Source organism: Meles meles, chromosome 5, assembly GCF_922984935.1.
Source record: "Meles meles chromosome 5, mMelMel3.1 paternal haplotype, whole genome shotgun sequence".
Lineage (NCBI taxonomy): Eukaryota > Metazoa > Chordata > Mammalia > Carnivora > Mustelidae > Meles > Meles meles.
In genome coordinates this window covers 62,316,684-62,460,862 of record NC_060070.1, presented here as the reverse complement: position 1 = coordinate 62,460,862, position 144,179 = coordinate 62,316,684, and positions in this window count along the sequence as shown.

Below are 144,179 nucleotides of genomic sequence, written 5' to 3'. Positions count from 1 at the left end.
AACAGCATGTATTCCCCTCAGGTAATTCTGATTCTTTCTTTTTCTTATTTTTAGTACCTCTTTTATCAAGCCTCTTAAATTCATGCCTAGCATGTCAAAGCACTTTAAAAACAGCTGTCTACTTCTGGCTTTGGAGAACAGCAGAGGATTAGGCAAGGCTAGAAAGAGTTAATTCCTGCAGTTTTCACACTGGAATAAAGTTAATAGGCTGCCAATAACACGGGTTATAGTTGCAAAAGCTAAAGTTATAAGTAATCCTAAAGGGAAAGAGGAAAATTGTTCCTGACAAGCTGAAATTACTTTATAAAACCTCTTATATGTTGAGAAGCCCTAGGTTGGTCAGGGCATGAAGCTTATTTCAATGTTTAACTCAGCCTGTTTATAAAGAAAATATCTTGCCCAATATCCATTTTCCCAAAGTGTGCCCTTTAACCTGCTATTTTTTGTTTCTTTTCGTTGTTGGCATGGAGACTAAGAAGCACTCCACTAGACTGATCAATGCATGGTTACATCAACATAACATTTTCAGTCAAGTTCCCAGGAGCCTTCCTCCTGAATCTGTCATTTTGATTCAGATAACTAAATCAGGCTAAGCACAGCAATGATAAGGGATGACTTGCCTCATTAGCTGGCTCCCGCTGCTTTCTGCTGCCAGGAAGCTCTACAGTGACTGCCTAGGATCTTGGGAGAGATAACTGTTTTTTGAAATTATTTTGGTGCATTTTTCTTGTAATTCTCATCTTACATTTTGACAGTGATTTTATAGGATGACATATGTACCAAATCCATATTCCTGGATCTTCTTTCTTTAAATAGGTGTCATGTGATTGGTTTTATGAGGACTAAGCCAACAGCAGGCTTAATCTAAGGGACTATTTAAAAATGTCCTTCAGTTTGTCTCCTTCAAATGTTACAAATCTGATAGCATTTTAATTAATAGTATTAGCAATACTGGAATGATCTGTTTTCCTACATGAAAGCAGATTCTGCCATAAATGCTGTCCCAGTTCCAAAATGATATTTCAGTTGGGCCTTAGAATTCACTGAGCTTGAATATATATGAATAATAGCTTTAAAGAAAAGAACAACTATTTGTAGAAAACTTGGTGTGGAGGGGAGACTAAACAAGCAAGAAACAAAGGATTTCATTTAGTCATCATAATCTGAATTTAAGAGAATCATCTTTAAGACTCAGGAAATTAGATACAATTATTCATGTAGCTGAAAGCTGCCTATAGAAAAAAATGAATGGGAATACACAATTGGAAGCAAAAGGAGCTGCAATTATACCATGAACAACGTTCCAAGGAGAGAGAATATGGACAAAAAAGGAGGGTTGCTGCAAATTAAACATTATTTTAGCAATATTACTACTTTTCAATACAGATCTGAATATAACCAAAAAGCTAATCTTTATTTTTTTTTAAAGATTTTATTTATTTATTTGACACAGAGGGAGAAACAGCAAGAGACGGAACACAAGCAAGGGAGTGGGAGAGGGAAAAACAGGCTTCCCCCTGACCCGGGAGCCTGATGTGGGGCTCTACCCCAGGACCTGAGCCAAAGGCAGACGCTTAACGACTGAGACACCCAGGCAACCCAAAAAGGTAATCTTTAAATCTAGATCTAGAATAGCAACATTTAAGTTTCCAGATATCCCATGTCATCTTTCTCTTGACCTCAGCTAACAGACATTCTCTGCAACAAATGCCCCAAACAATTACTAAAGTTAAATTTTATCCACCCCACACTCACCTACGCCTTATTTGCCAAACACTAGTTTAAAATGAACATGTTTAATGAGCCTACAATCTCATTTTAATGAAGAAAAATTTACAATAGGGTTATGTGGATATTCCTGTTCAAGTATTTTGGTCAAAGTTATATTTTGGCACCCTTCTAGATAGAAGTAAAAAAAGCTATTTGAGTCATAATTTTGTCCTTGATATCCTAAAGAAGTCAGTTTGGTAATCCTATAATGGAGTAGTAAGATTATCTGAACATATTTTGCTGTTAAACATTTAATATTAAACAACTCCAATCCAGTAACTCTCCCAAAATCTCACAATCCATGCGTACATTGTGCTGCCTTCCTTATACAGATAAGAGTCTATGGTCCATCACCATAATCTCTCCCTTACAAATATCCATGAATGCCCAACTTGACAAAAGACATATTCTGTTTGGAAACATTTTTTTTTTCTTTCTGCTCATACTTTAGCAGTTGAACTTTACAGGACAAATTTACATAAGATAGGTGACCAGTTTTATTCTAAATGCAAGGCATCAAACCTCGAAAGGATATTAAACATTGACTCTGAAAACTTCTGAGGGAGTTTATTTTCAATCTCTGAAAAAAAGCAGTTTTATTCATTTCTTCTTAACTGTGATCAAACATCTCATCTACAGTTTGGTCCCCACTATGATTACAATCCCTTTTATTTGATAATGTGTCATATTTTGTGGAGAAAATAGAAGTCATTAATAAAGGACTTTTAGAACTTTTTAAAAGACTGAATTTACTTATTTATTGAGGGCATGTACCCATGAGTTGGGAGGAACTGGGGGTTAAGGAAATGGCAGAGAGAGGGCATGAGAGAGACTCAAGAAGACTCCATGCTGAGAACTGAGCCCAATGCGGGGATTGATCTCAGGACCTTGAGATCATGACCTCAGTGGAAATCAAGAGTCGGAAGCTCGAGTCCCAAGATTTTTAGAACTTCTTCCCACAAACTTTATTATTCTACTTGAAAGTATGCTTATGCTCCCATTGTTACAGGGAACTAAATGTCTCTTTAAAGGTCAGTACTCCCACTTAGTCTGTATATAGGACATGTTCTCTTTTATTATCCATATTTATCTAGACATTTTCGATTTGGCTCTTTCTACATATCATTACCCCCCAAATTATGTATATATTCAAATACTTCTCATTGTCTCCTTCCCTTCTTGGCACTCTCTCATTCCCTTCACATCGTGAGTGCTGGGAAGTGTGTAAACCTGGCGATTCACAGACCTGTACCCCTGGGGATAAAAATACATTATATGTTTATTAAAAAAAAAAAATCTTGGAAGGGGAGGAGAACCATAAGAGACTATGAACTCTGGAAAACAACCTGAGGGTTTTGAAGGGTCAGGGGTGGGAGGTTAGGGGAACAGGTGGTGGGTAATGGGGAGGGCACGTTTTGCATGGAGCACTGGGTGTTGTGCAAAAACAATGAATACTGTTACACTGAAAAAATAAATAAAATGGGGGAAAAAATGGCTTGGAAATGTAAATTACACTGCTATCTCAATTTGCTTCCCTCTCATTGTCTTTCCAAACTTTTAGCACCTGGCTCAAATCTTCACACAGCCACTGAATATGCTCTGTCCCAATTATCAAAGGACCTGAGGATTTGCTAAATCCAATGGTTACTCTCAGTTTTCATCATATTCAAACTCTCAGGAGTATGTTTCATAGTTGACATTCATCTCCTTTCTTCTCAACATAAACTTTCTGAATTTAACTGATACCAAAATTATCCTGGATTTATTCCTATCTTAGTCTCCGCTTTCTTTCTACTTCCCTGATTCTGTATCCTCTTTGCTGAGTCTAATGTTTGTAGTTTCTCAGAACTTTGCCCTGGGCTTTTTCTCCTTATTTTCTCTTCTTGGGTAATCTTATTCATTCTTGTAGCTTAATTTATCTATGTACCAGCATTGCCCAAGTTTATACATAGTCTGAGACTTTCCTCCAGATTTGTCAGAGATATATATTAGACTGAATCCATGCCATTGCCCCTGGAAAGTAACTCAGACATAAAGGAGAAGAAAACTTTCAAACGATTTTCACTTAAGTATTACACTAAATTTATTTAGTGTCCATTAACTCCATAACACATGTTAACAGGCGCCCAGACACTTCTTCCCCACTAGTCAATTCAAAACTCATCAAGTGTCATTGATATTTGTTCTCAAAAACATTTGAGATTTCAAGTACACATTATAAAAACAGACGAAGTATTAATAAAAGAGGGCTGTCATTTAGGGAAAACTGACTTTTAAGCTTTGGAAAGATTTGGGAAATGTGAATTACTAAAAACAACTTACCCAATCATGTATGAATTAAGAAGCTGAAAAGTCTTGGTAGAAACAAAGCGACAAACATCTAGAAGGATTCAGTTCTAAAACATAGGTGCTAAGGCTCTTAGATTTTTGTCAGATTTCGAAGGAACCAGATACAGAACATAAAAAAGAAAACTAGTTATGGGGGCACCAGGGTGGCTCAGTCCATTAAGCATCCAACTCTTGATTTTGGTTCAGGTCATGATCCCAGGGTCCTGAGATCCAGCCCTGTGTCAGGCTCAGTGCTCAGTGGGGAGTCTGCTTGGGATTCTCTCTCTCCCTTTCTGCCCCTCCCCTCATTCATGCTCACTCTCTCAAATAAATAAATATATCTTAAAAATAAAAAAAAATTGTTATGGGTGTGGTTGATGCAAAAAGGAAAACAGAAATTTTATCATCAGGTTGTACCTGAAAAAATAGACATACGTGTTTATGTTTCTATGCTGTAAGTCAGGCTGCATGTTTGAGGTGTATATTGTAATGAAATATATAATGGAATGAGTTTAATAAATTCTTTAATTTTATCTAATTAAACATGCTTTGGAAATCTCTCATCTCAATATCTTGCCAATATCAAGTAGATCTCATGGAATTTGAGTCCTAATGAGTCTGGTATGGACTGATTTTGAAACACCAATCTTACTTTCAATGTAAATATTCTCCCTTTCCCCAGCAAAAGACTAATCCATAACTGGAAACCTCATTGGGAAAGTGGGCATGGTTTATCCTTTTAATCTGCTTTATTATTATTTTTTTTCTCCTGTGACTGTCACCTCCAGGATCAGGACTGAGGGAGAAGAGAGAGGCATAAAAAGTCTACACGGATGATATTCTCAAAATCTGATTCAATACCTTTTGTGTGGCAGGCCCTCACATTTCATTTCTCATGCATCCTGACAGGAGGATTTTGCAAGGCCTCTGGAAGGACTCTTTCTTGCAAGGTTCTCTGATGCTGGTGATGCAATATCTGACTAAACTAATTTATTTCATGGTACTCCCCTAATAGCTCCTTGCTGAAATCCTTCATTCCATCAAGCAGATATATCCTAATAGATGATAGATAGATAGAAAGAAAGAAAAATAGATTCAGCACAAATATAGAAATGTATGCAAAAATACGAAGCTCAATGATTTACTACAAGCATTTTATTACCATCACCCAGGCCAAAAGATAGGATACTGCCCACTAAAAAGCCCACTATATTCCACTTACCAATTGCCATATGCTTGTTTCCCTGTTTGTTTCCATAAGGTAATTATTAAATCGACCATAAGAAAAATCACTTTCTCGCTTTCCTTTATATTTTACCATTCAAGCAGGTATATCTAAATACTTACTACAGTTTGGGTTTGACGGCTTTCAAAAGAAAACAAACAAACAAACAACTTTTCACAAAAGGAATAGGAATTATTTTAGTACATTTTTATTATACAGTAATTTTAGATTTACAGAAAAGTTGCAGATAGTTCCTGTATTCTTGTACCCAGTTTCTCATGTTCTTTATATTTTATACAGTATGATATACTCATCACAACTAGTGGGCCAATATTAAGACCTAATTATTAAAGTGCATACTTGTATTTCTTTGGTTTTTATCTAATGTTCCCCACTCCCTCGCTATTTTTTTTCTTGTAACACGATCCCATGCACAATATTACATTACATTTAGCAATTTGGTCTTCTTCGGCTCCTCTAGACTACACTTGTCTCTCAGACGTTCTTTGTTTTTGATGACTTTCACAGATTTGAGGAGCACCTGTCAGGTATTTTGTAGAATGTTCCTCAGTTTGGGTTTGTCTGATGTTTTTCTCATTATAAGACAGGGATTATAGATCTTGAAAAGGAAGACCACAAAGATGAAGTGACATTCACATCACATCATATCGAGGGCACACACCTCAGTTCCTAACCAGATCCACATGACGCCAATGTTAAATGGCACATTTCCAAGGTGAACACACTCCCTAATCCAGCTTTTTAATCTTTGGTTAAGATAACCAATTCCTCCTCTTCCCTACTCTAAGACATGGGACTAACTGCTAATGGAAAGCAGTAAATAGGCACTGGGGTTATAGCATTTTCAACTCCACTCCAAGATTCAAGACTTAGGTTCTCTCAATTTTTTTCCTAACAGACGTTCCTGAGTGTAGTCTTTACAATACTATAGCATTTGCAGCGCAGTGTCTACAACTCATCTTTGTCTGACTAATCACTGATATTTGATCACCTGGCTGAAGTAGTGTTTTCAGGTTTCTCCACTGTCAAGTTCCTTTTTATTTTTTAAACCCTATTTCCATAATGGTCTCTTTGGCAGGGAGTCATTATGTGCAGCCTACATTTAAAGAGCAGGAAGTTAATTTGTGTCCCCTTGATATAAGAATACCTACATGAATTATTTGGAATTCTTCTGCATGGGTACTTTGGCTCTTATTCCTTATTTATTTTTCAAGCATTTATTTATATCAGAATAGATTCACGGATATTTATTTTACACTTTGGGTTATAATCCAATACTCTGTTATTTAGTCATTTAAATACATCCAGCTTTGGTCATTGGGAACTCATTCTGTTGGTTTCTGGGTCCTTTTGATATCCCTCTCCATCATTGCCTTGGTTTTTGAGCACTTTAGTACTTTCTAACACCGCAACACACTCAGGCTCTTTTTTTTTTTTTTTTCCCCTCTTCTATGTCTAGGATATGTTATTTCTCCAGGGAGCCATGGTTTTATTTTATTAGCATTATTATTATTTTATGATTTTTTAAAAATGTCTGTCTTCTGTTCAATTTTATATTTGTGCAGGGACTCATCAATGTTGTTGTGTTTAGCTATAGTTTTGTTGTTTGTTTGTTTGCTCTTTTCTATAGTAGGATCAGCAAACTACTGACTTCAAGCCAATTTGGCATTCCTGTTTTTGAAAATAAAATTTCAGTGATACACAGATACAGCATTTATTTATGTACTGTCAATAACCGCTTTTATGCTACAAGAACAGGGCTGAGTAGTTAAGTCAGAAACATTATATCGCCCAAAGCCTAAAGTATCTACTGTCTGACTCCGTATAGAAAATACTTGGTGACCTTTGCTGCACAATATGCTATTGTATAAATGTATTATAAATGATAGATATATTCACACTCACTTGACAATTGCATTTTTCCTAGTGAGGAGTTCTCAAGAATTACGTTACTGAGATATTCTTGTACGTATTTTTTACACATACAAATCTGTATTTTGCTTAGGTTTTCTACCTATGGATGGCAATTGCTTGGACACAGTCTGGCTTCAGTCGACATATTCAACACATTTTTATCAAAGTTATGAGTTTATGATTTTGATTCTATTTTTTCATATCTTTGCTATGCTGGAATTTTCAGAAATTTTTAAATGTTAACAATATACATCTAATTTCCTTTTTGTGATTTTAATTTTACTTCCGTAAGAATGAGGGAAGTTTAGCAACAGTTCATATGTATATTAGATATTCTCTTTTATGAAATGATTATTCAAAAACTTTCTTATTCTCCTGTTGGGTTGCCTTTATTGATTTGAAGGTATTAGAAAGACACTATCGAGAAAAATCCTTTGTCTTTATATAATTGTCTTTTTTATAAAACATATTTTTAAATATATTTTGGAAATATATTTTCTCTCCATTTTCCTATTTTTTCTTTACTAGTGAAGAGAAATTCAATTTCATTTCAGTTAATATTATCCTTTAATGTTTAATCCTTTTTGTTTCCTATTTAAGAAAACTTTTTCTATTCTGAATCACAAATATATCCTCTTTATTATTTTGTAAGACTTTATCTCTTGCCCTGAAGTTCTATAGTCTAACTGGAATACAGTTTTGTGTTTGGTTTGAAGTTTAGGTATGGACATCTAAACACGTCAGCACCATTTATTGAAAAGTCCTTCACTTCTCCTTCTATATTGTCACTTTTTATTAAATCACAAGCCTATATGTGTGTGAATCATTTTCTAGGCTTTCTATTTTATTTTGTCACCTTTCTGTACTTGACAACTCCACATTATCTTAGTATATTTAAAATAAAACAAAACTTGGTACCTGGTAGGTTACGTCCATAAACTTCAGTGATTTACTTTAATATGTAGCTTTAGCTATTCTTGATCTAGTATATCCTACAATTATCATGAGTAAACAATAGAAACAACAGTAAAACACAGATTGGGATTTTGTTGTGGAGAGCACTGAAACTGTACCATATTGAGGAAATTGTTTTACCTTTGTTTCTCTCAGTACATAAACATGGTGTATTTCTAAATTATTTATGACTTACTTAATTTCTGTCAGCAATATTTTATAATTTTCTTTGAAGAAGCTTTACACAACATTCATTAGACTTGTTCATAGATATTGATACTTTGTATGTGATTATAAAATGTCTCATAAAAATTAATTTTCCACTATTCTGTTGATGGTTTTAAAATGTAATTTTAAAATTACTGAGCTCAAATATAGAAACATTGCTATAATACTTTATTAATTCTAATTATATAACTTCAGATTCTTTTGGTTTTCCTACTTAGTCAGTTATATTCTTTTCAGAGAATGAGGCTTTTTTTTTTCATTTCACTTGGAATTATTACTTCTTCCATTTCTTTTTCTTGTTTTATTACACTTGCACAATAGTAATAACAGTGGTGATGGTAGTCTGTCTTTTTTGCTGATTTAAAAGAGAATGATCTCAACATTTCACAATTCTGTATAATATTTTGCAAAGAATTTTCTTGATAATCTTTCTCACAATAAGAAGTATAAATGATCTCATTTATTCTTAACTGGTTAAAAAATTTTCCTAACGGATTTTCAAATTTATCAAATGATTTTTCTGCTACTGAAGATGTTGTTTTCTTTCTTTTTTATAGTGTCATTGTTGCAAACCATACTTTTTTTAAAATACTAAATCAATCTTGATTCACATAATCAACTCAACTTGCCTGCTGTCATATATATACTAAATTTTTAAATAAATTAGGAATGCAATTGTAACAAATTTGGATTAAGTGTTTTTAGGGTCTTACTCTTTTCTGTAAGTGAGTTTAGCTTGTACTTTTCCTTTATATTAATGCTCTGATTAGGTTGTAGTATTAACAATAGGCTGGTGTTTCAAAATATATTGTTCAGTTAGTCTATATAGTCCATATAGTCCATATAGTACATCATTAGTTTTTGGTCTCCATGATTTATTGTTTGCATATAACACCTAGCGCTCCATGACTAACATAACACAATAAAAAATAAAAATTAAAAAAAAAATCCACATATGTAAATAAAACAACACTGCATATATAAAAAAAATTCATTGTTCAGTGTTTCCTCTTTTTTAATTTCTTTGGGAGAGTTCATGTAAACTTTGCATTTTAAAATGCATATTGTTAGATTTGTTAATGAATTTTTTATTATTTATTTTTAAGGGCAGGTTTTTCAGTTGTAATTCCTTAAATTTTATTTTATTGTGGTTAGAATACTGTACTTCTAATTTAAAGTGTACAATAAATTATGTTGACTATAGTCTTTTTGTCAAATTTTTTATTATATAATTTATTGTGATGAATGCTTAGTTCATTGATTTTCAATTATTTTATTTACTAACATATATTTAAAAACTATAACCTCTCTCTAGACAGTTTTAGTTATATCAGAATTATAAATTCATAATCATTATATCTCAATGATGAATTCAAAATTTCTAAATTGCATATCTCTACTTGCCTACACATCTTTGGCATCTAATGCCAAAATACCTACAACAGTTTGCTTTCACTATTATTTTCATGCTATACTTTATACTGTATATTTTCATCTTTTGATTTTTTTTGTCTTACCATATCCTTATGTTTTAGAGTTTTTCCCTCTTTTCCATACCACATAACTATATTTTTTTCTTTCAGTTTTCATTGTTGTTTAGACTGAACTGATTATCCCCCACATTTAGAATTCTCTCCAGGTAAGGAGACAACACCATTCACTACGATTCCTCAAATTACAGGTGACACATGCCAAACCATTCAAAGATCTCTCCAACTACATTCTGCTCTGCTCTACGAGGGTGGTATTTGTGATTTTACAGTTCACTAAGCAACTGTTTGATGAAAGAAATGCTAATCTACCGTATGTCTACATACCATCATGCTCAATCAATGATACTTATTTAGTGCCTTCTTTCTCTTAACTGGTAGGCCCATAATGGGGGAGAAGAAACACCACAATTTACAGCAATAAGTTGACAATTTATACCACAAATTAATTCTCTCTTGTAACTACTGTTTATTCTGATGAAGTGAAGGGCTAAATCAAAGGAGTGTTATGGTTAGCCATTGCTAACCTCTAAACAGTGTTAACTCTTCTGTAATGTCAATAAAATGTAAAGGTGCTTAGTATTGATTACCTTTAGTTTTAGAACTAAATATATGATATATGATATATCATATGATATATGAATAATCTATGTATTATCCCGCTATGTAATAATATTTTATGATTCATTAATTTACTAATTTACCATAAAATTCTTTGTTTGTATTGCTTATAAGGGCATTTGCTGGATTTATGATAGTTTATTCTTTCCTTTTCCATGTATTTCTCCTCCCACTCACCCCAACAAAGTCTTTTTAATCTCAATATATACACCAAAATTCCACCATTTAGGTAGACCAAAAATCTATTATTTTTCTTTTAGGCTTCCTTTGTCTCTTACATCTCATGATCAATATATGGACAGGTTCCATTGGTTCAAAATGCATCTTCTCCAAAATATATCTTCTTTCTACTTCTTTCCATGTCCTTTTTTACATTATATATTTAAGTTCATATCATTTACTATATGTTCACATACTATCATGCTCTACAGACAACATTAATTTAGTGCCTTCTTTCCCTTAACTGGTAGTCTAGCATAGGGTGAGAAGACTCAACACAATTTACTTCATTCACTTTAGTATTAGATAAAATCTATCCTTTATATTACTATCATCCATGTGTCCTAAATGATGTTTGTCATGTTCATCTTCTAAAAGACATATTATGGTGTATCACATATGTGTAATATAGTAAGAGTAAAAATATCATTTAAAAGTATATGTGTCAGATTCATCTAATTTTTTAAAAAACAATTTTTATCTACCTGTGCAAATTCATCTCTTAAAAACATAATCTTGGTACTACTATCTGTATTTAGTTTTTTTGTTTGTTTTGTTTTGTTTTATCTGTTTGACTTTTAAAACTAAATATATCTATTAGCTAACATTTGTTGAGTAATACATTGAGAATTAGCTAACACTTACTGATTTGTCAAACACTGTTCTAAAATTTTTATAAAATTTTTATGCCCATGAAGTAAAAATTATTGTGATCCATTTTATAGATGAAGAAAGTGAGTGGTATAATTAGAATGTAACTTCACGGGCTCTGGCTTCAGATTCCATAGTTTTAACAGCTACACTACGGCTGTTATTCAATGTGTGTATTTCTAAAGGTATATGCATTAATACATGTTTGCATATGTATGTATGTGCTTCTCTCTGCACATATGCTTGTGTATTTATGGTGCATTTTCTCAAATATTATAATCTGTGTGTTGTATTTCTAAAATGCCTGCTTGGCTTATAATAAAATATGAATTGATCTATATTTTTCATTTAAATAAATTACAATCAATTTTCTGTATCTTTATTCCTTAGGGTCTTAAAAATGCCTAAATAATTCATTCTTAAGTATATCTGAAAGACTACTTTATCTTCTAAGTTCTGCTCTGAGACTAAAACTAAAGAGCTATTTTGTAATAAAAAGATCTTTTGTATAATAACGTTTCTCATCTGGGAAAAGGAAAAGTATATTTAGATCAACAAATTTGTCATTTCTATACTTAAATATCAGGATCATTTTCCCTAATTTAAAAGTATGTTTTTGTGGATTCATGAGTACATCCTGCATTTCTTAAAAATCTATTAATAGTAAAAATCACATATGTATTTGTTTTGCAGAAAAGGAGCATGTTATATAGAGATGAATCAATGTTTTCAAGCCAATAATGACAAAAATAAAAAGTACTCTTTCTTTTCATCTGAAAAAATAAATGAACAAATGATTCAACACAGATTACATGAGCAGAACAATTCACTAAATTTTTTACCATGGATCTCAGGAGTTCAGCAAAGGAAGAGATGACGAGTAAAACAAAACTATAAATGGTATCACCAGGATGGGCTAAGGGGGTACAAAGGTAAAAAGCAAAACACTACTCCATCATACTGTTTTTAACAAGGCAAACACACTTTCTAATTCTGTTTAATTTATGATCCACCATTAAATGCTGAATTACATGAAAGAAAACCCACAGTTGTTTCCTTTCTTCATTTCCCTTTCCTATTTCACCTTTAAAATGGATATAAATGATTTCTATCTTACAGAATCACTGCACATTGATGACCTATAATATGCTGAGAAATAATCACAATTCCTAGTACATGGTAATAAAAAAATAAATATCAGGGTTTTTTAAAATATTTTATTATTTGACAGAGAGAAATCACAACTAGGCAGAGAGGCAGGCACAGAGAGAGGAGGAAGCAGGCTCCCCGCGGAGCAGAGAGCCCGATGTGGGGCTCAATCCCAGGACCCTGGGACCATGACCTGAGCCGAAGGCAGAGGCTTTAACCCACTGAGCCACCCAGGCGCCCCAATATCAGGTTTTTTAAATTTGTTTTTTCATTATTCTCTTATACAGATGAAAGATCGAAGGCCAGAATAATAAAATCTGGGACTTGGAAATACATTTCTCTAGATTAATAGTTTAGGCCTCATTGCTTTTGTGCAAGTAACAGGTTTCTATAGTTTAACACAGAGGCAGACCACTTTCAAATATATACAAAAATGAAGAGAAGTTGTGATTAATATGCTTAGTGGACTTTCTAACTGCCAATATTGCAATATCACTTCATTCAGTCAAGTAGGGGATGAGTAGCAAGTGAAAATGAGACAGCCATATTGACCAAACAACAATCTCTTTGGAATGAGGTACAGAGTGTGAAAATGACTTCTTGACTTCCAGCTAATATGAAGAAACAGAACAATGCAAAGTAAAATAGACCATGGGAAGTATTTCCATATTCATATTTTTAGATATTCCCATGTTTACAGAATTTTATATAAGATCTGCAACAAGTCTTAAGTATATTTACTAGAAAAATTTAAATGCCACTAATGGCTAATAAACACATGAAAAAATACTCAACATCACTCAGCATCAGGGAAACACAAATCAAAAACCACAATGAAATACTACCTCACACAGGTTAAAACAGCTAAGATTAACAACTCAGGAAAAAAACAGATGCTGGCAAGGATGTGGAGACAGGGGAACCCTCTTACACTGTTGGTGAGAATGCAAATTGGTTCAGCCACTATGGGAAACAGTACGGAGGTTCCTCAAAAAGCTAAAAATAGAACTACCCTATGACCCAGCAATTGCACTACTAGGTATTTGCCCAAAGGAGACAGACATAGTGAGTAGAAGGGGCACATGCACCACCCCAATGTTTACAGCAGCAATGTTCACAATAGCCAAAGTATGGAAAAAGCCCAGATGTCCATCAACAGATGAATGGATAAAAAGAAGTACAAATGGGGCACCTGGGTGGTTCACTGGGTTAAGTCTCTGTCTTTGGCTCAGGTCATGATCTCAGGGTCTAGGGATCGAATCACTCATCAGGCTCTCTGCTTAGCAAGGAGTCTGCTTCCCCCCTCTTTGCCTGCCTCTCTGCCTACTTGTGATCTCTGTCAAATAAATAAAACCTTAAAAAAAAAAGTAGTAGAAATAAACAATGGAATATTACTCAACAATCAAAAAGAATGAAATCTTGCCATTTGCAACAATGTGAATGGAACTAGAAGGTAAAATGTGAGGCGGGATAAGTCAGTCAGAGAAAGACAAATACCATATTATTTCATTCATATGTGGGATTTAAGAAACAAAACAGATGAATATAGGGGAAGGGAAGGAAAAACAAGATAAGATAAAAACAGAGAGAAAGGCAAACCATAAAATACTTTTTTTTTTCTTTTTTATTAACATATAATATATTATTAGTTTCAGGGGTACAGGTCTTTGAATCATCAGTCTTACACTATTCACAGCACTCACCACAGCCCATACCCTCCCCAATGTCCATCACCCAACCAGCCCATCCCCCCCACCCCTTTCCCCTCCAGCATAAACCATAAAAGACTCTTAACTAGAAAATAAACAGAGTTGTTGGAGGGGAGGTAGGTGGGGTGGTGGGGTAACAGGGGAATGGGCATTAAGGAGGGCACTTGATTTAATGAGCACTGGGTGTTATAAACAACTGACGAATCACTAAGTCCTACCCCTGAAACTAATTATCATAATATAAAAAACTCTACCATCATAAGCATATAAAAATAAAGACATATCTAATACCATATCAACTTACAAAAGGAGAGAGGAACCAATAAATTTTTAGGAATTTTTTTAGGAATTTTTTATAGAAGCTATAATTGACATTAAATATACTAAACAAAAGGGTGAGTCATATTTAATTTTTCAACAATTTTTATCATTAAATAATGACTTCTTGTTTATGGTAGGGGTTTAGAATACTTCTATTGTTTCACTTAGTTTCAATAATATGAGCTTGTCATTTCCATATTATGAGAGGAAAATAATTCTTTGGCCTAAGGTAATAATGAAGCTTCACATTCAAATAGATTTACTTCCTATTTGTATCAGAAGCTCAATCTATTTAACAGTATTTAATATCTAATTACAATTTGACTTTTAATTTTAAAAGAAACTATGTAGGAGCTAATAAAAGAAAGAAAAAAGTATTATGCATCTTAAATGGCTAAATCAACATACAGAATCTTTTATTGTAGCCCATACACATGATTTGATTAAAAAAGAATTCTTGAATAAAAACATGGTGATTTTCAAAATTATTTTCTTTACCTATTTCTTATTCTTCATTGGCATTTTATTCATTCCATGTCAAAGTAGCTGCATAAGATAGTATATAGATTGAATAATTCTAGTTTATATAGAATATATTGGAGAGCATGTAAAGATATTTATTGCTAAAATTATCTAATCACCAGTATATTATTGTTTAAGTCAAATTTATATTAATAATCCCATCTCCTTTTATATTGCTACTCAAGCATAAAAATAATATACATTGTTTAATTGAAGTAGAGGTTTAGATAATTTAAACTAAAATTATATATAAGTAAATATTTATAATGCATAAATAAATGTGGTATGTATGTATGCAGTGTATGGGGGTGGATTACTGGACAGAAATGTAGATAGAAAGAATTCAAAGGAAGTAGGGTAAGAGTGGTAAAGGAATGTATCTTAGATCTAAATTAATGTTAGAGCTAAACAATTCAAACAATTCAAACCTATTATTTTTCAAGTAAGAACAGTAAGGTCCAAACATAATCTCCCCAGGATTTTGTGAATAAGGTTAATTTTATAACAATAAAATACATAGCCCAGGGGCACCTGGGTGGCTCAGTGGATTAAGCCGCTGCCTTCGGCTCAGGTCATGATCTCAGGGTCCTGGGATCGAGCCCCGCATCGGGCTCTCTGCTCCGCAGGGAGCCTGCTTCCTCCTCTCTCTCTGCCTGCCTCTCTGCCTACTTGTGATCTCTCTCTCTCTGTCAAATAAATGAATAAAATCTTTAAAAAAAAAATACATAGCCCACTAACCAAATTCTCTAAAATAGTACAGGTATATCCTCTGAACTATGCACTACTAAAAATGATGCAAAATTTAAGGGGATGAGTTCTGTTCAAAATGATAAACTTTAGTTTTGGGCATTGCCTTTTTCTCTTGGCCAGTAGTATGACCTAAAAATTTTTTGCAATAAGTGTTTCAGAATAACTTTAACTTATCAAAAAAATGTGCTTTGTCTGTTCAATTTTCTCTAAGCAATTCAAGTGATATGTACTTGTAAATAGTCCTAAAAATTTATGTTTTTGTCTAGTCATTATATTCTAGTATAAATTCTCAAATAATGTAAAATAATTTTTAAAACATCATAACCAATACACACCTATAATCAGAGTTATCTGCAACATGCACCAAACACCTACCTATTCAGATTTGCAAAGACAACTTTAAAATCATAGCTTGTTCTTCCCTAAAACATACTCTAACATAGAAGCTCTACTATAGTAATTAAAATTAAGGGAAATTCGCAATATACTTGAATAATTCAATCATTTCATCAATATAGTAGAATGACAGAAATGTTTATCTATTTATCATTGTATTAGATATGAAATAGAAAATAAGAAAATATCCACTATAGGGGCACCTGGGTGACTCAGTTGGTTAAGCCGCTGCCTTTGGCTCAGGTCATGATCCCAGGGTCCTGGGATGGAGCCCCACATCAGGCTCTCTGCTCAGCAGGGAGCCTGCTTCTCCCCCTGCCCTGCCTGCCTCTCTGCCTACTTGTGATCCCGTCTGTCAAATAAATACATAAAATCTTAAAAAAAAAGAATCCACTATATATTTGACAGCTTAATCAAATGTCTCACAACTAGTAAGTTAAAAATATACTTATCTTGACCTTACTATGTTAAAAGTTTACATATACATTGTGTGCACACACGCACACACATAATAGTCCATACTGTTGATAAATAATAGCTGAAAATGTCCAAAATGCTGAATATGCAACCTCAAACATGCATGCTGTTTCAAGCAAAGTTTAATGCCACATTGAAACATATTTTGGTACATATTTTTAAAGACAGTTGAAGCATTTAGGAAGAAACACACAAACCAAAAAACAAAACAAAACAAAACAAAAACCCCAAAACTAGCTCACTAGACAAAAAAAATTAAAAAGGAGAACAATTGAGCTGGCTAACTTCTGAGCTTGCCCTCATTAAAACCCAGAAAGATAGAACCATACCTGCAAAACATAAGACAACTGATGAAACCTCAAGATTCTATAGCCAGAAAATGTGTGTATGAAGTGTAAATGCATAAAAGAGACTGAAAAAAATTACTTAAACAAAGATTTAGTCTGCTGCCTAGAAAAATGAAAAAAATATATAGGTTGGGAAGAATGGAAAAGAATGGAAAATAATGCATATAGCTATAACAAAATAGCAACAAAACACAGAAATTATGAAAAAGAATAGATCTAATATTTAACATATCATTAGAAATACCAGAAAATGCAAGGAAAACATTTTAAAAAGCAGCGATGGAATTGTGAAGAAACATGAAATGGAGATAATTTTAGCAACTCACCAATTATTAGAAATACTGTGTGTGTATGTGTGAGTGTGTGTGTGTTACAGAAAGAGAAAAGGGGGGGGACAATATTTGGAACATGTTCCCGTGAATGAGATGTAATTATATCTCCTGCTCTTCTATCAGTTAAATCCTATTATATGGTATCCTTAGAATCATATTTATTTATAACATGGTAAAACCATATGCTATTTTTATAACAAAAAGTACATGAGACAATAAAAAGTTTGATTATAGTCCCCAATGTTAACCTTGTAAATATCTGCAATGTGAAAACAACGGAATTGTCAAAAACCATTAGAATGTCTAGGAGTCAAAGAAATGGTAGGAGCAAAATGGGTATCATTACATAATTTACACAGCAAGCAGTCAAGACATATAATATAAAATCAAGCTCTGAAGATTCATTTTATTGTTAAATGTGTAAAGGTAGTGAATAAAGTATTCTGCTTCTAGCAACAGCGCATTAGGTAAGATGCATCAATTCTTTTGCTCAAAACAAACAAATGGAAAACGAGAGAATCTAGGCAAAATATTGTCTTACATCTACCTGAAGACAAGAAACTAATAAGGCAGTAAAAATTTATAAAGACAAAATTTTCCAAGAAGGAATCACGATAGTATGACTAGCATTTTGGAATACTTTTTCCCTAAAGCTGCCCCTAGGAAAGTGACTAGCCTCACATTGGGTATTTAAATTTTAATTAACTGAAATTAAATAAAAACAATGGTTCTTTAGTTGCACTAATTCCATTTCAAGTGCTCAAACATACATGAGGTTAATGGCTACTATACTGTAAAATGCAGATAGAAAACATTTCCATTGTGACAAAAATTTCCATTGGACAGTGCTACAGAGAGGAGAGGTGTTTCTGTCAGTTACAGAAGAGACAAATCAGCGCTGAGCATCCATGCAGAGATTTAGACAAACTCATGGAGTTAGGGGAACTAAATTTTAGGTCAGTGTCAGCCAAAGACAGTGATCCCTCCTAAAAAAAACCCTGTTTTTGTTTGGGATCTCCAGAAGCATACACCTATGAATAAGGGTAAACCAGATATGATTTATTCCTTGTATGGACTGTCCACATGTTCAAATCATCTCAACACCTTTAACTGTATTAGAGTAAACTTGCTTTGTCAAAGCTTCTAGTTCTCTGACACAGAAAAAAGGAAAGAGAAAAGGGCAAAACAAAACAAACAAACAAAAAAAAAAACAAACCAAAACTGATAAGTTCTTTCTGAACAAAGACAGAATCTGTTCAATCATGAAGTTATTCCTTCAATTTTTCTTTAATATCTAACATATAATTGAAAAATCAGATACAGAAGGGGATATAAAAATACTTATAAAGACCAAGAGAATAAAACCTTAAAAGGGGGGGGAGCTGCATCTGGGTGCCTCAGTTCCTTAAGCTACTGTCTTTGGCTCATGTCATGATCCCAAAACCCTTGGATCCAGCCCAGTTTGGGCTTCTCCCTCTGTCCCCTAACCTGGATCCTACTAGCAGGCTCTCTCTCTCTCAAATAAATAAATAAAATCTTGAACAAAAAAAAAAAAAAAAAAAAAGGAAAACTGACATAATACTTACTCATTCTTAATACTCTCAAAGATTAGGAGATTTTTAGTAGAAAAGCTAAAAACCATTTTTAAAACAAAATCAGCATTAAGAATGATAGTTTCTACCATTAAAAAATATGAAATTAAGAAATCAATGTATGGATTTAATATATTTGAGAGAGATGAACTGAGAAATAGTGAATGAAAGATAAGTCCAAAATGTTGTCCAGAGTCAGAAAGAAAAACATAAAGTAATTGAAACTACAGAAGAAAATATGAGATTTAAGGGATACTATAAAAGATTTGATTAAGGTCTAAACAGAGTTCTGAAGAGAAGAAATAGAATGGGTTCTAAGCAATATTTGAGGAGATAATGAATGGGATTTTTTTTCCAAAAATATGAAATAAATCAGGCCACATATTCGAGGAACTCTACAAACCTCAAACGAGATAAATTAGTATTTACTTTATCTGCCCTAACACAATATAAGATACTGAAGATACCGCTGAAGATGAAACACAATAAATTCCTAACAGCACTCCAATACCTCTACCTCTGAAAAACACAATTTACTTTCAAAAGTGACTTCTCAAAATAAACAATGAACACCAGAAGGCAATGAAAGAGAAAAATAACTGTTAATTTATAAGTATTTATATAGTAAATATAGTTTCCAAAATATAAGTGAAATAATTTTAGACAAAAATATAGCTTATCACCAAGAAACTTGTAATAAAATAAATAATAAAGAGTACTTGATGAGCAGAAGGGAAATGATCCAAAATGGAAATTCAAAGATGGAGGGAAAAAATAAAGAAAATGGAAAGAATAAATATGAGGATAATTCTATAACCTAATCCCTATAATGTCCTGATGGGTTTAAAATAAATACATAATTAGAGTATATGATCAGAATTGTGTATAAATTGGAGTGGAGTGCATAGAGTATAATGTTGTAAGTTCCTGAATTGTCTATGAAAAAGTAAAAGGAGCAATTAACATTAGCTAATGACCTGTCAATTTAAAGTTAATAATTCAAGAAAGAAATGTATAAAGCTATTTTCTAGCATCATTAAGATAATCAGTGTAGGAAATGTAAACAGAGGAATAAATCTACATATGCCATAAGGAATTAGACTTAGCAGCATTATAAGTTTTTCAGTACTGGTGTGGTTTTAACTTCCATGTAGGCATTCCTTTTTTCACAATATAACATACAGAATTTTAAAAAAATTAAAAAAGAATAACCGATATTAATGTGAACTGTGGGAAAAAGATTATTGCCCAGATTCTAAAGCCTTAATACATGTTGAAATGCATTTGGAAAGATAGCTGTCATATACAACAAAGTAGGCTAAATAACATAAACAATTGGGATAAACTTTAAAGAAAAAAATGTGTTAGGAGGATAAAAATTAGATTATCTAGATTTTTGCAATAGAAATCTAAGAAAATGCCACTGCTATGTTATGAGCCAATTGATGCTGAGTATTGAAGAATTATGAGCAATAACAGTGGCGTTCTCAGGGGGAAAGTAGGGCAGATTTAACCTAAGGCAAGCGTAAAAAACTGTAACATACTTTGAACTATAGGGTAACATATTTATTTGTACCAGTTTGAGGACTCCATAAGGCAGAGTGGGAAAAGTTGGTGGTGGAGGAAGAGGCAATTCTTAGCAGAGTAAGAAAGTGCTCTGATGACACTGAGTATGTCACCATATACATTCCAGTGGGCTTTTGACTTCTGGAAAATCAGAGATAAAAGTCTCTACCCTCTAGGTTCTGGTGAAGACATATTAAATCCCATGTGCTTAACAGAGCTACGGGAAAAAAATCTGTGATGGGTCTGCTTCCACAGCGTCTCCAGTTCTCTTGGATGGAGATGAAATTGGGGCAACCTGAGGGTTTTGAAGGGTCAGGGGTGGGAGGTTGGGGGAACAGGTGGTGGGTAATGGGGAGGGCACGTTTTGCATGGAGCACTGGGTGTGGTGCAAAAACAATGAATACTGTTACGCTGAAAAAATAAATAAAATGGGGAAAAAAAAAAGAAATTGCTATTTCAAAACATGCTCATCAATTTATAGATTTAACTGTGGACCACAGTGGATTAGAAGATGCAAGTAATGCTTAACATAGGAAACCATATTAACACAACTTATTATAGACATTTTTGTTTGATTAAACCAAAGCCATTGACAGCCTATCCCAATTCTCTCAAGTTTTTCTGCCTAGCCAAAGAGGTTTCCTTGTTTCAATCAAGGTCTCAACTTCTGGGGAAATAATTGCAGCACCTGGACTAAAGGGTGTCCAGTTCTGGCCAACAAAAATGTTAGGGAACGCCTTTTGGATTCTTCAGAACTTCTTGGATTCCTTAAAACTTCAGAACTTTCCCCTAATAACAATACAGTACAGACCCAGAAATTCTCTTTCACACACTGCGATATGTTTCTTGTTGTAAGAATGTAATAACTAGGGCTGCCACACTCAAGTTACAGCCATGAATGGAAGACTAAAAGGAACATAATGATGTTGACCATGACATTGCTCCATGCCAAATGAATACTTGAAACTGCTTATAAATTAGTTAATTAATTAATCCTGCCATTAAACCATAGGCAGTACTCCTAGTCTCAAGTCCCTGGCTTAATGTATTTTTTTAAAGATTTTTATTTATTTGACACACAGAGAGCATGGGAGCATATAAGCAGACTGAGCCAGAGAGGGACAAGCAGGCTCCCCGCTGAGCAGGGAGTCTGATGTGGGCCTAGATTCCAGGACCCTGGGATCATGACCTGAGCCAAAATGCAGATGCTTACCCAACTGAGCCACCCAAGCACCCTGAAATCCACGTTTTTAGAAGGGCTTCTTTCTGTCCCTTCTCAGGACACACCCCACCTTCTTCTCCTCTCCACTATAGCACACATGGGTTTTGTTTTTATTTTTGTTTTTCAGTGGTGATTGACTAGAGTGATTATTGTCTGAAAGCTTACTGTTTCTTTAGGATGCTTCCTTTTAGTTTCCTTGGCAACAGAGAGTAGGCTTCTGTTGGGACATTTTTGTTCTGTGCCAATTGACAGTGTGCCTGCTTCTTTAGCTACAAGTCTGGGATAGAAAACCCAGGGAATTTATTGGATCATGCCATTTCTTGGGTCCTGATATTTCTAGTGGATCTTTATAGTTTGCTATCTTTCAGTCTTCTTTATTTATTTTTAATTTTTTTTGAGAGAGGGTACATACACACACATGGCACACATATGCGTGATCCATGTTTGGGGGAGTGGTTGGAGGGATGGGGGCAGAAGGGCAGAGGGAAACAGAGAAAGAGAACCTTAAGTGGACTCCACACCCAGTGTAGAGCCCTATGTGGGACTTGACCTCACAACTCTGAGCTGAGCTCATGACCTGACCTCATGATCTGAGCTGAAACCAAGAGTCAGAGGCTTAACTGACTGAAGCCCCTCCAGGGCCTTTCTTTATTAGATACAATATGCAGCATATTTATTTGTACTTATCTCTCACAGGAGAGACAGAAATCTCTTCTGAACAGCCTGAGGTCCAAAGAGCTGTCAAGGGACATCTTTTTGTGCAGTATGTGGATTGTGCCTTTGCATGTGACCTGGGGTTCCCAATGAGTGTACAACAGGACCCTTGGTTTGTCATGGAACCTGAAATGGGGAACTAACAGGAGCAGGATAAGGACTAGTGGTCAGCTAGGCAAACACTACTGAAATGAAATTCAAAACAGTATCTGAAATGAAATTCTGAACAGTATGAGAAGCCTAAATTAAACCGTCATCTTTAATCTCTACTAGGGCCTTTGCTAAGAAATGGGATTTAAACATATTTTAACAGCTTATTAAATTGACTTTTAATTACCAAATACGTATGATAGGTGGGCATACATGTATCTGTGTGTGTGTATGTGAGAGAGAGAGAGATTGAGACAGAGACGGAAGGAGAGGGCAAGAGAGACAGGCTTATGGAGGAGTATCCTATTTCAAAATTAATTTCAAAACTAGAAAAATGTTGCATGCTTAAATTGTTGCATAAGAACATTAAATATCCTACTCTGGGTATTGTATCATTACAGAAAAACTTATATTTTAAAGGGAATTTGAAAGAAGAGATCAATATTATCCCAAAGGGGGAAATACTGACCTTCGTGCCTAGTCGGAGATGTCAACACATTTTTCTACACTTAAGGTTTGGGCTGTTCCAGAAAATAGTATTTAAAAGCTTAAAGTTACTGTTCCACAATTATATTTACTTTTAACATTAACACATCCAAAAGTTTATATTATCCCTGTGAAAGAATTGTTTCTCTCACAAATATTTCTTCACATAAACCAGATCATAATGCATTTAACATGCAAATTTAAGTTAGCAAGGAATAGTTCAAACTAATTGCTTTCTAAGCCCAATCAGGAAATTTAAGTTACTTGAGAGCTGACAGTTTTGGAATGCAAAAGATTTGTCTTTACATATTTTAACTAATTAAACTTGCAATTATTCAGTACTTTCCTTCTTAAGCACTTAAAAACACTTTTTAAGTCAATTTCCTGTGGAGTAGAGCACTAAGTGATCATCAGCCACATTCCTCAAATAGAAAACATGGGGTAATAAAAATTATTGATGGTTTCTCTTCTATATTATGTTTATATTAACATAGCTGAGGCTTTCCAATAGAAACTGAAAATGCTCCAATGAGTATGCATTCAATTATTTCCCTTAAACTTAGAAACTCTTTCAAAATGCATATGCATTTTTTTGAATAAAGCTATTAGAAAACCATAAAATGTTAATGAATATACGTGGAGATTCTTGCCAGCATGAGTAATGTTAACATTACTCTTCCACAGAGATGTTAAGGGTAGCTGCCAGGGCCCATCACATGTCTGACCTGGGTATAAGTCTGTGTTCCCTTAACCGGAGAAGAGTGAAAATGTGTTCAGGAGATGACTGGCATGTTAGAATAACATTGATCTACAGGTGTCATGTTGTTTAGAGATCTCACACATTTAGAAAAAAAAAGAACACACACACAAATTGGGAAGAAAAGTGGAAGCTTCTCAAATAACCATTAACATAAGTGATTCTCTTATTATTTCTAAATATTACAACAATTATTTATATAGGGGGAGATATTGATCATGTTCTAAATTGCTTCTCAACTATAGACTTTTGATCTAATTCAATGTGAATCTTTTCTATTCCACTCATAAAAGATTTTTATTTTACTCATAAAGAGTAAAATAATTCCACTCATAAAGATTTTTTATTGCATAAAATACCTCCCTTTTAAACATGACTGAACAAAAACAATTACCAAAGTATAGTGGCCTATAATCTAGAGGCAAAGTAAGCAAATCTCAAACAAAGATAGTCTTCGTAATTGGATTTGATTAGACCTATTGTTACAGAACCACAGAAGACAGAACTATTTTCTCACCTACCAAGGAGGTTCCAGCATCAACAATATCAGTGGAACAGTTGTAAATAAACTTTGAGGGGGCCTGGGTGGCTCCATGGGTAAGCGTCTGCCTTTGGCTCAGGTCATGATCCCAGATTCCAGGGTCCTGGGATTGAGACCCACGTTAAGCTCCCTGCTCCGTGGAAAGCCTGCTTCTCGCTTTCCCTCTGCCTGTTGCTCTGCCTACTTGTGCTCTCTGACTCTGTCAAATAAATAAATTAATAAAATGTTTAAAAAATAAAATAAAATAATTTTGAATGGTTCTTTTGCCCTAAAGAGACGAACTTGTTGTTGTTTTCCCATTACAGGTGCTCAGCACCTGGTTTACTGGATGAGCTTCTAAAGAAACAGAATAAAGGCAAAAATTTACAAAAAGGAAAAGGGGTTATAGTGGGAATTAGTTTGTATGGAGATGTAGTTTGCCCAATTCCAATTTTCCAAGTTAGGAAAATTTAGTCATTAAATGATATTGGCTACAAAATTACAAAAAAATATGCTATCATAAACTTACATATTTTAACTTACGGAAGGTCATATAAAAATCTCTCTGGAAAAAAAATCTCTCTGGATTTCTCTTTACACAATTATAAGTGATATCTTTATCCTCCCTATTTTAAGGTAATAATTGTTTAAATCATTTCAGTTGTTAAAGAAATTATTTTCTTACTAAGGGTTATATTTATAATTCTTAGGATAGTGTGTTTTCTATATTTAATGGGAGGTAGTGAAAACAGATCTATCCTATTGGAAAGTGAGTATAAACATATGAGTCAACTGTTATTCTTTCCTAAGAAGAATAATCACTCCATATAAGTAATATACTTTGGAATAATATTGAACTTATTCATTTATTAATTAGTGAGGTCAAATCTTTATTCTACAACAATTTAGTGACAATATTCTCAAATTACATAAATTAAAATACATCCTGGGGCGCCTGGGTGGCTCAGTGGGTTAAAGCCTCTGCCTTCTGCTCAGGTCATGATTTCAGGGTCCTGGGATCGAGCCCGGCATCAGGCTCTCTGCTCAGCGGGGAGCCTGCTTCCTCCTCTCTCTCTGCCTGCCTCTCTGCCTACTTGTGATCTCTGTCAAGTAAATAAATTAAAAAAAAAAAATACATCCTGACATTGTATACTTAATTTATTCTCCTTGGGCTAAACTACACATCCTCATTTAATGCAGCCTTTGAACATCTCCAAAATAACATGTTTATTATGTTCATGTATAATTAATGCATTTTAACTCTATCAGTCAGTCTTGTAGAAAATTAATTCTAAACTGTCTTTTTGGAATAGTTTTAAGGGTATTCTTCATAGAAAAAAATTATCTTGCAATAAATATTCCATCTTTTAAAATAATTCTTCTATTACTTCATTAAGGTTGCTTTCTTATTTTTCGTATTTTACTTTTCTCCTCCTTCTTCCTTTCCTCCTCCCCCTTTTACTTTCTTCTTTTTCCTCCTCCTCCTTCTCTTCCTCCTCTTCCCCCTGTTTTTCTCCTTCTCCTTCCCCTTTCCCCTCTTTCACCTCCTCCTCAGACCCCAATATACTTTAAAGGATTAAAATTATACAAAATGTTATGCAACAGAATACAATCAAATTAAAAATTAGCAACAAAAATAAATTTGGGAATCTACATATATTTGGAAACCAAACATTTTTCAAAATAGCCCGTCATTCAGAAAAAAAATGACAAATAGTGATTAGAAACTATTTTGGGAAAAAAAAAAGGAAAAAAGAAAATATCTTGGGATGTCTGGGTAGCCCAGTTGGCTAAGTGTCTGCCTTAGGCTCAGGTCAGGATCCCAGAGTCCTGGGATCAAGTTCTGCATCTGTCTCCTTGCTCAGCAGGGAGCCTGCCTCTCTCTCTGCCTGCTGCTCCTTCTGCCTCTCTCTTTATGCCAAATAAACAAATAAAATCTTTAAAAAATGCTTTGAGATGACAGATGAGAAAAACCCAACATATCAAAATTTATGGGATGTAACTAAATCATCCTTAGAGGAAAATGTACAGCTTCAAATGCCTCAATTAAAAAAAAAAAAAAAACATGAAGAGCAATCTCAATACATAATTTAAGTTTCTACTCAAGAAAGTAGAAGAAAAAAAAAGAAAGAAAGAAAGAGAAGCAGAAAATTAATGCAAAACAAAGATGATAAGAGTACAGATTAGAGAAGAAACTAAAGAAATATAAAACAGAAAAACAATAGAGCAAGTCAATGAAACCAAACATTTGGTTTTTTTTTTTTTTTGAAAAGTACAATAAAATAAGAAACTTTTAAACTAGACTGAGGGAAAAAAAAGAAATTAAAGACTCTAATCACAGAAACAGGCATGACAGAGAAGTCTTCACTACTGATGTTACAAAAATTGAAAGGATTGTAACAAAATGCTATGAATAACTTTTTGATGCCAACAAAGTAGACAACTTAGATTAAATAGACAAATTTCTAGGGAGAAAAAATACCAAACTGACTGAAGAAAACAGGAAATTTGAATAGATCTTTGAGCAGAAAAAAATTTTTAAGGTAATTTAATAAAAATTTTCCACATAGAAAACCCAACATACATAAAGCTTTATTGGAGATTTCTGTCTAATATTTAAAGAAATAATTCAAATCATTCACAATTACATAATAATGTGTAAGGCATTTTACAGAGTCTCAAACATAAAAAAGATTATTGTTGTTAAGGTGACTGATTTTGGAAACAAGAGGTCACTGATGCCTTTCTTTGGAACTGGTATAAATTTTAAAGGCATGATTCATTAGAGGGAGATATTCTAGATCATTCCAAAATAACAGTTCTTTGAAGGAAAAAGAAAATAAAGTCTTTACCTTGAAGCCTTTCTCTCTAGAAACCAAAATTAAATAAATGGTAACTGTTTATTAAACATTAAATATTTACCCTTTGTGTGTTTATTTTGTTTTGTTTTTTGAGTGGGGGGATGGAAAGGAGAGGAGAGAGAATCTTAAGCAGGCTCTATACCTAACTCAGAGCCTGACACGGGGCTCAATCTCACAACCCTGAGATTATGACCTGAGCTAAAATCAAGAATCAGATCCTTAACTGACTGAGCCACCCAGGCACCCCAATATTCACTTTTTCTTAAAAAGAGTTCTGACCCACTCAAACAAAAATGATAAATAAGCATTTTCTATGGTCTAACATAGAAACTACTGAAGCACATTTCATAATACAGTTTTAGATATCATTTAAAGAGTATAAATTGGTTTTTAAGCTTTTTAAAAACTCACAACCATTGTACAAAATCCACTGATTATCTGTCACCACTATTAGATCTCACAAGAAGCTCTATTTTGTCATTCCATTCTTGAAGAAATTTATAAGAGAGGTTAATTTGTATTCTTACCAATGGTTGTCTCCCCAGTGCATTCCCTGCTGATTTATGTAAGTATGTGTTCTGTGGTAGCCAAAGAGAGATTATGATTATCATCTTCAAAATTTCATATCTAGCACACTTGAGTGTAAATCATACTTTCTAAATAAAGCTGTCATCATCTTTATTACATTTACACTCAGTAAATGATGCCAGGATGGCTCTATATTTTTAACCAGATTAAAAATAAAACTGTATTCCTAGAATAACCAAAAAGAATGAAGGGCACTTTCAGTATTTGAAAAGTGTTTTGCTACTTAACAAAATAAAATAAAACATTCAAATGCTGCTACTTACCTAAACTTCTACAAACTCTCTTGGTAATGTTGATTTAATATTTTTTCCTCTGAAAATTGACTTGGATTATGTATTATAGTTGTAATGATTTAGATATACAACTTACTGAATATCACTTTATGTTAATAAATTCTCAAGAGAAGAGATACTATTTCATCAAATAAATTCTGTAATTTTAGAAACAGCCACATTTTGCCAACCTATTGAGTATATCTCTATATTTGATTACTCTGCACCTGTGTGAAATGATCATTAAAGCAGTGTGTATCCTGAGTAAATTATAGAGTTTGCTGGTCTTATATTGATATTATCCTCATTTATTTATGTTAAATCTACTTAAAACATCAGACTCATAATAAAGACCATGGGACACAAATTTCTATTACATCTACAAGTGGTATATAAGCCAAGTGTTAAGAAGTAGGTGTGGGTATTTTATGTATCTTATGTTAAAAACTTTCTATTCTCTCTTTAAGAACTAATAAAAATGCTGTAACTTTATGATTATGTCATTTATCATTAGTTGCATAACAAAATTGTGTGCATACTTGTATGATCTTGAAAAGTTCCACAAATTATTTTCCAACTCTGTAAATATAATTTCATGAGTAGAGTCACCAGTATTACAAACTCTGGAAAAGTTGCTTGTGTGGGTACTATTTTCTTTACATGGAACTACATTTCTGCATTTTGAAACAAACAAAAGGGAAATGCCAAGGGTGACTTTTCACTTCTCAGCATAAAAAAAATTATGATATTTTATTTATCCTTAGAAATAAACAGGGATTTCATGACAAGAAAAATATTAGGGAAAAAAAAAACCCAAATGATCACATTTGGTTTTAGAAATTCTTACTTAGTTTCTCTTTGGTATTAAAAATTAGAATTTAAACCATATGATATTTTTATCCCCAGGGGTACAGGTCTGTGAATCACCAGGTTTACACACTTCACAGCACTCACCATAGCACATACCCTCCCCAATGTCCATAACCCCTCCCCCTCTCCCAACCCCCCTCCCCCCAGCAACCCTCAGTTTGTTTTGTGAGATTAAGAGTCACATATGGTTTGTCTCCCTCCCAATCCCATCTTGTTTCATATATTCTTCTCCTATCCCCCTAATCCCCCATGTTGCATCTCCACGTCCTCATATCAGGGAGATCATATGATAGTTGTCTTTCTCCGATTGATTTATTTCACTAAGCATGATACCCTCTAGTTCCATCCACGTCGTCACAAATGGCAAGATTTCATTTCTTTGGATGGCTGCATAGTATTCCATTGTGTATATATACCACCTCTTCTTTATCCATTCATCTGTTGATGGACATCTAGGTTCTTTCCATAGTTTGGCTATTGTAGACATTGCTGCTATAAACATTCGGGTACATGTGCCCCTTCGGATCACTATGTTTGTATCTTTAGGGTAAATACCCAGTAGTGCAATTGCTGGGTCATAGGGTAGTTCTATCATATGGTTTCACTTATTAGTGGAGCATAACAAATGACATGGAGGACATTGGGAGATGGAGAGGAGAAGGAAGTTGAGGGAAATTGGAAGGGGGAGGCGAACCATAAGAGACTATGGACTCTGAAAAACAACCTGAGGATTTTGAAGGGGCGGGGGTGGGAAGTTGGGGGAACCAGGTGGTGGGTAATAGGGAGGGCACATATTGCATGGAGCACTGGGTGTTGTGTAAAAACAATGAATACTGTTATGCTGAAAAAAATTAATTAATTAATTAAATTTCAAAAAAAAATTAGAATTTAACCCTCTGGATCTGGAGTTGACCTGAAAATACTGATGTGTATTTTCATGGTCCATGTGAATCTTAGATGTCACCCAGGTTCCTCTGTCCTCAGAATCAAATGGAATTTTAGTTCAACCTCCATCATTTCACATGGATAGACTGACCCAATGTCTCTCTCAACTTCTCAGAGAATTTTTGAAGAAATTTGTTGTATCAACGGTCACAATGTGGAGTAGCTCTGGTACACTGATTTTTTTTTTTTTTTTTGGATCCTCTTACTATCCACTGGCTTCCTTTCTCCCTCTCCAGTTGCTCTGCATCAAGAGCTTTTTTTTTTTTTTTTTTTTTTAAATAAAAAGTCTATGTGGCCAAATTTTTCAGCAGTTTTAAAAAGCCTTTAAGTATGCTATACAGAAATTCCTTTCATTTTGCTATTTTATTTTTACTGTTTTCTGGGTATTTGGCCCCATTTTCTCACTCTCATTAATTTCTCATGTGAAGTTTTTAACTCCAGAGGTTTGCAATAGTCTCCATTTGTCCTTTTAATCCGTTCTTAATCTTTGGTCACCTTGTTCTGTATCCCGGGAGTCTAATGCATACAGACTATATTCCCTAATATCAATCCACCTTCAACCAGTGGGATATACTAGGGAATCAAAAGTGGAAAGGGAGGAGAGTATCTGTTCCACTCTTACCTTACCCAATTTCCATGTGTTTGCTATATCACTTTACATTAGAAAACTGCCCCTGTGGGTGGCCATAGCCATTCTCCCTCCAGCATTGCCTTCTGAGCCTTGACTTCCATGCAGTCTATTAAGATTTTTTTTTTCTCAGTCAAAGAATTCTTGCTAAGAAAAGATATGGTGCCTGCAGTTAACCTAACATTTTTTTTTTCTCACCCTGATGTACACATCTCAGGATGAGTCTTGGGTTTGTTTATGATGATGATGTTTTTGAAGTAAGCCACAGAAAAGCAAGTGATGATTATGTGGAGTTTTGTGGATTTTGACTCTTTCATGAACTGACAGAAGGATCAAAAATTAATGTATCTAATTATACCAAGAAAGACATACCGCAATATTTGCTAATTATATGAAGTAGAAACTCTTAGAAAATCATTTTCTGAAAGAAATCTTCCCCTAATGGTATACTTTTGTCAGGAGAGCACCTGGCACCTTAAAGAAAGAAGATTGGTGGTGGGCAGGGGTCGGGGAGGATAAAGAAAAAAGAAGGTGAGATAAAAAGAGGAAACTTGAAATTAAGCGATGTAATTATGGTTTATTATAAGGTTTAGTATGGATTTTTAGCTAGTATGTTAGTAAAGAGGCTGACAGACAAGATAGACTGGAATTTCTGTAATTTATTAGATTTCTATTGCTCCTTAATGCTACCACAAATGCAGCAGCTTGAAACAACATTGAACTAGTTATTTTTTGAAAACAGTTATATTTCTGTGACTCTAAGACCTTGGCATTTCATACATCATTTTAACTTTTTCTGAATTATTTCATTAACATTGGATATGAACACCCTAATCATATCACATGTATTTACTGATTTAATGAACACTTTAATTAAACCAGTATGATATAATTCCATGTGTCTTGATTTTTAGTTAAGAAAAAATATGCTTATGAGCAACAATATTCAACATGAAGCAAGACTGAATGACTAAAAAGATTAAAGCTACTTTCTTTCTACCACTATTGCATGTATTCATTGGACACAATTTAGGTGGTCTAGGCACATGTTAATAAGGAACACTGGAAGAATACATCAAACACTCGGTGTTTTATGACATCAAAGGCAAAGTTATATAGGAGTTCATTTCACTGCCTTGACTTCTCAGCATCTTGCACTTAAATCCATTGGATCTCACCTGCAGGCTCAAGATGGCCTGATTTCTAAGCTATCAATAGTAACAATCAATGGTTAAATGTTTAAAGAGATAATATTTGTTAGCTTATTACCACTTATCATGCACTGTGTATAATTACTATCTAATTTAAACCTCAAACAACCCTTCAATACAGTTGCTAGTTATTATTCCAGGTTTATTGACAGAAGAATAAGGCATAGAAAGATTGCATAATAACCAAATCAATCAGTAAGTGACTTAATCTGGGTTTTACTGAATTGCAAAATGACATTTTTACTGGGTTTCCACTATGCCCTTGAAGAGTCTTCATTGAACTTTGAGAACTTAAAAACACAAAGCGAAAAATCCTCCTTTCAATTTGTCTGCTCTGTTGGCTGTTTTCTAAGACGAAGTGTTAATATGTTGAGTTTGGAGTCAGAGTTTCAAATCTTAGCTTCATCATTTCCTAGCTTCGAGATCATGAGCAAGTTATTCAATTCCTCTTAGCTTTGGATTACTTTTCTGCACAACGAGGACAACAGTATTTAACTCATCTTTTAAGACAGGATTAAATAGGGTCCTGTATGTTAGGAGAGTAGAATACATTTGGTACATGAAATACCATGTGGCTCTTACCAACCTATCTAATTAATAACTGTATTTCCCCTTCTAATGTTACAATGTTTTTCCTTTAACTCCCTGGATCCTACCTGACTCAAAATGAAGTCGGTGGTCTTTCTTCTCTCTCTTTGTTGCACCACACCACCCTCCCCCTTAGGTATATATATATATATCTCACAGTAACTTGCTTAATGATGGGATCTCTTAAGAACACATTCCTCAGCAAAAGTGTATGTGCCTTGGGATCTTGCTCCCCAAAATTCATCTCCTAGCCACATTCTTCACTGACATACAGGTGGGCTATAAAATTCTGCTGACCATTACTTGAATTAGTATTTAAACCAGTGAAGTCCTCAAGAAGCTCAAGGTGGATTTTGTTCTTTTCTCCCAACTGTGGAATCATAGCTGTAGCTAGAAATCTGACATGGAAGACATTTATCATAAAAATAGGCAAACACTACAAATCAGGTTTTTGTTTTATTTTCATTTGCCCTTTTTTTTTTTTTTTTTTTTTCAGAGCTGTTTTACCCACTCGCCATTGATTCGGACTAATAAGTATTAACAGACCAGGGCTACTCAAATTGTGGCTCATAACTAATATCAATCACTGAATTGTTTGTTATTATTTCACCTCCGATTAAGTGTAGCAATTGGTAATAAACATTTGGAAACAGCATTTTGATATTGCTACTACATTCAAATGCATGATTTTTTTTTTTTTTTGGTAATTAATTTGTTCAGTTTTACAAATGCCTCAGTCTGTGATGGATTGGGAAAAAAATAAGCCTATTGATGCATTGCTATAGACATTATGCTTAAGTAGTCCCTCATTCCTTGGCATCACTATAACCAGATCACTTTCAACTTTTGCCCTGCCATGGAAACTGGAGCTCATCCAATCCTTTGCTTGCTTCCCCTTCTCACAGTTTAAAGACCAAGAATGACTGATGTCTGAGCCAACTCAAATTACTGTAGTGAACTTTAGTAAGCTCACTCATTGCTATATTCTATGCCTGCCATTTTTCTGGGAATTCATTTTTATGAAGCAAGTAAGAATATTTCTCTAATGTGGAAAGCTATCTGAGAATCAAAAGGAAGAGATTGGCTTGGACAGAAAGAAGAGAAAATGGTGTTGGCAAATGTGGCCAAAAGTAATTCTGCAGTGAAAAGCTTTGTGGATCTTAGAGACCTGCTTGGATGTTCTGGTGCAAAATATCTTTATTTTTAAACCCAAGCTTATTTTGAAAGCCATAATTTACTTCAAAAACATTGGCCCATATTTCAAGCACTTCAAATAACCTATTGAATATTTTATAGTTTCTATTTTCTCTAGTCTATATTTATACTAAAATAAAAGCTTCAGTGTTATTTTAAAAATCAGAAAACAGAGATGGAAGGAAAACCTTAGGCCAAAGACTTGGTACACTTATCTCCTGCACATCCCATCTGGTTCTATTACTACCAGTTTCAACTCTGGGCTAAATTAAGTGAACCAATCTATATTCAGTATCTCCCATCTAAACATCAGATCCACACCCTACACCCCCACAAGTTGTTGTCCCAGACTCTTGACTGCCTTACCCTGGTAAAAGAAGAGGAAATTAATATGTATATAAACACATTTACATTTAGCATTGCACTTAATATTCACAGTTATCAAATAGGAATATTACTAGCTTCAATGCACAGTCAATATATGTGAAACATACAGAGGTCTCACAATTAATATATGACAAAACCAGGGTTAAATGTAAGTCTTCTACACTCTGCAACATGGACTCATTTCATAACCATAGAATGCTTGTCAATCATTGAAGCCACCCTAAGTAAAAAGGTCAGTTTCTAAAATTTGCTTCATTCCAGGGATGACCCTATGTTTATGACAAATTTCTGTCCTTTGTATTTCCTTTCTGCCGTCTTTAACTCTTTTGTAGAGTCGTCATTTAACTAATTTACAAAAAATTCTGTATCATCTTAATTTTGATTAGTTTCTCTGAAAGCAAATCCATTGTAAAAGCAGATAGAGGAATAAATAAAGTTCACTCTGGAGACTACAGATACTGTGGTATTTAAATGGTGAAAATAATACTTAAACAAAGGAAAAAAACAAACAAACAAAACCACAAAATAAAAGCACAGAGAAAAACTATCATGGTTAACTAGATTTCATGCATTGACTATCATAGTTCAAACTAGATTTCAAGAACAATAACATCGGTTTATATCAACTAAAACCATTATTTCAAAACTGAAAGTGACCTCTAAGAGGAACAAGGTGGAAAATCGTGGGAAACAAGGAAAATCCACTTATCGTTTTAATTGAAAAAAATGCTCTGCATGAATGTGCTTATTTTGTTTTCTGAGTAATCAAAAGAAATAATAGTTAGGGACTCTAAACATATTCTGTAGAGAAAAAAATGTAAAAATGTGTAATCAGTATGCAAATTTTTATTGAGGTATAATTTATACATGATAAAGTTTACAGATTGTAGTATACTGTCTGTTAAGATTCACAAGTGTATATACCTAAGAAAGCACCACTGAAGTTTATATAGTTAGAACTTTTCTTAGGCTGCACAAAGTTAACTATTGTCCTTTTCCTGTCAATTTCCACCAGTATCATGAAAGACTTCAATTTTGATATATAGTATTATAGGTTAATTTTACTTGTTAATCATCATAATATATGGGCAATCAAATTCTATTGTGCCTCCTTCTATATTTTGTCATAACATTTTTGAGATACTTCCATATCAATACAAGCATCAATATGATGTCACATTTTATAGCAAAAAAGTATTTATTTTATATTACAGTGTAGTTATTCATTTTGATATTGATGGGCATTTGACTTTGTTCTATTTTTGGCTATTACTAATAAGGTATCTATAAACATTCCTGTATATGTGTTTTTTTTTTTTTTCTAGAAATAGCCTTTTATTCTCCCAAATATGTAGTGGTGGAAGTGCCAGGCAATATGATAGGCATGTCTTTAACTTTATTCAAACAAATAAACAAACAAACAAAAAAACCACAACAGTTCTCCACACTCACAAATCTTATCGTAATCTGTGAAAATTTCAACTGCTGTATAGTCTCTTCAACAGATTATCAGTCTTTTTAGTTTGGCTATTCTAGAAGATATGAAATGGTGTCTGACAGAAGTTTCCCTAAAGATTAATGATATTGAGTACCTTTTCATGTGCTCATTGACTGTTCCTTTTTGTCTGCTTTTTTCCTCTATGTTATTGGGGTGTTTTATTTTAATTAGTGAGTCATAGAGGTGTCCATATCTTGTGTATAAATAACTGTTGGATATACACAATATGAATTTTCACACAATCTGTAATGCACTTTTTATGTTCCTTATGGTGTCCTTTAAGAGTTGAAATTTTTACTATTTATGAACCCTAATTTAACACCTTTTCTTTTATATCTAATACTTCAATTTGTATCATATAAGACACCCTTGCTTACTCCAATTATTAAGAATCTGTTATATGCAACTAATGAATTTTTGAGCACTACATCAAAAAACTAATGATTTTAACTGAACTGAACATAATAACTGAACATAATAAAAAATGAATATTTGTATAAATTTTCTCCTAAAATGTTTTTGTGCTTTGTTCTTATGTTCAAATTAAAATTATTTTCTGCATATGGAGTGAGGTAGGGCTGGAAGTTCATATTTATTTCTTACAGATATACAGATGATTCCATGCGATTTTTTGGAAATACAACATGTCCTTTTTCCCTTTTAAATCCTCTTTGGTACCTTCATTCAAATATTTATTCATCCTGTTAGTGTAGGTTTTTGCTCAACTCTATTATAGCACATTAATCTTATTTGCCCACACTTACAAATTTGATCATCGTAACTTCTTAAAACTCAAATGTGTAAATCTTGCAAATTTACTTTTTAAGAATTTTTTGGCTCTTCTATGCCTTTTGCATTTCCATATACATTTTAGAATAAGCTTCTCAAGTTCTACATATTAAGCACACTTGCATTTAATTTTCAATTTTTGAAACAGGGTGTAATTTATCTATATTGGATTACACAGGTATTAAAGTCACACAAAATTGATGAGTTATGACAAATGCATATACATATGTAACAACCCACAACCCTCTTAAAATACAAAACATTCCATTACCTCAGAAATTTCGCTAGTCCTTTTCCCAGGCAATCCCTCTCTTAAACCAGAGAGTGTATCGATATTCTGATTTATGTCACCATAGATGGTTTTCTTTTTGTCTAGATTTTCATATAAATATATCCATATGGGAAATATCTATTTTTGTCAGTTTCTTTCACTGAGCACCATAAGTCAGTTTTGGAGATTTATCCAATGTGTTTTGTGGAATTGTAGTCCATTCCTCTATTATTATTATTATTAAAACTTAAACCTTAGTGGGGTTTTTTGTTTATTTAATTTTTTAAAAAAATTTAATTAGCCAACATATAGTGCATCATTAGTTTTTTGATGTAGTGTTAAATGATTCATTAGTTGTGTGTAACACCAGTTCTCATCACAGGATGTGTAGTCCATTATTTTTCCTGGTGAGTAAAATGCCATTTTGTGAATGTGACACAATTTGTCCATTCTTCTGTTAATGGTTCTTTGGATTATTTCTAACTTTTGGCTATTATAAATAAGTCTTTTATATTTTAATTTTTTTGTATGGATACACGTTTGTAAATTCATTAACTTTTTAAATGACTTTAAGTCTTTTCTATTCATTTATTTCTATTCTTATCTTACATTCTGGGCCATTACCAAAAAAAAAAAAAAAATCATTGCAGTGTGATACACTGTGGGTTTAACAAATTATAAAATTTTCAAAAGAATGATTCTATGAATGATCTGAGAGATGGAGGGTAGGGATAGAGGGTGATCACTTGTCTCTTCTTTAGGTTTTCTAACATTATTCATATCGCCCTAGTGGAAATAGCCATGCTCGCCAGAAGCCTTAATAGGCTTCTGACTACAGAGGACAACTATGGTGGTGGTATGTTTTACCTAATAGATTAATCGTCATGATGCTCAGGACCATATCAGTCACTGTATTAGGTATTGGGGTTACAATTCTGAAAAAAGCAATTATAGCCTTCAGGAAAATAATATTCCAAAGACAAGAGAGACTTTACATAGCTAATTACTATGCCAAGTGGCAAGTATAGTAATAAATTGTTTGCCAGGTAATATAGCAGCACAAAATGGAAATAAGGAATTGTGGTTGATTCCTGAACTAAATCTTAAAGTGTGAGTGGGAATTATTTAGGCTGAATGTAGTGTCAGTTGCAGGATTCCAAGTCTAATGAAATTAAAGGCAAAAACGTAGGCTAGAATTAGCATGGTGTGTGCAAACACAATGTATATATTTTTATTTCACTTAACATAATTTCATTAACATTTTCCATATTTTTACATAATCTGCATAATCAACATGTTTAAGAGTTGCATAATAGTATACCAAGTTATCATTTAAAACATGTTAAGGATAGTTAAGTTTCTGCTTTCAAAAGATATTGACAGTTTTAAAAATAAAAGCTTATTAAAGCTTACTCATACAATGGATATAAAAGATGTACACTTTTTAGAATGATGCATTTTATTATGTTATTTTTACTCTATATAAAAAGTTATGCATATTCATCTTTGTAAATAAATGATACACTGCATTTTTCTTAATCAGCATACCCTTGCTATTTTGAGCTATAGAAGTTACAATGAAGTATTTTGACCACATGTGCCTCACCTTTATTATCTATTCATTGTTGAAGTTATAACCAGTTTGAATTAAAGTTTAATTGTTATAGCAAGTTCAAAAACCAAATCCTGACTGTTAAAAAAGATGTATTAATGTTTACTATATTTTTCTCTTTTTTGGTGCAGATATAACATGTAGTTCCATATCTTTACACAATTGGTTTATCCACCAATCTGCACATATATTCACCCACTTTTCAGCTGTTTACCATACATGCATATTTGTACTAAGGTTATTAATTAACTAGGTTCTCAATTAGAATAACAAAAGAAATAATTTTATGTTCTCTGTGCCAGTGTACTTTATAAACTAAGAATATAAAGATGAAAGAGACAGGAATATCAAAGAACAAAAAAGCCTTATTAACTATCCCAGAATACTCATAAATTTGTATTTACCATCAATAAATTCGTCATTATTTGAATAAATAATTTCATGAAATTAGGGAGCTTAAATTGAAATCCATTTATTTCTTATGAAATGAATTCTTTATAGAATGAGGAACTCTGTATTTCACTTTGATCATCTATAACTAATATACTATGTGAAAAATCATTCTTAGGTATCTATTTCATCCGTTGCCTTGATGTGATTTCTGTTTTCTCTCAGTTATTTAAAGCCTAAGTAAAATCAAATTATGTTTCTTATTTTGGAGGGGAGGAGAAGGGAATAGTCAACATTATCTTTCACTAACATGATAAATAAATTATGTGAATGTTTTTGACTTATTATTTCTATAAACTGCCTTATGAATTCTAGTACTTACAATAAAGATGACACAGAAGAGAAGAAGTTAGAACATTAAATTTAGAGCTAATAAGAAAATGTTATTAAGGCCACCTAATCCTATAAAAGAAAATATTCACATAAATGTTGATGTTTTATGCTCCACAGAAGATTTCAGATAAGAGGAGAATTGATATACCATCTTACTTCAATCACAAAAGAATCAAATTTTTCCTTGTGGGGGGGTTATTAATACAGGATACCAGCTCTTATTAAGGTTATATTTATTTGGTTTTCTGGAACCAAATTTAAGTTTTATTTTCTCATTCAATTATGCATTTCATTTTTGTTTCATGATATTTATTTCACTTATGATTACAAAATACTAAGGTAGCTTGGGAACTTGACATGCCTACATGATGGAAAGATATTTGTGAAAAATTAAAATTTAGTACAGCCTGTTATTCTTAATTTCTCAAAGAAACTTGGACCTACTCACTCTGTACCGCTACAATATGAAGCTTTAATGTTTTGTTACCAGCAAAATAGATGAGGAATATGGAACAACTAAATTGTCATTACCAAGTGACTTCTGTTTCCCCAAACTCACTACGTGTCACACTACACAGTACTAATAGAATGAACAAGTAGCCCAAGACTTGAACCCCTGGAGATAAAAATACATTATTTTATTTTTTTTAAAGATTTTATTTATTTATCCGAGAGAGAGATCACAAGCAGGCAGAGAGGCAGGCAGAGAGAGAGGAGGAAGCAGGCTCCCCGCGGAGCAGAGAGCCCGATGCGGGGCTGGATCCCAGGACTCTGAGATCATGACCTGAGCCGAAGGCAGCGGCTTAATCCACTGAGCCACCCAGGCGCCCCTTTAATAGATTTTAATAATCCAAGGTGTCCCAGTTTATTTTGTGTCATTATTTGCTTGATTCAAGTATTGCACTGATATATGTACTCCAACACCAATGACACAGGATCTTTCATTCAAGTGTCATAACCTTCCTTTTGCAGTTACCTACAGCTTAGTTTTTTTTTTTTTTTCTTTTAGCAATGGAGTCTATCGTAATTTGGGCCAACATTTAATCTAATTAACCATGGACAGGAAGGGACATAGTTGGAGCAGATTAAAATAAATGAGGATGTTGGGTGGGTAGGGAATTGAAAGTTTGTGCATTAGAGTTAACACTATTTACATTATAGTTTATCATTATATTTTTTTAAAGATTTTATTTATTTATTTGACAGACAGAGACCACAAGTAGGCAGAGAGGCAAGCAGAGAGAGAGGAGGGGAAGCAGGCTCCCTGCTGAGCTGAGAGCCCCATGTGGGGCTCAATCCCAGAATCCTGGGATCTTGACCTGAGCAGAAGGCAGAGGCTTAACCCACTGAGCCACCCAGGCACCCCTATCATTATATTTTTAATTCATTATATTTTCAGCAAGAAATACGTAAGAAAAAATAATGTTTTCATAAGCACATCTTTTCTTTTAGTTCCATTCTGTAAGGACTCTTTTCCCCGCTAACAAGTAAAAAGACAGCAGACAACAAACAGTTGCCTCACTTGGGAAAGCATAGCTTGGCTTAGCATATCATGGTCCCATCATATAGAGGAAAACAGAGCACTGGATGTGATAATTCAATCAGAAAAATGTTTTAAAATATCCATGTTTTATTTCATCTTATAAGAAAAATGCACACATAAGTATCCTGATCACATACCGATCATATAATATTTCTCATGTAATTTTTTTTTCCTAATAACTCAGAGGTTTTTGTTTCAAGTGCTACCTTTGCCTGTATTAACTGCTAGATCTTTCCTAAAACACCAAGGCACATTTATCCATAAAACAGAAATGAATAATCATTTTGTCTGCCCATAATTCATATTACTATGAGGTTCCTGTTTGGTAATAGATATAAATATACACTAGTTAAAAGTGTAACATGTTAACATATTTCACTCTAACTGTAATGGAATTATAATCATTATGAGCACTCTCAAAGGTACATCTATATGAATGCTTTTGGCTTGCTGAAGGTTATTTCGTTGAAAAAGAATGACACTGAAAGTAGAAGATAAGGAAAAAGGGAAATGTACACAATTTCAAAGCTACACTGGACAATTCATCTCCCAAGGCATAAATATAGTTAGTCATACAATGATCTATTTCACACAGCTTTGTAGCTCTGCTATTAATTTGGAGGACTGGTGATTCATGCATCTTCTCTTTTCTTGCTATTTACTTTTATACTTTGATTTAAACATAATGCATGGCAGACAGTTGACATGACCTAACAAAAAGCATCAGGTAACAGGGAGACAACAAATAGTTCTTTACTGCATGCCAATGAGAAAGGCATATACTCTTTTGAGCTGTCACACTGTAATTTGTCACTTTCATATAATGTCATATTTTTACATTAGAAAAGATAGTTTGCATGAAATTCTAAGGTTGGGAACATTAAATAGGCTGTTACCACACATCCACCCACAAACAGCAAAGTCAAAAGCCCAGATACAATGCTAAAATATGTATTAAAAATTATAAAAGTTAAAATCCAAAATATCTGTTTAGGAACATTAAGTAGAAGTCAATTAAAATCATTCATATCTCTGACTTTTTTTTTTCATTTCTCTGACATTAAAATGGTTGCCAATATAGAGACAATGTGGTAGGATTTTTATGAATTTAATTATCATCTCATATCAATAATTTGCCGTTATACAACTACTCATTGATACAGTTCCACTTCACCTTGTAGAAAAACAACATTTTCTTTAAGAACAACTAGAAACCTGGTAGTGTTTTTAAAGGTTTTTACTGGTATTGGAGAGCTGAGGCAGCCAGGACTTGAGGGGACAGGAACCCATAAAAAGGGAAGCTCATTAAAAGTGGCTTAAGTTTCTGTGTCACACTTTTGCCCTTGAGCCACTTAGAGATACTGGAGTTGTGCCGCACAAGAAACTGAGTTTAGTGGGAAGCAGCTAAGATGCAGAAAAGTCAGCTGAGGGAGTTTGAAGAAGAAAGGTCAACACAACTTTAGGGGTTAAGATCTCAGAGATAAGAAAAGCCAAGTGAAGTGACCCCAAAAATCTACCCTAGTTTACAGCATGAGGCGTTTGTCTTCCTCAGCTATGCAGTATTAGAAAGCAGCTGAAAAGCTGACTGCAATATTTGAGAGTTGCCAGGGAGACAAAACTAGCTAACAATGGGTAAAGTACCACGAGCTCTCAGTTCAGATCTTGGAAGGATACACTGTAAGGATCAGTGTAAACCAGAGACAGAAAAAAGCCCAGTCAAAAGACACCAGAAAGAGAATGAAAATCAAATCACAAAAGAGAAGATATTTACTATATGTGTATCCAATAAAGAATTTTATATTAAGCATGTGTACACATTCCCATAATTCAATTAAGATATATACACAATCCCATAAATCAGTAAGATAAGTAACTCAACAGATAAAACAGGTGAGGAACTTTAACTCAACATTTCAAAACAAAGAAAATCCAAGCAATAGTTAATCATTGAGAAAGTTGCTAAAAGTTTATGAGTATCAGGGAAATAGAAGTTAAAACAATAATAATTCACCAAATACCTATCACAGGAAAAAAATTTAAATAGCAATTGCTCATGAGCATTTGGAGCAGCTAAGACTCTTTTGTGAGGGTGTAAAATAGTATAAACACTCTAAAAAACTACTGGAAACAAATCCATCTTTTATGACCCCGCATTTTTAATCCTAGATATATACTCAACAAAAATCTGTATGAGTAAAAATATGGGCAAAAGGAGTTATAAGAAAAAAAAGCTACAGGGATTATGTAGCACTGATATTTAGTTTAAGAATGAAAAAGAAAAGAAAAACCCAGTAACTAGCTAGAAGTCCATTAACTGATGATTGAATAAATACTTTGGTATCTCTATTTCAGGGGTTCTCAAACAGAAACATTTAGTGATGCTGGGAGATATTTTTAATTGTCATAACCTGTGGCAGAGGGAGATAGTATTACAGGCATCCAGAAGGTAGGGGCCAGGGATGTTGTTAAACATCGTACAATACACAGAACAGCCTCACATCCAAACGATATCTGGTCAAAAATATCAATAGTGCCAAGGTTGAGAGGATATGATCTATAAAATATTATATTGTCCTGAGAATGAACAAATTATGCTACATATAAACCGCCAATTTATTTCACAAACATAAGATTGAGAAAAATAAGCCAGACACAGTGTACGTATTTGGAGTCAGACGCGCTACCATTGCGCCACGAGGTCACTAGTGTACGTATTTGATAATCTCACTTATATAAATTCAAAAACCAGCAAATCCAATAAATGACAGAAGACAAGAATGCTGGTTCCCTTTGTAAGGAAGTAGTGGCAGAAAGGATACAGGTATTATTTCATTTCTTGATCCAAGTCCATGGGTATATTTGCTTCTTAAAAATCATAAGGTTATGATATGTACTTATATGCCATACTGACACAAAGTTTACTGAAATTTTTCATTGAATTACCAGCTTGAGATGTTTATGGAATGTTTAAAATCATTAAGATTTCGTGTATGTCTGTAGTTTGGAATTAACAAGACAATTTCAATTTCTAAAAAAAGACACAGACTGCTATTTAAAGTGAAATAAAATCATCCAAACAGATGTCATATTTTCAAGGTGTGTATGTTTGTCTGTATATGTGTGTGAGAGAGACACACATTATCAAGGGGGTCTTTCAATACAATGTTATAATATTTAAGAAATCATTTCAACTGCTTATGCCTACTTTTTATTTTCTTCCAAAGACAAGATTCTTCAAAGTGTTTTTCATTTCTTAAAAAGTAACTTTGCTTCCAAAGAATAATAAAATAGTGAACCAGGATAGCCTACAGTAAAATACCATGGCAACGGATACTTTGGCTGAGTCTTTTTGACCGTGGGCAAATCTGCCCAAGTCTGTCAAATCCAATATCTTCAAATTGTCATCAGAAATATTAATATTACAAGAAGAATAGTACTCCATCTTAGTCATACATTTAGCCAAGAAATATAACCTTCTATAGGTGAATAAAAAATAAATCACCTGATTGAGGATTATATGTATATAAAAATAAACATTAAATATAAACCATTTTATAATTTCACTGAATTACTGTATGGTAAAAAAATATATGGATCAAGTGAATCAACATAGAAATTTTTATGCTTACATGTGATTACACATTTCTGACAGAACAAATATTAGAGAATTAAAAGTCTGAGTGGTATCAGGGAGATCATATGATAGTTGTCTTTCTCCGATTGACTTATTTCACTAAGCATGATACGCTCTAGCTCCATCCACGTCGTCGCAAATGGCAAGATTTCATTTCTTTTGATGGCTGCATAGTATTCCATTGTGTATATATACCACATCTTCTTTATCCATTCATCTGTTGATGGACATCTAGGTTCTTTCCATAGTCTGGCTATTGTAGACATTGCTGCTATAAACATTCGGGTACACGTGCCCCTTCGGATCACTATGTTTGTATCTTTAGGGTAAATACCCAGAGGACATGGAGAAGCAACATGGGGGGGGTAGGGGGATAGGAGAAGAATAAATGAAACAAGATGGGATTGGGAAGGAGACAAACCATAAATGACTCTTAATCTCACAAAACAAACTGGGGGTTGCTGGGGGGAGGTGGGATTGGGAGAGGGGGAGCGGGCTATGGACATTGGGGAGGCGAGGCGAACCATAAGAGACTATGGACTCTGAAAAACAACCTGAGGGTTTTGAAGGGTCAGGGGTGGGAGGTTGGGGCAACCTGAGGGTTTTGAAGGGTCAGGGGTGGGAGGTTGGGGGAACAGGTGGTGGGTAATGGGGAGGGCACATTTTGCATAGAGCACTGGGTGTTGTGCAAAAAGAATGAATACTGTTACGCTGAAAAAATAAATAAAATGGAAAAAAAAAATTAAAAAAAAAATAAACACCAAAAAAAAAAAAAGTATGAGTGGTAATTGGTAATTGACTCCATATAATATATCTGCACATATAAATCAGAAATAGTAATACATCTACTAGTATAAAATGTATTTATGTGCATTGTGTTTAAGGTGAACATTTATTTTTTTAAATTCAATATGCTCAGATATATATTCTCGTTGGTCTGTTCCACTTATGCCTCTCTACTCAAGGATTGTGTGGCTCTGTAGAAAAGTGTGGTCAAGAGAAATTAGGAGAGGGAGAAAAGCTGAGGAGGGACAGGGGGGAACAAAGGAATGGAATTAAGTAGTAAGAAGGAGAAGTGGATGTAGAAGAAGGAGTCATTGAGGAAGAGTGGGGAGGATGCCCAGAGTTAGCACTGAATTCTCGGCCTCCACCACAAACAGGGAAGCCATGTGACTAAATTTTGGTGTTACTGGAAATGTTTTATGAAACTCTTGATATTTTCTTTTAAATGTCATTTCAGGCCCTCTTTCCATTTTCCTCAATCCTGGGGTGACTTTGTGAATGGAAACCACATACAGCAGAGAAGACAGAAGACGTCAAGAGATACACCACTAAACAACCATCATAAAACCCCTTTACATACCCTCAGATTTTTTATGTAAGAAAGAAAGAAATGCCACCACTTTTAGTCTACCTTCCTTGCAGTTAGCCTATCCTAATTAATATGATGCTCATTTAACCTTCTATGTGCTGGCTATGGAGCTGGAAATTTGGGATAAAAAGTACAAGACACAACCCATTGTGCTCAGGGAGCTTACAGTCTGGGATCTGAGGAATAAATATTAAAATTAGTGCAGTAAATAGTTACAAATACTTCAATGTTACCCATAAAGTGCAGTACTGCAAACTAAGGTCCAATAAAGCTTCATTCTTCAGTTGACACATGTCAATTATTCCCAAGTGGACAAGAGATCATTCAAGACAAAGAGCCCTCATATTAGGAGCTATAAACTTAATGAATACATGATTCATATAAATGTCAGCAATTCCTATTTCAAAATCATGGAGCTTGAATATGAGAGAAAGATGAGAAAAGCAGTTAACACTATATATTTAACCAACTGAGCCACCAGGCGTCCCTATCACTATATACTTAAGTGAAGGCCAGATATGGAGACATTCAAGGATTGACTGTAGAATTTAAACTTTTCCCATAAGCAACAGTGGAATATTTGAAGCATTTTAAATATTGGAAATGAGTCGATCATACACTTGTTTTAAAATATCCTCTGGGAAGATGGACTGAAATAATGAGATGGGAGACAGAAAATCTAATTAGCCTGCATTTAGATAGGACAGATACAGAATGTTGAAATGATATTAAAAATGATAGTTTGTAGAATCAAGAAGTGCCTTTTCCTTTATCACACTTATTGGAATATGCTTATTGAAACTTATTATTACCAGAGGATGACTTGTCTGTGTTTGAAGCCACTATCTCCTTAAAAAATAGTAGCTGTGTTTCTGTATTAAACTTCATTCTCCCTGTTATTTCCAAAGAGTCAATTATTGAATTTCTTCCTTTATATTATTCTCTTACATTAATGAGATTTTACATTCATCTCAAGGTGACTTCAGACACCTCAAACCTGCAACCACCATCTCTATATTACAGTATTAGAAGGCTATGTGCACATAGATATCTATAAAAGATATAATATGTTATTTAATGCATACATATTTAATATTTGAACAAAGATAATAATGCAAGCGCACTGCTTCCAGACAGAGATAACTTGTTAAGCCATTACACTGAAAGTTCATATATCATAAGTATGTAACTCAGCATGTCTGGTTAAGTTCAACCAAATCAAGAAACAGAATGTTGGCAAATTCCCAGACGACTTGTTTACATCATTCCCATTCAGAGCTCACTTCTCCCTGAGACAAAGCTTCTGAAGACATAAATTCGTCTTTCTAGTTTGAATATTTTATGTAAATAGAATCATATGAAATACAACTCTTTGATCTGACACCTTTGCTTAATATTTTACTTGTGAGTTTCACTCATGTTGTTTATGTACTTGTAAAATATTCTTTCTTATTTCTGTATACTATTCATTAAATAAAAATGTATTTATCTAGCCTATTGTTAATAGGCATTTTGGACTATTATGGATAATGCTATGACAAACATTTTAATACATGTGTTCTAAGTGGTAAGTGGCCACATTTATTTGGATGTATATCCAGGAATGTGTCATAGATATGCATATGTTGAGCTTTAGCAAAGACTGCTTAAAGGTTTATGAATTGTACAAATAGTTCTAACTACTTTTTCACCTGCATCCTCTAACAATTTTAGTTTCTTACCAAATTTAGCATTGTCTGTTTCATTTTAAACATTCTGGTGAGCATGTGTAAGTGTGGTATGGCACTTTTAGTTTTCATTTCTTTGATGACTAACAATGAGTTGTGTTATTTTTCCCATTTATTTGAGATCTCTGTATGTTTTAATTAAGAATTCTTTATCAGATGGACGTGTTGTGATCATCTTTTACTGCCTGAGGGTGCTATTTATCTCTCTCCATGGTGTCTTTTGAAGAACAGAAAGTTGCAAGTATAATATAGCCAATGTTATCAATAATTTTCTTCTTGTCCGTATTTAAGAAACATTTTAAAAAGGGAAAAGGAAAAGGAAAGAAAAAAAATTCGCCTATCCAAAGTTCACCAAATAACCTTAAAGGTAAAGCTTTTTACTTAGGGATTCAGTTAGTGCTATTTTTATCTTATGTAACTTATATATTTCAAATTTTCATTCTAAAAAGGATGTCAAATTTAGGAATACATAATATCCATATTGATTTTCTCCTCTTTAATTCCTGATATTGGTCTATTGTTTGTGCGTGCGTGTGTGTGTGTGTGTGTGTGTGTGTGTGTGTGTTCTCTCTGTCTCTGACTCACTGTCTCTCTCTCTCTGTCTTTTGGCCAATATTGCTAGATAATTAATAACTTTAGAAATCTTTTCAGAGAACTGACTTTTGGCTTTTCCATAGTTATGCCTTTTCCAGAATGTCATAAAATTGGAATCATACAGGATACACCCTTCTTAGATGGACTCCTTTAGTAAATAATAGTAACATGCACTGAAGCTTCCTCCATGTCTTTCCATAGCTTGATAGCTCATTTATTTACAGTGCTGAATAATATTCAAATTTCTAGATGTAAAATAGTTTATTCATTTGCCTACTGAAGCACACCTTGTTTGATTCCAGGTTTTGGCAAATATGAATAAAGCTGCTATAAACATTTGTGTGCAGGTTTTTTGTGGACATAGATTTTCAATACCTTCAAGTAAGTACAAGGAGTATGATTTCTGGATCATATGGTAAAAGTATATTTACTTTTGTAAGAAATTACCAAACTATCTTGAAAAGTGTCTTTGCCATTTTGCATTCCCACCAGCAATGTATGAGAGTTCCTGTTGCTCTACCTCCTGGTCAGCATATGGTCTTGTCAGTGTTCTAGATTTTGGTCATTTTAATAGGTAGTGCAGTGGTATCTCATTGTTTGTTTGTTTTCTTTAAATTTCCCTGAAACTTCTTTTCATATGCTTATTTGCCATCTTTTTATATCTTCTTTGGCCAGGTGTCAAAGTTTTTGGTCCATTTTAAAATCTTTTTTGTTGAGTTTTAAGAGTTCTTTGTATATTGTATCTAATGATATTTTTGATAACTGGTCCTATCATTTATTGAATGAGGTATGTTAAACTTTCCAAACATTACTATGGATTTGTCTATCTCTACTTTTATTTCAGTCAGCTTTTTTTACTACATAAGTCAAGCAATTTATAAAGATATGTGAGTTTAAAATTGCATAAGTTCCTGTTGAATTGGTCTATTTATATTTATGAACTGTCTTTGTTATACATATTTTCAGTCATTTTATTTTCAATTTATCAGTTGAAAAGATTTCTTTATGTTGTCTGATTTTTCAAGTTTTCATATGATTGATGTTTGTATTTCCTCTATTGTGAATTACTTATTCATTTACTTTAACTATTTTTAGTTTTTTTGTTCTCATTACAAAATATTAGGATCTATTTAGTACTTTTCAAAACATATATTTGATTATCAAGTGATATGTGACATATAGATACTATGAGGTATAGTTACTTTATTTTTATAATCCAGTACATATCTTATAAAGCATTTTACCAATATTATTGAAGCTATTCATATTTTTTTCCCATTCCTTTCCTTTCACGCTGCTCAGTTAGTAGCAGTTTTGAATTTTGTGTGCGTCATCCTTCACTTTTTTTTAAATAATGAATCTTGGTGTGGAACTCTTTGATTATATACCAATATGGAGCTCATTGCATTTTTTAGTCATTTGAATTCAGGTATTTCACCAAATGGAAGTTTTCAGTCATTACTTCTTCAGAAATTCTTTCTGTTCTGTTATCTCTCTCTCTTCTCCTTCTAAAACCCCCTTAATGTCTGTGTTGGTATGCTCAATAGAACCCATTAGGTCTCTTAAACTCTGTTAAATTTGTTTTCAAACTTTTTTTTTCTGTTCTCAAATTGGATACTTTCAATTACCCTATCTTCAAGATTTCTTATTGTTTCTTCTGCCTGCCCAAATGTGCTGTTGAACCATTGTGATTTTTTTTTTTTTTTAATTTCAGGATTTGTAGTTTTTACCTCCAAAATTGATATTTGGTGCCCTTTCTTATAATCTCTACTTCTTTACTAATATTTCTGGTTTGTTGATATGATTCTTCTGATTTTCTTTAGTTCTTTGTCTATGGTTTCCCTTAGTGTGAGCACACTTGAGACACTTGCTTCAAGTCTTTTTCTAGTAATCCCAATGTCTGAGTTGCCTCAGGGCCATACCTTCCTGTTTCTCTGCATATCTCATATTTTTTGGTGACGAAAACAGGACATTTTGAACATTATAATGTGGTGACTCTGAAAATCACAAGCCTTCCTTCATAAGGTGAGCATTGCTGCTTGAGTTACAGTTGTCTGCTGTTTTGTGATTTTTTTAAACTACTTTTTGCAAAGGTTGTATTTTTTGACATTTGGCCACTGACTGTTCTGCTCCATTATATCAGGTCATCCAGTGAGCTAACAGAAATTTTCTTAAATATCTGAAGTCAAAAAGAAAAACAAAACAAAACAAAAAAAGCAAAACAACAACAACAAAAATTCTTTCTTGGTCTTTGTAGATTGGCTCTGAGCTGTGGAAAGCTGACTAAAACTCTGCATTAGCCCTAACCTCTTTCTTATTTACACAGACCTCAAAGACCAGCCATATGTACGAGCCTCCAGTCCTCTCTGGGCTTCTCTGGGGATGATTCTAGCCCTGATCATACACATGGCTCCCAGGATTCCCTGGTATACATGGAACCCTTTGAAATCCTTAATCCTCCGTACATCTTCCTCCCCTGACCAATCTTTTAAGGCTATTTGCTGCCATATTTGCTATTTTAGCTTCTGATAGCTGCAGGTAGTATATACTTTTAAATGGTTTCAACCAGTGCTGTCCCGGAGGGTGTTTCAACCCTAAAAGTTTTCTGAGGAAGAAAGAACAAATGAAAGCCTCTTAGCAGATCATTAGGGAACCAATGTCAAAACACAAAATCATAATTCTTTGAGAACAAGATCTCTATCGCCCACTGTGGCACCAATGATACACACCAAAAACATGAATTGTGACCCTATGACTACCATTCAGCTGCAGATAAGGGATGACACATGGACAAACTGCCATCATGCTTTATTACCAATATTTAGTTGCCTTTTTCTTCATTAAGCACTTCCCTGGTTGCTGTAAGTTTTTATCAGATTTTTGAATTTTGAAAAGGTTAGTTCTGATGGTTTTTGCCAGCTTTCTCGTTGCTTCTGTAGAAGAGCAGACCCTTGGAGCCATAGACTCCACCATTCCAGTAGCATCCTCTACATTCCTCTGCTTAACATTGTTCCAATTTCTATGTGTCACTACAAGATGTGTAATATTTCAAATGTTCTTTTTACTCAACATTGTAGTTTTCATGATTCTTCTGTGTTGTATGCATTTTTGTTTAAAATTGTAGTTATGTGTGTTATGATATATTATATGTGTGTGTATATCTATGCATATATATATGGGAATATCCCACAATTTATTAATCCATCCTTCTTTCAACTGACATTTGTGCTATTGTTTTCAGTGTTTTACCATAACAACTACACCCGTGAATATTCCTACTTTTGGTGCACTGTTAGTTCTCTGGGGCATGTAACTGGCTGTTGAATTGCTGGGTTGTGAGGTATACACATTTTCAGCTATACACGATCATTTCATAATATACTCGAAAGCTTTGGGGCGCCTGGGTGGCTCAGTGGGTTAAAGCCTCTGCCTTCAGCTCAGGTCATGATCCCAGGGTCCTGGGATCGAGCCCCACATCGGGCTCTTTGCTCAGCAAGGAGCCTGCTTCCCTTCCTATCTCTCTCTGCCTGCCTCTCTGACTACCTGTCTGTCTGTCAAATAAATAAATAAAATCTTTAAAAAAAATAAAAACAATGAGACTGTTAAAAAAAAAAAAAAAAAAGCTTTGTGCTAAATATTCTGACCAGCAGTATATTCTTTGGCAGTGGTAGTTCTAGGAGGCTCCCAAATTCTTAATGATGAGAGTCTTCTTAGGGAATAATTTAATAGAATGTATTAAATGTATTAATGTATTAATGTATATCTTCTCCCATTCTGCAGGTTGCCTTTTAGTTTTGTTGACTATTTCTTTCAATGTGCAGAGGTATTTTATTGTACCCAGAGGTGAACCCACAACTATACGGTCAATTAATCTTTGAGAAAGCAGGAAGGACTGTCCAATGGAAAAAAATCTCTTCCGCAAATGGTATTGGAAAAACTGGACCACTTTCTTACACCATACACCAAAACAAAATGAAAATGGACTAAAGACCTAAATGTGAGACATGAAGTCATAAAAATTCTAGAGGATAACAGGCAGTAACCTCTTTGACAACAGCGTACCAGCTTATTTTAGATATGTCTCCTGAGGCAAGGGGAAAAAAAGCAAAAACAACAAATAGGACTTCATGATTACAGTTTTACTCTATCCAAAGTTCAAGTTTTACTCTATCCAAAATTCAAGACAATTTCATAGCAGTAGAAGTGTAGAAAAATGATGCCTGGTTATAATTTTCCTCCAGTATTTACAAAGATGTTGTTTATCTTCACAGAAATTCACAACCTTACATTTATTTGTTTAATCAATCATATTTACCTACCATATCCAAATAATAGAAAAGCTGCAGTTTTTATATAAATAATGACACTCCATCTTCCTAATTCATGTCTCAGTGTTTTAACTATTTAATCTACTATAATTGTGTATAAAAAAGCTAAAACTAGTATAAATAGGCATGACGATGAACACGACTTTCATTTCATATATAAACAAATCAACTGAAGTAGAAATGACGAGCTATTAGCAATTATCGTGTTGGGTGGAAATTTGCCACTATGTGTTATGTAAGATATATGTATTAAACTTATCTGTCAAATGAAGGGAAAGAGTTTTAAAAAAACCTTACTATATGTGATTGTTATATGAATGTGATTTTTACCATAAATGTAGTATAAAACCACACTATTTTAGTCCACTTCTATTAATATTACTTATTATTTTCATCAGTGTGGAAATTATAGTTAAAACAAAAGTCTAAAAAAATTGGAAATAAAATGTATCCAGTTTGAGGGGTGCCTGGGTGGCTCAGTGGGTTAAGCCTTTGCCTTCAGCTCAGGGCATGATATCAGGGTCCTGGGATCAAGCCCCACATCGGGTTCTCTGCTCCATAGGGAGCCTACTTCCCTCTGCCTGCTGCTCTGCCTGCTTGTGATCTCTCTCTCTGTCAAATAAATAAATAAAATCTTTAAAAAATTGTATCCAGATTGAAATAAAGATATTTGTTTACATATGACTTGATTATCGTACAGAAATACCAAAGTAAAAAAAAAAAAAAAAAAGAAGAAGAAGAAGACAATGACGATGATGAAGAAAAAGGAAGGAAGGAAGGACAGGAGAGAGGGAGGGAGGGAAGGGGGAGGAAGAAAAAAGGAAGGAAAGAAAGAAGAGAGGAAGAAGAAAAAGATAAAGATAAAAAGAAAATACCAAAGTATAAAGTCCTGGAACTGATAAGTAAGTATGACAGGGTGGCTGTATTCAAGATCAGTAAACTGATCAGTCAATTGCATTCCTAAATATTCACAATGAAAAATTTATATATTTAAAATTCTAAAAAGTAACAAGATCATTTGCAATAAAACTAAATATTGTGGAATATCTCATACTTATAGATTAGAAGTTTATAAGTATTTTTAAGATATAAATTCTTCCAAAATTACTTGATAAATTCAACTTAATCTCAACCAAAATCTCAGAAACCTATTTGCCAATGGTGGAAAACAGTTTCTAAAAAATATATTGAATGACAAAGAACTTAGAATAGTGAACGAGTATGAAAGAAGAACAATAAAGCTGGAGGACTCACACAACCTGATTCATAATTTACTAGAAAATCACAGTAATCAAAACAGTATAGTATTGGTGAAGGGATGGACATCTAGGTCAATAAAACAAACTAGAGATGTCAGAAATAGAACCACATGATATAATCAACTGATTTTTTGACAAGGATGCAAAGAATATTCAATGGAGAAATGATATTCTCTTCAACAAATGTGCAGGGACACCTGAACATTCACATGCAAAAAAAAAAATGAACCTAGATATAGACCTTATACCGTTCACAAAATAAACTCAAAATGGATCATGGAAAAAAATGTAAATGCAAAACTACAAAGCTTTTAGAAGAAAACATAGTAGAAATCTAAATGAAAATCTTGGGTTTGGTGATGGATTTTTAAAAGTGCAATAATAAAACTGTAATATACAAAATAAAAAATGTAATGTGACTGTATTAAAATTAAAGCCTCGCTATGAAAGACATACATTAAGAGAATAAAAAGACATGCCATAAACTGGGAGAAAGTTTTTGTAAAACACATATCTGATACAAATATTTATCTAAAAATACAAAAACCTCTTCTGCCAACAAATACAAGCCCAGGATTAAGCAGCTTCGCAGGCAAATTAAAAGAACATTTAAAGAAGAGTTAATACCTATTCTTCTCAAACTATTCCAAAAAATACAACAGGAATAAAACCCAATTTCTTTCTATGAAGCCAGCATTACCCTGATACAAAAACCAGATAAAGACACCACAAAGAAAGAGAAATACAGGCCAATATTCCTGACGAACATGGATGCAGAAATTCTCAACAAAATACTGGCAAATTGAATCCAACAGTACCTTAAAAAAAATCATTCACCATGTTCAAGCAGGATTTATTCCTGGGATGCAAGGTGGTTCATTATCTGCAAATCAGTCATTGTGATACACCACATCAATAAAAGAAAGGACAAAAACCACATGATCATTCCAATAGATGCAGAATAAGAAAGCATTTGACAAAGTACAACATCCATTCATGATAAAAACTCTCAACATAATAAAGGCCATATATGAAAAACCCACAGGTAACATCATACTCAATGAGGAAAAACAAAGAGCTTTTCCTCTAAGGTCAGGAAAAAGACAAGTATGTCCATTCTCTGTACTTTTATTGAACTTAGTATTAGAAGACCTAGCCACAGCAATCAGACAACAAAAAGAAATAAAAGGCATCCAGGATGCCTGGGTGGCTCAGTGGGTTAAAGCCTCAGCCTTCAGCTCAGGTCATGATCCCAGGGTCCTGGGATCGAGCCCCGCATTAGGCTCTCTGCTCCGTGGGAAGCCTGCTTTCTCCTCTCTCTCTGCCTGCCTCTCTGCCTACTTGTTATCTCTGTCTGTCAAATAAATAAAATCTTAAAAAAAAAAAAAGAAAGAAATAAAAGGCATCCAAATTGGTAAGGAAGAAGTAAAACTTTCACTATTTGCAGATGACATGATACTCTATATGGAAATCTGAAAGTCTCCACCAAAAAACTACTAGAACTGATAGATAAATTTACTAAAGTGGCAAGATAAAAAAAAAAATCACTATACACAAATATATATAATGGAATATTATTCAGCCATAAAAAAGAACAAAACTTTGCCATTTACAGCAACATGGATGGATCTAGAGCCTATAATCCTAAGCAAAATAAGCAAGTCAGAGAAAGACAAATACCATATAATTTCAGTCATGTGCAGAATTTAAGTAACAAAATAAATGAACAAAGAAAGAAGAGAGAGAGAGAAAGAAACCAAAAACAGACTCCTTTTTTTTTTTTTTAAGATTTTATTTATTTATCTGACAGATATCCAGGTAGGCAGAGAGGCAGGCAGAGAGATAGGAAGGGAAGCAGGCTTCCTGCTGAGCAGAGAGTCCTATGTGGGGCTCGATCCCAGGACCCTGGGATCATGACCCGAGCTGAAGGCAGAGGCTTTAACCCACTGAGCCACCCAGGTGCCCCAAAAAACAAACTCTTAACTAAAAAAAAAAAACAACAACAAATTGATGGTTACCAGAGGGCAGGTGGGTGGGTGGATGGGTGAACAGGTGAAGGGGATTACGAATACCTTTATCTTGATGAGCACTATGTAATGTATGGAACTGTTGAATCACCATTTTATACATCTGGAACTAAAAGAGTCAATTATCATATGGTTTCACTTACTTGTGGAGCATAAGGAATAACACAGAAGACACTGAGAGATGGAGAAGAGAAGTGAGTTGGGGGAAATTAGGGGGAGAGTGAAACCATAAGAGACTGTGGACTCTGAGAAACAAACTGAGGGTTTTGGGGGGATAGGGTGAGACTGGTGGTGGGTATTATGGAGGGCACATATTACATGGAGCACTGGGTGTGGTACATAAACAATGAATTTTGGAACACTGAAAAAAACTAAATTAAATTTTAAAAAACACTATATTAACTACATTGAAATTAAAACTTTTAAAATTTAAGGAAAAAAGAAACTCATAAAATTCAATAATAAGACAATCAGGGAACCAAAAGTAATAAAAATGGGCAAAAATATGATCAGACATCTCATCAAAAGATGTATACAGGGACACCTGGGTGGCTCAGTTGGTTAAGCCGCTGCCTTTGGCTCAGGTCATGATCCCAGGGTCCTGGGATAGAGTCCTGCCTGGGGCTCCTTGCTCAGTAGGGAGCCTGCTTCTTTCTCTGCCTCTGCCTGCCGCTCTGCCTGTGTGTGCTCTCCCTCTCTCTCTCTCTGACAAATAAATAAATAAAATCTTTAAAAAAAAGATGTATACAGATGGCAAATAAGCATATGCAAAGATAACCAATACCATTTTTATTATTACATAAACACAAATTTAAAAAATGAGATATCATTACATACCTATTAGTAAGACTGAAATCCTAAAACTGAAAATATCAATAAGCAGTAAAGATGTGGAGCAAAAGGAACTCCCATTCACTTTTCGTGGGAATACAAGCGGTATACCCACTTTGGAAGGTCGTTTGGCAGCCTCTTACAAAGTTAAACACAGTCTTACCATATATTGTGATCACCTTTCTGTGTGCTTACTCAACTGATGTGAAAACATATGCACACTAGGAAACTTCATAATGTGAAATTTCGTGTGAATACTTATAGAAATTTTATTCATAATTGACCCAAATAGGAAAAAACAAAGATGTTCTTCAATGGGTGAATCTATAGAAAATTGCTATCCATCTATAAAATGGAGTATTACTCAATTGTAAACACAAATGCATTATACCATAACAAAAATACATAAATGAACTTTTAATACATACTGCCAGGTGAAAGAGGTCAACTTGAAAAAGCTATATATACTGTATGATTCCAATTATATGACCTTATGCAAAAGGCAAAACCTTAGAGACAGTGAACAGATCAGTAGCTGCCAGGTATTTGCAAAGGGTGGAAGATTGAACAGAGAAGCATAGGAATTATTTTACGGACGTGAAAATATTTCATACAATACTGCAATGGTGTATATATGATATTATATAACTTTTAAGTGCAAAAAGAGATTCAATTTATGCAAGTTATTTAGGAGGTTGGTGTATCACAGGGTGGGATGCAGATTATGACAAAAATATAAACTATTTGCATTAAAATTCATGAAATAACCTCACTGAAGAGAGTAGGGAAAATAATGTGATGAAAATAATTATGGAAATGAGCAATGTTTATAAGACTAAAGCAAAAGGAACAGTACAAAAGCACTGTACTACTGCTGATAAAGTTGTGTCACATGGGAGAATAGGTTAATAATTATGGAACCGTTATTCATGCATAATGGAATTGAACAACAAGTTAATGGTCAGTGGATGGTGAGAGCCAGGTTTATCACCACTAGAGGAATAGCTTTAGGAAAGTAAGGGAAGAAGTCAGAATCATCCATGTGGTAATGGATTTGTGTACGCACTCATGTTTAACTTCATTTAGATATAGATGATACATATAGAAATACTTAAAATATATGTATATGCAATGATTAGTACACATCTGTATATTTTCTTGTTCTGTCAACTTAGATAGCTGTCTTAAAAGAAACAACAGTCGAAACAAGCATACTTTAGCAGTCCCAGATCTTATTTTTCTAATGGCACTTCTCTAAAAAAAGGCTTGTGGGCTCTTTGGAGAATTGAATGATTTTGAGGTTTGGTAAGGAACATACAAAATGAGTTTGATGCATCATGGGGTGCCTGAAAGTAAGAAAATGTCACACACACACACACACACACACACACACACACACACACCAGGGACAGGTGTATGTCAAAAGAACATGGGAACCAACTAAACAACTTCCACTGGCTGAATCTGCAGCAATTTGAGCAATAAAATAAATAAAATAAGACTGACTACATCCCAAAGTATGAAATGAATAACCTCAAGTTCATATATAACCATGCGATTGGGGAGAATAGACAAATCTCCTGTGTAAAGGACTTTCAAATTATTTATGCAGATATTTCTATTTCAAGGAGATGGAAACACACTCCCATCGTTACGTGCCAGCTGTGCATAGTGACTCTCTTCTGAGTATAGAATGGAAGGCCAGAAAATAGGAACCTCACAATAGGAAAAAAAAAAAAAAACAAAAAAACAACTGACAGACACTACTTTAGCCTGATAAGCTTAACATCATAACTGATAGATCATTTTGCTAGCAAGTTCCATGGATTTGTTATGAGACAGTAGCCTCTTCCCCCAAATCCATAAACCTCACCGAGAAATGAGGAAAACATCAGGAAAAAAAATTGAGGGGCATTCTACAAAATATTTGGCCAGTATTCCTCAAGTGTCAAGGTTATCAAAAACTAGGGAAGACTGAAATTGTGACCAAAAAAGACATAAACAATGACTAAACATAATGTGGTATATATATACACACACATATAGATGTGATACACATATATACATATATACTGTATGTGTTCATAGTTTATAAGTGTTTATCTTTTGTTACAGTTTTCTTACTCATGGGTATGGGATATTTTTAATTATTTCAAGTTAACATTGCACTGAAAATCCGTATTTCTATCTTAGTGTGTGCTTAAGGTGAGTGTGTGTTTGAATAGATATTTTAAAGTGTTTTGGACATTGTACCTTACCTAAAGGACTACCCTTATTTTACACTGGAGTTCTTGTAATTTAGTGGTAATTTTACACTGAATTCATTGCTTTGACCGGAAATTATTTTTTAAAGTGGAACAGGGAAGTAAGCCATTTTCTTTTTCTTGTTGACTGTTTTTTGGAAAACCACCTGTTGAGCAAAAATTCTTTTCATCATCGATTTGGAAGTCATCTTTGCTATATACAAAATTGAAATTTTTTTTTTTACTAACTCTAAATTTTGTTTATATTTGAACTGCATCTCCTCTGTTTCTAGCAAGAAACTAAATATATAATTAATTTTGCCAAACAAGTGAGATTAGTAAAAAAAAAAAAAAGAGTGAATGGAATTGATACTTGCAGAGATATTTAGATAAGATAGGTCAAAAAATTGGGTGCCTGGGGGCTCAGTCGTTTAAGCATCTGCCTTTGACTCAGGTCATGACCCCAGGAGTCCTGGGATTGAAACCTCACTGGGCTCCCTTGTGCTCAGTGGGGATCTACTTCTCGCTCTCCAACCCCCTTCAAATGTGTGCATACACATAAAATTAATAAAATCTTTAAAAATATATAAGTAAAAAAATTGACAAAACCTTAGGAAAATGACTTTTAATGGAGAACACTACTTGTCTAGATCACTGGCATACTGAATAACAGAGCACTTAAGCTTCTTGGTTTTAATATCATTTGGCCTGTTTTTTAGTCCCTCCTGTAGGTTGGTACTTTTTTGCCATTATTGAGGTTTATGTTTAGTAATACAAAAAGCCAAACATTTGCAAAGGGGATATATATACTATTTTCCCCTTTGCAAATATATATATACTACTGTAGAATAGTATATATAGGGGCACCCGGGTAGCTCAGTGGGTTAAGCCTCTCCTTCAGCTGAGGTCATGATTTCAGGGTCCTGGGATCGAGCCCTGCATCGGGCTCTCTGCTCAGCGGGAAGCCTGCTTCCCCTCTCTCTCTGCTTGCCTCTCTGCCTACTTGTGATTTCCGTCAAATGAATTTTAAAAAAAGTATATATACTATTTATGTATATATATCTATACTCATAAGTTCTCTGTGTGTGTATCTATACACATAGACATACACACAGAATCGCATTATATATGTACACATGGACTTGCTAAGAATTTATATATATTCTGAAATACATGATCGTCCCAAGAATATATTTTAAACTAACTCCATATTTTAATACTTACTTGAACCAGTGAATAAAGATAGTAATTAGCTTCTTTTCATCGATCATAATTTTAGTTTTATTCTTTTTTAAGAATTTTTAACATCCATAAATTGAAAGTATAACTTACCAGACTTGTGATTGTGATTAATAGTATTTTCTTTTCAGTGTTAAGAAAACTTCTGCCACTATTTTTTAAAGGATCTCAAAAGTAAACTGTTTAATTTCTTATGCCAGAATTTATCTGTCCTTCCTTTGCTTTAACACAATTCTTCCAACTTTCTTTCAATAAAATGAAAGATGACAGAACTGATACATACAAATCTGTTTAAAGTGCTACATTAATTATGCTTAGCTATTTCATCCATCAATGCTGGGAATTAATACATAAGGAATATTTCTCAATGTCTCTTCATGTGGAGCATAGCATTTTTGTTGTGTGGCCATTTGACATATAGGCCAAAGTCCTTTGGATGTGACAATTACATAGGAATATGCTGCACTATTTACTGATCATCCATATAACTGGGTTATTTTAGGCACTCTATGACTTCATAAGGTTAAAAGATAGAACTAGTGAGAATATTTTCGTATTGTATTATTATGTTGAATACAGCTCTTTAATGGGATAAACCCTTCTAGATTTATAAATAAAATATTTCTTCATCTCAAGATAGGAGAAAAAGGAAACACATTCCACAAAAATATATCATATGCTAAATTTCTTTTTAGGTTGTATTCTTCACAGAACATCTGTTTCAATATTACTAAATTAAGATAATAGTTGGAGAAATGCATTTTCTCATATCACCAGCATCATTTAAGAGAAGTGTATATACCAACCATATTCAAAGAAAGGAGTAAATGGGCAGTTCCTAACAAATGTATTTAAAAACCGTCTGCCTAATCTCAGGTGTGTTTTCCAGGACCATTGCATTAAAATTTCATTGAATTAAAATGAAAGCTGAATCTTAGCTTCTGATTGATATTTAACTGTCAGTGATATGCTTTCTTGAATTACTAATCTGTTTGTCACAAAACTCTCCCTCCAATTTTCATTTTTTCTTTATAATAAAAAGCAATAGGTATACAAAAATTTAGATGAACTAAGGGGATAGATTAATATTAAAAAGATCCATCAGTGAGTACTTTGTCTTGAATGATTAATCTAGTAATATTTTATCAGGATGGGCTAAGTTATGTTTTTGGAAGAAACAGCCCCCAAATCTTAGTGGCTTCACAGGAAAAAAAATCTTGTTTGCTCTACAGGTCCAATGTAGGTTAAAAAAGAACTGCTTATTTCACTCACTCTGGAACAGACACTGTTAAGAGTCTCTCCCTTATCACATTGCATCTACATGTGTTTTGGTCAAGATAAAGGGAATATGGTGAATTACACATTAGCTTTTAAGGTTTCCAACTAAAAGTGAGACATAATCACTTTTGTTCACTTTGCACTGATCAAAGTAAGATATTCAATCAAAATAAGTTTCAAGCAGGCAGGAAAGTGTAATACCATCATATGCTTAACAGTGGGAGAATTAGAGATATTTGGTAAACAGCCAAAATGTCCAGGGTCAGCATTTTTAGGATCAAATATTCAATCCAATTTCTGCATCTCAGAAAAAAACACTCAGATCTTCCCAAACTATACAATCTCAAATTCTGAGCAATCACAGAACCAAGTCAAAGTCCATTAATCTTGGGTGATCCATGGTAGTGGGTCCTCTCAATTAACTAAGCCAAGAAAAGTGAAACAAATGAACCATTTCTTGATGAACTAAAACTAAGTGTTCTCTTGATAAGCTAAAATAAATACATTAATTAATTATAAGTAAAATTAACTGTCTCTGAATTCTCACAAAAGTCTTGCATCTTTAAAAAGATAGACACAGTAAACACTGATAATGCAACAATTCTGAATCTTACTAGGAAAATTTTGAGAAGTTTTCAACCTTAAGTGTGGGGAACATCCCTTGAAAATAGTCCTTTTTTTTTTTTTCTCCTCTTGAAACAGATACCCTAGATGAATTTTTCCTGAGACCATTGTTTTATTATCTTGAAGATTCTTTTATCCCTATTTTACATTGAATATATCTAAATATATCCAGTGGAAAACAAACATTTCTTGGGGACTGACAAATTTTAAGCATTATTTCCACATATAAATTTGGGATCTCTGGTGTCTTCCTAAGTCTCAAGGCCATTTTTACTTTGGGGGTCTGCTTTGTTTGATAGGATAACTTTCTTAAACACCTCTTGAATTTCTTATCTTTTGGATTCCAGTCAGGATATGGGACAATAACTACACCTATAAATCCTTTCTAGACTTAATTGTCATAATTGCTACATTTCTCCCTTTTTGCCCTATATTTTCTCAATTTAATTGTGGGAGTCTTTGATGGGAGAGCAACAGTTTAAAGATTTTTTTCCCCCAGTGCCAGGAATCCAAATGAAAAAAAGAAAAAAAAAATTACTGGCACCAATTTAATCCATACAGTGTCTTCAAGTTTCTTTGGCACTCAAAACATTTTTAAATTTTATCTCTTACTATTTTTGATTGAAAAGCATTTGCCTTACCTAATTCTAATTATTTCCTGGGATTGTGTATCTATGAATCTCTCCATTAGTCTTCATATCAGCTAGCAAACCAGTCAGTTCTTTTTAAAACTTATTTCTCATATGTAATGCCTTGCATTATTTCAGGAAATATCAAAAAACTTTGCTAAAAACTTTATTCTCAAAACTTTTAATCAATGAATGCAAGTTCTTTAAGTACACATATTTTTCCAAGTGATCATAGGCTACAGTTTTATCAAATGTTTGGCCATTACAGAACACTGATCACTATACATTCAGACTTCTATGACAGATATTCGCCTCTCATTACTCACAGTGTAAACCAACACCACCCCATCCTTTAGTGTTTGTTTCTCTATTTGTTTTCTGTTTTCTGTTGTTATGAAATCAGCTCCCTCTTGGTGATTCTAAATTCCCCATTATTTGAATCAATTACAATGGTCAAGGTTTTGTTGCTGTAATTAATAACTCCAAATCACAGCACTTCACAAAATAGAGTGTATTTTTCATTCTTGCTATATATGGAATTATTTGCTTACTATGCCTACTCAGCTAAACGTTGTACACAACTGATACAATTTCCAAGGTAATAAAAAGATTAACTGGCATATCTCCCACTGGCTTTCAAAGTGCTTGCATGGCCCTGACACATATCCCTTTCACTCACAACTTCATTTTTTAAAAATTTTTTATTTATTTCTTATTTTTTTTATAAACATATAATGTATTTTTATCCCCAGGGGTACAGGTCTGTGAATCGCCAGGTTTACACACTTCACAGCACTCTCCATAGCACATACCCTCCCCAATGTCCATAACCCCCTCCTCCTGTCCCAACCCCCCCTCCCCCCAGCAACCCTCAGTTTGTTTTGTGAGATTAAGAGTCACTTATGGTTTGTCTCCCTCCCAATCCCATCTTGTTTCATTTATTCTTCTCCTATCCCCCTAAACCCCCATGTTGTATTTTTTTAACAGATTTATTTATTTTTATTATAGAGAAAGTGAGGAAGGGAAGGAGCATAGGGAGAGGGACAAGGAAAGGGAGTGAAGCAGACTTCTTATTGAGCATAGAGCTGGACATGGGACTGGATTTCAGGACCCTGAGATCATGGTCCTATGATCATGACCAAAGCTGAAATAAAGAGTCTGATGCTCAACTAACTGAGCCACCTAGGTGCCCCTCAATCACAACTGCTTAAGTCATAGAAAGATCACAGGACTGTATCTAATTTAAAAGTTTTAAGAATATATTATTCTATCATATGCATAGAAAGGGAAAACAACAAAATTTTGATGAGTAGCAACCAAGGCTAAAGTTTTTAATGCTCTTTATTATCTTTATATAGGGATATTCCATGTTTATGTGGAATATATATATTATATGTTATAGATATTATGTGGAATACATAATATATAGTAATAATATAGCAGTTACTTATTTAGGGCTACTGGAAATTTTCTTCCCATTGATTTCCAAAATTTGTCAAATAATCCAATAATAATAATGTGTGGACACTTAATAATAGAATTCTAGGCAAAATAGATTCTGCTTTGACAGACTAAGATAGACAGCCAATATTTTACAAATATGCCAAGTCATATTCTTATTTTTAAGATATTATTTATTTATTTGACAGAGAGAGAGCAGGAGAGAAAGGTCGAGAGAATGAGCAGGAGGAGGGGCAGAAGAAGAGAGAAGCAGACTCCCTGCAGAGCAGGGAGCCTGATTTAGGACTCAATCCCAGAACTCTGGGATCATGAACTCAGCCAAAGGCAGATGCTTAACCTCCTGAGCCACCCAGGTGCCCTACAAAGTGACAGTCATGATCATGTAACTGGGAAATATTTCTCTCCTACAAAATGTGGGTGAAAACAATTAGTCTTCTAAAAAAGATTCTACAATTTTCTTTTATGTTTTAACTTATTAATATTTTTAGAAGTTTTAATTTTATTTTAAATGATCAGACTTTATATTTTAGCAATTTTAAATTTACAGAAAATTGGACAGAGTGCAGTTTAAGTTCAAAGGAATTTGTTGTGAGTCGCATAGATGAGAATATTTGCCCCATATTTGTAAAACCTTAAGTGAATTTCTGACATTCTATTAATATGTACCTGGGTGTTTTTAAACAGAATAGTCTAAATTTTTTATTAACTTGCATAATCCTGGAACATTTAAGAAGATAAAGGAAGCCTATTATTTAGGGAATTTGTCTCAGCATATGCAAATTATATTTAAGAATTATTTTAATATAAATAATTAAGATTATGAATATAAACTGTATTAGCTTATCCTTTGAGTAAATCAGAGATTTACCGTCATTATTAAAAAAAGGGAAATCGATTAAGAGTGGTTTTTCCATATCTACGGAACTTGGAACATAGCAGGTATTCAACAAACATTTAACAATTTAAGTGTGTTCTCTGGAATGGTAAATCTTGGAGTTGATCAGATGATAATCTAGTCTATAATCTTTTCCAATTAACTACATGTTAGTTCCTTTACAAAAAAAATGCAGGAATAGTTTTGTTATGTAGAAAACATAGGTAAGTACAAATTTAACAATAAACCATAATACCAATGATACAATGTTATGTCAAGTTAGCATCCATCACAAAAACTGAATTAAAAAAATAGATACGGGGTGCCTGGGCGGCTCAGTCCTTAGTGTCTGCCTTTGGCTCAGGTCATGATTCCAGGGTCCTGGGATTGAGCCCTGCATTGGGCTCCCTGCTCAGCAGGAAGCCTGCTTCTCCTTCCCCAACTCCCCCTGCTTGTGTCCCTGCTCTCGATGTGTCTCTCTCTGTCAAATAAATAAATAAAATATTTTAAAAAACAAATAAATAAAAATTTGAAAATAGATACAATGATTACTAATTAGTAAAACTGGGGGGTTGTGGCTTCTGGTTTCATTTCTGTATAGAGACTACTACTGTCATAGATTTTTTTTTCCCCAACTGAGTCTAAATAAAATTCATTAATATTCTACCATAGGTATAGTGAGCTCCCTGAAAGCCACACACTCTCCTATGATATTCAGGAGAGAAGGATGTTTGCCTAATGACCTGACTCTGAATTCCCACTTCTTCCTGGATTAATTCAATATATAGATAATGTCTCTAGCTCACAAACCCTGTCTTTGTTTAGCACTGTAAGCTAGAAATGTGTAAATTTACATCTTTCCTTGATATCCTCAAAAACAATGACTTTCCCAAACTTTATGTAAGTTTTTACATGTGTAGTACAATTTATTGTGGTGATTCTTTAATAAAACACAGATATGTTTGAAATATAAATATATTCAAAATTGAACATGAGAATCTCTATAGGTTTAATTAATTAGGTTTAATTGGTTAATAGATTAAATAGATTAGGTCTCTATAATGTAAATATTCCTCCCATTACTCCACAATAAAGAAACTCATTTACTAATGATAAGCAAACACTGATCTGATTTCTGATAACAGAAATTAAATTATCTATTCTTAGATTTTCATTTAATAAGATGTAATGTCAATTGTTTCATATACATTTAATGCACTTTTTTGTCTGGTTTATTCAACTGAACATAATCTTTGTAAATATAAAATCTGTGTTTCACAAGTGTCAGTAGCTGATTCATTTTCATTGCTGGGTAGTATTCTATTCTATGGATATACCACATTATTTATTCTCCAGTTTATGGACAATTTTCAACTATTATGTTTAAAGTTTCTTTAAGTATCTGAATATAGTTCTTTGTGCAGACATATAGTTTCATTTGTCTTGGATAAACATCTAAGGGCTAGAAATATGGATCATAATGTAATTAAATGCTTGCCATTGTAAGAAACTGTCAAACTATTTTCAGAAGTAGTTTTTTTCTAGAAGTTTTATAGGTTTAGTTACTGTTATTGTTTATGGCTATGAGTAACTTCAAGTCAATTTGGGGATAAGCTACAAGATTAGAGCTAGATTTTGTTTTCTATATGGATGCACAATTGTTTTATTACCTTATTTTGAAAAGACTATCCTTCTTCCACTGAATTGCATGGGTACCTTTGCCACAATCGATTGACTATGTCAGTTTATTTCTTTTCTTTTTTCGCCCACCCATATTTCTTGATTCTGTTCAGTTTTAGTGTGTCTTAATAAGGCTAACTAGAGGCTTATCAATTTTACTGCTTTTTTTCAGACCCAGGTTTTGATTTCATTGATAAGACCAATTTTTTTGTATTTTCTATATCACTCATTTATATTCTTACCTTTATTATTTATTTACCTCTGATTTTTTAATTTAATTTGGTGACATTTCTGATTTCTAATTTTGATCATTTATTTGAATAATTTTATTTTACCTCGATTTCATGAAACTATTATTTTTAATAATCTTTATATAATAATTCTCTATATACCTAAAAGTTGCAAAGTTAGTGTAGGGTTGCCACATACACTTCCTAAATTCTCTTATTAATATCATATTATCATGGTACCTTTGTCATTGTTATGAAATTAAAAAACCAACATTGACTTATTACTGTTAATTAAACTGGGTTTAGTTGTACATAGCTGGTTTTTCAGTAATTTCTTCTCTGTGTTCCATGATCCAATCTATGTTATCACATCGCATTTGCCCGTCATGGCTCCTTAGCTGCCTCTGACTTATGATGGAATCTCAGTTTTTTCTTGTTTTTCACAAGGAGTACTATTCAGGTTTTTTGTTGCTTAATACCTCAATTTCACTTGGATGGTTTTTGTCTTAACTACATGTGGGTCTTGTGTCTTTAAAAAGAATAGCATGGAGGAAACAGATGCTTATCATTACATTATTTCTCAGGTTACATGTTATCATTGGTAATATTAACCTTCATCACTTGATTCAGGTGCTGTTTTATAGGTTTCCTTACTACGAATAAAGCTACTGTTGTGACTTTTCTATATTCTTTTGACGCGAGTCCCTAAGTTTACCACACACATATCCATATGCCCTGGGAGTTAAGCTCTACCTCTTGGAGGGGGGATATCTAGATATATTATTGAAGTTATTCTCTAAGAGGATTTGCCTCTTCTCCCACATTTATTTATTTCTTCAGTCACATAATTATATTAGTATAGATGCATATGTAGTTATTTTATACATTAGGTTATAATCTAATAAACTCTATATTTTTGTGCTTAATTTTTTGTTAAGCTATAGCCATTGGGAACAGTTTACATTGTTTCTTCTATTCCCACATTGTTGTTGGTATTGTGTTGTCATTTGAGTACACATTACCTTCTGGTACTAAGTAATGCTCAGAGCTCATCTTATATTCTCCCTGTTCCAGTCCTAGATTGTGGCACTTTCTCTCAGTCTCTCTAGTTCCTTTCAGTGGAGAATGTAATTTAGAAACCAAGTCTGGGCACCAGTTAGCTTATTGCTACTGGAGTGTCATCACTTCTAGGATTTCTTGACGGTCAGAGAATATATTATACTCACATATACATATACTTACATATATATATACACATTATAACTATATGTGTATATATATATATACACATATATATATATACACATATATATATACACATATAGTTGTAATGTGTATATATATATGTATATATGTGTATATATATATATACATACACCTGGTTTAGTATCTATCCATCTGCATATGCATATTAAGCTAAAAAAATTCATTAGAGGTCTCTGGCTCTAATCACGTACCATGAGGTTCATTTTAGCTTTTCTTTCTTGACTATTGATAACTTCCCTTTCTGGAAAGGGGAAACCTGGATCCTGAAATCAGTTACCCTTTTACATACTTGTTCAACCTCAATGTGTAATGGTTTCAAAATTGCTACCCCATACCTTCATCAAAACAAAATTTACCAATTAGAGTACAGGGTGTACAAATAGATCCTTTTGTTTTTAGCTTTACAGTTTTCAGTCAAAACACTGCCTTCCAAAGTTATATAGGTAAGCTCCTTTTTGCATTTTTTGTTTACTTTTCTCCTTCCCCTTCAGTGTGGTCATATCAAATATCTGTAGTACAGTTAGATTCATCTGTCTTCCTGTATACCATCCCAGTAGCCCATGTCACATGCTGGTTTACTTTTTTTTTCAAGAATATTTAAACTTTTAAAAACTCTAAATTAAAGATTTTGGATTGTCTAAGTGTGTGCTAATTTCAAACATGTATTCACTCATACATTTGTTCAAAAATTTATTGATATCTTAGAACATAAATTTTATTAGGAAGACATAGAAAATTACCATAAAAACAAAACAAAACAAAAGACAGGACAGGTAGTATTCATCCTAGGAAGAAAATAAAAATAGTAGGGTACATAGAATGACCAGTCAGGAATGCTTTATTGATAGGATATCGGTGGAAGTTTTCTAATAAGGTAAGAATTTAATAGGGATTGAAGGAAGTAATGGTTTGGGTTCTGTAGATTTTTCCTAGAGATGTTTTACAAGCAAAGTGAATAATAGTAAGTGAGTAACTTTGAAATTGTAGCCAGGTTGTGGGTTATTCTAGAAATAGGAAGAATATAGGGCATTTAGGGCAACATGAACCATGGGGGGAATAAAAACAGATGTGAGGTCAGGGAATTAGTAGCATAATAAATCTTGTAGATAATAGTAAAACACTGTAAGGAGTTTGGAATTTTCCCCTAAATAAAAGGAGAATTTAATGGTTTTCAATACAAAAACTGTTGATGTGATGGTCAATTGAAGGATGTACTTCAAGGAGAATGTGAGAGGTGAACTTTGTATGGTGTTGCTGACAGGATCAGTCAAATGTGCCCTAAGACCTGAGAAGAAGAAGGTCAATGAAGTGGTGAGACAAAAGCCTTAGTGAATTAAATCCTAGGGATGTTACAAAAACCAGGAGTAGAGACCAAAAATATAGGAAATACTTTCAGAGTCTTGTTCTAATATGGAACAGAAAAATGGAGTGGTCACCAGAGGGAGATGCGAGCAAAAGGAAGTATTTATTTTAAGATGAGAGATGTTATATTTAGTTTCTATGGTGATAAAAATAATTCAGTAGAGAGCCAAAAATGTTGGTTTGTGGGAGAGATGAAATAACTTCAAAAGTGAAGAAGCAGGAAAGGATAGAATCAGGTGTACAAATGGAGAAGTTCACTTTAATTCACTTTAAAAAACATAGATGCAAGAAGCATGTATGAATATTTGTTGATACAGTGAAGCATGGGTGTGGGTGGGAGAAGAGTGTAGAACAACTTCCTGGGGTGCCTGGATGGCTCAGCTGGTTAAACATCTGACTCTTGATCTCAACTCAGGCCATGATCTCAGGGTCATGAGATGGAGCCCCACTTTGGGCTATGCACTAGTCATGGAACCTGACAAAGATTATAACTCACTATCCCTCCCATCTCCTCTCTCTCTCTCTAAAAAAAAAGAAAAAAGAAAAAAGAAAAGAAAAGAAAAAAATTCCTACTAGTGAAATAAATTATCAGTTGATGATAATAAATAAAAAGAGACATGAAGCTGAAGTTTTGAGAGACAAGTAGATGAACAACAGTCTTCAATAGGAGTGACTAGTTGGTTAACAAGAGAACCAGCAGTGTATTTGTTAGCACTAAGGATCTGCTGAGTGCTGGTAGTCATAACTTAATGTGAAACAAATCAATGTGGAGTTATGATTTTCTCTAATCATGTTCAGCTTTTTGGCTGTTGGTGTGGTGTGTACAGAGTTTAATAGAAATAGTTTCAAGTTTACTGAGCATAAAAGAGAAAGAGTTATAAGAAATTGATGGTGTAGGGGCGCCTGGGTGGCTCAGTGGTTTAAGCCGCTGCCTTCGGCTCAGGTCATGATCTCAGGGTCCTGGGATCAAGTCTTGCATCGGGCTCTCTGCTCGGCAGGGAGCCTGCTTCCCTCTCACTCTCTCTGCCTGCCTCTCCGTCTACTTGTGATATCTCTCTGTCAAATAAATAAATAAAATCTTAAAAAAAAAAGAAATTGATGGTGTATATAAGGTAATGTTTTTACTAAAGTATAATTTGAGACAATGTAATATGGGTGAGATGTAAGAATATCAGTAAATGAAAATAAAAATAACATCCTAATAAGTCAGGAAATCAGAAGTCCTAGAAGTGTGGGGACAATACTGCAACTATATAACTGGAGGAAATAAGTTGGACGTTGTGGTCTGACTCTTAATTTAAGACTGTGGAAGTGTTGCAGATCTAGGATATGATCCTTAGAGTAGTGATTAAGATGGACCATGTAAAGTGGGGAGAGTCAAAGTAAAAGTAATTTAGATCATTTAGTTAATTTAGATATTAACTCCCTAAAAATTATGACAATAGTGGCAAAAAGAAATAAACCAATTTTCAAATCTTTGAGGAATGAGAAAGAGTGAACTGGGTGTTTGCTATGTAGACTCCCAAAAGAATGAGTACTAGATGCTATACTCAAGTATCAGGAGATGATGAAGCGTGTCTTTGGTTTGTGGTGGTGGTGTGTGTTTGTTTGTTTGTTTATTTGTTGGGGAGAATTATAAAGGGGAAGAGATGATTTAAAAGTAACAATGAAAACATCAAGAAATTCCTCCTCTCTCTCCGTGCCGGCCTCTCTGACTAGTTGCAATCTCTGTCTATCAAATAAATAAATAAAATCTTTAAAAAAAAATGGGGCACCTGGGTGGCTCAGTGGGTTAAAGCCTCTGCCTTCAGCTCAGGTCATGATCCCAGGGTCCTGGGATCAAGCCCCACATCAGGCTCTCTGCTCAGTAGGGAGTCTGCTTCATCCTCTTTCTCCCTGCCTGCCTCTCTGACTAGTTGCAATCTCTGTCTATCAAATAAATAAATAAAAACTTAAAAAAAAAAGAAAACAGCAAGAAACACAATGTCTTGTTTCAGAAACCATGATATTAAAATGAGAGCTTCCAAGTACTGAAGTGTTTTCACAGATTGGACTGGTTTCTGTTAAAGCCATAAGGTGAAATCAGGCCCACCCCTAATTTTGTAATTAACAAGAAAAGAGTATGGTTGGAAGACTTCATATCATATGTCTAAATATTTTTAACATTAAAATCAAGCTCACAAACTGTTAATTAATTGTATTCTACTATCTTATCTTTAAATGTGCATTATGATAATATGTGTAAAATATTTCAAAATGACCAAGAGTTTACAAAATATTAAAATTATGGAACATAATTATTCTACGAGTGTATATTCTATTGATGGGACAGATATATTTGCGTGAGTAATAAAATGAAGATATCCATTATTCTAGAATTATTATGCATTTGTTTCACTAAATTTATTTTCTCATTCCAGCTAAATCATTATTTATGTTGTTCTAATTAAGATTGTCACATAAGTTATGTGACTATAAAGAAAAGCAATAGAAATAATGTTTGTTATTGACTGAATTGTGTCCTCCCCAAAATTTATATATTGACACGCTAGGTTCTGATAACTATATTTGGCGATAAGGCTTCTAGAAGGGTAAATGAGGTTATAGAGGTGGTGCCCTAATCTGATATGATTGATGGTCTTATAAGAAGAAAGCAATCTCTCTCCATCTCTGAGCATTCACTGAGGAATGTCCATGTGAAGACACAGCTAGAAGGTGGCTTGTCTGCAAGTCAGAGAGTCCTTACCAGAGCCCAACTATACTGACACCCTGATCATGAACTTTCAACCTCCAGAACTATAAGAAAATAAATTTCTGTTGTTAAAAACCCACTCTATGATATTTAGTTATAGATATTTGAGCAGACTAATACACAGACTTTCATAAAAATGTAAACTATGATGATGTAAAATTTTAAAAACGTATTTCATGTCTTCAAAAGTACTTTTTTCTAAAATATTCAAAATTACCAACTATTACTGAAGAAAAAGCAAATAAATAAATCAAAATTACTTAATAAAAATTTAAAGGTTTTTTTGGTCAAAATATTTTGTTTTGAACACATCAAACATATTGTAAAAAATAACATTTCTATCAGGCAATAATCATCTAGCTGCCAATACAAAGAACCAGAATCATAGTTTACAGGTGTTTAATCTAGACCCCAAGTATAAATCTTTTATATAATATGAAATATATAATATTGTGAAATAATTCTTATCTATGAATTATTGGAAATCATTTACTAAGTTAAAAGTTATTTGCTAATTTTCAAATACCTCTATAATGATAACTGTAACAGAATAAAATAGGAAAATAGATGTTTTCACTACTTGGAAATGATACTTTCTTATGCAAGAATCTACTGTATTCTTGCAGAGTAGAAAATTTGGAAGTTAACTAATCTTTTTTTTTTGTTTGTTTGTTTGTTTGTTTGCTGGGTTTTTTTTAATTTTTTTTTATTACAAAGGTATTTCTGCTGTTCAAATTTTCCCTGCACTTCATATCAGCATCCATATTCAAGATTCTTGGAAACATCATCCACAGAACCCATTGCCATTTAGATGTAATTGAAATTTGTTTCTAAGACATAGGACAAGAAACATGAAGAAGCCTCTCCCTGAAGTCTGATCCATGTTATTCAGAAGAATTAATGTTTAGATTTATAGGACATACTATGATAGTTCCTAGCTCCAGAAACGGCCCATTTTTTTAAAAATATATATAATTATGTGTGCATATGGCTGTGGGTTTGTAAGATATGCGTTCTTCAAAAGTAGTGCTTCTAATGTGAAGAAACACTTTTTTTCCCTCAGTCTAAGAGGACAAGATAAAATATAGAAGCTCACTGAATTCACTGAACTGTATCCAATTCAATGATTAGATTTGTGAAGCACTGGCAATGATGATGTCAAAGAAGCTCTTAGTGCACTCAATGTCCACTTACAGCTCCTCAGTATCAACTCAGAGAAAAAGGAAGGAAGGACCTGGCAGCAGGGAGAAATAGAGATCATCCCTGCGTCTCCTTCAATGAAAGAGCAAGGTCTAGAGGAAGATCATTTCCAAGAAATACTCCAAATTTCCTGGGTCATTTTAATTTCCATCTGATGACTATGTCTATCTTCTCTTTTGAATACTTTAACTAGTATTTTTTACATTTTATTGCATTACTTGGCACTTCTAGAACAATGTTAAAAGCTAGTTTTCTATTTTCAACATTTTGAGGAACCTCCATGCTGTTTTCCAGAGTGGATGCACCAGCTTGCATTCCCACCAACAGCGTAGGAGGGTTCCCTTTCCTCTGCATCCTCGCCAACATCTGTCATTTCCTGACTTGTTAATTTTAGCCATTCTGACTGGTGTGAGGTGATATCTCATTGTGGTTTTGATTTGTATTTCCCTGATGGCGAGTGACGTGGAGCACTTTTTCATGTGTCTGTTGGCCATCTGGATGTCTTCTTTGCAGAAATGTCTGTTCATGACCTCTGCCCATTTCTTGATTGGATTGTTTGTTCTTTGGGTGTTGAGTTTGCTAAATTCCTTATAGATTTTGGACACTAGCCCTTTATCTTATATGTCGTTTGCAAATATATTCTCCCATTCTGTCAGTTGTCTTTTGGTTTTGTTAACTGTTTCCTTTGCTGTGCAAAAGCCTTTGATCTTGATGAAATCCCAATAGTTCATTTTTGTCCTTGCTTCCCTTGCCTTTGCCGTTGTTCCTAGGAAGATGTTGCTGGGGCTGAGGTCAAAGAGGTTGCTGCCTGCGTTCTCCTCAAGGATTTTGATGGATTTCTTTCTCACATTGAGGTCCTTCATCCATTTTGAGTCTATTTTTGTGTGTGGTGTAAGGAAGTGGTCCAATTTCATTTTTCTGCATGTGGCTGTCCAATTTTCCCAGCACCATTTATTGAAGAGGCTGTCTTTTTTCCATTGGACATTCTTTCCTGCTTTGTCGAAGATTAGTTGACCATAGAGTTGAGGGTCTATTTCTGGGTTCTCTATTCTGTTCCATTGATCTATGTGTCTGTTTTTGTGCCAGTACCATGCTGTCTTGATGATGACAGCTTTGTAATAGAGCTTGAAGTCTGGAATTGTGATGCCACCCACTTTGGCTTTCTTTTTCAATATTCCTTTGGCTATTTGAGGTCTTTTCTGGTTCCACATAAATTTTAGGATTCTTTGTTCCATTTCTTTGAAAAAAATGCATGGTATTTTGATAGGGATTGCATTAAATGTGTAGATTGCTTTAGGTAGCATAGACATTTTCACAATATTTATCCTTCCACTCCAGGAGCATGGAACATTTTTCCATTTCTTTGTGTCTTCTTCTATGACCCAGCAATTGCACTACTGGTTATTTACCCTAAAGATAAAAATGCAGTGATCCGAAGGGGCACGTGTACCCGAATGTTTATAGCAGCAATGTCTACAATAGCCAAACTATGGAAAGAACCTAGATGTCCATCAACAGATGAATGGATAAAGAAGAAGTGGTATATATACACAATGGAATACTATGCAGCCATCAAAAGAAATGAAATCTTGCCATTTGTGACGACATGGATGGAACTAGTGGGTATCATGCTTAGTGAGATAAGTCAGTCGGAGAAAGACAACTATCATATGATCTCCCTGATATGAGGACGTGGAGATGCAACATGGGGGGTTAGGGGGATAGGAGAAGAATAAATGAAACAAGAAGGGATTGGGAGGGAGACAAACCATAAATGACTCTTAATTTCACAAAACAAACTGGGGGTTGCTGGGAGGAGGAGGGGTTGGAAGAGGGGGAGGGGGTTATGGACATTGGGGAGGGTATGTGCTATGGTGAGTGCTGTGAAGTGTGTAAACCTGGTGATTCACAGACCTGTACCCCTGGGGATAAAAATACATTATATCTTTATAAAAATAAAAAAATTGGAAGGGGAGGCGAACCATAAGAGACTCTGGACTCTGAAAAACAACCTGAGGGTTTTGAAGGGTCGGGGGTGGGAGGTTGGGGGAATGGGTGGTGGGTAATAGGGAGGGCACACATTGCATGGAGCACAGGGTGTTGTGCAAAAACAATGAATACTGTTACACTGAAAAAAAATAAATTGATTAAATATCAAAAAAAGCTAGTTTTGATATTGTGCACTAATTTATATAAAGTAGCATATGAAATATAATTATTCTATAAAAGAATAATGCTAACACTACATCATTGAGCATGGTATTTTCTACTTAACTAGTCTTATCATGATGATAATGATGATGTGGTTGCCATCATCATTGCTGCTCTGGTCTATGTGAGTTTCTTCTCTAGGCTTCACTCACACAATCACCTTCCCTAAGAGAATGAAATATTTGTTCAGATATCCAGTCTTCTATGCAAGTTATGTGAAATAGGGGAAGCTGACTCTATCCAGACCAAAGGGAAGATATTTTAGTTTACAGCTGGAAATTGTTGAAGGTGGTACCCAAAAGACAAAAATAGCGATGTATCTTATCCCCACAGCTGTCAGAAATTGTGGTATCATGATGAAAACCACTCTACCAACAAGGACAGCAGGCCATGAAAAACTGAGAAATGGAGTTTGAACATTAACATTATCATATAATTAATCTATATATCAAAGCTTCCAGGTAGATGATACAACATATTTCCACAATTTGTGCTGGTTTTTCTCTTACTTGCATATGAAAGAATATTATCTGACAAACACCTAAAGAAAATACACTTGTTTTCTAAAACAACATGGATATCATTCAATAGAAGAATAGTTAAGTTTTGGAAGCTCCATAGTATGTTATATGTTATTAATAACAAAGAAAAAGAAGAGTCATATATACTATTACAGAAATGCCTTGGATTAAAAAAAAAAGATCTCTACTATTAAAATCTAAAAGATACTGATCAATAATTCTTTTAGTAAACAAATTTAGCTTTCTAATATTTACATATGATTTTTTCATTTGTATTAATAGAGTAAAATTGATCTATAAAAATCTTTAGTTTTCTTATTACTCTGTCTTTGTTGTTATTAACAGCTATGTTGGCTACATAAAATAAGTACGCTACTTTACATTATTTACTATAATCTGAAATAGGCTTAATTTCAATTTAGATAAAGTTGGTAGTGCATATCCCTTAGAATTTGAAGAACTTTTTAGTAAACGTTGGGTACCTTAAAAAATTTTATTTGGAAATAAAAGGTAATATTTTAAAATTTACTAAGCAAATACCTCTTTGTGGTCAGTGGCTCTGAGGGTTAATTCTCTTTGTGGTCAGTGGTTCTGAGAGTTAATGAACCTATATTTTACAGCAAACCAAGAGAAATGGGCCATCACCTAACTGGGTCATAGATGATTTGTTTTATTGGTTGACATCCTTAATTTTCAATTTTAATTTTTTTAATTGAATGAATCCAGAAGATAGTCTCATACAGTAAGTACCAGAAATATGTGCAGATAATTTTAGAGTCAAAATACTTTCTTCTTTCCCATCCCAAAACTTACTACATTTTTTGATGTATCAATTCTCTGCTATAAAAATGCGTGTGTGTATAATATATAAATATATATAATAATATACACATATACTCTTGTGAGGGTTCTAAATATCAATTTTTAAAATATCTTAAGGAAATTAAGAAAAATTTTTTAAATTTTATTTTAATTCTTTTTAAGTTTATATGGGCAGTTAAGTTTATAAGGTATTTCTTCAGTTAAAAGGAAACATATTTACTGTTGTTCAATTAGAAAAACCAATTAACACCTGCCTAATTATAAGTATATCATTTATTTTATTTTTAGGTTTTCAAAACGTAGCATAGCCATCAGAACGTCTACCTACTAAGGAACACAGAATTATTCTTTTAAAGTCTGTTAAGAATTGATTGAAATGTGACTTGACCTAATGAATCTCATTCAGCCATAAATAAATAAAAGAAAAGAAACGTATATTTGCTTGTCTTCAAGTTTGAAAATTACACTTTGATCTACAGTTAAATTAATGTCTCCTGAGAACAACTTCTCTTAACTTCCTAAACATTATTTCTGAGAAATAGACTCATTAGCACTAAGGTTCATTGTTTTTATAATGATAGAAGCAACAATCATTTTTATTGCCTTCACTAAATACAGCTTATCAAAAGTCACTTGCACCTGTATTCTAGAGGGAATGTGAATTATTTGCACATATTTGTAATTCAGAGTTACATAAAAATATTAAAAATATTTATCTTTGAATTCTTAATTGAATTTGAATATAATTAAGTCAGATCATAGCATAAGAAAATAGCATGAGACCAGGAAGGGGAAAGTAAGTAATTGGCATTTTGCCTACCATAACTTGGTCTTAGTAAAATGGAATAGGGAAGATGATACAAATACAGGATATTACCAAATATGTAAATTTATTCATTCACTCATCTATCCATTCATTCTTTAATATATTCAGCACTTATATAATGAGTATCTACTACGTGTTGGGCATTGTGCTGGCTGTCATGTAATGTACTAATGAGAAAAAGAAAAAGACAAAAGACAGTACAGTCATGGAGATTATAGTATTAAGAGTGTGTAAAATGTAATAAAAATTATCGAAATAAATGTTAAATGTACAAGTGTTATAAGTGCTATAAAAGAGAGCTATATTATGCTTTGAGAGCTTACAGTGCAGTCTATTTAACCTTGCAGGAAGATCAGGGAAGTATTCCTGAGGAATTAAATGATTAATTCTTTTCATTATATGTGGTGCCTATAATATATCAGAATTTTTTCTAGTTCTTAGTATGAATTATCTTATGTAGTCCTTACAACAACTATATGAACTATATACTTTTATTATGTTCCTATTACCTGTGAAGACCTGAGGCTCAGAGAGATTAAATAACTTGCTGAAGGTTGCACAACTGCTAAGTTATAGAGCCAGGAGTGGAATCTGTGCAGTCTGGTGCCAGAGCCTGCAATTTTAACCCCTATAATACACTATCCCCCACTGAGAATCTAACTATAATGTCAAGAGGAGGAGTTTATTAGGCAAGTCTCATCATGTTGATTAAGCAACAGTCATCAAGGGAACAGTAAAGATAGTTCAGAAGAGAAGTATAATTATAATAATTATAACTCAAATATGCAGCGACCTCATGAATTAGGAAAAGCAGAGTAAAAAGAAAAATAAAAATGTATAACTAGACTTGAATCTACTTGATGAAAACAATCAGTAGTTTTCTTGTAACTGCATAAGAATCTATATAAACTCAATGCACGGAATGCAAATGAACCATATTAATAGAAACAATCCTACTCTATGACAGAATACTCGGCATCTCCTCCTAACCGTACTACTTTTTTTTTTAAAATATTTAATTAATTAATTTATTTTTTTCAGCATAACATTCATTGTTTTTGCACAACACCCAGTGCTCCATGCAATAAGTGCCCTCCCTATTACCCACCACCTGGTTCCCCCAACCTCCCACCCCTGCCCCTTCAAAACCCTCAGGTTGTTTTTCAGAGTCCATAGTCTCTTATGGTTAGCCTCCCCTTCCAATTTCCCTCAACTTCCTTCTCCTCTCCATCTCCCAATGTCCTCCATGTCATTTGTTATGCTCCACAAATAAGTGAAACCATATGCTACTTGACTCTCTCTGCTTGACTATTTCACTCAGCATAATCACTTCCAGTACCGTCCATGTTGCTACAAAAGTTGGGTATTCATCCTTTCTTTCTTTTTTTTTTTTTTATCCCTAGGGGTACAGGTCTGTGAATCACCAGGTTCACACACTTCACAGCACTCACGATAGCACATACCCTCCCCAATGTCCATAACCCCCTCCCCCTCTCCCAACCCCACCTCCCCCCAGCAACCCTAACCATACTTCTTAAAACTGAATGACCACGAGTGGGTCATTAGTCTTCAAACTTTAGTCTCCTTAACAGTGTAACAGGAACTGAACCAACTTTCCTTTAGTCAAAGGTGCAGTCTTTTTCTCACATAGTTCTAAAACTGAGTTTGCTTTGAAGCTAACATGAACACTTATATTTGCTTTTAATTTTTGAAAATTTGATATTAAATTAATGTTAAATCTTAAAAAGAAACGTTTTCATTTAAGAAATATGAAGGCCTATTACCAACACTGGACAGATGGCACTGAACAAAATAAAGCTTACTTTCCAAAGCAGATCACAAAATTAGCAGGTAAGCCAAATTATAAATAAAGTTTAAGATAATAATTGATTTTGATTCTTTCCATAGTCTGGCTATTGTAGACATTGCTGCTATAAACATTCGGGTACACGTGCCCCTTCGGATCACTATGTTTGTATCTTTAGGGTAAATACCCAGTAGTGCAATTGCTGGGTCATAGGGTAGTTCTATTTTCAACATTTTGAGGAACCTCCATGCTGTTTTCCAGAGTGGTTGCACCAGCTTGCATTCCCACCAACAGTGGAGGAGGGTTCCCCTTTCTCCACATCCTCTCCAGCATCTGTCATTTCCTGACTTGTTCATTTTAGCCATTCTGACTGGTGTGAGGTGATATCTCATTGTGGTTTTGATTTGTATTTCCCTGATGGCGAGTGACGTGGAGCACTTTTTCATGTGTCTGTTGGCCATCTGGATGTCTTCTTTGCAGAAATGTCTGTTCATGTCCTCTGCCCATTTCTTGATTGGATTGTTTGTTCTTTGGGTGTTGAGTTTGCTAAGTTCCTTATAGATTTTGGATACTAGCCCTTTATCTGATATGTCGTTTGCAAATATCTTCTCCCATTCTGTCAGTTGTCTTTTGGTTTTGTTAACTGTTTCCTTTGCTGTGCAAAAGCTTTTGATCTTGATGAAATCCCAACAGTTCATTTTTGCCCTTGTTTCCCTTGCCTTTGCCGTTGTTCCTAGGAAGATGTTGCTACAGCTGAGGTCGAAGAGGTTGCTGCCTGCATTCTCCTCAAGGATTTTGATGGATTCCTTTCTCACATTGAGGTCCTTCATCCATTTGGAGTCTATTTTTGTGTGTGGTGTAAGGAAGTGGTCCAATTTCATTTTTCTGCATGTGGCTGTCCAATTTTCCCAGCACCATTTATTGAAGAGGCTGTCTTTTTTCCATTGGACATTCTTTCCTGCTTTGTCGAAGATTAGTTGACCATAGAGTTGAGGGTCGATTTCTGGGCTCTCTATTCTGTTCCACTGATCTATGTGTCTGTTTTTGTGCCAGTACCATGCTGTCTTGATGATGACAGCTTTGTAATAGAGCTTGAAACTTACAGAAGTTGCTATTAAGCGGATAACTCTTGTGTGGGTGGAACTCAAACACCTCTTTGTCAGATACATCAATTGGAGGTGTGCCTTAGTGGAGAAATACATAAATATTGTCAATAAAAACATAAATCATGGAATACTTATGTGGTTAACTTCTTCACTTTCTGAAAGCCATATGGTAAAGAAAAATATATATTTTTAAATTATTACTGCTTACATTAATTTTTGTTGAATATTTATCATACTTATATAAGCTACTCTACTTAAATAGAATTTCAAGAAAAGAAAAGCAATTTATATTATAAATCTTTTTTATAAACTCTCCTTTTACTTTAAACAAAACAACTCTAATATATTTTGTGCAAATTCAATTTTTTTCAATCATTGGATTTAAGAGACATAACTACACTTCTAGTCTTTTCTACTCCTTTTCTTCACTGAAAATTTATCACCTCATTATGTCAAAGGAATCAGAATTTATTATCATTTGAACACTCAGGGTCTCAGTAACATCTAACATGTTCAACAGTTTCTAGAAATCATGCAGTATTTCTAGTAACTATGCTATAAAAATACATCTTACAATATCTTGTTTCTCAAATATCCCTTAATTAATTTTCAGAAGTCTTTTTCTTTCAGATGAAAAAGTCAACCATCCTTCAGGTGTTGGTTCCAGTCTTAGCTCTTGAGAAGTCTTCCCTAACTAATTTAAATACAAATCCACATGTATTGTTCTCTTTGAGAGTACTCTATTGCTTTCCTTAATTCATCTATCACATTTTTTTAAGTATTGCTTATTTGAGCCCTCCACTGTTGAGTACACACTTCCCTTCCCACCAGTTGTAGGTTCACAGTGTCAGTGGCCATACACGTTTTGTTCATTCTCCTCTACCCAGGGTCTACAACAGTGTCTTGTACAGAGTATGAAAGATGTTTTCTAGAAATGAATGAACATTGGATTTGATAGTCCATACCAAGGGGGAAAATCCTACTCCTTGTTTGTTACCTTCTCTTACATAAAAAATATTTCACGGTTGGGCACCTGGATGGCTCAGCTGGTTAAGCCTTGATCCCAGGATCCTGGGATCAAGTCCTGAATGGGGCTCCGTGCTCAGTGGGGGGTCTTCTTCTCCCTCTGCCCCCACCCCACTCATGCTCTCTCTTTTCGTCTCAAATAAGCAAATACTCTTTAAAAAGGAGATATTTCATAATTATGTATCACTAAGTTTCAATGTATATCCCTCTTTGTGCTATTGCTGAGTTCTTCCAACAGCAAAAGACAAGGATGTCTGTGTATGACAATAATTTGTTATGATTATTTCCTCTAACAGTCTCTTGGTGCAAATACAAAATAAAGAAAAATAAAGACCGATTTTTATCTTCCTGATCTATTGTTTTATTATCCTTGTGGATTAATTTTAGAGGCCAACATTTAAATAAATATGTCTACTGAGATTTTTTTCTTCTGATTTCACTTTATCTAATTTTATAGACCCAAAAGATTTCACTGTGCTTAATTAATTTCAATGGTACGATTTCTAATCTTTCCATTTTCCCTGAGTAGGTCTTTAAGGGAGTAAACTGAAAAGACATCAGATATCTTCCCGCCCCTTGTTCCAATGTATTCTCCAATGCCTAGAAAGAAGATGCAGTAAATGTTAGACTATGTAACATGAATGTTGGTCAAGGATATTATACATATTTTCTGGTGGAATCACATACAATTTAAGAATTATTTAATTACTCTGTTTTATTGTGTCTGAGCTTGGATTATCACCTCCCCACTCCCACCACCACAACCATTAAATATATGTATGTATACATATATATATGCATATGTATATATGAAGCTTATAACAAGAAAACTGGAGACAGAAGTGGGAAGAGTGACACATAAAAGGAATAAAAACCAATCTAAGAGTATTCTTTGAACTGATTTGACTCTGCTCTACTTCAACTTGATCCTTCTGGAGACACTGCATAGCTATACAAAGAATAGAATAGAATAGAATAGAATAGAATAGAATAGAATAGAATAATAGGATAGAATAGAATAGAACAGAGTGAAGCAATCACATAAAATACATTTGAGAAGTTTCTGCTTGAAACATGGGAGTTTTATACCCATTGTATCCCCTGTCCCTTCTTGGTTAAAGATGAGTGAGGTGGTACACATGCACCAACACAGTTGAGCAGGCATGGCAGGCTCCCCATGCACGGAAGTGCAGAAACCTTAAGAAAGACAGCGAGACCAAGTTGAGGTGCTGTGAGGCTATCATTCTTTCCTGTGTTCTGCCAGATGCCACAGGAATAGAGAAAAAAGGTGGACTAAGAGACTGTGATATGTGGTATAAGATGTCTGCTCAACACTATGATTGAAAAAGTGATATATTTTAATTATAGTACATTATACAGGTATAAGAAAGACAATCAAAAGAGATCAGATAGAACATAAAAAGAACTGATGATACTATCAGTCATAAAAATCATTTATAACTGGGAAACTCTATAAAATACCTGACCAGTACTCTACAAAACTGTCAAAGTTACGAAAAACAAGGAAAAAATATAACTAAGAAGCTGCCACAGATCAGAGGAGACTGAAGGGGAAATGATGATTAAATGTAATGTGATATCCTGGGCTGGATCTGAGAACAGAGAAAAGACATTGGTAGAAAGACTGGTAAAATTCGAATAAAACCTATAGTTAAGTTAATACTGATGCACCACATTAATTTCTTAGTTTCAACAAACATATTGCTACATAAGAAGTTAACATTGGGAAAACTGGCTGAAGGGGATATGGAAATTCTTTGACTATCTTTGCAAGTTTTCCCTACATCTAAAGTTACTTATGTCTTAAGTCTATTTAGGCTGTTATAATAAAATACTACAGAAGGGGTGGCTTATAAGAACAGAAATTTACTTCTCACATATCTGGAGGCCACTAAGTCCAAAATCGAAGTGCCCACATGGTCATGTTTTGTGTCGGTTGAGTACCTGCTTCTCAGTTCATAAATGGCCATCTTCTAGCTACAATTAACATGAGTGAAGGGGCAAGGGGGCTCTGTCTGCTCTTTCATAAGGGCCCTAATTTCATTCATAAGATCCGCCCTCATGATCTAATCACCTCCCAAAGGCCACATCTCCCAATACTCATTTTTGTTTATTAGGTTTCAGTAGGGAACATATTCAGTCCATATTAATTCCAAGAAAAAAAATGTATTTAAAAATCATATATAAACATGACAGTCTTCCTTAGAACATTCTTTTGCAAATATACATGTAAAATATTTTGCATATATGCTTACTAATTGTAGTCCTGCTGTAAATACCACTTCTTTGTGTGTATTATATATACATGTTCATATACATACAGTCATATGTGTGTACATACTTCCTATTGACATGTGCTTAAAAATTTCCAAATGACAAGAATTGATATGAACAATAGACTTTTAGTTAAATTAAAAGGGTAAAAATCTAAATTAAAATGTCTTCTTTGACATGATTGATATTTATTTGTATATTTTGTATCTAGATTAGACCTCTGCTTCAATAAAATAGATATCTGGAGTTTGGACCACAGGGAAGTTCTGATTTTCTTTTATTAGGCTTCACACGTTTATGCTCAACATCTCTAGCACTTCTGAAGGGAACTTGGAGCTTGAGCAACACCACCAACTCAGTCACCCAGAACATCACAACTCACACCCAGATAGTGCTCGCTGTGTCAGACACTCCTCCTAAGAGGTTCGTGTACACCAAGTCGTTTAACCCTCATCAGAACCATGTGAAGAAGTTAGTAATAGTACCATCCTTGTTACCAGTAAGAAAATTGAAGAATAAAAATTTGCCCAGTGCCACATAGCTGATAAGTGATGGATCTAGGATTTGAAGCAAGCCAATTTGGCTCATAAATTCAGTGTTTTCCCCACAAAAGTAAATTGCCACATCAACTGCGAACAAAGTCACTTCTTTTTCAGGAACAGTTAAAATATTCCTAGGAAATGTTGAATTTTTTCTTGAGCACTGAATTAGGCAATTTGATAGTATTTAAAACCTAAGAAAAAGTTCAACTTATCCTAGTGGATAACCATAGGAGCCAGATTCTTTTTTTTTTTTTTAAAGATTTTATTCATTTATTTGACAGAGAAAGAGTGACAGAAAGAGAGCATGGTTGGGGGGAGTAGCAAGGGGAGAAGGAGAAGCAGACCCCGGCTGAGCAGGGAGCCTAATGCAGAACTTGATCCCAGGACCCTGGGGTCATGACCTGAGCTGAAGACAGATGCTGAATGGACTGAATCACCCAGGCATCCCAGGAGCCCGATATTTTAAAAATACATTTGTAATACTGAAAGAGACAATTGTTTTCTTTACACTTGTTACATGAGTGCTTAACATTACATGTTTTACATATTGGAACATGGTCCTATGGAGATTACTATTTTAGGAGAGGAAGAAATTTAGCTTAGATCACTTAAACAATAAGATTAATAATATGCCTTTGATCACATGGTTTTGATTACTTGTAGAGTATAAGGAATAACATGGAGGACATTAGGAGAAGAAAAGGAAAAGTGAATTGGTATAAATCGGAGGCAGAGATGAAGCATGAGAGACTGTGGACTCTGAGAAACAAATTGAGGTTTTGGAGGGGAGGCGGTGGGGGATGGGTGAGCCTGGTGGTGGGTATTAAGGAGGGCATGTATTGCATGAGCACTGGGTGTGGTGCATAAACAATGAATCTTGGAACACTGAAAAAAGTAAAATAAGATGAATAAAAAGATTAGTAATATACACCATATTAATGTTAAAAATGGATCACAGATTCATATAGTGTTAATAAGAAAGGACAGAGCCTGACATCCTAGATAATTTAAGCAATAGGGGTTCTGCCTAGGAGAGAAGTACAGAAGCAGCAGTTACAACCAACCCCCCTTAAAACTACATAAGCACCGAATTGTTATCTTTGAAAATAGTAGCACAGCTTCCCAGGGGAATTCTACCAAATATTTAAAGAAGAAATAATTCCTATTCTCCTGAAACTGTTCCAAAAAATAGATATGGAAGGAAAGCTTCCAAACTCATTTTATGAGGCAAGCATCACCTTGATCCCCAAACCAGACAAGGATCCCACCAGAAAAGAGAACTACAGACTAATATCCTTGATGAACACAGATGCAAAAATTCTCACCAAAATACTAGCCAATAGGATTCAACAGTACATTAAAAGGATTATTCACCACGACCAAGTGGGATTTATTCCAGGGCTGCAAGGTTGGTTCAACATCCGCAAATCAATCAATGTGATACAACACATTAATAAAAGAAAGAACAAGAACCATATGATAGTCTCAATAGATGCTGAAAAAGCATTTGACAAAGTACAGCATCCCTTCTTGATCAAAACTCTTCAAAGTGTAGGGATAGAGGGCACATACCTCAATATTATCAAAGCCATCTATGAAAAACCCACCGCAAATATCATTCTCAATGGAGAAAAACTGAAAGCTTTTCCGTTAAGGTCAGGAACATGGCAGGGATGTCCATTTCACCACTGTTATTCAACATAGTACGAGAAGTCCTAGACTCAGCAATCAGACAACAAAAGAAAATTAAAGGCATCCAAATTGGCAAAGAAGAAGTCAAACTGTCACTCTTTGCAGATGATATGACACTATATGTGGAAAACCCAAAAGACTCCACTCCAAAACTGCCAGAACTCGTCCAGGAATTCAGTAAAGTGTCAGGATATAAAATCAATGCACAGAAATCAGTTGCATTTCTCTACACCAACAACAAGACAGAAGAAAGAGAAATTAAGGAGTCAATCCCATTTACAATTGCACCCAAAACTATAAGATACCTAGGAATAAACCTAACCAAACAGGCTAAGAACCTATACTCAGAAAACCATAAAGTACTCATGAAAGAAATTGAGGAAGACACAAAGAAATGGAAAAATGTTCCATGCTCCTGGAGTGGAAGAACAAATATTGTGAAAATGTCTATGCTACCTAAAGCAATCTACACATTTAATGCAATCCCTATCAAAACACCATCCATTTTTTTTCAAAGAAATGAAACAAATGATCCTAAAATTTATATGGAACCAGAAAAGACCTCAAATAGCCAAAGGAATATTGAAAAAGAAAACCAAAGTGGGTGGCATCACAATTCCAGACTTCAAGCTCTATTACAAAGCTGTCATCATCAAGACAGCATGGTACTGGCACAAAAACAGACACATAGATCAATGGAATAGAATAGAGAGCCCAGAAATAGACCCTCAACTCTATGGTCAACTAATCCTCGACAAAGCAGGAAAGAATGTCCAATGGAAAAAAGACAGCCTCTTCAATAAATGGTGCTGGGAAAATTGGACAGCCACATGAAGAAAAATGAAATTGGACCACTTCCTTACACCACACATAAAAATAGACTCAAAATGGTGAAGGACCTCAATGTGAGAAAAGAATCCATTAAAATCCTTGAGGAGAACACAGGCAGTACCCTCTTCAACCTCAGCCCCAGCAACATCTTCCTAGGAACATCGCCAAAGGCAAGGGAAGCAAGGGAAAAATGAACTATTGGGATTTCGTCAAGATCAAACGCTTTTGCACAGCAAAGGAAATAGTTAACAAAACCAAAAGACAACTGACAGAATGGGAGAAGATATTTGCAAACGACATATCAGATAAAGGGCTAGTGTCCAAAATCTATAAGGAACTTAGCAAACTCAACACCCAAAGAACAAACAATCCAATCAAGAAATGGGCAGAGGACATGAACAGACATTTCTGCAAAGAAGACATCCAGATGGCCAACAGACACATGAAAAAGTGCTCCACGTCACTCGGCATCAGGGAAATACAAATCAAAACCACAATGAGATATCACCTCACACCAGTCAGAATGGCTAAAATTAACAAGTCAGGAAATGACAGATGTTGGCGAGGATGCAGAGAAAAGGGAACCCTCCTACACTGTTGGTGGGAATGCAAGCTGGTGCATCCACTCTGGAAAACAGCATGGAGGTTCCTCAAAATGTTGAAAATAGAACTACCCTATGACCCAGCAATTGCACTACTGGGTATTTACCCTAAAGATAAAATGTAGTGATTCAAAGGGGCACGTGCACCTGAATGTTTATATCAACAATGTCTACAAAAGCCAAACTATGGAGAGAACCTAGATGCCAATCAACAGATGACTGGATAAAGAAGAGGTGGTATATACACAATGGAATACTATGCAGCCATCAAAAGAAATGAAATCTTGCCATTTGCGACAACATGGATTTAACTAGAGGGTATCATGCTTAGCGAAATAAATCAATAGGAGAACGACAACTATCATATGATCTCCCTGATATGAGGAAGTGGAGATGCAACATGGGGGGTTTGGGGGTTTGGGGGATAGGAGAAGAATAAATGAAACAAGATGGGACTGGGAGGGAGACAAACCAAAAGTGACTCTTAATCTCAATAAACAAACTGAGGGTTGCTGGGGGGAGGAAAGGTTGGGAGAGGGGGATTGGGGTTATGGACATTGGGGAGGGTATGTGCTATGGTGAGTGCTGTAGTGTGTAAACCTGGTAGTGTGTAAACCTACACAGACCTGTACCTCTGGGGATAAAAATACATTATATGTTTATAAAAAAATAAGAAATAAATAAAAAATTTAAAAATGTATTAAAAAAAAGAAAGAAAATAGTAACACAGAACAAAAGTGTTTCTTCTGGAACACCTGCACAGTTAGGACAAGATAATATCCAAACATTTTACAAAACTATTCAGGAGGGAAGTATTGTTATTATAATAATTTTTTTCTTCAAAATAATGGAAAGTTCAAAATTAGTCCAAAAAAGAAAAAAAACTGAAAAATCTCCTTTTTTTTTTTTAAAGATTTTATTTATTTATTTGACAGAGAGAGAGATCACAAGTAGGCAGAGAGGGCAGGCAGAGAGAGAGGAGGAAGCAGGCTCCCCACGGAGCAGAGAGCCCGATGCGGGGCTCGATCCCAGGACCCTGAGATCATGACCTGAACCAAAGGAGTGGCTTAATCCACTGAGCTACCCAGGCGCCCTTGAAAACTCTCCTTTATAATATGAGAGGAATAAATGACTATTTTAAGTTCTGCCAAGCCAGAAAGTCTGCTTAGTAGTTAAATTTACTTTTACTGATAACTACAATGAAAGGTTTAAAATATAATTATGAGTTCAGTGAATATTTTCTTAAATCAGTAAATTTGAGAAATGTAGCTAATTAAATAATTTTTCTGATAGCATACTTATGATTAAAGAGCCAACCAGAAGAATCCCCTTGATAATTGGGTTAGGTAGGGCCATTACACACATCACGTCCTTTTACAAAATTACCTTGGCACCTAGGGATCATTTACAATTATTGATCTTAAAAAACAAATAGTTTTGTTTTGTTTTGTTTTTTTTTACCAGCAAAATGAGTTTATTCAGGAATAGGAGAGGAATTATAATTCAGCACGAGCAAACTATGGCAAACTACAGGCAAATCTGGGGAACAGAGAACATGGGCTTGCTTTTATAGGGGAAAGGAGGAAGCTGGGAAGAGCTGTTTTGTTGGCTGAGCTGTTGATGTACAAGCAGAAATCCTTCATTTTGCTGGAGTCTGTAAAGTAGCTTCTTCTAGTTGGCAAATGTGAGGTATGCTTTTTATTATCAGTGCTACTGTGTGAGAGGGATCCCTTCAGGGCTTGCCAGCTTCACTTAAAAATAAGATCCTTTATTTTTATGATTTAGTAATGTTGGCTGGGCAAGTTCCAAGGAAAATTCTAATAAGAGGTTAACTGGAATTCTATTTAATTTACAGATAATTTCTTGGTGGAGAATATTTTTAGTATTTTTTATATAAATACTATTATTTTAAATATATTTTATATTTTAAAGTATTTTAAAGCATTAAAGTATTTAAAATATTATAATATTTAAAGTATTAAAGTATTAAAGCATTTTAAAGTATTATTTTATATAAAAATTATATGTGACTTTTTAAATGTCTTCAGTCATGTCCAATCATTTTCTCTCTACATAAGTTTAATAATATGTACATCATATTTATATCCATATTCTTTACGCTTTATATTGAAAAGCATGCAATTTTCATATACCATATCTCAATTTTGAATTTTAAATTACCTTGTATTAAAATTATTGAACTTTATATATTAATATTTTGTCTAGTAACCTTGCTAAAATGATTATTAATTTTTTAGTGCATTTTCTATGTGCGTAATGTAAACCATAGTCATGGACAATGGTTTCTACCTCCCTTCTTGCATGAAGAATTGCATCGTGTGCTTCAATTTCAAACACTGAGCCTTGCTCCAAATGTCCATCTCATACAGAATTATTTTGTCCATTGTTCCGTATAATCCAAACTTCTGTTCACATCTACCTGCTTCCAGACTTGGAGTTTGGAAGACCGGAAGGTTCAGGTCAGCACAACTCACTGCTTTATGTTTCCTTTCAATTTAGTGCCAAAGGATTCTCTGGAGTTCAAACAAGAGTATTATTTTCTTAATACTCTTTATGTATATATCTTATATTTGTTTCTATGAGTTTTATGAATAAAAATTTTTACTGCATGAATTTACAAAACTAAAATGAGCAGAAATTCCCATGAAACTTATCACTTAAATGTATTATTCCATAATAATCAAATCTTTGCAAGGTTCCAAAATCTTCAGGACAATAGGCTAAATTTAGCATTTTAATACAGAGAGAAATACTCTGGTTCAAATCTCAGCTTTATTACCAATTAGATATGTGACCTTACAAATTATAGTTTCTGTTCTTAGTTAAGATGAATACCTTTTTGACATTCAGTACCCATCCGTGAAACAAGAACAGAAATGGTCTTACAGACCCTTCTAGTTATTAATATACACAAATTTTCAAATATGAGATCTCTTAACAGTGACCCTTTAAATGGTGCCTCAATTGAATATTCAGAAAAGCAAATTTACTTGAAGAACAGAAAAACTTGATTTAGATGACATTGTTGGAAAGGTGGCCTCCTCCTCTCTAACCAGCACCGACGTTTATACAGATTCTCTAGATCATCAGGTGCGGCATCCTACAAAGCTCTCTGAAAATGAGAATTGAGTTATTGTTTACTGTTGTTTTTATAAACATAAGAGAGGAAGTCTGTGGGAAATAGATAGCAGGACTATATTTTTATGTTGTTTTTAAAACATTTATTTATAAAACAAGATCAGGGATTATTTAAGGGTGATTTCTATTAATTTGAAATAAACAAGTACAAGATGCTCAGGCTTTGAAACTTAGTATTAATAAATGAGAAACCTGAAAAATGCATACACAATGACATTTATATAGTACTCTGTGTTGATTCATATTTACGTGGATATTTGGGATCTAGATTTCATGAGAACTTGGTTATAAAAGAATGTAATCTTTTTTGAAAAAAATTTAGAAACAAATTCATTGCAATTTGAAATAAATTTAGAAATCAAAATACAGTATCAAGAAGTCAGTTAAAATATCAACAATTTATTGAATCAGCATGTTTGGGAAGACACAAGAATAATATGAAAAAGGAAGGAAAATATCATTTGCCAAAGTCCAAGAGAATGAAAGTAGAGTGATTTTATTTTTTTCTTGTTGTAATTTACACCTCTAACATTAAACTGAGAAGCAGCATTACAGACACCTGCTTCAGTATAGTCATTGTTTCCATGGTGCCACTTTCCATCACCTATTTTTAATAGTTTACACAACAAGATCAAGGGTGTCCCAGCTGTTACTGTCACTGTTGCTAAGCAACCTTTAAATCGGAGTTCAAGAAGACAAAGAATCATGCTTGAAAAATTTCTCAAGTGTCTATTTTATGCACCCCCACCCTTGCTTTCTTCATTTTGCACCACTTTTCAATATTTATATTCAGACACTTGCATTTTTTAAATTCAGTATTCTATATATGAATCCACCATTCCAAGTGCTACTAGGATTAACTAAATATTTTTGTTGATTTTCCAAATGTAATATACGTGTTCGACTACAGGCTACATCTAACATAAAATAAACAAATTTGAAGTGTTCATTTTATTAATCAGAGTGGGAGGCTGTTTCAGGTCTTGATAATCTGCTGAAAGACCAGCATTGCTGTGCCTGAGAGCCTAGTGAAATAACATACATATCAGTGGCTAGAGATTCACTGCCTGCAGAGAATTACAATAACCTCTCGTGCATTTTGAAATCTAAATATCACCTGCAAAAGACAGAGAGGTCAAAATTCTATAAGAAACAGAAGAAAAAAATAGAAATGAAGAAGTTAGGAACTTTGACCTTGAAATCTCTGACTGATGCAAATTGTTATTAATTAAAAAGACAGAAAATAATTTTTAAACATTTCTATAATTAATGATTTTTCCTCCAAAAGTAATTATTCAGAAACCACTGGCACATCTGTCTAATTAATAGACTGGTAAACATAAATCAGCAGCATGGAAAATAAATAAAAAAGGGAGAAAGCATCTTAGTTTTGCATTTAGTATTTATAATAGATAGGGATTCTAGGAGCTCTCAAGTCATAACCAAATATTACTGAAAAATCCACATGACAAAAAAGGCACCTTGATATGATTCAAAACTAGAGATTTGCTAAAGCTGCACGCAAGTGTGCCGCTATGTACATCTACAAAAATTAGTCAATCCAGCCGGAGTTTACACCATTGCTGAGAATGTAGGTTCTGGTCCATATTGTACTGGCCCAAAGCAATGGTCTATCTGACCCAATATCCAGATCCTCAGATTTTCCTCTCTCTTTCTAACCAAACAGAAAGCCATAATATTTTCCTTCTGAAAGTTTTCATGTTGTTTTCTCCATTCAGCTACTATTTTCCGGCTCTCATATTAATTCTGGTAAATCTCTAGATATTTATTGTTTGTGATAGTGTTTTACAAATTGTTAAAGTTTACTGAATTTAGATAAATTACTTACTTTTTTTTGTCCTGGTTCCTTTAGTACTTACTTCTATTGCTGTCTTTTAAAAAATTTTCTCCTGAAAATATATGTAACTGTTAAAAATGTCAATTCACTAATATTGACCATATTTCCTACTCAAAGCTATGAATGTAATGACAATATATTTGAGTTGGATATGTGTGAAAATGACCAAGGGGTCATCAAAGACAAAAGAAATTCTCTTGTGGGCACATCTGTGTAAGTGAAATAGTTTAGAGTCCAAACTCCCTGATCAGTAAGTAAATCGTGGAGTGTTAAAATTAGCCTGAGATGTTCAAGATTAATAAGTAGAGACTGAAATTTAGTTTGTGTATTGATACAGCTGTTGACTACACCTGCTAAAAAGCTATTGCAGTAAGATTTGATAAACATGTTCTCCATTTCTTACCTGGTTACTCTGCCTCCTGACACATCCCTTTACTACCTTTCTGACTTTACTACAAAAATCGTCTCCATTTCTACAATGTTTCAATTCATCTTGTTTCTTCCATATTTTCCTTTTGGTTTGAAAACATGCTGTATTGGTTTGCTAGGGCTGCATAACAAAGTATCACGGAACAGGTATCCAAAGCAACAGAAATTTGTTTTATCTCAGTTCTGGGGACTGAAAGTCCAAGCAAGTTACCATCATGGGTGATAAATTATTTTCCTTGGCTTATAGTTGGTCATCTTCACCTAGTATCTTCATATGGTCTTCCCTTATTCATTCCTTGTGTCTTAATCTACTTATCTTCCAAGAATACCAGTTATATTTGGTTTAGGACCTATCCTAATAACCTCCTTTTATACTAATTAGCTCTTTAAAGAACCTATATCCAAATACAGTCACATACTGAAGCAGTAGGGGTTAAGACTTCAACAAATGAAAGTTGAAGGGACAGAGTTCAGCCTATAACATATGCCTAAAAATCACCATAAATAAAAACTCTCCATGCAATTTCTCTCCACTTCTCCCCTAGCAAAGTGGTTTTACCACTCTTCTTCTTAAACAAAACAAAACAAACAAACAAAAAACTTGGTAAGAGAGTATTCTACATTTACTCCTTCTGCATCTGCACCTTCTATTTAACTCTTAACTCACTGGCTTTTACCTTCAATGCTGAGAAAATTCATTCAAAATATTTCCAAATGAGGTATTAATTTTTAAATATCCTAAAAGTATTACTTAATATTATTCTATTACAGATAAAATACTTTTTCTGGCTATTTTATACTGGAATTTCTTTTCTCCAAAGTTATGCTTTATAACTCAAATCTTGTGTCTCTTTGAAATGTCTTTCTTTTTTCCTCTTGCAGAGCTCAAAATATTACCAACCATATGATCCATCACATGTCTTGACACAGATTTTTCAGGAACTCAGTTTAACTGAAGTCTCTATACCAGAATTTCTGTCATATCCTATAGTAAAGATCATTTGTTTGGTTGATTCTTAGTTTTTCTTCTTATTATGCATTGTATTTATTTCTTTTCCTTTTTGTTTTTAATATAAAATAATTCACATATTAATTTATTCTTCTATGCCTACAGAGAGGGTACAATTTTCTTGGTAAATCAGTGCAAAATAAGGTGAAAATGTAGGCTGACATAATTTACAAATATTTATTAAATACATCATATACACTACTAGGAAATTTTACAAATGCTGAATATTGAGCAGTGACCAAAGCAGGCATGGTGCCTGTTTTCATGAAGTATAAAATCTACTGGAAAGAGAGACAGAGAAACACTGAATAAATACAAATAACATCTATTATATTGGTGGAAACCAGGCTGTTAAGATAAATAAAACAGCATCAGGAGGATATGAACTGATGTAGCAGTTCTTGTATAAAATGGCCTTAGATCACAGAACTAAATATAAAGAAATGACGCATGCAAATATATGAGAATGACATTTCAGGAAGTGCAAACAGTATATGCTAATCTTGGAATATCAAGGAGTAGGAAAAAAGGTCAAAATAGTTGAAGCACAATGAAGAGTGAAGTAAGAGATGAGTGTTAGCATATTAGATCTGAGTGTCAAGATCATACAGAGACTCTATGCCTTACTAATGACTTTGACTTTAATTTGAGTGTAATGTTAATGTTTTGAATAAAGGACTGATGTGATGAATATATTTTTAAAAGATTACTCTAACACTTTGTCTTCTGACCATGATGGGACTGTTGCATTAGACCAATGTTGTAAGCAAGAACAATAAGAAAAGCTGAATAATTTTTTTTTAAATGAAGACATAAAAGAACTGATGAGTTTCACAGAACTGGAGGTGTCAAGGTTTCAGAGATAAGGGAATCAGAGAGATAAACTGACATTTTATGTCTGTTTCTCCAAGCAGATTTGTGGATTCCACAGTAAATATGCTGCAGAAAGCCAATGTCAAGAGCCACAAAACCAGAATAATTTTGGACATCTCACATGACTAAATAGGCAAAATTGGAGGTGAGAGCTGTCAGTAAAGCCACCACACTGAAATAAGTTAAGATCTCAGGAATGAAAAGGCACATAAGTAAGCTTGAACCCTGTGCTCTGCAGATTTTCCAGCTGAGCTCAAAAAGGTTGAAAGCAAACGACAGTACAAATACTAATCTAGCAAAATCTGTATTAAGTACAATAGTTTTTAGTTAAGAAACGATATATAAGGACACTGTCCCATAGTTAATTCACCAGAAGATTAAATAATTCTGAATTTATAGACACCTAGGAAAATAGCTTCAAAATAGTTAAATAGACAGATATATAATCATTTTGGAAACTTTATTACATGTCTCTTGATGAGTGTCTTAGTCTATCTGGGCTAGTATAACAAAAATATCATAGATTTGGTGACTTGTAAACAGTTCTGGGTATTGAAAAGTCCAAGATCAAAGTACTGGCAGATTCAGCATCTGGTGAGGGCCTGCTTCCTGGTTCAGACAGCCATATTCTCAGGGTGTCCTCACCTGGTGGAAAGTGTGAAGGAGCTCTCTGTTGTCTTTTAGAAGGGGACATAACGCACTCATGAGGGTTCCATTATAATGACCTAATCACCTTCCAAAGGGCCCACCTCCAAACACCGTCATTGGGAATTAGGTTTCAATATTAGAATGTAGAGGAGGGAGCACAAACATTCAATAAAGCAATGGATGATAAAACATGCCAACAAAATGAAAAGGTATCAAATAGGTTTAAAAAATACTTTTTAACAAAATATAGACTGACTGCAAGACTAATGAAGAAAATTAAATCAAAACACAAATCACAAATAGGTGACATGAAAGAGAATATATCATTACAAATCCAATGGACAAAGACAATAAGCAGGTACAATCATGTCTATGTAAAATTTTAAAATTTAGATTAGGTGAGCGTATTTTTGGAAAAAACATGATTCTCTATAATCGACCCAAAAAATAGAAATTCTAAAGAGACAATATTTATTTAAAAAACTGAATCTTTCAAAAGTCCCAGAAGGCAATCTTCAAAACAAATTGGTTTAACTGGAGAATGCATCTATATTTTAAGAAGGAAGTAGCAGGAATCATAAATAACTCCTTTCAAGGATAGAAAAAAAACAGCTCTTTCTAAGTCATTGTTTGAAAATGAATACATTTATTGCTAAAACATCATAAAAAATTTTATTAAGGGGCGCCTGGGTGGCTCAGTGGGTTAAAGCCTCTGCCTTCAGCTCAGGTCATGATCTCAGGGTCCTGGGATCGAGCCCCACATCAGGCTCCATGCTCGGCAGGGAGCCTGCTTCCACCTCTCTCTCTGCCTGCCTCTCTGCCTACTCGTCATCTCTGTCTGTCAAATAAATAAATTTAAAAAAATTTATTAAAAAGAGAAATTGTAGGAATAAACTTAACCAAAAAATGAAATGCCTGTACTCTGAAAACTATAAAACACTGATGGAAGAAAGTGAAAATGACGCATACTCATGGATTGGAAAAACAAATACTGTTAAAATAACTATACTATTCAAAGCAAACTACAGATTTAATGCTATCTCTACGAAAATCTCAACAGCATTTTTCACAGAACTAGAACAAAAAAATCCTAAAATTTGTATGGAACCCAAATGACCCCAAATAACAAAGCAAGAATATGCAGTGGGAGAAAGACTGTCTCTTCAACAAATGGTGTTAGGAAAACTGGGCAGCTACATGCAATAGAATGAAACTCGACCACTTTCTTACACCATACACAAAAATAAACTTAAAATGGATCCTGGACCACAATGGTGACCTAAAACGATAAAAATCCTAGAGAACAGGTCAGACAATAATCTCTCTCACTTTAGCCATAGCAACATTTTTCTAGATATGACTCCTGAGGCAAGAGAAATAAAAGCAAAAATAAACTACTGAGACTGCATCAAAATAAACATTTCAAAGGAAACAACCAACAAAATTCATAGGCAACTTACTGAATGGGAGAGGACCTATCCTATAAAGGGTTATTAGTATCCAAAATATATTAAGAGTTGATACAACTCAACACCCCAAAAAACAAATAACCCAATTTCAAAATGAGCAGAAGATATGAACAGACATTTTTCTAAAGAAGACATACAGATGGCCAACGGACACATGAAAAGATGTACATCATTCGTCAACAGGGAAATGCAAATCAAAACCACAATGAGGTATCACCTCACATCTGCCAGAATAGCTAAAGTCAAAAACACAAGCAACAAGTGTTGGCGAGGATGTGCCGAAAAAGGAACCAACACACACTGTTGGTGGGAATGCAAATTGGTGCAGGCACTGTGGAAAACACTATGGAGGTTCCTCAAAAAGTCAAAAATAGAATTATGCTATGATCCAGTTACCACACTACTGGGTATTTATTAAAAAAATACAAAAGCACTAATTCAAAGAGAAACATGGACCCCTATGTTTATTGCAGCATTATTTACAATAACCAAATTATGAAAGCAGTCCAAGTGCCTATCAATAGATGAATAGATACACAAGATGTACTCTATAAGTGTATATATACATGCATTATATATGTATATATATACATGTATCATGACGTAATTCTATTTTTGACATTTAAACAGTGTTGTTGCTTTTTTTAAATTCTGCTATTGCCTTTAAGTGTAACTACAGAAAACCTACTTCAAACATCATACTTAATAATAAAAATTTAAACATTACCCAGAGGTCAGGAATGCAACAATATACTCTCTATCACCACTTCTAGGTAACATTTTGACACTATAAGGCAATTAAAATAAGTGAAAGGTATAAGGATTAGGAAGGAAGAAATAATTTTTTTCAGAAATTATATGGTCATAAAAATTCCTAAGAACCTACAGATTATTAGAATGTGTAATTTAGCAAGTTGTTAGATAGAAGGCCAATTTGCCAATATATTTATAGGCCAATATATTTATACCAGCAATAGATAAAAATTAACTAAAACTAAGAGGTGAATCAACTCATAATGGGCTTGTTAGTCATTAAATACCTAGCAATAAATTTAATGAAAGATAAACCAAGATTTACACTGAAATTATAAAATATTATTGAGCTAAATTACAGAATTTTAAAATATGGAACATACTGGAGATCAATACTCACTCCAAGTTTGTTTCAGCCATATAGTTTCCCAAGCAAATAATAGATAATTATCTATCAGGGCACGTGTAGGAAAAAAAAATCCAGCCCATTTAAAAATTATATTCATTGCCACTGAGCAAAATCCCGTAAGATTTTTGGTGACATGCTATACCTAATTCCTGTAATTACTGATATATGTAACTCCTCTACCCAAGTCATTTATTTTATTTTTATGACCATGTTAAAATTGGATTTTATTAACCCAGCAAAGAGTATCAATGAGAGATGTGGTCCTGTGGATATGGAATTTCAGAGAATAATTGTCTCCTTCTAGCATAGAATCACATCTTCTGTTAACAAAGAATATAAAATAGCAACTTTTTCATCTGGAGAATACAAGTCATTGGAAGTGAGAGGCCTCTCCAAATTACCTACAGATTCTGAGATATCCCTAATGTAGTTGATTGATAGTGTATTCTAATCACACAAATTTTACGTAACAAACCTAACTGAGTTGTGTACTATGTCTAACCTCTGTATTATTTTAATAACATTTAGAACAAATCTCTGAGTCTGGATTTTATGGCTGTTATTCTATTGTCAAAGGAGTCCATATTTATTTTTTGGCCCTACTTGGAGTCCAGCTTAAGTTTCATTCCATTATTTCATACAATATTTTTTAAAAATTTGGGCTTGTCATTCTTTGTGTTCAATGTTCCAGTGTATCTGAAGCAGTTCTCTTCATGGTTCTGCAATTGCTTATGTCCTGTAAAAACTGGTCTGGGAAACAATTACCTTTTCCAAAGAGCTTCTGTCTGTAGGGATATAGTCAAGGATTAGAAGTCAAGATCTGGCTGGATATTTTGCCGCTGACAAACATGACCATTATGTTACGATCCAGGGGCTATTTATCTGTACTTTGTTTTCCTTCCTGGCCATCTCTTGGTCTGATATGAAGGATACCAAAGCCATATACTTTTCCCTGAGGATCCATTGCTGGCAACCCAATCTCAGGTACTAATTTCTTTACCACTTTAACATATGTGAGTTCCATGTATCAGAAACCTATTGAATAAAATAAAGGGAAAATTTGAGTCATTAGAACTTTTTGGAAAAGTTCCTGCATTGATCATAAAATCAAAGAAGGAACTGAAGATAATTGTTAGTCTGAATTCCTTTTCCAACATATTGTCTATGTCGATAGCCATTAGCTCTGTTGCAGAAGGTCCATCCTCTGTATTTTTCTTCTGTTGGATATTCCTCCTCCTAGTCATTTTGGTAAGAGATGACTGAACAGATGCAGCTGGATTTATCGATTGTGGTGCAGTCAAGGTGCACCCTGGAACGCTTCTGTGCAATCAGGGTTCCCCACCCAAATGAGAGAAAAAAGAAAAGAAAAAGAAATAGAGAAGAAAGAAAAAAAAGGAAAAGAAAAAAGGGAAAAAAAGAGAGAGAGAGAGAGAGACAGGAAAAAAGGGGAAGATAAAAGAGAAGGCTCAGCCCAAATGGGCCCCAAGGTAAGATTTATGAAGTATACAAACAAAAACAGACAAACAAAAAGACCGATAAAAGTATATGACAAGAGAAAAAAAAAATATATATATAAGCAAAAAAAGGGAAGAACCTCATCAGAAAGAACCTCAAGTATAAGATTTATATATTATCAGGACAAACACAAATTCACAGAAACACTGGCAGAAGGAAAAATAGGGAGAGTGGTTATAAATTCTCAGTGTGGGCGAAGAAGGTTATTTTGATTCTTCCTGAATGTATCTTGATGTTTTTGTTAAGGAACTCAACTTTCCTAAGTTACAGGGGGATTAGAAACTGGTTTGCCTATAGGGGTAGCATTGATTGGGGAAAGGGGATTACCTTGAAGTTTAACTCTATATGTATAGTAGAAAATAAAAATTAAAAAAGAATAAACTATACTAAACTAAGTTAAAATTAAAAAATAATTTAAAAAGATAGAAAAGCAAAAGAAAAACGGGCGTATGTATCAAAAAGTTCAGGTTAGAAGGTTATTAAGGAATTTGATGTACTGGGCATCTCAGTGTGATGGTAAATAGGTTAAAAAATTATCTGTATGTATTAAAAAAAAAAGAACCAGAATATTGGTAAAGAGTTAAAAATAAAAGTTGTATTTATGAAGTAGTGGTGGTTGTTATCTTGTAGTCTTTTTTTTTTTTTTTTTTTCTTCCTTCCTGGTTGGTTTTCTGGGGGAGGGGCCTGCCACGTGAGCCCAGATACGGACGCTCAACTCTATGGTCAAATAATCTTCGACAAAACAGGAAAAAATATACAATGGAAAAAAGACAGTCTCTTCAATAAATGGTGCTGGGAAAACTGGACAGCGATATGTAGAAGAATGAAACTCGACCATTCTCTTACACCGTACACAAAGATAAACTCGAAATGGATAAAAGACCTCAATGTGAGAGAGGAATCTATCAGAATCCTAGAGGAGAACATAGGCAGTAACCTCTTCGATATCAGCCACAGCAACTTCTTTCAAGATATGTCTCCAAAGGCCAAGGAAACAAAAGCGAAAATGAACTTTTGGGACTTCATCAAGATCAAAAGCTTCTGCACAGCAAAGGAAACAGTCAACAAAACAAAAAGGCAACCCACGGAATGGGAGAGGATATTTCCAAATGACAGTACAGACAAAAGGTTGATATCCAGGATCTATAAAGAACTTCTCAAACTCAACACACACAAAACAGATAATCATATCAAAAAATAGGCAGAAGATATGAACAGACACTTCTCCAACGAAGACATACAAATGGCTATCAGACACATGAAAAAATGTTCATCACTAGCCATCAGGGAGATTCAAATTAAAACCACATTGAGAGGGGCACCTGGGTGGCTCAGCGGGTTAAAGCCTCTGCCTTCAGCTCAGGTCATGATCCCAGGGTCTCGGGATTGAGCCCCGCATCGGACTCTCTGCTTGGTTGGGAGCCTGCTTCCTCCTCTCTCTCTCTCTCTCTCTCTGCCTGCCTCTCTGCCTACGTGTGATCTCTATCTGTCGAATAAATAAATCTTTAAAAAAAAAACAAAACACCACATTGAGATACCACCTGACACCAGTTAGAATGGCCAAAATTAGCAAGACAGGAAACAATGTGTGTTGGAGAGGATGTGGAGAAAGGGGAACCCTCTTACACTGTTGGTGGGAATGCAAGTTAGTGCAGCCACTTTGGAGAACAGTGTGGAGATTCCTGAAGAAATTAAGAATAGAGCTTCCCTATGACCCTGCAATTGCACTGCTGGGTATTTACCCCAAAGATACAGATGTAGTGAAAAGAAGGGCCATCTGTACCCCAATGTTTATTGCAGCAATGGCCATGGTCGCCAAACTGTGGAAAGAACCAAGATGCCCTTCAACGGAGGAATGGATAAGGAAGATGTGGTACATATACACAATGGAGTATTATGCCTCCATTAGAAAGGATGAATACCCAACTTTTGTAGCAACATGGACGGGACTGGAAGAGATTATGCTGAGCAAAATAAGTCAAGCAGAGAGAGTCAAGTATCATATGGTCTCACTTATTTGTGGAGCATAACAAAGAACACGGAGGACATGGGGAGATGGAGAGGAGAGGGAGTTGAGGGAAACTGGAAGGGGAGATGAACCATGAGAGACTATGGACTCTGAAAAACAACCAGAGGGTTTTGAAGGGGCGAGGGGTGGGGGTGGGAGGTTGAGGAACCAGGTGATGGGGAATAGGGAGGGCAGGTACTGCATGGAGCACTGGGTGTGGTGCAAAAACAATGAACACTGTTACGCTGAAAATAAACAAATAAAGATTTAAAAAAAAAAAAGGAACTGAAGAAACAACCCCTCAGAAAAGTAAAGGAAAGAAAAGATCTGGGAATCTCAGCAGGAGGAGTTGAATGTTTGACTCCTTTTCAGATTGTCATGAAGTAACTTTAACTAATTTAACTCTAAGGGCCCTGATTCTCTGGGTACTGTCTCACAATTTTTAAATTTCTGAAAGACAAACTATAAATAACAGACCATCAGTCATATTCTTGTGACCAGCAGAGTAGAGATTTTTACCAGATATTCAGCCAAGGTGGCAGGTAGGGGAGCTTTCGGTTACATGTAGGAAGTATGTGATATACTACATATATGTTATATAAGATAATATAATAGCTACCATCCTGGAAAATTTAAGAACTCCATTTCTTCTTTTGTCTTTCTCCTTCATGTCAATTGGTTGTCAGATTCTATAATATATATTTTAATTATATCACCTAAATGGTTTTCAAATATATTGCTTCTTCCTAGACTTCTGTTCTATTGTTTCATCTTCGAACCCAATTTTCATTGGTTTTCTTACACAAGTCTAAAGCTGTACATATAACATTCCAGTCTAAAAAACAAATTTAAAATCATTCAAACATCTCTTGACACTGCCTGCAGTGCTTTTCCCAAAATATGGGAAGTGGGAAGAAAAGGCATTCTGTGCTGAGGGTAAGAAAAGCAGAGGTAAAGAACTGTGGAAGTTCAAGATTCATGTGGAGTATCACGAATATTAAGTTCCTGGTGTTCTTCCTAACACGGCAAAGTATGAAAGTAGGTAGTTATATAATCACAGAGGACAGTGGCTCCCAAAATCTCACGGTGTCTTAACCATTTGAAAAATTCATAAATTTATAATATTTGCAAACTTTGAATTATAAAACGTGGGTTTAAAATTTTAGTTCCCAGTCAATAATTTATAGTGCTTCATAAAAACACTTTCCTGATACTTTGGGCTACAATTTTTTTTTTTTAGCCCATAAAATGGGATATTTAATAAACACCACACGAAGTCTGGAGCAGGCTCTCGGAGGACAAAAAGTTCACAAAAATTAAACTATATTTTCAAACATTTGTCAATCACAGACATAAGTGGGCATAACGAAGATAGTTATCACTTATTGATTATTGTTTAATAATCATGTACTTTTGAAAGGTTGAAGGATGCTTTTCCTCCAGAACTCTAAACTTTTGCAAATATTAATTAATACAGTAGTGGAGTTCACATCATAATTATTAGGAAAAGGAAGATTCCACATTCAGTTATTTATTATCCTCTTTCTCTTAGAAAGAAATAGAAGGAAACTAATATTTAGGCATGGTCCCAAAATCACACAGCAACTGAAACTCAACTCTTATTTACCATTCAATGTCACTCTCTTAAATTGCCATTATATTCCACTTTCAAAGAATGCTCCAGAAAAACAAGCATAAAAAAGGAATAATATAAAGGTTAATTTCACCAAATAATATCAGGTTCTTTTTTCTTTTTTTTTATCAACTGAAAGCAGCATAGGAGTGTTATTCCTCCTGGTGTTTCTCAACCAGACTCTTTTGCATGATAAAACAATTTTACTTTCATTAGCCTATTGTAGCATTTTAGTTTATTTCCCATCCATCTCTATTCCAAATGCGCACCACAGAGGTTTACTTCTCTATCCATCTGCTGTGGCAATCCCTTCCTGTCTATGCTAATGATAGAAGAAGGATATAAAAAGGGTCATGTGGTTGTTTTAGTTTAGTTTTGTTTTGCAATGCAGAAGCACTTAGAGCAGGAGGTCAATGAATTCTGGGAACTGCGTCTTTTTGACACATGAGACCTTTGCGGGATGAATCAAAGTTAAATCCAATGAATAAATGCTAGTGTTTAATAATCATTCCATTTATGGAAGCTTTATTGTGAATTCATAAAAGCAAGGACAGCCTTGCTTTGCTAGTCCACAAATCACCATCATAAACAAGGCACTCTTGAGTAAACTGAGCTGGACAATATAGCCTGCTTGGCGGTTGCTAGTATTTAAATATGGGTGGGAGAAGCAAAGACTTGGAGAAGTTGTCCTAAAGCGAGCAAATGACAGCTCCCACAAGTAAAGGGAAAAATGTTAAAACAATAAACGAAAGAGAAACAATTACTTGCTCATTACAAACATGTCATATTGCATTCTTTATTTTGATTGTGGAAAATTAGCCATTGACTACCAAGAACAATTGATTTTCCTTCACAGCTGTTTTCTAATTACATCTGAACACTGAAAATTCTAGCGCAGCCATTCAGCTGTACAAAGAGAATTTTCTTTTATTATTGTTGCTGTTGCTGCGAGCTCTGCCCAGCAGCATGACTATAGTTAGATGTTCTGTACTGTATGTCTGTGCTGTTTGCATTGTAAACCATGCTTTTCAGGGATGTTATAAGAACTCAAATATTTGAAATTACATAGGGCTGGACTTGGTATACAAGCTGTTGGCCCAGATGCTATTACGTAGCTTGCTTTCTTTTTACCACCACCATCAAAACAAGGAAAAAAGAATAAAGATAGCTTAAATCGGTACATCCGTTTCTTACTCACTGCATAGTCGTCAATTGGATCTATTTTTGTGACTGTGGTTTCTGATGAGTGTTTTGGCACAATCTTGCTGGGAGGGTGGAGGGTGATGGGCAGTTTCCTGTCAGTTGATGCTGTGGGTAAATTCTAAGCAAAGACCATGGAGATTATTAACAGGCAGAATTCCAAGGTTTCAAAGAAGAAATTGAAATTTTGGATGTTTTTTCTAAGCTCTTCGAATTTCCTTCCAAAATGATTTCAGTCTTAAATGAGGCCAGAAATGTGAAACTTGCTCTTCATAGTTTTCTAGGACTTGTGGTTAGTGAATTCTGGAAAAAGAGTTAAGCTACTTCCTTCAGAGCTTAGGGTCTACAATTAATTCTTGCCATAATTTAGGTGAAATCAGCAATGGTAACAATTATACGAGAGTAAAGTGAAATCTTAAAATAAGTTTGTCTTTTCCCAATGACAGAATTTTAAAAAATTATTTCACTGTACAAGCCAGGGTTATTTTAGCAAGAGCTAGTCTCTGTTGTCATTTATTAAATATTTGCCCTTCAGCTTAACCACAAAAGTGTTCACTGGATGGTGATTTTTTTCTAGCTTTGAATGAGAACACTAACCTCTGTCAACCCTCAAGTGATGCAGTGTAACTTTACATTTGCTATTTTATTTGGAAGACTTGACGAGTCCTCCATGGTCCATCGTATCTTAATATTGTTTGTGCCAAGATCAAGTGTAGGGTGATATCTCATTTATTCAATATTTTCCCAACTTAGGATAAATTTCATTTTTGACTTTTATAATATAAAGTTTGAAGAAAAAGAAAATAATATAAAATTAAGTTGTCAAGGAAAAACCAGAGCTAGACATTAGTTAAAGCAGGAAAACAAAACAAAACAAATTTCACTTAGGAACTGTGATCATAGGGGTAAAGAGGCCTCAGTATATAACTGGGCTCAATTCCAAATACAGTTTGGACAAGTGGGGATTTATATCCAAAGAGTAGTTTGAGAGGACTGATGGGTGGAAAATTACTACATAAAACATCAGAGGTAAGTGGGCATTCTGGCTTAATAGACCTAACACAATTCGTGCTTAGGACAGGCTGGAGTAAACAGATATCACTCAAGAAATAGTGGAGATGAGGAATTTGACCAGATATTCTGGGTAATCACATATCAAGGGTGGGGGATTCTCACTAATCCCACTTAGCAGGATTCTAGCTAAAACTGGACTCCTGAGGACATGTCCAAGGATGAGGCACAGTCAGGTTCAGAGGAGCCAGCCAGTCTAGAGTTTGGCCCAGAATACAGTGTTCATCAACATGATTTGACACTATATTAATTTTATTTCCTTACATATTTTCTCAGTTTTTGACCTTACAAATTCCACTAGCATCAACTTTTTGAAATTCTAAAAAAGAGTTTTTGAAATAACGAGAAAAACAATGAGAGCTTTGGGTGTGATAGAGGTACACAGTTAAAAGGACCCTTTTTTTTTTTTAAATTCTGGGATTTTTCTCACAGAACCATATAAACTATGAATAAAAGAGCAATACCTCCTAGCAGTATCAAAGAATGCCAAATATCCACTACTGAACAGTTGGAGCTCAGTCATTAAAATCTAAGGCACTATAAGTCGTTCACATCTAGAAGAGTTTAATACACAAAACTAGAGGCCAAACCAACTGTTGGGAAGTAGAGAGATGAAGGTCAGAAAAGCTGCTTTCAAGAAATCCTTAAGTGAAGGAATCTTAGGAAGCCATTCACGATTTCAGTTGCCTATCACACCACAGAGGGTAATTGTCAGGAGGATTCCCTAAACCAATGGAAAAAACTCACATCTGCTATCTGCCAAAGCCCCTATTTATCTCCACTACCACCTGAGAGCAATGGCTTCTACTCTTCTACTGTTTCATAAGACAGATTCTCACCAGTTAAACCTCAAGGGCAAGAAAGTTAGGATATGTAGTTTCCAGTCTTTATCCCCACTGGAAATAGGAAATAACTTAGAAAGTTAGAGATGATAATTTAAGAACAATATCTAGAAGAACTACATTGAAATACAAAGGAATCCAATTTCTGAATTGCGAGTAATGAAGTGTAGAAATAATAATAGTGGTAATTCATGTACAATGTGATCATCATTGAATTTTTCTTATAATACCATATTTTTTTAGACTTACTCTATACCAATTATTCAACAATAGCAGCAACACTATATCCCAAAGGAGAGAAGTGGAGACTAAAATCAAGTGATTTTACTCTTTCTCTTCCTTTTACCAAAACAACCACCAAACCACTTCAATTTTGAAATGATATACTGATATGGCATAAAATGATAGTTTCTAAATTGATCTAACACTCTTTATGAGAAACACATAGAAAGATATATGTTAATTGACAGGCAATATGCATGTTCAGTTCAGTTCAGTTTGGGTACCTGAGTTATTCTGGGGCTAGAATTACCATAAATTATAAGATATGTAGAAGCAGAGAACATATATGTTTAGCATTTTTCAGATGACAGATTTAGATCTAGTGTATGGATGTTATAAGAGTATATATATATATATATATATATATATAATGGGCTAATATAGGGGTATTATAGGAATATGTATTATGGGTCAATATTAGGATGACTTTCTAAATATTCAAGTAAACATAATTCACTGCTTCCAACACCTAGAGGTATAATACAATTTTAATACCTTACCAAAACATAAGCTATCTCTTGCATTGGGTGGTTAGAGTAGATAATCTCAAAGTTTTCTTCCAAATCATATATTCCACATATGATTAGTTTTTAATAAATTCTTAGAAGGCAAGATCAAGATTAAAAAGGTAACTTGTTTCTCAGATTCCACAGTCTCTCATGGTTTGTCTCAAACTGAGGGTTTTGGTGGGGGTGGAAGGTGAGGTGAGCCTGGTGGTGGGTATTATGGAGGGCACATTGTGCATGGAGCACTGGGTGTGGTACATAAACAATGAATTTTGGAACACTGAAAAAAAATAAAATAAAATACAAAAAAAGTAATTTGTATATAATTTAAAAAGCCTCTTAGTAATCAATGGGTAATGAATTCCTTCTCTCTCTGTCTGCCTCTCTCTTTCCTTGTTCTACCCCCACCCCCACAAGTGTGCACAAAGAGGTCATGTAAACATGAAGCAGAAAGGCAGTTGCTGTAACCCAAAGGGAAAGTTATCACCAGACACCAGCCATACTGACACCTTGATCTTGGACTCCCAGTCACCAGAACTGTGAGAAAATAATGTTTTATTGTTTAAGCCACCTAATTTGTGCTACTTTGTTATGGCAGCCTGAGCAGACTAATACAAATTATAATAAAACTGAATTGTTGATTCACCAAAGAAAATACAGTTTTACTTTCTACTTGATTTGTCAGAATTGTCTTGGAATGAACATTACCATGGTCACTCACTCAAGACTTAGTATCTGTATTTATTTCTAAACATGCGTTTAATCCTATTACTTGATAGTCATTTGAATGTGTTCTCTATACTTCTGCCAAACTGGTACAGCTTGTATTGATCCTATTGAAGTTTATATATTTGATTTAAAAGATTCAGGGAGTATTAAACTGATACAAATACTTAATTCTTCTGGATGAAAAAAAATCTTGATTTATCGTGCTAAAATAATGTGAAACAACAAAATAAAACATCTTCATTTTTTCACTCTTACAAACCATGCTGCAATGAAAATTCTACTCTGTTTTAATTTGACACCTCCCCCCCAACCCCCACCCTGCCAAATCCAACTGAGTCAAGAATTTGGATACAGATGATTTGCTTTGGAGACTATCCCAGGAACCACAAATGAGAAAGTAGGGAAAGGAAAACAGGAAAGAGAGAATGGGCAATAAAATATGTTTTAACAAGCTGAATACCACACTGAGCAACAGGGATGCAAAACCTCTGGGGAATGTATGGAACATGCCTCAGGATTATTCTGCCAGAACACAAGGAGGCTGGAACACGTAGCCACTGCCTTTCCATCTCCTATGTTAAGAGTTGTCAGGGACACCTGGGTAGCTCAGTTGGTTAAGCACCTGCCTTGGCTCCGGTAGTAATCCCGGGGTCCTGGAATTAAGCCTGGTTTCTCAGGATCGCCACTCAGCAGAGTCTGGTTCTCCCTCTGCCCCTCCCCTGGCTCATGGACATGTGTGGTCACTCTCTCTCTCTCAAATAAGTAAAATCTTTTTTTTAAAAAGCACCCTGCTTACTACTGAGTTGCTCATCTTTTCATACACTTAATTTCCATTTTTATTGTCTTCTCTTCTGTTTTGCTCTTTATATTATTTTTCCATTCTGGAAGAGTTGTTTTTCTTTTTATCAATTTGTTAGTAGTTTATATATCTTAAATTTCCAGTGTCTTCTCAACTTTTTTTCTTTATTTACTGCTAATAAGAATGTAAAATGGTGCAGATCCTCTGAGAGATTAAAAATTTTACATATATTTATCATCTAACTCAGCAATCATATATCTGGACATATATCCTTAGAGATATGAAAACTTGAGTTCACACACACAAATATCTTTATGTGATTTTTTATAGTACTTTTTATCTGTGCTAGTCAAAATAGAAATAACTCAAATGCTCAATAATGTGTGTATGGTTAAACTGGGGTTAATCCATAATGTGGGATACTAAAGAGTAATAAAAAAAAAATTATTGACACATGAAAAAATTTGGATAAATCTCAAGGGCATTGCCGAGACAAAGAATCTCACATCAGAAAGTTACACAGGGCTGGTCTATTCATATAACATTCTTGAATGACAAAAGTACAGAGATGGGGAACAAACTAGTGGTGTTCAAGTGTTAGGGACATGAGAGAGGAGGGTGTGACTTCTATTAAAGGGTCAGCACAAGGGAGATATTTGTGGATGGAACGGTTTCTTATCATGATTTTGGTGGAGATCTTATAACTACACATTATAAAGTAACATCCATCTGTATACATATATTATACCAACACCCATTTCCTAGTTTTGGTATGGTACTATAGTTAGGTAAGACCTAACGATTTAGGGTACCTGGGTGAAAGATACACAGAAACTTTCTACTACCTTATATCTTTGCAACTTCTTGTTAACATATAATGATTTCAAAAGAAAACTTTTTTTTTTAAAGAAAGTAAAAAAAGAAACTGCCAGACTAACCAAAAATGTTGTTGTGTTATTTTATATTCCCACCAAAGAAATGGATGAGTTTTTCTTTCAGCACTTTAAAAATGTCACTCCATTGTATTTTTATTTGCATGGTGTCAGGCATGAGGTCTGATATATTCTTCCATTGTTTCTTTCCAAGCAATTTGACTCTTTCTTCTGCTTGTCTTTATTTTTTTCCTTTGTCTTTTGTATTTGAAGTTTCAATGTGCTATACCTAAGTTTTCATTTTATTCCTTTAGTGTTGTTTTGCTAAACACTTCTGTGACTGCGAATACTTCTTACTCTCTGAGAGTACTATGTATTTTGTTTGGTGTCCTTCACAAATTTGCAATGAACTTGAACGTTACTTCTTCAAGTATATCTTCATCCCACTTCTTTCTTCTTCTCCTTCAGAAGTTACAGCTGGACTTACTTTAAAGTATGATATTAATATCATTCCACAGGTCTCAAAGCCTCTGTCCTATCTTTTTCTTCCCTACTTTTTTCCCTTTGCTTTTTGTTGTCCCCCTCCTCCCACTTTGGTGGGTAGAGAGGAAATCCTATTGATCTATTTACTGTCAAACTAGCTAATTCTTTCCTAGGTTGTAGTCCTAGTCTGTTTAGAGTCTACTGATGAGTCCATATAAATCGTTATTAATCTTTATTTATGTGTTTTATTTTTATCATTTCAATTTAATTCTTTCCTTATAGCTTCTGTTAAAATTACCAATTTGCTCTTTCATGTTGCCTATCATTTTCATTTTATCTTATGTCATAGCTATTTTATCTTACTTTTATTTTTTTAAAGACTTTGTTTATTATTTGACAGAGAGAGAGCACAAGCAGAGGGAGAAGCAGGATTCCTGCTGAGCAGGGAGCCTGACTCAGGACTCAACCCCAGGACCCTGGAATCATGACCTGAGCCAAAGGCAGATGCCCAACCAACTGAGTTACCCAGGCACCCAAATCATAGGTATTTTCAAATGCCTTTCTGGTAGTTCCAAAATCTGTACCATAGGTATATATAGGTTTTATAATTGGTTTGCCTCTTTAAATAATGAAACAGACAATAAAATTGTCTATCATATATATTTTTGTTGACAGCTAAAAATGTTAGTTTAGATCAGTCAATACTGATATATACACACATACAGACACACACATGTATGCACATACATATTGTAACCCTTTCTTTCAGGCTTTTAGGCTTTTCCTATGGGTGTGTTTTCACCTAAACAGAAGTCAGTAGCAGTTTAAAGTTTGCTAGATTTTGAGTGCATTTGTTTGATTTTGAGTTTTATTTTTAAGATTTTATTTATTTATTAGACAGAGAGAGAGAGAAAGAGAGAGAGAGAGGCAGGCAGAGGGAGAAGCAGACTCCCTGCTGAGCAGAGAGTTTGACATGAGGCTCCATGCCAGGACCCTGGGATTATGATCTGAGCCAAAGGCAGATACTTCACTGACTGAGCCACCCAGGTGCCCCTGACTTTGGGTTTCCTTTTTGTGCTGTTCTTCAGGAGATTCTGTTACCTCTATCACAGCTGTATTCCAACATTATGGTACGTGGTAGTTGTCTTCTTCCAGGGTAGAGGGAGAAAAGATGAGGGGTCTCTGATTTTCTAAACATGGATCCTGGGATCTCACCTTCAGAAATGTTCCTGTCTCTCTTCCAGATATATGTTGGCTCTAGTAAGCATGCTATCCCCTCCCTGAGAGTTAGAGGTTTGTTTTTTCTCTGTTCCCTACCCCTCAACAGCAGAGGGTACCACCAGTGCCCTCAGCTTACAATTTTGCTTTCACCTGGGATATTAAATATTTTGGTCTAAGGGAAGACAGAGATGTACTGCAGGCAGATTTAACTGTGGCCTCTATTCTCATCCCCTATCTAGCACCATGAGGGAAACTTTCCCAGAGTTTTCCCAAATGTCCTTTGAGCTTTTTGTGGTATTCCCGGAGGAAAAACTTGCAAGGACTCTGTGTGTAGCTCCCATTTGACCTTTGTAAATGTATTAAAATTTTCTAGCTGTTTCTTCTTACTGGCTTAGATAGTTGTAGGTCCTGCCAAGTACGAAAATACTCAGATTCTGCTTCAGCTTGCAGATCTCTATCTCTAGATTTCAGGTTGATTACTTATCCTGTGATCTCAGTCCCCTCTAAAACTTCAAGAAAAACAAATTTGCACTTTGTCCTTCATTTTTCTTTTAAGTGTGAGAGTTAGCCCCTTTTATGGGTTGTTTCTCTACATGTCTGAGCTGAATTGGAAAAACGATCAAGTATTTAAAATTGAAAATTACTGAAAAAATTATACTGGGGCCCAACTTTTATTATTCACTAGTTAGAAAATGGAGGTTCTAGAGTTTATATGAAACAAACAAACAAACACAAAAAACAAAAAGGAAACAAAACACCAGTTACTGGGAAAACAAGGCTAGCATCTAGATTTGTGAAGCCTAAAGTAATTAATATGAAACAAGGCTGTGTCTCATTTTTCTTTACTCTTTCACCTACTTATGAGGTTTATATAAGACAAATAAATATGGAAACTACTAACATCTTTAATTCTGTGCTTGTACTACACATAGCTGTGACTTTTAAGAAACATATCGAATTTTAGTGGGATAGCTGACACAGAGTCCCAAAGTTAAATGTTAGTGATTTAGTGACATTTTATTTCCTTGGTGTGAAAAAATTACATAGTCATCATATATTTTAATGAATTTTGAAGCAGATTATTTCTGAGAAGTATTATTAAAACATATAAGAGACTATAAAATCAAAAAATGATTTTTATATCTGATATAAATAATTCAAAATGAATCACCACAATCATTATAATTAGATTTTTATGTCCTGTACCTTTATTGATGGAAATACAGAAAAGTAAAGCATTTGTTTTTCCATGATTGCATTTTCAGTTATTAAAATTGGCTAAATGATTATTCATATCCTTCTAGCTTTAGGGGAAATATAAGTCCCCAAAGGTTCTCTAAACACTTCCAAACAAGCATTACAGATCTTTATTGTATATGTGAGTTCATTTTTTTTCATTTATTTATGATTTGCTTTACAAACAAAGTTAAAAATTAGCTCATTTTTTAGATAATAGCAGTGTGATTTTAGGGTGAAAATAACTATACTGATCAATGGGAAGAGACTACAGAGTCTAATTGAGACATATGGTTAATTTATTTTCCACAAAGGTAACAAGCAAAGGAGAAAAGTATAGTTTTCACAAAAGAAAAAAAATCTGAAAGCATCTGACATCTATATACAAAAGAATAAATTTCAGACCATAATTCACATGATGCAAAAAATAACTCAAAATGAATCATGGAAATGAATATAAGAGGTCAAACTGTAAAGTTTCTAGAAGAAAAGAGAGAAGAAAAGTTTGTGTCCTTGGTTTATGTAAAGATTCTTTACACAGGATATAAAATTTGGATTCATAAAAATTTGTGCTTTTTGAAAACACTGTTAAGAAAATGTAAAATCAGGGGCGCCTGGGTGGCTCAGTGGATTAAGCCGCTGCCTTCGGCTCAGGTCATGATCTCAGGGTCCTGGGATCGAGCCCCACATCGGGCTCCCTGCTCCGCAGGGAGTCTGCTTCCTCCTCGCTCTCTGCCTGCCTCTCTGCCTACTTGTGATCTCTCTCTCTGTCAAACAAATAAATAAAATCTTTAAAAAAAAAAAAAAAAAAGAAAATGTAAAATCAGTTCTGAAATCGTATACCTGAGAACAGATTTCTGTTTAAAATATATAAAGGACTGCCACATCTAGATGGCTCAGTTGGTTAAGCCTCTGACTCTTGATTTCAGTTCAGGTCATGATTTCAGGGTCATGATCTCAGAGTCCTGAGATCAAGTCCTACATAGGGCTCCACACTGACTGGGTGTGAGAGGTATGGAGTATGCTTGGAATTCTCTACTTCTTCCACCATGCCCTACCCACCTACCCAAATAAATAAATAAATAAATAAATAAATAAAATGTTTAAAATATATAAAGAACTCTTCAATAATAGCAACTAATTAATTGAATAAGCAGTAAAAATGGATAAAATATTTTACCAGACATTTTTCCAAGGAAAATATTCAAATGTAAAATAAGTATGTTAAAAAGATATCTAGCACCATTAGGCATTAGGTACATACAAAACTAAACCACAGTGAGATGCCTCTATACCCAGAAAAATGGCTAAAACTAGAGACTTGGAAGATAGCAGGAATGGGAATAAGGAACTACTGGAACTCTCAAACACTATTGGTGAGAATGCAGAAGGGTGATCTTGGTGGGTTCTTCCATTTCTCAAACAGTTATATATTTACTCATCATGTGACTCAGAAATTCTATTGTAGGTGTGTTTTTTTTTTTTTTTTTTTTTTATTTGACAGAGAGAGAGTGATCACAAGCAGGCAGAGAGGCAGGCAGAGGGAGAGAGGTGGAAGCAAGCTTCCTGCTGAGCAGAGAGCCTGATGCGGGGCTCGATCCCAGGACCCTGAGATCATGACCTGAGCTGAAGGCAGAGGCGTAACCCACTGAGTCACCCAGGCGCCCTGGTGTGTATTTTTTTTAACGATTTTATTTATTTATTTGGCACAGAGAGAGAGATACTGAGAGAGGGAACGCAAGCAGGGGAAGTGGGAGAGAGAAGCAGGCTTCCAGCTGAGCAGGGAGCCCAATGTGGGGTTTGATCCCAGGACTCTAGGCCAAAGGCAGACACTAAGGACTAAGCCATCCAGGCACCCCCCACTATAGGTGTACATCGAAGAAATGTATGGTTCACAGAAAGATCTGTCCTCAAATGTTTATAGCAGTTTTATACCAAAAGTCCCCAAATTATACTCAATTCATTCTATTCAAATGAATCTCAAAAAAAAAAAATTCTAAATGAAAAGACATACACAAAAGATAATGTAATGTATAATTCCTTTTATATAAAATTTGCAAAAAGACAAAGCTATTGTGATTGAAATTAGATCACTGATTGGGATTAAGGGGATGAAATTAACTACAAATAGTTCTCAGAGAATTATTTCAGGTGATGAAAATATTCTTTATTATTATTTTGGGAGCTGCATGTATTTGTCAAAGCTCATCTAACCTTACACTTAAAACTGATTAAATTTGTAATATAAATTAAACCTAAATAAAATTGGTTTTAAAAGTATGCTACACAAAGGCAATAAATGGACAAAAGATACTCTTTTCAAAAATGGTGTAACTGGACATCCTTATGTAAAACAATGAGTCGAGGCATAGACATTGCTCTCTCTGTAAAAATTAACTCAAAATGGACTATACACCTGAAAGTAAAATGCAAAACTAGCAAACTCCTAGAAAATAACATAGGAGAAAAATCTTGGTAAACTTGGATATGGAGACGACTTTTTGGATACAACATGAAAGGCATAATCTTGAAAGTAACAACTGATAGTGAAGTTCAAATGGACTTCATTAAAATTATAAACTTCAGATTGATAAAAGACATTGTCAATAGAATAAAAAGATAAGCAAAAAGTGAAAGAAAGACTAGGATAAAATATTTACAGAGACATCTCTGATAAAGAATTGGTATAGAAAATACACAATGAATTCCTAAAGCTCAACAATAAGAAAATAAACAAATGGCCAAAAGACCTTAACAGACAACTGACCAAAGAAGACATACATGGTGAGCAAGTATATGAAAAGATGTTTGATATCTTATGTCATTAGGGAAACACAAACTAAAACAACAATGAGGTACCACTACCCACCTACCAGAAGGGCCAAAATCCAAACACTGACAGCACCAAATGTTGGTGAGGATTTGGAGAATGAGAAATTCTTACTCATTGCTGGTGTAAATGCAAAATGGCATGTCAAATTTTGTAAGAGTTTCACAGTTTCTTACAAAAAAAGCACATACTCAAGGCCCCTACGTGGCTCAGTTGGTTAAGCATCTGCCTTCAGGTCAGTCATGATCCCAGAGCCCTGGGATTGAGCCGTGCATCGGGCACTGTGTTCTGCATGGAGTCTACTTGTCCCTGTCTCCCGGCTCCTCCCCACCTCTGCTTGTGCTGTTCCTCAAATAAATAAATAAAATCTTAAAAAAATAACAAAAACTATTAAAAAAACACATATTCTTTTTTCTGAAGTGTACAGTTTCAAGAGTATGTTTGTTTGTTTATTTTCAGCGTAACAGTGTTCATTGTTTTTGCACCACATCCAGTGCTCCATGCAGTACATGCCCTCCCTATTACCCATCACCTGGTTCCTCAACCTCCCACCCACCCCCCCGGCCCCTTCAAAACCCTCTGGTTGTTTTTCAGAGTCCATAGTCTCTCATGGTTCATCTCCCCTTCCAGTTTCCCTCAACTCCCTCTCCTCTCTATCTCCCCATGTCCTCCGTGTTCTTTGTTATGCTCCACAAATAAGTGATACCATATGATACTTGACTCTCTCTGCTTGACTTATTTTGCTCAGCATAATCTCTTCCAGTCCCGTCCATGTTGCTACAGAAGTTGGGTATTCATCCTTTCTGATGGAGGCATAATACTCCATTGTGTATATGGACCACATATTCTTACCATTCTTCTTAATTCAAAAATAATGAGAATAAGAAATATTCTAAAAATAGGGAAATTAAACCTAATTGCACTAGCTTATTAAGTTTCAAGATGCTGTATTAGTTATCTATTGCTGCCTAACAAATTACTTCAAAATTTGGGGGCTTTAAAGAGAAAACATTTATTATCCCAGAGTTTCTATTGGTTAAGAATTCAGGAACAGCTTCTCTGGGTGGTTCTGGCTTAGGATCTCTCCAGAGTCTGCAAGCATGAGTGCACTCAGGTCTATGTTTTTTTCTGAAGACTTGAATAGGGCTGCAAGATTTGTTTCTAAAATGACTTATCCATATGGCTGTTAGCAAAAGTCTTTGGTTCTTCACAATGTGGATGTCTGCACAGGATGCTAACATATCCTCCACATTTGGCAACTCATCCTTTCAGACAACAATCCAAGCGACAGGGAGAGAAAGGAGAAAGCTACAGTCTCTTTTGTGATCTAGTCACTAAAAACTTACATAGTTGCTTCCAATTAATTCTATTTGCTAGAAGCAAGTACTTAAGTCCAGCCCACACAAAAGGGGTGTGGGTTAGTCTCCACCTCTTGAAAGGAGGAGTATCAAACAATTTGTGGACAGAGTTAAATTTTTGAAAACATATAAATTAAAATTTAAAGCAAATAGATAATTACAATAAAATTAAATACTGGAAAGCTTATGGAATGAATTAGTCTGCAATGAAATATAATTAAACAAACATGAGGTATCAGCACTTAGTTTTCTCTTAGTTTCTCCTTTTCCTGTATGTTGCTCTTAAAATCTAAAGAGAAAAATAATCCAATAAAGAATATAGTGACAACTACTGAAATATGTTATTTTGAAAGATGCAATTTTAACTTAAATAATAGTCTGAATAAGGCGAATAGAAAATATATTTTACTGGTGCTTATTATTGCTTAGCATAAATTGACCTAAATGTAGAGATGACAGGAATGTGATGATCGTTTTGCAATATATACAAATACTGAATCATTATATTGTCCACCTGAAACAAATATAATGTTATGTGTCAATTATACTTCAATAAAAAAAGACAATATATTTTACTGTTGCTTAATACTGCTTAGTATAAATTGAACCTAATGTAGAAAAGCACCAGGATGCTGCCAGAGACTGGATAGAGAAAGCAGCATAACCAGAATAAAATGGTTTCCTAATGTGTTAGCCTGTGTTGTCTCTCTGTTCCCTCCATTTCTCAAGGGCTGGAGGATAACAAACAGAGGAGACAGTCACTTCATAAAAGTAGATACGTTATTTATGTTCTTTATTTTCTAAAATGAATCGATGGGCTCTTCGATCAACTTCGGAGTCAGTCCTGTACACACTTAGGTATTAGCCAGCTGGGGCCACAAAGAAGACGGGTTAGGGTTAGGTCGAGTGTCATGGGATGAGACTGAGGGGGAAAGGAGCTCCTGACTTCAGTCATTCGAGCTTGAAGTGTGGTGCAGGCTGCCCGCTGGCCACCTGAGGCAGTGCGAGGGGTGGCAGCCTCTTAGTCCTCAAATACCGTCTTCCCCCAACCTCAAGCTCTTACAGAAGATCCTTAGATCCTAGCGTGGATCTGAGATGATCTCGTAAATTGATTTTTCCCCCATCCTTGCACGAAATGCCCCCCTGAGGATCTTGGTGCAATTAAGTGGCACACCCAGGACTGAAGTAGGCACCCCGAGAAGTTGAGGATGTGTTCTCATTTGGTTGAATTTAGAAGTAGGTACTGTTGACCTAATCCATTTTCTATTTACTGCATGTTTTTTAAATTGGATTTTTTTTTTATGTGTATGTCCTTTTATACCTATGGTTCATAGCTTGAAATAATTGCCCATTTAGTGTGGTTCATGGTTGAAGCAGTCAGTATTCAGTGCCGTACTTCCAGAATCTCCCTCAAACTGATCCTTTCCCCCTGACCTTCAGGCGAAAACTCGAGTCACGTGAGTGATATTAACACATCGTTATAATTTTAGAAGAGAGTGTAACATAATAGATTTCATAGGGCCAGTTGGAATCTACTTGCCTTTGTTTCCCCCTGCCTTCTCCTCCCCGTGCCCCCGAAAAACAAAAAACAAAAAAACAAAAAACAAACCCAACCAGGATGTTTGATGGAAGGTGGTGGATGATACGCACTTGTCCTTCAGCTGCAGTTGGTGACACATTGTATTGTGCTGGCTGCACTAGCCTGTTCTGGTGTCTGTTTTTTTCATTTATGGTATAAATTGTCAAATAGTTGAACCATTTCTGTAACAGGGGCTCTCTCTTAAATTATTGTTACCTGAAGTCAGTCTTGATTTTATGGTTCTTAAACTTGTACAACACAAAAGTGAATAAATGTTTTTGCCTCTCATGTCAAAAAAATACTATATCCCTTTATAAGCAGTTCACTTTTTGGAGGTGGGAGGCAGGGGATGGCAGAAAATCTGGAGATTGAAATTCTCAGTGCATCTGCTTGCATGTTTTTGACCATATTCAACCCAGCTATTCAATTCACCAGGACAAGCAAAAATTGGGGGATTTAGCCCCTATTTCTGTATATATTCTACTCCAGTTGTTCATAATCCTCAAGGGATTATAAATGGCTATGATAGATATAAAGAAAAATCAAATATTTGAAAAAGGAAAGCAAAACTATTATAAAAGTTATTGGTAATATGAAGGTGAAAAATTATAAAGAAGAATCAAAGGGAAATAGCTTTTATAAAAACACATTTGGATTGGAATTGTAAACAATTCAGTAGAAGGATTCTATAACAGAACAATACGGCCAAAAGTGGGATCTTATTAAACTGGAATATTAAGTTTAAAAACCCTTATATAAATCATCAGAAAAGAATAAAAATATTGGAAGGATATGAACTTGTGGTACAAATAGCATAGAAATGGGCATGTAACTCCGTAAAATAAGAATCCTATAAAGAGCTAAAACATACGGAGCAAAGGAAATATTTGAAGCAGTAAGGAAAACAGATCCAAATATTAGAAGGACAGAAAATATTTCATATTTAACAATCTCTAGCATAAAGGTCTTTTAAAAAGCCAGGGTCAGACGCATAATAAAGAAACAAACATTTTCTTTAAAAAATCTAATCAAATCATTATTACATTTATAAACAACACTAAGAACAAGAAGACAATGGAGTAACATCTTCAATGTGCAAAAAATAATGAACCGTATGATATTATTACTTTTGTGGCAAACTAAACTGATACTTAAAGATGTAGAGGTGGTGGGTAATGGGGAGGGCACGTTTTGCATGGAGCACTGGGTGTTGTGCAAAAAGAATGAATACTGTTACGCTGAAAAAATAAATAAAATGGGAAAAAAAAAAAAAAAAGATGTAGAGGCACCTAGATAGCTCAGTCGGTTAAGCATCTGACTCGATTTTGGTTCAGGTCATGATCTAGGGGTGATGGGAATGATGGGAATCCTCCCTTGGGCTCAGCGGGGAGTTTGCTTGAGATTTTCTCTCTCCCTCTCCTCCTTCTCTCATCACATGTGTGCACACCTTCTCTTTCAAACAAATAGATCTTTAAAATAAGGTTGTAATTAAAGATACCTCAGAAATTTTGTCTGTGACAAAAAATATTTTAAAATTATTGTCATATAAGAATATCAAGACTAAAAATGGAAAAGAAATGAAAATTATACTCCTATCATTGTAGACTAAAATCAGAAGATATCAATATTATGAAGTAGACAGATGAGTGTGGCTAAAGAGAATCTTAAAGTAATGGCCAGGCTGACTCAAGAGACAATAATTGAAAAATTGCGAGGAAATCCAAACATAGAGTTTCATTAAGTTATGAATAACTACCATACTTAAAAATATATACAATATTTTCAAATCAGCAGAAGAAAATTTTCTCTCTTCTTGATATGAGAAAAAGTGCATTGCATATAATATATATGACATAAATCTTAATATACTCATGATTATTAAAAAATATAAATGGGGGCGCCTGGGTGGTTCAGTGGGTTAAAGCCTCTGCCTTCGGCTCAGGTCATGATCCCAGGGTCCTGGGATAGAGCCCCGCATCCGGTTCTCTGCTCAACAGGGAGCCTGCCCCCTTCTCTTGCCTGCCTCTCTGCCTACTTGTGATCTCTGTCTGTCAAATAAATAAAATCTTTAAAAATATATATATATAAATGGATCATGTGCCTGGGTGGCTCAGTCGGTTAAGCAACTGTCTTTGGCTTAGGTCATGATCTCGAGTCTCAAGATCAAGTCCCGCACTGGGATCCCTGCTCAGCAGAGAGTCTGCTTCTCACTTTGACCCCCCCCCACCATGTTCTCTCTCTCAAATAAATAATTAAAATCTTTTAAAAGTATATAAACCGATTAAATTTAATGATGTAAAACCTAAAGGCTCCACCTATAATTGCTGGCCAGGACATCGACATACAGCCTTTCCATGTGGCCTTGACTTCTTCACAACACATACTGACTTCATGGTTGCTCAGAGCTATAAAAGCAAATGCTCCAAGATAATCATATGCAAACCATATTGCCTTTTATGATCTGTACTTGGATGTACCATAGTCTAATTGCCGCCATATTTAATAAGCCTGCTCAGATGAAAAGGAACTCAACTCACCCAACTCTGAGAGAGGTGTCAAAATCACATCATAAAAATAATATGCGGTATGGGAGGTATTATTGCAACCCTTTCTGGAAAATACAGTTTACCAGTCCACCTTCTAACTAAGATAATACACTACCTCCTCATGAACAAAATATAGCAAGCAATACCTGTCCTCCAAGTTCCTAAGCCTTATCCTATTATAACATCAGTTCATCAAAGCACAAGATACCCTCGGGTAAATCTGCTTCAGTGATATATGAAGCTTCTCAGGCTTCACACCTTGTGTAGAAGTCCTTGAACAAAATTTGTCTCAAATTGATGACCTGTAACCTAAGCGAACAAATTATCTGCCCCCCATACAGGCAGCACACAATGATGGGGCAGACATGGAAGAGCTGATATAGATACTCCCATTCTAAAACAGGAGACACACTGCCCCTAGTTTGTTTTGTTGTTGTTTTTTGGTTTTGGGGGTTTTTTGTTTGTTTGTTTTGTTTTTTCAGAATCCAGCCAGGCACATATGACTGGTGCAGTTTTAAAAGCTAAATTCCTCTCTCTGGGAGTTCTTGGTGGCTCGAGGCTCCATGCTCTGCGTTCATAGTTTTGTCATACTTTTTTTTTTCTTTTTCCTCTCATAAGAAATGGCTTGTATTTGCAGCTGAGTAGTTTTCTTAGCCCATTTCCCGCCTGTATTCCTTAAAGGGGTGTGAAAGCCTTCATTTATTTTCTATTGTCTCTCCTGTTATCAACTCAATATATCATTTCTTTAAAATAACATGTAGGCTTTCTGGGTATCAGTTTATAATATACTCCATTAGAGAAAAGCCACAGCCACAAAAACTTGTCACTGGGGGCTCCCTTTGCATCTACCATGACACAAAGCCTCTCAAGATTCTTAGAAACCCTATTTTTTACAGAGATGACCACAGAGCATGCCATTAAGATCTTTTGAAGGCCTTCTGTGTGTGTTAAAGGGTCTATGAGGCCTTTTTGGAGGTCTTAACAAATGGTTTTAACGTAGCACCCTTAGTTTCATCTTTATCATGACACATTTCCCTGACAGTGCCTGGGAGTTAATCTATGACTTGTAGCTATTTCTTACTTTATGAATCTTTCTCCCAAGAGAGTTTAGAAACGAGAAACTTTCATTTGCAAACTCTACAAGTCTAGGGTCATTTATATTTACACTATATGTTTCCCTCTCTCATTGCATATTTGGCTGCTAGAAAATGATCGACAATATACTCAAAGCTTTGCCTGGAAATCTCCTTAGCTAGATCATCAAGTGCATTAGTATATCCTCTATTTTCTATACTACTGTAGTTGTCAGTTGTATACTTTCTACTATAGCAAGGCTCTCCTTTCCTCCACCTTCCAATAACATTTTGCTCACTTTATTTAAACCCTCACCTACAAGCATCCTTTATACTTGTACTAACACTGTCCTTGGTGCCCTAAAGGCTCTTGCTAATGGTCTCTTTGATGTCTTACCAGGTTCTTACCATGGACCAACACCAACACCACATATTCTAGATCTTGTAAGGGCAGCATCCCATCACTGATACCACCTTCAGGCTACCTACCTATTTATATGTAAAAAATTACCTCAGAAGTTAATGTCTCGAAACAACCATTTAATTATGCTCATAGACTCTGTGAAATAGCAAGTAAGAACCAGAATGGTGGGGTTATCCCTCTCTGGTGCTTGTTATGTAAGGACTCAGTAGGAAGGACTCACAGATTAACAATGGCTGGCCAGCTCGGAGCCAGACTCATCTACAGACTTCTTTATTTACATGCCTGATAGTGGATGGTAGCTGTCACTGGAGATCTCAGCTGGGACACGAAGAAGCTGATAATCTGTCATTCACCTACAAATAGCTTTTATATGTGACCTGAGCATCCTGACAGGGTGGTAGGCTTGGATTTGTTACATGACACTCAGGACTCTAAAGGCAAGTGTTCCAAACTAACCAGATGGAAACTCAATTGCCTTTTATAATGTAATTTCAGGACATAAAACAAAATTATTTATTTTGTTAAAAAATCTAAATATGGGCAGGGTTTAGTGAGGCTGGTTCATCTCCTTCTACATGGATTCATCCCAGGTAGCTTGACAGAGGGCTGGATTACTCACTTTCAAGATGACTCAGTCACATAGCTGGTAAACTGGTACTGGCTGAGCCTGGAAACTCAACCAAGCCACTGTGTGTATGTGGAGGGTAGTGGGGGAAGGAGAATTTCATGGAGTTTCTTTCTGGGTGAAACCTTTCAAAGGCTACTTGAACTTTCACACAGCATAGTAACTCTGTTCCAAGGAAAGGTATCTCAATATAATCAAATGGAAACCATTTTGTCTTTGATGACCCAGCTTTGGAAGTCACAGAGCATCATTTTTGTCATATTCACACACCTATGCAGATCCAAGGGAGATAACAGACACTTCAATGAGAAGAGTGTAAAATTGCATTAGAGGAAGAGAATATACGTGGGGAGAAATTGTTTTACGCATCTGAAGAATGCAAGCTATCAAGCCACTCTACTATTCTATCCTTGTAGAAGAAGAAGAAGGAAAAAAAAAAAAAAAGATCATGTATATATATTATATGTGATGTATACAGACATACATATGTACATATATACATATATATATGCATGAGCAATCATTCATTATAATATTGAAATTTTTATCTCCATCTATATAATCATTATATGAATTTTTAATATATTTTAGAGGGAAATCTGAATGTGTTTATTTTGTGTCCAGCTTAAAATTTATTGTACCAAACAAGTAAACTTAGAAAAAGATGTATTATTCAACACAGAGGAATGGAGTTTGTTTTGTTATTGTTTGTTTCTTCAGGCTATGGTAGGAATTAAAATTTTGATTTTAGTTTTTGAGAAAATCAGTGCCTTAAACATTCCCACAAAATGTATCAATAAATGAAAATTATCTTAATTATTATACCAAAGTGGAAATAAATATAACAATTAACTGATTCTCTCATTATAAAAGGCTGTTAGTAGAATATATATAATATTGAGAGATATTTAATTTCACTTCATGCCTTGACTTTAAAACAAAGTCAATCTTAAACAGTTAAACTTATAATTCACTTAAAACAATAACAAAATAAAGGATTCCTGGAATGGCAACAGAGATGGCACAGCTGGATTTTTTTCACACAAAATTGCATTTTATATCAGCAATTTGCAGAAAAAAATTATAATCAGATTATGTTCAGTTTGTTCCACTCTTAAAGAGTACAGTATCTTTACTGAAAATACATATAATTCTCCTGATTTGGCTACATAGATATAAGTGATGTTTTTGCTCTTTGGTATGAGAAAATGTAAGTATGGGGGCGCCTGGGTGTCTCAGTGGGTTAAAGCCTCTGCCTTCGGCTCAGGTCATGATCCCAGGGTTCTGGGATCGAGCCCCGCATCGGGCTCTCTGCTCTGCAGACAGCCTGCTTCCTCCTCTCTCTCTCTGCCTGCCTCTCTGCCTGCTTGTGATCTCTGTCTGTCAAATAAATAAATAAAATCTTAAAGAAAAAAAAAAGAAAATGTAAGTATGGAATTTAAGGCGACACTAAACACGGATTAAACTGTGCATATAGTTGAATCCATCATGTAATTTGAGCAGGTATATATTTTGGTAGAGTTAAGCTGTTCAGTATGTCCAGACTGTATAATACTCCTGAAGGCAGAAAAATCAATATATAAAAAAAACAATAGATCCTGGTATGAGAAAAGCCTTTTTTCTAGCTTGTTTATAAAAGATGATTAACAGAAGAATCATAACTCAAAAAGAAATTCAGTATCTGTTTTTAAAATACCACTTTCCACACCTCTGTTTTGAAACATTTGGTGAAAAATTCAAACACTAGAAATCATAAGAAATGTCATATACAATAAGCTGATTATGTTTTAACCAACCTCTAGAGAAAGTAACCCAGTTAACATAATTTTATAGTGACAACTTAGCTATGCCCAAACTACTTTTCCCAGAATTCCCTTCCCTCTGTAATTCTGGGTGAAGTTATGGGCACAACGGAAGTTTTTACAAGTTTGAAGATGCAAAAGGAGCATGAATCACTTCATTCTAAAGGTCCTAAAAGTGATCTGAGCTCCATTAGAGCCTTTACAAGTTGCCAATCCATACACTGACTCAGCCAACTGGGTTGGCAGTTACGTTACCTCTCATCAACTCTCCTACATCAGCTGCTTCAAGTCGTGTGTCAGGCACACATACAGTCCCATGGTGATGCCTACCAGCTATTTCTGCAAGTATCTGGCATTTCTAAGGTTGCAGGGAGTTAAAGACATGCATATGCTTCAGTTTGTCCCTTTCAGTTGCAATTTGTATTTGCTTTCCTTCATCTCAGGTCAAGCTTCTTCCTACCTGTCATCTGTTCAGACCTATGGACAACAGCTTTAGGCTCACCAGCAGACACTGTGGTATAAATCTTCCCTAGAATTATTCAACAGCTTCCATGATTATGTAATTCTATCACTGTAATAAACCCTGTATATTAATCGTACTTGTATGCTCCCCTGGTCAAACCTTAATCAAGACATCAGGCAAGCCAGTTAAATCTACAGAAAGTCTGGGCTCAATTACTGTGTTTTGCATGTAAGATTTTCCATGTTTCCCACCCCAAAACAACTTTCTTCAACCTGAAGCAGAAATTCAATAGTTTCTGAATGAAGACATGAATGTGCGGGAAAATTAATGAAAGATGGACATCCCATTCCTGTAGTATCCTGAAATATATATTACCTAAGAATAAACTATTATTTTTTAATTTTATTTAGCTATATAAATTAAAATAATTAATTTTATTTAGCTATATAAATTATCCTGGGTTTATCTAGAGTGGGATTTTTAAAAATTGGTACAAAAGAAATATATCAAAATGTTTTATGCATATAAAAAAAGCTAATAACTCCATTCACTAACCATATATATTTTATGTGGAAGCAGTAAGATTTAGAGTAACTATACAGATAAATAAAAATGTTGCCCCAAGCCTCCACAAAGCCTACCATAAACTAACTTTGTTGAAAGTAATATAAGAATGTCTCTTTCTTGCAAACTTAAAGAGCATGAATAATACAGTATCTCAGATGAGGTGACATTTGAATCGGTTCTTGAACAACAGATGTTTTCTGGTACACAAAAGACAAATATGGGATGCAGAGATAGAAGTAGCACCATAAAAGAATGGAGACACAAAAGAGCATACAATGCCCAAGGAATTGTGGCAGCTTGATTGTACTTAGATTTGTGCTTTAAATAGATAATTCTGAAGTGAATCGGGGAAATAAATTGGAAGTGAAGATTAGAGAATGGGTCACTGGTTTGCAAGCTGTGGCATTAATATTTCATGATAGAGACATTTTATATCATGAGCTTGAGATTCCTACAGGACATTGAGAAAAAAAAATCTAGTAAGCTGATTTATAACTAGGCTTAAAGATCAATTTAAAAGTGGATTTAAAAATTGATCAATTACTAGGATTTTGATTAAACTGATCAATCTAACATTTGGGGAATAACAAGTTAGAATAAAAACTACAACTTTTTAAAATGGATTTGGGGAGATTTTCCATTAATTTATTATTTTCAATTATTTGAAAATAATATTATTTATTTTCAATTAGTCTTCAATTAGTTCAATTAGTTTTATTTTCAATTAATTTCTATGCTCAAAATGAATGAAAGTTAATGTTTAAGTAATTCTCCAAGTAAAGTCAATACATAAAAATACAAAGTTATCTAAATGACCTAACAGTGAAAGCGTAATATTTTCTCTGAGAATGTATCTTTAGATGACCCTGGAGTCCCAGATTGCTTTTAGTTCTCTAAAATTAAGTTCTTAATGTCTCATAGATTTCTACTAAGATTATAACTACTCTACTCTCTATGCTGGTGAAAGAAAAATATAGTCAAATTCCTTGGGGATATGATCTAATCACAGCTGAAACATGGCATCTGAGAAACTATTTCTCATAGACCAATATTGGCTCAACACACACAGTTATTATTTCACTGCAAAGATCCTTTCATGGGAGAATCAAGGGTAGTTTTAATTTTAATACTAGTTCTGTGTTCCTCTTTTTGAAACAGTTTCAAATATTCCTATCATTGCATAACCTAAAAAATAAAATAAAATAAAAGCACTGCAAGTATTTAATTTGAGGTTTGATCATTTTGTTTCCAAAAAATATTTTAGGGAAATAGCTGCTTATGAGGATAAAGCAAAATTGATTTGCAACACATTAACTCTAATTCAAAGATGGAAACCACCTAACATATAGATTGATATTATGGCAAAAGGAAGTAAAGATTTGAGATATTAAAGATCTAAGGGAAATTTTCCTGACACCATCAAGTTGCCAAGCAGTAAAATATTGAGACTAATTATAGAAATTTCTGCAGAATACTCAGGAAATGAATTGATTTACATTTCATTTGTATGTTCCTGACTATAAACACACAGTGGGAAAGGATGTTATCTCCAATGTACTGCACCCCACAGGACCAAGAAATCAAAGACTGTCTGTAAATTGCAGATTAAAAGACATTTTCTTGCGTCAAAACAATGAGGTGACTTTTTTTGTATATTATAGAAAGTAAAGAAATCTCACCATACTACAATATTATAAAAACAATTTCAAAGGAAAAATATTTAGATAATTTGAGGAGAGTACAACTGAAGAAAAAATTTCACAGTCTGAATGAAGCAGTTTTGAAATTTTATTTAGAGGATACACTTAAATTCTATTTTTCAGTGTCACAACAAAGATTAAGGCATGGAAATCACAGGAATTTATTAATACAGTATTATTTAGTATTTGTGAACAGCATACTTTATTTAGCACAGAAGATCTATAAATAAAAATACATTGCTACTCTCTTCAAAATATTTTCGGTGCATTGATTAAAACTTTAATTAGGGAGCTACTTCTTCTAATTGTAGCATAAAGATAGCTGAACAATTTTATTCTACAGAAAACAAATATAAAACCAGACTAAACTATCCATAAATGACTTTTCAGAGCATTGGGGGTAAAAAGGTAAACGACAAATCTAGACGTGTTTATTCTAGAGAAGTTCTTACTTCATCAGGTAGGAATTAAAGGAAATCTGCAGACCATATGAGTAGGGCATGAGAGCACTGTGAAGTAAAATTCAAGTAGAACTACATAAATTTGCTCAACTTTGAATGGGTTCCTCAAACCAGATATAGCTCCACCCTCAGGTCTTATTGACTTAAGATGAGTGATTACTGTGCACAGAAGAGAGACCCAGGGGAGATTCTAGGGAACAACGCTTAAAAAAATATTGGACAGGGACATCAGTGACTACACAGGATGAGAGAGATATTCTGCTGTTTGAGTCCACAGAAACAAAAATCAATAAACTAAAAAAAAAAAAAAATTGAACAGAGGACAGTCTCTACAAAGTACAGTATACCATACATAGTTTTCAACCAAACAGTACTTGAAAAGAGGGGAAAAAATATATATATATATGAGGTCATTCATACTCAAGAAAAATAGCAATAGTCAACAGAAACTAATCCAAGTGTAGGCACATGTGTTGGATTAATCACACAAGTGCTTTAAAACAACTATTTTATATATTTTTAAATACTTAAATCTTTTAACACTACTGGAAATATATTTAGAATGATGAAACAACATTCTCGAATAAAAATACATAGTAATTAAAATGAAACTTCACTGCATGTGTTAAACATCATTTTGGACATGGCAGAAGAAAGAATCACTGAATTTGAAGATATATGAGTATTGTGCTCGCTTCGGCAGCACATATACTGAAGATATATGAGTATTAATTATTTAATAAAAAATCAGAAAGAAACAAAAGTTGGAAGAAAAGTGAATGAAGACAGAACTGTGCGACAATAGTATGTAATCAAATATGTTGATAATTGCCCCAGAAAGAGAAGTTATAGCTGAAAACTTCCAAAATTTGTATTAAAAAACTTAATTTTCAAATCCAACAAGCTCAATAAAACCCATGAAGAATCGAAACAAAGAGAATTAGACATAGACACCCCCACAATCAAACTGCTGAGGCAAGCCCAAACTGAAAATCTTAAGAGCAACAAGAATGTAGAGAAAGATGGACCCACAGACACAGAAAACAAAAAATTTTTGATGGTGAATCTCTCATCAGAAACAATAGAGAACAGAAAGTAGTAAAAAAACAAGTTCAAAGTGATATACAATCTCACAAACACATAGAGTAATACAACTATCAGCCAATAATTCTATACTCAGCAAAATTATCTTTCAAAAATGAAGGTAAAATATAGTTCTTGATTTTACAAATAATAAACTAAGAGAAACTTCTCTACAGAAAATAAAAAAGAAATCCTTTCAGACTGAGTAGAAATGACACTGAGTAGAAATGACACAGTCGAAATGACTCAGTTAGCCAGGAAGAAATGAAAAGCACTAGAAATGGTAAATATAAGGGCAATGATCAAATATTGATATTTATCATTTTATTTTTCTCTTGACCTCTAAAATCCATGCCTGTTTCAGCCAAAAAGTGCACACACACACAGACATGAGCTCATATACATGGAACACTCATACATCAGCAGAAAGAACAGGCAAGGAAATGGAGCTATTTTGAGAGAAAGCTGCTGTATTTCAACCAACCTAAGTCACTAATAACTTGAAGTGTTATCATAACTTAATAATATACTTGTAAACATTATGGCAACTACTAGGAAGCTAAGACTAGGAACAAGGCAAGGAAATCTGTTCTTACACTGCTTTTCAAAATTTGAAAGGAGTTCTTGCCAATAAAATAAGAAAAAAAAGAATTAAAAGTCAAACAATTGAAAAAAGAGGAGGGAAAACTATCTTCATTCACAGTTGGTATAATGGTGTATGTAGAAAATCCTAAGGACTCTGCAAAAAGCCTACTTAAATCACAGGTGAATTAAGTAAAATCGCACAATACAAATTAATATGTAAAATCAAGTATTTCCATTTATTGCTAACAATTTAACAACTGCTAACTGCTAATAACAATAAAAATAAAATATAATTATAAAAAGTTAAACATTGCTAAGAGAAAATAAAGAAAATTTAAATAAGTGATCTATCGTACACTTTTCATGTATTGGAATACTTAATTTTGTTAAAACGGCAATTTTTCCTAAATTTATATACAGATTAAAAGTTCCTTATCAGAGGCTTCTGGGTGGCTCAGATAGTTAAGCATCTACCTTTGGCTCAGGTCATGATCTCCAGGTCCTGGGATTGAGCCCTGCCTCTGGGCTCTTGCCTCAGTGGGGAGTCTGCTTCTCCCTCTCCCTCTACCTCTCTCCCTGCTTGAGCTCTCTCTGTCACTCACTCTCTTTCAAATGAATAAATAAAATCTTTTTTAAAAATTCCCTATCAAAATCATGGATTGTATTGAGAAAGTGACACGCTGATTTTTTAATTTAAATGACAATCCAAGGTACCTACAGTAACTAATACAAATTTGGAAAAGTAGTGCAGAGTTAGAAAACTAATATTACATGATTTCAAAATGTACTATCAAGATTTGGGGACTTGTAGTGCTCAAGACAGTGTGGTATTAGTATAAGGATATGTCCCCATACATAATAAGAATTAGATAGATAAATGGAACATAGTAAGAGAGTCAGATACTGACCCAAAGACATGGCCAATTGATTACCCACAAAAGTGCCAAGGAAATTCAATAGAAAAGCCTAACATTTTTAAGAAGTAAAGTGGTGGTTGGACAATGGGTTACATGAATGTCAAAAAAATAAAAATAAAAAGAATCTTAGTTCTTTACACGCTATATGAAAGATAATTACCTCATAATAGATCACAGCCATAAAATACAATAACTGAAATTATAAAACTTGCAGAGCAAAACACAGGATAACTTTTTGTGTGTTTTGGAGTTAGGCAAAACTTGCTTAAATAGAAACAAAATCTGGAACTATAAAAGGGAAATCTTGATAAATTATTAAAATAATGAAAATATTAAATAATTGAGTAATTAAATGCTAAAATAATAGTCATTAAAATTACAATTTTTATCTTAAAAAGACAATAAAATGAAGATGTAAGTCACAAACTGAGAGAACATCTTCTCAAACTATACATCTCATAAAGTGGTTGCATCAAAAATACATTAAAAATTCTTACAACTCGGGGTGTCTGGGTGGCTCAGTGGGTTAAAGCCTCTGCCTTCGGCTCAGGTCATTATCCCAGGGTCCTGGGATCGAGCCCCGCATCGGGTTCTCTGCTCAGCACAGAGCCTGCTTCCCTTCCTCTCTCTCTTTCTCTTTCTGCCTCTCTGCGTATTTGTGATCTCTGTCAAATAAATAAAAATAAAATCTTTAATATAAAGAAAATTCTTACAACTCAACAATAAGACAAACAACCCAACAAAGGAAAAGGCAAACATTTAAACTGTCATGTAACCAAAAGAGAAGCTTAGAGGGCACATAAGAACATTAAAAAGACTCAGAAGCACTAGTTTGGGAAAAAGGAAACTAAAACCACAATGTGATGCCGCTTCATGTCCTCTGAAATGCCTAAAATAAAGAGGATGGATTTTTGACATGTGTCAGGAAGTATATAGAAACACTGGACCTCTGGAACACTGCTACTGGGGAGACAAGATGACTAGTGTGGTAGAAGCGGTGTGTGTGTTTATGTGTCTTTCTGTGTCTGTGTGTGTCTGCGTGTTTAAAGCAAAGCATGCACTTAGCATAGGACCTGGAAATTCCTCTCCAAGAAATAGATGGAATAGAAATAATAACATATGTCCACAGAAAGACCTGTATGTGAATGCTGAAAGCAACATTATTCATATAGTTCAAAACTGTAACAAACAAAATTTGTTTCAACTAGAAAATGAGCAAAAAAAGATGTATATGGGTACTCACAAATAATTCTGAAAACACAAAAACATGGATGAATCTCAAAAAATATAACATTGAGAAAAAGAAGCTAGATACAAAAGACTACATACTGTATAATTTCATCCATGTAAAACTTTCAGAAAAGGGAAAATTATCATTCATTCACACATGCACACATACTCAATGTTATGATTGTTTGATGATGGGAGTAGGAGCAGTGATTGATTGCAATAGACATGAAGGAATTTGGGGGTAATGTATATGCCCTAAACTGTTTTTTGGCAAAGGGTGCATGACTGAACAAATTTATTAGAATCATTGATGTTTATGATTAACATTGGTGAATTTTATGGCATGTAAACTGTATTCAAGAAAGGTGTCCAAAAAGAAACATTTATCAATGTACTATGTAAAATAATGTAAAACTGGAAGGATGTGTACAAAAATATTATGTACAGTGGTATAGAAGCAAAAACTAAATTTGTTTAGGAGACAGATATCTCAAGGGTCTACACTCCAAAAATCTTTTTTAAATGATTAAAAATAATATCTTCTTACTTATTTAATGAGTATGAAATCATGAACATTAATGAAAGTCCCCAAAGCCTAAATAATTTTGTATCTTATAACTGGAGGAGAATAATAAATGCAAATTGCCTACTTTGTCTTTAGCAACTTGCATTACTAATATGTATTTATGATACACATCACTTTTCTCAAACACTGGGGAAAAAAGAAAGGATAAAGAACTCTTTACAGGTGATAAAAATATGTACCTGTTATATCTAGCACTGCAAAAAAATGAGGTATTTTTCATGTGAAAACTTCAAAGGAAAAGAACTATACTCATCAAATGTGAATATTTTAAGATATTTTAAAAGATACATTTTTATAAATTACTAGGCATATTTCTACATTCAGAAACATAGTACATTCAACTTTAATGCAGCTTAATAAACATTGTTAAATTTAACCATTTATGTAATGAAATAATCTGAGGCTCTAACGGTACATAGAACTCTTCGATATCCCCCACTTCAACCCAATAATGCCAAGATTTATTAGTATCGGTAACTATCTTGCAGGTATTCTATCTCCTTCAACCATGCAGCTTCTATCCTTCAGGGTTTTAATGTGTCTGCAGATAGCCAACCTCCCTTTTGAGACTTTGACCACATAGAACCTAACCCTACGCGTAAAGGAGCTGGAGAAAGAACAAGAAAGAAACCCTAAACCCAGCAGGAGAAGAGAAATCATAAAGATCAGAGCAGAAATCAATGAAATAGAAACCAAAAAAACAATAGAAAAAATCAATGAAACTAGGAGCTGGTTCTTTGAAAGAATCAATAGGATTGATAAACCCCTGGCCAGACTCATCAAAAAGAAAAGAGAAAGGACCCAAATCAATAAAATCATGAATGAAAGAGGAGAGATCACAACTAACACCAAAGAAATACAGACAATTATAAGAACATACTATGAGCAACTCTACGCCAACAAATTGGACAATCTGGAAGAAATGGATGCATTCCTAGAGACATATAAACTACCACAACTGAACCAGGAAGAAATAGAAAACCTGAACAGGCCCATAACCAGTAAGGAGATTGAAACAGTCATCAAAAATCTCCAAACAAACAAAAGCCCAGGGCCAGATGGCTTCCCAGGGGAATTCTACCAAACATTTAAAGAAGAACTCATTCCTATTCTCCTGAAACTGTTCCAAAAAATAGAAATGGAAGGAAAACTTCCAAACTCATTCTACGAGGCCAGCATCACCTTGATCCCAAAACCAGACAAGGATCCCACCAAAAAAGAGAACTACAGACCAATATCCTTGATGAACACAGACGCAAAAGTTCTCGCCAAAATACTAGCCAATAGGATTCAACAGTACATTAAAAGGATTATTCACCACGATCAAGTGGGATTTATTCCAGGGCTGCAGGGTTGGTTCAACATCCGCAAATCAATCAATGTGATAGAACACATTAATAAAAGAAAGAACAAGAACCATATGATACTCTCAATAGATGCTGAAAAAGCATTTGACAAAGTACAGCATCCCTTCCTGATCAAAACTCTTCAAAGTGTAGGGATAGAGGGCACATACCTCAATATTATCAAAGCCATCTATGAAAAACCCACCGCAAATATCATTCTCAATGGAGAAAAACTGAAAGCTTTTCCATTAAGGTCAGGAACACGGCAGGGATGTCCATTATCACCACTGCTATTCAACATAGTATTAGAAGTCCTAGCCTCAGCAATCAGACAACAAAAAGAAATTAAAGGCATCCAAATTGGTAAAGAAGAAGTCAAACTATCACTCTTCGCAGATGATATGATACTATATGTGGAAAACCCAAAAGACTCCACTCCAAAACTGCTAGAACTTGTACAGGAATTCAGTAAAGTGTCAGGATATAAAATCAATGCACAGAAATCAGTTGCATTTCTGTACACCAACAACAAGACTGAAGAAAGAGAAATTAAGGAGTCAATCCCATTCACAATTGTACCCAAAACTATAAGATACCTAGGAATAAACCTAACCAAAGAGACTAAGAATCTATACACAGAAAATTATAAAGTACTCATGAAAGAAATTGAGGAAGACACAAAAAAATGGAAAAATGTTCCATGCTCCTGGATTGGAAGAATAAATATTGTGAAAATGTCTATGCTACCTAAAGCAATCTACACATTTAATGCAATCCCTATCAAAATACCATCCATTTTTTTCAAAGAAATGGAACAAATAATCCTAAAATTTATATGGAACCAGAAAAGACCTCGAATAGCCAAAGGAATATTGAAGAACAAAGCCAAAGTTGGTGGCCCCTTTACAACTTACAATTCTCCGAAACTCCCAAAGACCATAACAAACACTTGTCATTTAAATTTCTTAATTTCCCATGGAGAGCACGTAAACTATAACTGAGAACTTGAGGGACTTTCCTATGAAAAATGGACAGAATATTAGTATATGGAATTTATGGCATTCAATTTGCTAATCAAGGGGTTTTTTATTCATTCTCATCTATTCATAAAGAAATATTTTTGTTAAAGGCCTACTATGCTCCAAACTCTAGCATTTTTTCTAGTATAGCACTGGGACTTGAAAAAAGTTCATGTGATAAATGCATAACGAAACCTAAAATTTCCTCATCTGTATGCTTTGTGTCAAAATAATTTTAATAATTAATAAAACACACTTAGTAGCTTTACTTGGAAACATATGAAACGGCATCAAATCAAATTAAACCACATTTTGTATTTGTATTGCACTGAATAGCACTGTACATTTAATTCACCATTTAAGAAATAAAAAGAAATAAAAGTGGACATAAATATACATATGTTTAAAGCTAAACGAAAATGCCACACATATGTTCAGATGAAGCCTTAATTACCCACAAAGTGAATAATGCAGATTTCACTTCAATCTAATCTAAATTTTGTAATCTTTAGTGGAAAATTGTGTGGGTAGCTTTCATTGCATGCAGGCGTAGTTAGTGCAAGGAGAGCATTGCTGAACTCATTTTTGAAACCATATACACGGAGAAATTAGAGCATGGAGGGAAGCTACTTCCACGCATAAGAACAGCTAAAATGCCTCTTGTGGTATTGACTTGAAAGGAAAATTATTCTGAGGTACCTAGAAGTAATATCTCATAGGGTACCCTAAAATAAGATAACTTTTGTGAATGCTTTCTAAATTGGAAGGAAGAACAGCACAGAGAATTTAACTATAGTTTGATAATAATTAGTTCACTGATATACATAATTTTTATTTACTTTAAATCAGTCTTTAAAATAAACATTATACTTCTTAGAAAACTGATTGGTGACACTATTATAATATAAAGAGGAGGATAATGGGTTTGATTAGAAATTCGGGTAGTAATTTAAAATTCATATACTAGAAAGAGATGACTGAAAGACAAGCAAAAGCACAGTTAGTGCTTTTATAAATATTCTGACAGCCACATATTTTGCTCATGTGAAATGATCTACTTCTGCCTAATAAATAAATTTTCAATTTTTAAGACCTGATTTTCCTCTACATATATTCTTTATGCATGCCTTTTATTTCTAAATAGCTGACTTAAATATAGTTTACTTTGATCTAGAGCAAAAGGAAAGTTGTTAAAGCTGTTTATGATTATTGGACTGGAAAGCATAATTACTTTAGAATCCAATTTGCATTCATCAACTGTATCATTAGGATTAAATTCTAGCATTTTGGAAATGTGGGTTTTTAAATAAAGAAAAATAATTTTTAAGCATCTCTCTTTTCAAATACTAACACCATATAAATTATAAAATCAAGTTTTACTTAATCTTTCTATTTGCCTTTTACATATAATCTTGTAGTGGGAAAAGCCATCTAATCAAATATCCATCAAAATAAGGAATCACTTTCAAAAAGCCTTTTGGCAATAGGTCATTTGACTATATATGAACCCCTAAGGTAGGAAACTAACTTCCCCAGCAATTTAAGCCAGTGTACATTAGATTTTTTTGTAGCACAGTTTTCTTGTACTTTGGGATGAAATCTGTACTTGGTGCATCCACAAAGAAATCCTGTTTTTCTTAACCACAGCCCTGCCAATATTTAGACAGCTACATCTCTTCAATGTCTTCTTTCTTCTCCCAACTAAACAACTGTCAGGTTTATAACAACTCTTTATATGACATAAATAATAGTTACTTCAAAATGCAGTGAACTTGTTTGGCATGGGTTCTGCTTTGTCAGTCCTCCTTGCTCTATTTCTAAGAAGTTTTCTAATTTAAGATATTGCCCATCCACTGAACCTAATATAGAATCTTACCACATTTAATCAAATATGTATAAAGACAGAAAAATGCCGATAAGGACCCTTGTAAAATGGAACAAAAGAATAAGAACAGGGCCTAGAACACTACAATAAATGCCATAGTTTTGAAAACAATTGAATGAAAAACATTTAAAATTAGAAATAGGCAGCCTTCCAATCATGTCTCAATGAAAGGCGATAAAGCAAATGACAGTATTGTGCAAAATAAAAAGGCAACAAAAAGATGAAAAAGATGGGTAAAGTTTTTAAAGTGTGTATATATGTGTGTGTGTGTGTGTATAAATTACGAGATTTACTTTAGTCAACTTTTTATGTTACTGTGGGGCTATGTCTAAAAATCTGTAAGTAGGCCAGTGGGCTAAAAACTCAGGAAGACTTTTTATGTTAGTCTTGAGGCAAAATTCCTTCTCCAAGGAAATCTGGTTTTTGTTCAAAAGAACTTCATCTGATTGGATGAGGCTCACCCACATTATCAAGGTTCATCTTCTTGGTTTAATGTTAATGACTGTAGATATCAATCACATCTACAAAATACCTCTATAATATCTATATTAGTATTTGACCAAACAGAGTAGTGTAGCCAAGTTTACACATAAATTTTAACCATCACACTTAGAAAGTTAAACACTGTTACCACATGATTCAACAATCAGGCTCTTAGAAATTTACCCAACTGATATTAAAATATATGTGCACACAAAAATCTGTGCATGAATATTCATAGTAGCTTATATACAATTGTCAGAACTGGAAACAACAAAGATGTCTTTAATAGCTAACTGAACAAACTGTGGTACACCCATACAATGAAATATTATTCAGTGATTTTTTAAAAAGTGATCTCTCAACCCACTAAGAAACATGAATGAATTAAAGAATCTTAAATGCATATTTCTAAGTGAAAGGAGCCAGTCTGAGAAAGCTATATACTGCTTGATGTTAGTTAGTTTATCTTTATTATTCAAACATTCCTTATGAATTCATCTACTTGCTAAAATTTACTTGAACTCCAAAATCAATAACTGTGGTAATTTTGCAGTTATTCAAGTATGTGCATATGCTTGTAAAGGAAAAAAGTAGTCACCTGACATGCATGCTCCCAGCCAATGTTGCACAAGGTCACATTCTGCTTTCCTGTTTAGCTCTCAAACTGTAAGTGTCGTAACCACATCTATTTAGTGCCACTTTACTTTTTAAATATATTTTTGTACTTTTTGTTCCCAATTTCACTATTTAAAATTGCCCCCAAATGTAGCACTGAAGTGCTCTTTGGTGCTCCTAAATTCAAGAAGGCTGTGATACATCTTATAGAGAAAATACATAGATTAGATAAGAAAATACATAGGTTAGATAAGGTTCACTCAGATATGCATTATAGTGCAATTAGCTGTGAGTTCAATGTTAATGAATCACCAATACATAATAAATGAAGTATCTTTATAAACTGGAACACACATAACAAGGTTATGTATAGACTGGTTGACAAAAATGTTGTGACCAGACCTTGCAAGAATCTAACCCTCTTTTTCCCTAGAAGTAATGGTTCAGTATTCACTAGTCCACTGTTAGCAGTGACTTACAGAACATAACTACCATGAATAATAAGAATTGACTCTATATGACATTTTGGAAAGAAAAACTACAGAGAAAGTAAACAGATGAGTTCTGGCCTTGGCTTTAGGAGGGAAGGAGAGGTTTAAATTTTTAAATTTTTTTTAAAAATATTTTATTTATTTGACAGAGAGAAATCACAACTAGGCAGAGAGGCAGGCAGAGAGAGAGGAGGAAGCAGGTTCCCTGCGGAGCAGAGAGCCTGATGCGGGGCTTGATCCCAGGACCCTGGGATCATGACCTGAGCCAAAGGCAGAGGTTTTAACCCACTGAGCCACCAGGTGCCCCGAGAAGGAGAGGTTTAAATAGGTGATACCCAGAGGAAGTTTTAGGACAGTGAAACTTTCTGTCTGAAATTGGAATGGTGGATGTGAGACACTATGCAATATCCAAACCCATAGAACTTTATAGCACAAAGAGTTAATCTTTGTATGTGCAAATTTTTTTTTATTTTATTTATTTTTTCAGCGTAACAGTATTCATTCTTTTTGCACAACACCCAGTGCTCCATGCAAAACGTGCCCTCCCCATTACCCACCACCTGTTCCCCCAACCTCCCACCCCTGACCCTTCAAAACCCTCAGGTTGTCTTTCAGAGTCCATAGTCTCTTATGGTTCGCCTCCCCCTCCAAATTTTTTTTTTTTAATAAACATATAATGTATTTTTATCCCCAGGGGTACAGGTCTGTGAATCGCCAGGTTTACACACTTCACAGCACTCACGATAGCACTTACCCTCCCCAATGTCCATAGCCCCCTCCCCCTCTCCCAATCCCACCTCCCCCCAGCAACTCCCAGTTTGTTTTGTGAGATTAAGAGTCATTTATGGTTTGTCTCCCTCCCAATCCCATCGAGAAGAATGTATGTGCAAATTTAAGGAAAATCATTTAAAGGTCAGGAAATTTTAGGAGGGAATATAGAATGTGGCAAGAAAACATTAGCTGCATTATAAATTTATAAAAGTACCTTGTTGAGCAGGGTACTGATCTAAGTGACTCTGGAAATGAGTGAAGTCTACAAGATTAAAGGCAAAGGAACTATACTAAAGCAATTGTACTAAAGTGGATAAAGTCTTCCCAAGGGCTTGTGTTTACAATTTATACCATTATATGGTATACATGAACTGGAAAAATCAAGAGATGGATGGCTGATAATGGGAGTCAAGTATCTCGGTCTTGGAGTGGGAGGTAGGTAACACACAATAAGTGGACAATACTAGAAAGGTCTGTGGGATAATGGATTAGAGCTGAAGACATCAGTGTGAACTCATGTTTAACTATATTATATTAACACAGATACAGATGACTCATATAGAAATATTTAAATGCATATGCATGAGTTAATCCACATGTGTTGAATCCATTACCTGTCAATGAAGAGGACCCAGAAGCAAGGACATCCCAGTAGCAAAGAGCAAACGTCACATCCAGAGCTTGGTTTTTAAAACTTTTCTTCAATAAAAGGAAGTACAGCTCCTTGGATAAATGATTGATTTTAGAAATAAGACAGGAAAAAGAGAAGATAAGCCTGGAGCTTCTGGTAGTGCCAGTAAATATGGATGTGCCCAAAAAATAAGCTTAAGAAAACCCATAATGAATAGAATATGTCAATGAGACACATTAGATTAGCCAAATGAAAGAACTCATATTGGGCAAAGTTGGAACAAACTAAGCAATTGAATCAAAGTGGTATTATTTAAAACCATAAGCCCACACAATATAAACACTTGAAATAAAAAATGTAGAATAAAAATCTCATATGAAAATGAATTCCAAATAATTTATGTAAATACTGTGTCCTTAAGGACATGGGACATAACTTTCTCTTTTATTTTTAAGATTTATTTATTTATTTTAGAGGAGGGTGCAGAAGAAGAGGGAAAGAATCTCAAGCAGACTCCCCACTGAGTGTGGGGCCTGATACGTGGCTCCATCTCATGACTCCATGATCAAGACCTGAGCTGAAATCAAGAGCTGGATGCTCAACCAACTGAGCTACCCAGATGACCAATAACTCTCCTTTTAACTGTGTAGTGTGCATAGTGACTTCCTTCCAAAGAGTTAAATATGGAAAGGGAGAGAAAGAGTAATTTCGAGGGGAGGAAGTTAAAAGACTCCTCAGCCTGTAATCATGGGTAGTATGAGAATTATGTTATGGAATGACAGTTTACTTTTGTGGTCTTTCTCCCCAAAATACATTACCCTTATCTAACCATTAGGGGAAAATATCATACAAACACTAAGTAAAGGACAGCCTATAAAATATCTACTAGTATTCCTCAAACCTGTCTAGGTCATCAAAAACAAGTAAAGTGGAGTGATACATTTGAAGTATTGAGAACAAAGTCCACCAACTTAGATTTCTGTACCCTGAGAAAATATTCTTCGAAAGTAAAGAAGCTATTGGGACATCTGAGTGGCTCAGTTGGTTAAGTATCCAGCTCTTCATTTCAGCTCAGATTATGATCTCAAGTTTGTGATATCAAGCCCCACGTGGGGCTCTATGCTCAGTGCAGAGTCTGCTTGAGATTCTCTCCATTTCCCTCTCCCTCCTCCTCTGCCCTCTACCCACTCATGCACTCTCTGTGTCTCTAAAGTAAACAAATAAAATCTTAAAAAAAAAAAAGCGGAGAAGACATAGACTTTCTCAGAGAAACAGAAATGGAGAGAATTTGTTGCCACTGACCTGCCTTTTAAAAATGATAAAAGAAGATCTTTAGAGTGAAGAAAAGTAATAAAAGTTAGAAACTTGGGTTTGTATAAAGACAGGAAGATCAAATACTATTTTTAATATATTATCTCTTTGATAAAATATTCAGTGACTGTACTGACCTCAGGATAAAATAAAAACATATTACCCTTCAAATCAAATTTCTCCAAAATCTGTCTTCCCCCAATTTATTAAATCACATTTATCACTAATAATAGATTAAGTCTAGCTTCATTGTTCTCCTTTTTTTTTTTTAAATAAAATGAAACACTACAAAAAGAAAGAATATCTGAGAGGGTATAAGAGAAAGTAAAATAAAAATTTCTATTTTCTTATTCTTCACTGATCTAACAGATAATATTCTATTCAAAATAATTGTAATAATAATATACTCAATTATGTATGCTTATGTGGCTCTGTGTGTGTGTGTGTGTGTATACCTATGTAGCTTATATATAAGAATGAATGACAACAATGATACAAATAATAAAGGGACAAGAGGGAAAAATTAGGGTTATATTGTTATTATAAGGTACTGACACTACATTTGAAGCAACATAGTATTATTTGACAGAAGACCTAGATTAGTTGTAAAACTATATATATTATGAACTCTAGGGCAACCACTAAAAAGGATAAAAAGGAAAATGTACAATGTGTATATTAAAAAGGAGAAAATAAATGTACTACAAAATATTCAATTAAAACCACCAAAGGCAGAAAGGGAATGGAAGATAAAAATAAACAGAAGAACAAAGACAGAAAATAGAAGACAGTAATTAATATAGAAGTAATCCAATTTATCAATAATCATTTTAAATGTCAGTGGTCTAAATGCAATGATTAGAAGACAGAAATTGTCAGAATGGATTAAGAAACAAGACCCAACTACATGTTGTCTACAAGAAACTCACTTTAAATATAAATACACAGATAAAAAAATATATATATATATAAATACACAGATTAAAAGTAAATAAATTAAGGACACACCATGCTAACACAAATACAAAGAAAGCAGGAATAGCTATAATAGTTTCAGACAAAGCCAACTTCAAAGCAAAAGCATTACCCAATGATAAAGCCTTCAATTCTCCAGAAACAAATGAAAAACCTTAATGTGAACGTGCCTAACAATACAGTGTCAAACAAATGAGGCAAAAACTAATAGAAAAGTAAAGAGGAAAAGAGGATCCATTATCATATTTGGAGACTTCAAAACCCCTCTCAGATATAGACAGATCCACCAGGCAGAAAATCAATTAGTAAGGACACAACTGAACTCAAAACCACCATCAACCAAAACCACCATCAATCAACTGGGTATAACTGACTTAGATTATAATATATATATGACTTCATCCAACAATAGCAGAATATACATTCTTCTCAAGCTCACATGGAGTATTCACTAAGAGAAACTGCATTCTAGGCTATAAGACACGTAAACAAATTTAAAATAGTAACAATCATTTAGGTTTTCCCAGATGAGTGGCTGCAGCTTCTACTGTAAGATCTGGCCAATAGAACAGATGACCATGGAGCTCTTCAAGGATGCTTAGTCTTCTTCACATATTTATTTCTCGAGTATTAGTGAAAGGTGTATCTTCTGGATTCTTCCAGTATGTATGAATATATCTTAAATGACAAATCCATTTTAATATTCCAATCTCTATGATCCTCTGAAGCTCTTCCTCTATGTTAAAGCCAAGGGAGACCCAACATTTCCAATCCTCTCACATTTTGATCCACATTGCAACCAAACAAAATGTTAGAGCCCTTTCTATTTTCACAAGATGCAACATTAAAGAAGAGTTTCTGCTTACTGAGCCCATATCAATAAATTGAGTCTGATCAAACTTTATATTCCTTCCATCAATACTTCACACCCTTAATATCTGTTCCTATATATATTTTCCTCAGATTTCTTTGTGAATAAATTAGAAAAGTCAAGTGGTTCTTTTGGAGTGTGGTAAACCTCATCATGTATCATACTTTGTACTTCACCTTTAGGAGTCTGCTGGGACCTACGTGTAGTTATAGATCTAGAACTATGAGAGGTGGGGGTAGGTCTTAAGAAATATCAACATTGTCTTCATGGCAACTGCCTCAAAAGATTACCTCAGGCAAAACAGTATAAATTTACTCAGTTGATGTGTAGAGGCCCATACCTGGGGGTGAAGTGGCCACCTCTACTGGGATGGGAAGACCTCTTCCACTGGCAAAAAATTCTAATGAGAATTAAGGAACACAAAGGCTCCTACTTCATCTGGATCTTCCCCAAATCCCCATCCCAACATACAAGATCTCAGTAGTTCTTAACAGGAGATACCTTCTGAGGCGAAGTTCAACTTTTGCTGTAATTCAGCCAATTGCTGGAATGCCTGGATGGTTTAGTTGGCTAAGTGTCTGCCTTAGGCTCAGGTCATGATTCCAGGATTCCAAGATCAAGCCCCACATTTGGCTCCCTGCTTGGAGGGGAGTCTGCTTTTCCCTCTCCCACTCCTCCTGCTCATGTTCTCTCTCTCTCTCTCTCTCAAATAAATCAACAAATTTTTTTTTAAAAATTCAGTCAATTGCAGAATGAAGTTCTGGGTTTGATTTTCATACATTTCATTCCTGTAGCTAGTGGAAATACGGTTCTTGTTTGGGCACATCTAGAAGCTTTTCATTCATTTATGTAGTACTTATACTACGCAGTAGAATCCCTGAGCTCATCTTTTTCTTTCATCACTTTGCCCAGAAACAATAGAAGCCACCACCCAACATGATTATATTTCTTAGTTTTCCAAAAATGTTTGAAACTTTCATATACATAGTCACTTAGCTCTTTGTTCCTTATAAATAAATGATTAGGGGGATCAAAAGCATATAATTTGCATATATTTAACAGTTCACATCATGGACTATCAGTGTTCGTTTTATTACTGGAACTAGAATCATTTGCATCTTTTTATCTAACCAGATTTGAAAGCCAATCCCAGAAACCTCAGAAGCAATTCAGAAAACTCATTCTTAAAGTTCTGTTTCCCTAAAACCACTATTGGTACCAAAAGGATTAGTCAAAATTCTCCAAATAAATGGAACTAATAAGATATAGATAGATAAATAGATATACAAAAAGATAGATGGATAGACAAACAGAAAGAAAAGATTTATTATGGGAATTGGCTTACATAGTTACTGAAACAGAGAAGTCCCATGATCTGTCTCTGCAAGCAGGAGAAGCAGGAAAACTGGGGTGTAATTTAGCCCAGGTCTGAAAGCCTAACAATCAGGCACTAGTATAATTCTTAGTCAGAATCTGAAAGCCCAAGAAGCAGGAGCACTAATGTCTCAGTGTAGGAGAAATTTACATCCCAGCTTAAACAGAGAGAGCAAATTCATCCTTCACCTACCTGTTTGTGCTATTCAGAT